Source organism: Neolamprologus brichardi, chromosome 14 (genome assembly GCF_056152115.1).
Source record: "Neolamprologus brichardi isolate AB-2024 chromosome 14, ASM5615211v1, whole genome shotgun sequence".
Taxonomy (NCBI): Eukaryota; Metazoa; Chordata; class Actinopteri; order Cichliformes; family Cichlidae; genus Neolamprologus; species Neolamprologus brichardi.
The window spans coordinates 21,830,346-21,973,497 of NC_142117.1; the positions used below are offsets into that span (position 1 = coordinate 21,830,346).

Consider the following 143,152-nt stretch of genomic DNA (forward strand, 5'->3'; position numbering starts at 1 on the left):
TTTTACACATTCTATATAATTTGTAATTTTTATTTTACCAGCCATTAAAAACGGAGTAACATGCCAATAATGTCTGCTTTTGTTGCTCAAGTCACAAGTTCGAAATCATTTTGGTAATGCAGCAACTGCAAATTAATAATAATAACAACTCTTTATTTTTTCAGTTTCTGAAGACAACACTTCATGGAAAAGTTACATTTAAGACTTGTTTTATCAGGATGTAGTGCAGGTGTCTCAGAGGCCTCTGGCTGAATGTGTGAGGTCGTAGCTTGTAAAAGAAGCTAACCTGTGAGGTTTTGGATCAAGTTATTCCTTTAACTCCCCCGGGCCATGAGCCTGCATGCCAGAAGATCTAATCAGAGCGCTGGATGGCTCGAGAGAAAATAGCTGAGGAGTTTTTCAATAATGAAAAAAAAAAAAAATCATTGTTTCTTTTATACTGGTGATGCCAGCTTCTCCACACAGGAGTGGGAATAAAGTTGTGTGAATCATAAAGTTGTAAAATGTTGTTGTATAGTTTTACATGCGTAGATTTCATGCCTTTAAAGAGCCACCATGATCTCTAAATTATAACACACATGTAAAAGCAGTCATTTTCATCGTGCATTACAAAAAAGGAAAACATTGGTAGATATTTATTTAGGTTTTTATGCAATAGATTACATCGTGCTGTATTTAAACACACCTAAGTCGTCAGACAAGAAAAAGAGAGAAAACTAAATTTTTAAAAAAAAAACAGATTTGCAGATTTCCCTCCAACCATGGCTGTTTTTGTTTTTTTTTGTTGCCCAGATTTACACTGACTGACACAGCTCTTTGTTTACTCTCCCACAGAGTGTTCAGTGTCTAACACAAAAATGCAGGACCAGAATTTAAGGCTGACTTTCACGCCTGACCTTTGACTGCATAGCATTATTGGAAGGGATGTAACTGTCTTCAGTAAATCTAGCTTGTCTCCTCTAGTCCAGTGCCCAAGCAAGGAGCTTGGCGTTCTTGTGAATGTGGGAGTCAGAAGAATGGGACAGCCATGATGTTTTAACTGTCTGGATGTGTGTGCTCAAAAAACAAGTCTGAGCTGCCTTGTTGTCCGGTCACACACTGACCTTCTTCAGATTCTTATGAAACTGCCCGACAACCTGGAACTACATGGTGAAGAATGGATAAATGGGGCAGTAAGGAAAGAAAAAAGCCAGGTAGCCTTTAAAAAAAAAAAATTCCATGCAATCCAGTTATGTATTAGTGTTTTCCATGAAACTGTGTGGTGGATCATTCACTTCCTGCTTCAAGGCTTCACTCCCAAACACACATCCACACACAAATGCCCTTACCTTAACCCCTGGATGAGTGCAAGCTGGGAGGAATTTTCCATGGTGTATTGACTTGGGAAAGTAGTGAGTAAGAAAAGGATGACACAAAACTGAGGATGACACACTGCATCTGTAAATCTGTCTCCTTCATGAGTATCTCGCAGAACAAACATGCAACTTAAAGAGCTCTTTTGGAGCCTCTTGAAGCCCTTATAGTAATGAACAAGGCAAAGTTTTCTAATCAATCTGCATCCATTTCTATTTCCATTATTAACAAGTCAAAACAGGCTAATCACACAGTAAAAACACCCCGAGGGCGCAATAACCCTGCTACCACAGACGTGATTTCACTTTGCTCTGTGCTGCCTCACAAAATAAATCTTTTATCAATTCTAATCAACATTCCTGTAAACTTTTTTCTCACATCGTCTTTGATCTGATATGTGGTGATAAAACTAGCTTCGAAACCTTGAGCTGGATCAAATTACCTTTTAGTTTCTCCTGAACTTTCCCTTTGCTAAAAGATCAGGAGCTGTGAGACCACCAGAGCAGCTGTGATCCATGATTTGGAGATTTGGAGATAAAGTTGCGGGAAGTGCTAACTTTTCAGCTCATAACCTTTTTTGACAGTGTCTCAGATACGGTTGCACTGATTTACAAAATCATAGATAATGAAAATAATGAAAATTAAAGCCACTGTGTGTAGTATTCCAAGATTTGGCACCATTTGCACCCCCAGGTGGTAGAATCAACATTGACTCAAATGGATTTAAACACAAACTGACTGGATAAGTCACTCCTTGATGTGAAGAAACAGGTAGAAAACAGAAATTATGCTAATTTCACTAAAAACTGGTACAAATTTTCTACCAAGGAAAGAAAGACAGTGAAAGTCAAAGGGAAGGTTTGCAAGATTGATAGTGAGACTTGCTATGACGTATATGGTTTGGAGACAGTTGAGCCGACAAAAAGATTGAAGGCTGTCCGGGAAGTGGTAGAACTGGGTGCTAAAACTTTTGTTCAGATTGACCAGAAAGGACAGGGTTAGAAACGAGTATATAGGAGCTTGGGTTGAGGAGTTTGAAACCAAATTTAGAGAAGGAAGGCTGAGATGGAAGAAGATGAACAATCTTCAAAACATCCAAAAAAGACTGAAGATAAAATCTGCTGAAGATGAAGAAGAAAGAAGAATCAAAAAAAGGAGATGCAGAGAAACAAGAAGTGCAAAGAAAAAGAATCTGGAAAGGAGAAATGAAGAAGCAGAATCAGAAGAAGCAGCTGAAAAAGAAGAATCAGGGGAAAAGATGAGAACCTGAAGAAAAATCTAAAGAAGAAGAAAAGAAGAATCAATATTGCAGGAAAGGCTGGAACAACTAAAGGAAACAATATTGTGCAAGTGCAGTCAAAGATTAGTTAAACATTTACTCATTTAATTGCGTTCGAGGTGTTTTAGAAAGACACAGTATTTACTTTCACATCAACAAAAAGGCCCATTCAAGTACTGTGAGACTTAAACACGATGTAACGCCCAGCCTCCAGGCACAGAAAACGTATAAAGGCTTTTAGATATCAGTTACTTTAATTAGCACTGAAGTCATGGAAACATCTAACAGTATACTGAATGATAAGTTTAGTAGATTTGGTTCAGGTTCAACTATGTCGTCAGTCATATATGGGGAAAATAAAGGATTTAAGCGAAACTTTTGCATTCAGTTGTTATAAGAAAGGAAGCGACTGAGAGAATAACAATAATAATAGAAAACGTATTGCACACTGTCTCAACGTGTCAGACAGTCACTCCTTTTATTTATTGCTTGCAGTGGTTCAATCAGAGGCAACGCAGGAGAGTGCAGTGCACAATCCTTTCATGATCTGAGCATTCCTGCTGGTTAATGTCAACACACTCTGTCACGCTACATGGAGAATGTAGAGGGGCAATTACATTCATTCAAATGAGACACATCCCCAAGTCATTTACCTGCTTTCTCTCATCCCAGCAGCAACACTTACATCTGTTCTGTTTGAGATCATCAGCTCCTTTGGAGTGCACATGAAAGATTAGATGAATCCAAAAAGCACTCGCCAATTACTTGTCAGTAAATTGCTGAATGGACATTGATTAAGTTAAGGTATACACTGGTAGCCTGACGTTTCTTATAAACAGCACAAACAAACCTAAAAAAACATATAAGTATAAATAATTTCTTTGGTGAGTGATGCTGTGAGTTGCTCTGTATTATTTATGTGATTTCATCAAAGCTATGTAGGTGGTATTCAGTATGTGTCAAATGAAGCTTGCAGGTGAGGCATAAAATCAAGTGACTGGCAACATAGTACCCTAAAAAAGAAAAAAAAAAAAAAGTAGGCTCGAAGGGAAACTGTGGAGTGAGAGGGCGTGAATTGGGCTGAGATAATTGGCACCTTTGGGTCGTACACAACTCCACAATTAGTCATATTTCAACACACATCGACTGTATTTTAGTCCTCGAGTCTAAAATGTGGCAATAAAATATCACTCAATCTGGATGATGGGCAGAGAGGACAACTTAAACATCTGCACAGACCTTCATTAAACAACAGGAATAATTCAGGGATAGGTGTCGCAGGAGCCTTTGATTTATAACTATGTATAACTTCTTTAATGTGTTTTAATGTGAGAATATTTAAAAACTAAGCGGGCTTAGAAGTTAGGAAAAATGTTATCATGTCATGTTATTTATTAGCTGACTTTGTGAGAAAGTTTGGATTTGCATTCTTGACCATAGTTATTGAAATATGAACGTAATTCAGTATGTTACTGTCCTTGTGCATGAAGTGTATTTAATGTGCAGTAATGTTGCAAATAAATAGATAAATAAAAACTGTATTATAGCGATCACTTTTACGGCCCTTACCAGGCTCATTTGGTTTATTTTCTTTAACTTTTCTTTAACAAATCTACATAAAGTTAGTAGACTGCTTGTTTTTGCCATCTAAAAGTAAAAGGGCAGAGCCTTCAGCTTTCAGGCCTGTCTTCTGTGGAACCAGCTTCCAGTTTGGATTTGAGAAGCAGACACCCGAAACACCACGTTAACTACTTTCAAGATCAGTCTGAAAATGTCTCTTTTGATAAAACATATAGTTAGAGCTGGATCAGGTGACCCTGAATCCTCTCTTAGTTACACCGCAGAAGTTTGGTTGCTGGAGGTTTCCCATGATGCACTGTTTCTTTTTCACTCATTTTGTGTTTATACATTTACTCTGTAATTAATCATTAGTTATTATTAATCTCTTGGTCTCTTCCACAGTGTGTCTTATCCTGTCTTCGTTCCCACACTTATTAAAGCAGATGGCCGCCCCTCCCTGATCCTGATTCTTCCTGGATCAGGTTTCTTACTGTTAAAAGGGAGTTTGAGTTTTTCCTTCCCACTATCATAAAATATTTGCTCCCAGGAGGTCATCTGATTGTTGGGATTTTCTCTGTATTATTGAAGGACTTTTAACTTACAATGCAAAAGCGCATTGCTGTTGTTGTTGTTGTGATTTGGTGCTATATATGAAAACAATTAAGAAAAACACTGGACACTTCATACCCCTATATGAATTTATTTGATTAAAATTGTTAGGAAAACACAGAAAATCTCACTTTGGTGTTTTTTTATTTTTCCTACTCCAGAATTTAGGGAAAAAAGAAAACATTTTTATTTTGGTGAAAAAAATTATTGGTAAACTACTTCAAAATGAATCTTAAAATAATGCTTTAAGCTTGCCTTTGGAGAAATTGTACGTTCAAAATGATCGACACCATGAAAATGACTAGGGCCAGCAACATAAAGTCTATAAATATACAAAAACATCAGCAGGTCCCGCTCTTTAACCTCCAGTGCAGAAGTCAAAGTTCAAGATATGCCACCTTGATGCCTAATTTTAGTCCAGAGTGTAACGAAGCAGTGTCCCTTTTTTCTTTGCCATCTGCCATTTTCGGAACGTAGTGCTGGATGTCTTCACTGGAGCCTCACTCACACTTTTTTAAGTCTGTCCTGAATGTGATCATAAAAGATGATCCCTGGAATGAAATAATGGCTGTAATTAGGTAGAGAGAGGCAGATGGACCTAAAGGGCCAAAACAGAAACTAAAAACTAGATTTGAACAAGAACTCGTTAGAAACTCATTCTGGATAGCAATCACCCACCACAGAAAAAGTCAGTCGGATAGAAGTTGTCTTAGAGCTTTGAGTGAGAAATTGACTTCCCTTTGTGGAAAGTCAAAACTTACTCAGAGTCTTTGTTCTTTTTCTGTGAAAAAGCTCAATGTGAGATGAAGAAAAAGAAGTTTAAAGATTCAGCTCATGAGCAGAAACTGTTCTTTGTTGTCACTGTGAAAGAAACAAATAGATGAGCAACAATTTCAACAGTTTAGTTTCATCATCTGAGCCGTGGAAAAAATATATTTATATGCAAGCCTTAAATTTAAATGGACTATTTTATTAATTTTACATTTTTTTCTTCCTGCTCAGTTTAAAAATAAATTGTAATCTGTTCTACTGTTCAGCCAAGAGCTTCACACTTTTTCACACATCAAGTGCTTGCTGAATCCAAAGTGATGAAAATGTTGCACATTTCTAAAGGTCACCTTTTACAGATAGAGTTCAGTTTAGAGACAAGTTGTGGAGAGAGGCAGAGACAGAGAGCACTCATGAAACTAACACTGAACTAAAGCACAATCAAGAACTCGGTTGTTTTACTCACACACACACCACTGTACTCACTCACTGCAGAGCTTAATTCTTCTTCCCGCCTAATGACATATTTTCAGTTTTTTTCTTCTGTGCCTCATTGAACAAAAGACACACCTTTATGTTAGCATTTAGTTCTTTAGTGTGTGTATGAATGTAGGTTTACTGCAGGCATTTGTGTGTGTGTGTGTGTGTAACTGAGGCAACAGCCGTGTGAAACACATTGCATAACTGATAACTGGCAGTGATCGGTAGTTCCCATGGAAAGTTTAAATGGCACTGTGGACGTCAACATGGATTTGTTTACCAGTTTTCATTTTTTTTTCCTGCGAGAGGAATATCTCATATTTTGATATTCCTACCAATTTCCCCAGCTCTAATTTGTTATGGCAACATTAGTTAATTTTAATTGCTTGACAAGTACATGCTCAACTGGTATTATTCCCAGTCTTGCAAGCTGCATCACGCTGCACTCACAATCGGAAGTTTTGCCTATAAAAAAAATGATATCATTACAATTCTAACATTATGATTGAAACCACAAGAATAAAGCATTATTTAGGAAGACTCAGCAGCTTTCAGGTAGGCAGGTGTAACCAGCTAACAGAGGCAAGCTAGCTGTTTCTGTATGCTAGCTGTAATAAATTTACTGAAAAGAAGGAAATTTAATTACCTATCTAACTTTAAACTAGAAAGAAAATTAGATTACTTTCCCAAACCACAACTTTCATTGTCCCCACTGTTATAAACTGTTGATTCCATTCACTATCGTGATAAACACACAAAATAGCCACATTAGCTAGCTGCTACATTAATGTCAGGTCAGAGAAAGAGCTAGATAGATAAGAATAGGGATAGAATAGGTTTTACCTCTGTCATAGCATCATCAATCTGCTTCAGTTCCTCATAGTGGTCACGAGAGTCTCTCAAAGGCTGAACCATTAGTTCTTCAATCTGAGGGAAAAGCTAGTGGAAAATACCACAGTATAAATTTAACATAATCTGTTTACAGTACTATGCAAAAGAGCCAGCTGTTATTTCTTTATAATTTGCTTCCTAGGTGCCAAATTTTCTTGTGATTTTTGTAAGTGATCTTGAGCAATAGAAACTGGACAAGTGGAGGACAAAAGAAGTGACAGGCCTAACAAACTTCAATAGATGAATAGTATCTGAATGCCAAGACCTAAGAGATATATCTGGTTCCTCAACTGATTGATCTACGGTTGAATGAAACCTCATCAAACCTTTGCACAGTACTGTACATCTGCACACAGCTGGAAAGACAGAGTTATACCTTCATGACAGTCTCAAACATTGGAATAAGGACAAACTTGATGAATCCAATTTGAGCTGTGGGTTTGGTAACTTTATCCCTGTCCATGAAGGGAGCGACGGGGAGACCCTCAGATTTCTCCCTGTCGCTCTGGAAAACAAATTTGTGAAAGTATTGTTATTAAGTTCAGTGTATTCAGTCTTTGCTTTAATTTGGCATTATTAGATCACAGATTTACTGATGAACATCAGTGCTTTGGTTGGCGTCACCTGCATAAAGTACTCCTCAAGTAGACAGTCCACCCACGGTTCAGCAACCTCAGTTGGCCTCACCTCATTGGAAATATCACAGCACTTGATCAAAAGCATCTTCAGCTGAAAAAACAAACATACACTTGTAGAAACACCTGCACAACACACACAAACGGAGAATAAAAGTAAAAAGCCAACTTTTGTCTTTCAGCATTCACTGTATTTCTGTAACCAATTTCCCAATTACACTAATACAACCCGTTTCACTTCTGCAAATTACAGCACAATCGATGAGTCTGTTTGTTCTGAGGTCACATCTGTTAAGCACAGTAAAAGAAACAGCCTATGTCAAGTAGAGTTGCAACATGACCTCCATGATGCACAGGCTACGTACACATGTCACATGCTCTTCATTGGTGAAGTCAAAGTTGTCCACTTTTTGCTTAAAAGCCTCTAGTATCTCTCCGTGTCTAGCCATATCGGTGGCCAGAATGAGGGCGATAATTGCCTGGAAGCATAAGAGCAAAGTCAAAGTAAACTTGACATCTGCTTATACATGAAACGTGAAAATATGTGGCAAGTTTGTAGGAATTGAAATGAAATGGCATGCTTGTCATAAATATATATTTGTACTAGTAATAAATAATAAATAATAATAATAATAATATTAATAAATAATAAATAGTAATGCACGTCTAACCTTTCGGATCTGTTTGAATGCTTCGGGATCTACATTCGCAAAGATATTGCACTCGGGAAGAGAGAGGATCTGGAAAGCCACGGCACAGTGATGGTTCTCCAGCGGAGAGATGTCGTTGTAGCGCACTGCCAGCTCTGTGCGTGCATTGATTTGGTACCTGATAGATGGAAGACATTGTTGAATGGATGGACTCAAGATGGATGGATAGGATATTCTCATGAAGTTTCTCTGATAAGAGATATTCTCGCCTGCCTGAAATCCACAGCCCAAAACAAATACGATAAAAATGAATTGCCATGTTTACATAACCGAGTTCTCTCCATGCAGAACTAGTTTCACAGTCCATCAACAAGTGTTGTGCAGATGATGTCAAAATATACCGGGGGTCAACAGGTATGTGCAGCTCTGTCAGTCAACACCCCCTACAGAGAGAATAGCGAATCTTACGTGTTGTTGTAGCCCGGGTGGTCCAGGTCGTGACACACTGCAGCTGTCATTAAAATGCCCATATCTGTGAGCGTCAGCTTCTCCTGGTCAGCAGTGTAAATGAAAGGGCTTGTTACAAAATGTAAATGATCATTATCATAAAAAGGATCTTTATTTTGCAAAAATGGCATAAATGCAGGAAAAGTCAGTCAAATTATACACTTGAAATGCATGAGCGCGTATACACATCCACACCCGCAAACTACACCATACCTGCAGATTGCAGAGATGAATCATGCCATACATCATCTGACTAACACAGAAGCAGTGACGAAAGTTGTGGAAAGGGTTGTTACGGTAGTTCTCCTGAACTGCCAGCTGAAAGGCAGAAAATTATTCATTCATTGTGCTCACTGCAGAGTCTTAAATTAAAAGCATTTTATAGGTTGTGCCCTTTAAAAATTCTTTTTCAATCTGTGTCTGAACTCTCCGCATTATTCAGTATAACCCAGTACACCCCTGCTGTTGTTATTACCAGCCAGCGTTTCAGGGTGATGGGGTTCATGTTGAATTCCTTCACCAGTCCCAAGTCATGGTACATGTACTCCAAACAGCTCAGCATCTACAGCAATAAGAAAAGAGAAAAGAAGTCAAACATCAGTCATTTGGATGACACAGTGAAAATGGTTGAAGGAAACTGACAAACCTCGTTGTGTTCCCAGTGCCATACATCAAACGTTGGCTTCTTCAGTGCCTCAATAGTCTCCTGAGAGAGCGTGTACTGCAACGGCCAAGCAAGTAAAGCCATCAGATCATCAAGGACCTATTATATCTTAAGAAGGGTGCTTTGTCCAACAGCAAAGAAACATTTATCATAGATTAGACACCTTTGGGTAACTGGGGACATCTCGTCTTGGAGTGACCTTCTTCCCATCATCAGAGAAGTTGTACTTACATGGACAATTTACCCTAAGATAAGAAGGAAAACAATTTGAGATGTATTCCCTTTTTTCTTTTACTAACTAACTTTTGAAATTGTAGAGGCTTTATATCAGACTTCACCTGCCACCACCTCTTGAAGTCATTTCGTCTCGAAGCTTCTTCAGTTCATTTTTACACTTCTCAATCTCCACTACTTTCAAGCCCTCCACTGAAACATGAAGAGTAATATTTTCTTAAGGAATGTGTTCCCTCTGGAATATTGCAGCTTATAGTCAATCCAAATGATGTTTCCTTTCAGATCCTCTCAGCTGTATCTTCCTTTAATACACACAATCTTTGCTTGATTGTCTACTTGTTCCTTTGACTGTCAAGTACCTACATGATCAGGAGTTGAGCAACCAAACTTGGCACACGAGTACATCTTAGGCTCCTTAAGGTTCTTATCTATGTCGGATATTATGATTTTATCAGGTTGCCTAGCAACCACCTAGGAACATGCTAAAATTATCTGTTAAAGCACAAACATCTATTGAAAGCATTATATGACATTTATTTCAGAACAATAATAATTACATCATAAAAACATGATATAATGTCTTCATGTTGACTAGCAATTTTACCTTTAAGTACTTACAACACCTTATAAAAGCATTTTATCGTTTTAATTTCATAGCCAAAAGCATACATACAGCGATACTATAACATTAACGTATTACTAGTTGGATTAAATAGACCACTCACACTCTACCCTCTTTTCCAACATGGCTATCCTGTTGGTGACCTCAGTCTTTAACTCATTGATGCGAAAGGCTCTGTGAGGGAAAGGCAAATGACAATATTAGAATTTTATGGAGAATTTCAAGTGGTGCAATCGAACGAAAAAATAAAGAAAACCAGCCAACATCAGCTGACGACACAGCCTATGTATGCATCCTGTTGACAAATCAGTATATAGAGCACATTGTTTAAGGTGCTTTAGTGTGCCTACAGTTTACATATCTACAATCTGCTTTGCAACCAGCCTCCACCCTATTTCTTCCTCCTAATGCAATTTCTGACTATCAGTGTGATATCTGCTGTCACTGATGCCTGCTTTGTTATGCACCATGGATCTTGCTGCTGATTTGTGTGCATAATTACTGGAACTGACAATATTGTTTTGACTATATTGGTCCTGACTAAACTGTATTTTTCTTTTTACTAACTGACATTACTTTGAGTTTGACTCCGTAAACTTCAAATCTGAGCAAGCACCGAGCACGCTGCTACGGGAATATGAAATTCACAGAGAAACCCCCGGATCCCCCACTGACATGACCGCTGTGGGACCGGGCAAACCTCCACCAGCCCCAATACAGCTAAACAGGTGAAAATAGATGTAAGAGTGACCGGACTTTGTGCTGCTGAATCATTGATTTTATTTATTTTTTGCTGTGTTTTACTTGCTTGTATTTGAAAGAGTGAGTGTAAACACAACAAAATAAAAATAAACACAATAAAATAAGCAATCCGTAAAGTAGCAGGATTACTTTCTTGGAGAAGTAATCAGTAATTATTAATTAGTAATTACTTTTTTTAAGTAACTTGACCAACACTGGTTAGGTACGTGTGAAAGAATAAAAGATGAAGACATTACCTGCTGAACTGCTCAGCGACTTGGGACAGCACGTTCTGAAACATGTCCTCCTTCTCTGCAAACATCAGTATAGTCTCAATAAGCAATTATGTTGTCAGATTTGGGTATTGATTACTTTCTGTTATAGTGATTACTTTGAAAAACATGTGATGTTTCAATGTACATTACACTGAGCTGTTGAAACACTTTACCTCCGAGCTGAGGAGTAGACAGTGGAACGACTTTGTACAAAGAGCTGCGAGGAAATCAGATGTACAATTATTATTATTTCTTTTCCTCAAAGTCTTTTTCAATTCTACAAACACTGCTTCATGCAAATTTGAGAAGCAACTGTTATCTGGTTATTATTGAAAGCTTCTTTCCAGCTAGTTAATAGATCTGATGATGATAATGATCGTGATTACTTTGCTACTTTCCTGAAAGTAATTATATCCCAATGTCTAACAATACTTTAACAATACTTTGGAGAGTTGGTAGGCATGGTTGGATCGATGGAGACCAAGGCACCCTCTGGATCCACCATCTTAATGGCAGTGTTCCTGTCGCAAGATGAGGAAAAGAAAGAGTTAAAACATCTGCCCTTAACTTTTTATAATTTACATACTTAATTGTTTATTATCCTCCTGTTATAAAACGAGGAAACACAATTTTAATGTTTAAATCTCAAAATGTAATCTATTAGGCAAGTAACAAGCCTATTCCATGTTTTTATACCCAAATTTGATCCAACACTCTGTTTTTTTCTGCTTTTTTGTAAACAATACATTTGAAAATTCATGGATAACAATAATCAAATTTTGCATTATGAATATAATTTAGATTAAAGAGTCTGGTATATATTGATGGCTTAAGCATTACAGAAATATAAAAATGAATTTGATAATGGTCACTTCTTACATTGGGTGAAACTCTTGTAAGTTTGTTAAGCACTGTATATGTATAAAATCTTTTAAAAATTAAGCTTTATTTATTTTTTTATTTTTTTATTTATTTTTGTGTGTCAGTTGTGGAAATAAGTTTAACCTTGAACCTTTTGTAAGACACATATACTAATTGTATTAATATTTCTGTTATTTGCTGTTAAAAAGCATAATTGTGACATAATTTGACAGGCATGTTCCTGGGTTTTCGACCCAGTTTTTACATTTATTTTGGTCTTGTGATTTATTCTTTTGGATTTAAGAGATTTTAATATTCTAGTTCTTCATTAGTCTTGAGTTTTGTTTTCTCTGGTGCATCTCAGTTTGTTATTTCTAGTTCGTTGTTCTTGTTTTGTTACATTAAGTTCCCTTTCAGGTCCAGTCTGTTGCTGGTCTCGTCTCCGTCTTGTCATCAGCGTCTCCTGCTGTAGTCTGTTTAGTCTCCGTGTTTTATTATCCTTTGTTTCCCTTTTTATGTTTCACTGTCTGTCTGGTCTCTCTGTCTCCTAACTGGTTTCCTTATCCTTTCATGGTAACTTTTCAGTGGGCCAGTCCCTGTGTCAAGTTCACGTATCTCAGTCTAGGTCTCAGTGTGTGTTATTTCCTGTTTTATTTTGATAGTCTCCTGCCTCCTTTGTATTGTGTTCAATTTTGCGTCCCTGGTCTCATTAGTCTATGATTAGTGTCAGTTGTGTTCGCGCCTCTGGCCTTTTCCTTCGTTATCCTCTGTGTGTGTATTTTGTCTGAGTATCCCTGTGTGTGTTTTCCCTGTGTTGAATTAAATGTGGATTATTTCCTCCTTAGCAGCTTTCAGTGTGTTCTGAGAGAGCTCAGCAATAAAGCTGTTTTTGAATTCAACCTCTGTAACTTTAGTAAGACTAAACAACAAACCTGGGAATGTTAGATGATGAACACAGAAGTTCCTTGATGTCACATGGGCTGCAATGCTGGCTGAACACCACCTGTGATGTAAACACAGCTCCTGCTTTGGTTTATTTTTCAGATACACGTGTTATTCTCATATTCAGATATTGATCAAATAAATTAGTTGTCAGTTATAGTAAAGTAAAAGGAGTCTTCTCAAAAACAAACATTAAAAAAAAAGTGCTGCCATTTTTGTATCAGGTACACATTCACACAAACAGTTGAAGCTTGAGGCTTTAGAGTGTCTGTGTCATCACCTGGGAACATAAGGTAAGAGTCAGTTATTTTTAATAGTTAAATAAGGCTAAGTCAAAAACACCAGGAAACAATAAAAAAAATAATTAGTTCATTAAAAAGGTGGATAAAGTTTATTTATGCAATTTTTATTGATCTCAAATTGCATAAATAAATTCGCTCAGTTCATGAAACTTAAGCGTAAAATACAAGCACCAAGTTTACAAAAAAGTGTGTGCATCTATCCATGTGATCTCAAGTGAGCAGATGTAGCAGACAAACAATCAGCCTCAGGCTGTGTGTTTGGGACTTTTGAATAGACATGTCATCGCCAGAAGAACTCTACATCACCAGATCAGAAAATCTCAGTGTGTTTAGTACTAAAAGCATTAGCCATGGCAGCTGCTGTTGTTATGATTAAAAAATCTGAAGAAAACCTGTGCTTTTTTTTCCTTTTCTACATCGCCCTCCATTATTAATTCAATTCCTGCTTATTGAAATGTTAATGTAATTGAATAGATAGATAGATGTAAATCTATATTGTGTTTTGTGTACAACATCAAACATTAATGAAGGTTTGTGAGAGCTTCACAAACAGGTGTTTGGGTCTGTCATTAACACCTGTGAGGCAAACTGATGAGCACCACTCTCTAATTTTAGCTCCTCCTCAGCTGAAGTGTATCCACTGGGAATTTGTTTGTAGGAAAGCCTAGGAGGTGAATTATAAATGGAATCATTTAACTGCAATAGTTATCGATTGCTGTTTTAACAATTAAACCTATTATGAAATTCTAATTATTATCCTAAAATCGATAGAATAATAAAAAACCGAGTCAGTGAAACGGGGTAAAGGTTTGAGTTAAACCAATGAAAAATGTATCCGTAATATTGATAATGCAAATATTTAAAATTAGACTCACCTTCTGCACCTTTCCATCCACATCCAGGTAAATAGTTTTGGGGGTATAGGAGGAAGAGCTGGAACCCATGTTGGCCTCCCTCTCCTCGCTTACACACCCACAGATATTTTGTGTTGGAGTCCTGACAAACCTGGGAACCACCAGGGTATTTTATAAAATCATGATAGTTATAACACAAGGTGACCAAAAAAACAAGTTTTACAGCAAAAAAACAAAACAAAAAAATGGTCACAACAGAACAGTACTGATGCAAAATATCACCATGAAAAACATAAAATTGTGTATAAAACATATAAATGAACACACAGTCGAATCGTTTCTTAAATTATCTTCCAAAAAAACGGTTAAAATAACTAAAAGCATCATCACATCTTTTGAACTCACAGCGTTAGTGAAGCTTCCCGTGCGGAGGCTGGAAGTAATGACCCAGGTGCTGAGGATGCAGCTGACTCACATGCACATGCACGCGCACATGCTCAGACACAATTGATGCACATGCAAAAGGGGAAAGCTACAAGGAGGAGAGAGAGGCTGGGAGCGACGAAGCTGGTGAGGAAGAGTACATGTCAGGGAGCTGGAGGGGTATGGAGTAATATGAAGATAACTGGTACTTGTATTGGTTGCCATGGAACTTAAGTGGCGTGGAGCTTTTAGGGGCTTTTACCTGAACCTCTTATCTACAACGTCCAATCCCCTGAAAATTATAGGAAAACACAAACACAAAAGCATCATCAGATACTGAAGATAATTTATTTATGCCACTCCTGTCTGAAAAATTACATTACAGTTGTGTTGCTGTTGGTGTGTTAGAAAACAGCGGTTGTTATTGGGCCAAGAGGCACACAGGGCTCAAACAAAACTCTGATTAGGGACTCAGGGTTACGTGGAAAATCCTAGAAAATGATATCTTATCAAGGGGACTAAATCTCCAACAAAGGAGGGGTGTATTTTCAAATGACCTTGTTCTTTAAAGTCAGCCAGTGAGCTTGTTTGTGCTGTATTAGTGAATATGTGTGAGCGTGTGTGTTCCTCCTCTCAGTCGGCTCATCTTCTTTATTTTTAATGGCAGGTCCTGCAGAGGGTTTGGTCAGATGAGTTCAGAAGGGCACTTGGGAAGATTTCAAGGCACATTTATTTTTCTTAGCAACACTAAAATACTACAAAACAAACACACGATTTCATACATTTTTGTTACACATTTAGGCCATGTAAAAGATTGACTGACCAGGCTTGATGCATTTCATGTAGTGCAATTCTGATTTAAGTTTTGATGTTGTTGTAGTTTGTTTATCTATGCTGCATAAGTAGATTTTCACTACAAATGCTCCAAGGTGAAAAACCTCAGAAAGATAAGCAGATATAGCACTGAAGTAGTTAAAATCAAAACGGCTCTGTTGTAAAGAAGAACAGATGCATTAATTATCAAACATGTTAAACATGTATTTTAGTCCAGCGGTATCAAAAGTATTAGTGAGGCCCAAAGAGCTACAGAATATATTCTTGGTCTTATGAGTGGACACATAAATAAATAAATAAAGCTCTGTCACATCTTTTAAATTCTTGTCTTATCTTTTCTGATCTCTTTTTGTATACTTTTAGATAACAGGGACTCTTTGGGTCACAGAAACTCTGCAATGTTAAAGGGGAAAGTGGTTCACAGAATCCAGAACAGATTGTATGGATTTATTTTCTAAATTTGCTGGGAAACGCTCTCTTAATCTTTAGCGAAATATTTCATGAGCCTCTCCAAACTAAATCTAGTTAAGAATGTGCACCACTGTTGTGTGGACTTGGACTGAAGTAAGTCCAGCAATAAGTGTTTTGAAACACTTTAACATTTATAGTATGGACAGCAATGCAGCTGGGGCTGGGACAGCTTCAACAGGAACACCCTGAGACTCATCTGTTGCATGACTGATGTGACAGCTGGTGTTAAATCTGAATTAACTTCAGCCATTATGTTTGCTTCATTTGTCATAAAATAATCTTCATCTTCGCATAAAACTTCTTGTTAGTCAATTGTCCGATTACTTTTGAGCATCTGAAAATGGGGGACTGTGTATAATGGCTTTAAATCCATCCATCCAGGGTCATGGGGGGGCTGAAGCCCAGCAACCATAGTATGAGAGGCAATGTACACCCTGGACAGGTCGCCAGGCTGTCACATGTCTGACTGTAAATCCTAAACAGTGAATGCAAGAAAATGAAATAAAATCAAATGCCCCCTTAAATTCAAACTGAAAGTGAGCACTTCAGTCCCATCGTGCTTATTATTTAAAATCCACCGTGGTCCCGTGCAGAAACAAAACTATTAAAACTGTCTTTATCCAAGAAATTATGGATCAAACTGTGTAAATGAAAATTTTATAAAATGCTATAAGACCTGTAACTGCTGATTTTCAGTCCAGTTCTTCTGTAATTTGGCAAACTCAACCTTTTCTCCGTTTCCCTGACTTAAGAATGTCAATGTAAAATCGATTCTTTGCTTCTTTTTTTTGTCCCTTGAGTTAGATGTCTTTTTTAGATTTAAAGGTGTCTTGAGTCATTCATAGGTCAGTGTTAACTGACTTAAAAAAACAATGTCCAACCTTTGGAAGACCTTCTGAATTTTGCACAGTTGTGTATATTGAAGCCAAAGTCAGTACTTCACTAGATCTTTGCCTATTCAGAAAAAAAGCTGGATAAGAACTTTCCAATAGTAAAATGTCACCTTCCTCCACAGGGAATTTCACACTGACTGCTTGGTGTGAAGAAAGGTGCTAAAAAAAAGAGGCTCCATCAGGCAGCAGGAGGTGGTTGTTCAATAAACTGGGAAAACTTCACACATCCTCTCTATTCACTTACTGCAGATACAAACACACACATGCTTTCTGCACACAGATGGGTCGCTGTTCCCCAGAGGTTAATTACTGCTCTGACTTCTAAGCTCTTCTGCAACCACTGGAGAACAGGTGGAAGATGATGGGACAGACTGTGCTGCTAATAATCAATATGTGATATCAAAGTGCGCAGCTGAATAAAAACGGCCTGTTCTCACTACCAAAGGATATTTCATTTTCCACTTACTGTAACACACATGTGATTATGCACATGTATTCTTCTCGCTGCGTGATCCCCTGATGCATGTGTATTCATGAGCCTGCCTGCTAAGCGATAAATGGTGTTTCAAACAGAACAAAGACCACGAAGCCCAGATCAAAACAGGCGGCCCCTGATTCGCTTATGCAACCGTAATACTCACACCTTCAGTGAGGGAAGGTACAGTTCAGGATAAAAGCAATCAGTAAAATCATGCAGATTTTCATGACAAAAGATGTCCAGCTGGACCTCTGAAGGGAACACATTATCTTGATAATAGTGATAAACCGGGCTACTTTGTTTGCATGTGTTTGTAGACACTTTCACAAGCTCACATCCGCTTATTCTGTGTGTGCGAGTCTCATCACCAGGATCAAAAATTCATTTTCTCCTTTCAGACCTTTTTACCTTTATAAGTAAATCTTGCAAAGTGCATCTAACTAAAAGCATCATCACAGCGTTAGTGAAGCTTCCCGTGGCTATTCTGTACATGTATGTTGCATGCCTGTCTGTAATGCAGCCTTCACCTATTCAAAGTGAGAGTCAAATATGATAAATATAGGTAAATATGATACGAATGGTTTATGGAAAATATGATTTATGTTACATAAATTAAAAGGTCCTTTTTGAAATAGCTCATTTTAAAGTCAGTTAGCTCATATTATTCATAACTGAAGCAGATATAGTTATGGGTTAAACAAAGGTCGGTGTCACTGTACCACCTGCACTTGCCAATATTGGGCAAAACAAAGGGGCAAAATAGTCTTCATAAGTTTGTCAAACAAACAAACAAACAAAAAACCCACAAAGATGAAAAAAAAGCAAACTATCATGAAAAACAGATCATATAAAATACAGTTAGATCTAAATCTGTACTATTTAAATTGTTTCCTGCCAGAGTGCATAAAACTCAAGTATTCAAGGAAATGTTTGAGTGACACCTAATGGAGCAGACAAGTATTGCACTTAATATTCAGAACGGTACAGAGTTCAGCTACCTTACAAAGACAAAGAGGAAGATGTCTTTATTTCTTCTGTGCCGTGTGTAGCCACCATAACAATAAAGTGTTTATGTAGATATCAAGCAAGACATGAAAAAAGAGTGAACATTTGTAAGGATACAGAGTGTGGTTTTAACTGACTTAAGAAAAATAACAACAAACAAAAACTGTACAGTCACATCTTAAACTTCCCAATAATAACTCAACAAGGAGCAAAATATATATCAGACCCAGAAACTCTTTAATGTCTCAGCATCATATACATTATATACTACATGCTGGTGGACAGGATATAACTTTTCCTGTGAGAGGATATATTTTCAAAGGACCAGAGAAACACTGTGCATAGCCACAGAGAAATAGATGATAAATAATGGAAGACAGAAAGTTAGCTGAAAGTGAACTCATCTATTATCCTAGTGCATCAGCTCCATTATTCTCATGGCCGAACACAACCAACAAACTATACATGTACATCACATAACATGAGTAGCTGTCAGTGCTGTGGTGGGGTGTGAGTCTGATCGCTGGTGTCTGCACATTCCACCTCCACAGGCAGGTGGCCGGTTGGGATGCCTACAGGAGGACGGATCTTTCTCACAGGACTGAAACTGCGTGGAGATGAGCCCGGGGAGTGAGCAGGGGAGCGGACAGGGCGTAGGGAGGAACCTGGAAGGGGTTGTGGAAGTGGTTGTGCGAGTGGAGAGGAGCTGCGAGGGTATCTGCGTGGGGTGGACCAGATTGGTCGATCAGTTCTGTGGGAGGAAGGAGGCGGGACTGAAGCGTAGGTAGCGGGGAGACTCGTTTCTGATTGGCTCATAGCATTGCCAGAGCATTCTTCCAGTCGCTCCAGGCTCTCCTGAAATAAGATGATGACACATGTGTGACAGCTGTGGGCTTTCATCTGTGATTCTCATGTAATCAAGACATAGTTTGTAGCAGAACATCAGCTGGACTATGTTTATAGTCGTGACTGTACGAGGTTTCTAGCCAATTCCTTCTAGAACTAGTGACAGTCTAACCAACAGTCTACTGACAGTTTAGTAGCAGAGCTGCTGGAAAGGTTTTTCCCCCAAATGAAAGAATGACTTACATCTTCATTGAGAACGTAAAGAGGCATAGGACTCCTTCGACCAAGTGTAGATGGTTTGGGTACAACATCAACTGTAAAAGATGTATGAGTATTATCATGCAGTCCCAGTTTTTTTAGCTTTAACTTCGTAATATGCAATGTCAATCCTGACTGTTAAATATTAGCCTACAGTGTGATGCAAACATCATAAAAGTGCTGTACACAATTAATAGACTGCAAACTATAACTGCTGCTCACCATCATGGCCATTTTCACTTTGCTCCACATACACAGGAGCTCTTTGGGGGACGGGTCTGTGCTTCTTCCTAAAGCAAAATAAATCAACAAAACAAAACAAGAAAACAATCAACTGATTTAAAAGACGCCTTTATATATACTGCAGATCACAGTTTTGTACTATTTTCCCACCAAATGTCTAGAGACTGGAGCTACTTGAGATTCTAGCCACATGATCAAGTGCACTGTCAAAGCCAATGAGAGAAGGAGGGGGGGGGGGAGAAAGAAGGAGAGGAAGGAACAGAGCAGCAGGGGAAAGAAAAAAGACGGGGAGGGGGGGAACAAAAAGAAAAGGTCTCACTTGGAAGGTTTCCAGCAGGCACACACTGTCACCAGGGTGATCAGGAGGAATATGCCCCCAGTGGACAGGATGATGTATAGCGAGCTCCGTCCTAAACCAAGGTTATACAGAGGCGGAGAAGAAAGCCAGAAAGAAAATAAGAGGAAAGAAGGAAAGAGCTTAAAACACACATGCACACACTTAAATCCTTGTGCACTTGTAAAACTATACAAAGAGTAGTAATATAATCTAAAAATGCTACATTAGTTCCTGATCTTCCCCCAGTGAACATAAAACATTTCTAACACGTCACAAATCTGTAAACATCTGCTCCACTTTGACTCGTCATGCAGCTCTGAGCCTGTTTGTAGCTATCGATCCATCCTCCATCGAAGGTCACCAACGTGTTTTTCTACAGGTGGCTTATACAGGACCCTCCATCTGCCTTTAGGGGTAAGGTCTGAACCAAAAACCTGCATTTTCCTCGACTCTCTAACACCAGCCAGAGAGCACATATTCAGCACCTTTACACAACTTTTATACAGATACTTCTTCCCACATGGAGTGAGAACACCCGATGCAGGTGTTGTCAAAGAAAGAAGCGGTTCACACTCCTCACACCAACTATCAAAAGCTGGGGTGACTGAAAGTCTTGGAAATGTGTACTCATAATTCCACTGGTCAGCTAGAGCACGGTTTTCAGCAAACACTCTCAGCGGCACAGGAAAGGGACTGCCTGGCTTCTTCCAGAATCCTTTTAAAGATTCTAACGGACTTGATGTTGGTAACGTTGCACATCCTTTCCAATACATCCATAAAGCAGCTTCTGAGCAGTTTGCAATCTGAAAGCAGCAGTCTTGGCCAGTCTTGTGTCAGAGGGGGTCCTTGTCCTTTTTTTGACACAGAAAGAGTAAAGAGGTGCCTTTAGCCAGTGCCGCCTAGAACAGAAGAAATTCACAATAAGATGCTGGACATCTTCAGTGAGTCCAGCAGGTGGGGCCATCACGACAAGCCTGTGCCACAAGGATGAGGCAACCAGATTGTTGGCAATCAGAGCTCTTTCTGTGTAGGACAGCCGGAGTAGCAGCCATTTCCATTTAGACAACCTTTCTCCTGCACCCCGTTCTAGTTCTGTTTCTGAAAATGTTCATTTTGCATTCAACTCTGCATTAAACCCATTCACTCAGTGAAGCAGTGGGCAGCCACCAATCCAGCGCCCGGGGAGCAGTGTACAGGGACGGTGCCCTGCTCAGGGGTACCTCAGGTAGCCATTTAGTGGATTCGAACCCCCGACCTTCCAATCATGGGGGGACCACTCTACCTACGGAGTTATCCCTGCCCCACCATTCCGATTACCATTCCTTCCCAAGCATAAATTTCCTGGCAGGGCTGGAATGTCAACTGTACACCATTTACCCACCAATAAAGTAAAACCATTTACTCTAGCTTTCTCAATCCGCACATTTAGGTCATATGTCTTGCATACATTAAATATATCTCTCATAATAAATACATTCTCTAACATAGATCTGGCTGGGACACAATATGACTTATCTTCCAGAACTTAAAAGTCTGTTAGATAACACCTTTGAAAATTCTTTATATTTGATGCATAAAAGAGTCACTGTTCTCCACAAAACAGCAACGGTAGTCTCTACTGAATCTGCTGGATTCATTGTGACTTACTGACCTCTCCAAGTGAAAAAGAATGTTGTTGGTGCATCCATGTCCTTAAGCTTGGTAAAGCGAGCTCGAATTAGAGCCCCTTTAGTGCTCTCCTGAAGAAAATAACTTAATCTTTTTATGATACAATAAATCCTGCTGACTATTCTGACAATTGGAAACACTGTTCTTCCTGTTGCTGTTTCTGAATTACCCTCCTAATGTTATCAGTATATCTATAAGTGTATCGCTGACAGATATCTTTGATTTGATCTCTCCCTTCCTCCCACCGTGCAATTAGAGATTGAAACCCATTTTTAATTGATCTCCAGAGATCATGATCACCTTGAATTTCTACTTTTACTTGTAAAATTCTACCATTAATATGTTCTGTACTTGCCAAAAAGCTGTATGTCCAAAGTGGGCCAAAAATAAAATACCGACCCCTTCGCAGAAATTTGTTCCATAGTTAAAAATACATTGCTGTGCCCAGCAGAAACTCCACTCCACTCTATTTCCATAAAATTATCACTGAAGGTTTCTTGTAGCTTCTTTTGTCTTCAAGTTCTGTAATCAAAGCTCTATTCTGTGCATCCCTCCCCCAAATTTATATTTAAAAAGGTCACCTTTAAATAGGGATGGGTACCGGTATCGGTTCTGACATAAACGGTAGTAACCAGACCGAAAAGCAGCGCACATTTCCGTGCTTTATTTCAGTGCTTTGTTCCTGAGATGTGATACACTTTAGATTCTAGCCAATCATTTTACGTTTCCGAGGATAGTAGGCGGGTCCAGGTACATAGTTCTTTTAGAGCAGAGCTACAGATTAAAAATGCCCAAGGTAAAGCGTCAAAGTCTGGCTGTAATTCACAGAAAAAGATGCAAACTCAGCAGCCTGCAACAAGTGCTTTAAGCTGATACTGTCAAAGGAGACACCTCAAATCCGATTAAAACACCTGGCGACGCATAGCGTTTTTTTTAAAAGCCGAAAAATGCGCTGTATTTGATAGCTTGCTGCGAGACCTCACACCAAGCGCATCTACTGCGGGTGTGGTGCCTGTTATCGGACCAGGAGTTAGCAACATCCCCCAAAAAACCGAAGAGTAGAGTCCTGGTCCCTAGCCCTGCCAGTGTAGCAGAAATGATGACGGATGATGATGGCAGCAGCAGCCGTTCTTCTCTGCGTGAGTAGCTTAATGTTGTGTGTGTAATTTACGTTGAGTAGGCTAACCATGTTATTACATTAATGCATGTAAGGTGAACTAGCAAACATCATCATAGTTACATGCGGCTATCTTCTTGTTTGATGGCAGATACTCCCTTCACCCTGGCCAAAAAGGCTAAAATGACCAAAGAAAAAGTGGAAAACAGTTAAACATGAGAGGTTTTTGGACAAAGTTTGTGTTTTTTCCATTGATTAAGCACTGCTTCCAGCCAAGAGTGATACCATATGTGCCCTATAGCTGCAGAAAAGGCTAACATTATTATCTTTTTACAAAAAAACAGCTGAACATGAGAGGTTTTTGGATCACCGGTTTGAGCACCGTTTAAGCACCGGGACCGTTTCAAAAGTACCGGTTTGGCACCAGTATCGGATAAAACCTAAACGATACCCATCCCTACCTTTAAATTTAGCAATTGAGAAAAGGAAGAAAAGCTGACACGAAAAACTGAAAATAAGAAACATTAGTGAAGTCTAACCATCTTGAAATTATTCTAAAGGCGTTTAAGTTTGGAGTCCCTACACCCTAAACTCACAGTTTTGAATCTGAAGCACTTAAGCTCCTGTGCCAGTGTTTCATTAGATAGAAAGGGTGGAACTTCTGACGATGTAATCCAGGTGGATGGTATAGCAATCATGACCTCATGATTTATTGAAATGAGTGAGTTGATTAACCAACTCAGGTTGCTTAACAAAAACAACAACTCCCTTATTCATACAGGAGGCGTATGCAATATTTCCATGCCCCACTTCGTCTCAAACTGCCAACAGCATCTGCTCCACTGTGATGCTGGGCTGTGGCACCGCTCTCACTCTTTGTCTCAAAAAAAGCGACAGCGTCCAAAGAGAAGGCACAACTAAAAAAGCCATAAAATGAAAACAATTGTTTACAAATATAACCAGAGAGCCACAAAAAAGAATATGAATATGGCAAAAAGTGTAGATTGAGTGTGCTGGCATGAATAGTTGCACTGAAGTAGCTCATTAAGGTTATCCCTTTCAAACTCTGTACTATGAAACTATGCAAGCAGAGGAAACAGAGTAGTTTGAAAGCCTAAAGCCTGTCTCCTCGTGCAGAACATCACAGTACAGCAATAATGAAGTCAGGATTACTGAGGTCCACTGAAGCACAGCGTCCTCCCACCTGCCTGTTTTTTTTCTTTCCTCCTCCCTCCTCATAAATAACCGTCCATTCATTGGATTAGACTGCCTCTCCCTCTCTTGCTCCCTCTCAGCCTGACATGTGGCTCTTCACTGGCGCCCAGTAACAGGCACTCTGAGCCAACTCTGTTACAATCACAGCCTGGATTTGCACTTGTTGTAAACAACATTGTTTGAGAGGCCAGCATGTTTGTGTATGGGTCAGCATGAGATGATAATTGCTCCTGCTAGCTCCTACAGATGGAGGGTTTGAGAATAATGAGATGAAATTTACTGTGCATAGTTACCTTAACATATAAAGCTATCATTCAAATTAATTTAAAGGAATTTTAAAGATTATGCTGCCCTGCAGTAGGTAGAATTTACACTGATTCCAGTTTAACCAGCTACAACATAAATGCAGTTTACAGGCTATTTGTTTTACAGGCTACGTTTACGTTTACAGGCTTTTTCACTTTTAGTCCAATTCTCTGACCTGGCCTGAATGTTATTTTCTTCTTCTTTTTCTTTTAAGCCACTTAACACTGATCTCTGAATCAATCGATCAATCAATCAACCACAGTTGTATATACACATAACAGACGACATAGCAAGGAACCAATTTTAAAGTGCATCTTTAGGTATTTAGGTACTAACTTTAGGTTACTTGCCATTCACAAAAACACATCATTTGTTCCCATATTTTTTGCCAAATTTATGAAAATACCAAAGATTACGCAGTCCGACTGCCATTAAATAATATTTTTGCACCAATAAGGTAATTCCTAGAGCTATGAGCTGAACAAACAAACAAACAAGAAACAAACAAACAATCTACAGCAGATGAACAGTATCTGAAAGTCACATCTTTAAGAAATTAAAAAACATCCAGAAAAGACCTGACACAGGACCTAACAGATTCATCTAACCCTTCAGCTGATCCATCTACAGGGAAAGGGTGGCTGTCATGAAGCCAAATTTCACATTTTTGGCTCAGTATCTACAGAAGGAGTCAGCAGAGAGGTACAACTGTGAGTTTCTAGAGTAATCTTATTGAGGTTATTATTGTTATTGTGGGATCATCTTGACAGGGAACTCAACAGAAGGTTGCCAACATTCAAGAGCTTTGAATGTCCACGAAGAAGCCTGGAGAACTATTCCTGAAGACTAATTAAAAAAATGACAAGATACCAAATTTTGACTGCCAAGCTTTTTCAAGATTAAAAACATTCAAGATTCAAAGATTTTTATTAATAATTTTTCACATGTACACAACATACAGGAGAATCAAAATACTGTCTCTCTCAGTTTACTGTAGAGAAGTTTTAAGAAAGATGAAGGACGCTCTAGGGAACAGAGAAATTTAAACCTATGTGCAGTGCAGTAGTGCGTGATATAAATAAAATAAATATATCCGCTTGTGACTAGGACAGCACTGCAAATGATCAACAACAGCCTGTATGACAGTGGTGCAGATGGTTGCAGTAGAATTAGAAATGTACTGTTTTTGCCTTATATTCTGCACTTTTATGTTTGGACATATTTTAAGAAATCATTGATTTCTCCTTCTATTAGCAAAATATAGAGAAATGGTACTTTTGCACATTACTGCATGTACCGGTATATACTTGTGTCTTAATGCAAAATCTTTACACTGCCATACTGCTGCATAGATAATACTTCTTAATGCTTCTTCCAACTCTGTTCAACTATTATTAAATGTTATCACCCATACCCCCCACCCCCCTCTCTTTTATGTAAACACGTGTCTTTTGAGTTCCTACCAGCGTAACTTGCCACCTACTGTAGACAGTGAGCCTGACAGGACTGCTCTTCGTGTTGCTGATGGGGTTCTCCACTGTGCAGGCGTAAATGTCATCGTCTGACATCAGAACCCGTGAGATGGTCAGCACCTTTTGGTCATGCGAAAGCAGCAGACGCGAGTCATTCGTCAGCACTTTGCCTCCCTTCAGCCAACTGTAGACGGGCTTTGTGCCATTATCGTGGGAACAGTGGAGGTTGAAGTGCTCGCTGTACTCCAGGACAGAAGACGCCATCATCTGGATGTAAGGCTTGGATATAGGAACTGAGAAGAAGGACAGGGCAGAAGATACAGAGGTGAATGAGACTGAAATGACACTCTCTGGACAGGAAATTTCATTTTCAACCTGTATTAAATTTTTATAGGTCCTAACTCATCTTCCAGTGCTCTGCTCTTGTTGCTCAGATGCTTTGAAACACGAGTAAACTTGAGAGTAATTCTGCTTACCGTCCACTGTGAGCTGAATGTAGCGCTCTCCAGTGAAGGTGTCATCTGTGATGGAGATTTCCACTTCGTACACCCCTTCATCCGACAGCTGCAGGTTGTGAAGCAGCAGCGAGCCATTCTCAAACACCAGGATGCGGTTGCGATACTCGGGCCTCAGGTTTCCAATGATGTCCGTCCCTATGGACTGCACGACAGTGATCGGTTTCACTTTGTCCTTCTTTAGCTGCCACTTAACAACAGGCTTGTCTGTGCTGCTGCTCGAGTAGCTGACTGACAAAAGGGCTTCTTTGCCCACCGTTCCTCTCACCACCTGGGTTTGGCTTGTGACATTCACTCCTGACACCTCACCTGTTATAAAAAAAGGGGGGGAAAGACACAATGGTGAGGTCTTAAACTGATGAGCAAATACAGAGGTGTGTAAAGACAATGTGAGGCAATGATGCTCTGTCAGTGATTGGAAATACATGTGGAAATTATGCAAAACGAGCTAACAAATGAAAAAAAAAAATGCACTAAATGATGCTACTGGGCAAACGCAAATAGTCACATGCAATACACAGTTACAGTGCAACACAGGTATTTTACTCAAATGTTTTCCTTTGATTCATTTTGAGTCTTTATCTTTATCCCTGTTCGGTTCATTTATATTGCTAGAAATAAATGATGAGAAAAAAAAAGACAAACCAAAAAGGTGTAGGCTGAAGCTACAGCTTTTATAACACCTACAATAAATAAATAAATTATGATGCAAGGAATTATTTCCGACAAAAGAAGAAAAAGAAAATTTAGACCATTCATGTCAAATGTAGCTACAGATGAATGCTTCCTCTCTAGAGCAGGGATGTGAAACTTATTCTCCACTGTGGGCCACATGCACCATCACTTTATTCTCAAGTCGGCTGGATCAGCAAAACTCCTCATTCTGTCAGTGTAAAGAAGATTTAACTACACATTTAATCCATAAAATATTTTAATATAATAAAAACAAGTGCAGTTTAACCAGCACAGCTCTTTTTCCACATTATGTAGAAATGCTTTTGTAGTAAAAGAAAGATATCTGTCACATTTGAGGCTTGAAGTAAGTCATAAATGTTCAAAATGACAGAAACAGTAATGGCAGCTCATTGCCCAGACTACCCTGGAATATTAAAACAGAAAGATTTTGTTAATTTATATAAAAGAATTCTGCTTCTTCCTTTTTTTCGTATTGTAAAAAATCCTGTGTAAAATGTTTTTACACACTATGTTACGTATTTACCTTGGAAAAGGTCTTTATCAGTACCTAAAGCTGTAAAACCTATTAAATTACAGCTAAAAGTCCCAAATTTATGCCCTCCTTCACATTTTCCAAAGCTGTTCAAGCCTTTACTGGGCTGAGTCTGGCCCCCAGGCTTTATGTTTAACACCTCCTCTCTAGAGCATCTTCATACTAAACATTTATCACAATCTTCAGTAAATATGTTAATTCACTACATGTTTTTAAACAGTTTCAGTATGTTGCATATTTTAATTGGATCAGGATTAGAGTTCCAAAGATTAACCCAACAGATACACAACAACACCTCACATTGATCCTAACCCTGGGTTTCTCAAAAATAGAATTTCCTCTTAATCTGGATTTATTATCCCCTTTTTGAAATAGCTTCTGGACAACAAGTGGCAGTTGAAAATCTCTGCACATAATTTGAATCATGCTATTATCTACCAAATATGTGAATTTCAGTATATTTTGCATAGTATATTTGCTGTCATGATTTTGATGCTGTGAAGACAGGGAGTGCCATGTAGCAATGCCCACTTTGCCAGAAATCAAACCAAGAACTCACAGCTGTTGGCATTTGCGCCTATACGGTATACTCCAAAGCTGCTCTCCTACTAGATCACCCTGATATTTTATGCATATGTATCTGAGTTAAAATTTTACCTGCAAATGCAAATCTGCCAAATATTGTAAAGCCCACAGTTCTTAAAGAGAAGTAGTTTAAAGTGTCTAATAGCATCTATGTGTACTGGGAACTTTTGTGATCACTGCAGTCGTGTTACGCCGCTAGAATACAAGAGGAGATTGTAAGTATTTAAATGCATTTGACCTAAATGTGCAGAGGCCGCGTTGAAATAGAGATAGTAAGTGCTTTTCTCTCGAGTGTCGAAACCTTTTTTGCTCTTTTATGTGAAAAAGAATCGCTTTTACATGACCGATGATTAAATGTGGGCAATAAATCCTTTAATAACATATCTGACATGTTTTTCTTTTAAACTTTCACATTTCTTTTTCTTCTCTCTCTTAACGATCAAAAGGTTGGCACGTTTTAGTTTTACTGAAAACACACATGCTGGTTTTACTTTGTCTTCAGTGTTCATGTCTTGATTACTACCCTGTTTCTGTGAGCCCCACCCTCCTTCTCAAGAATTCCTCATAATCTCCTGGAGTGAACAAGTAATACACTAATTTTGATTTGTGCACCCCAGCTATCCTCCACCTCCCACAGGGACATTGGAATAAGGAAATATAGCGTGAGCCACATTTCAGCTTTTTTAAGAAACCCTGTCTTGGAAACCAAACACAGCAAAGCCATTATGTCCACAGTGGAGTTCCTGTAAATCAGCTGTAGCTGGACACATGCAGGTCTGAACAGTGGCTTCGGGCCCATGAGGGGCATCCTACTGTTCTGGCTCAGTGATGGAGAGATCAACCTATGAGAGAGACAGAGAAGAGAGAGGGGAAAAGAGGGAGAGAGAGAGAGCGACCATTCTTGCAGAAAGGCAGTTAGCAAGGCATCGCCTCATTGCCGTGGTAACCATTTGGTCTGCCTGACAGGGGTTGCCAAGGCAATAAGACAAAGGGCATGATTGTTGAGACTAGTTTCCTCCCTTGAAAAGAGTGAGGGAGGGTTAGAGAGAGAAATTCTTTGTCAGTGGTGAAGTTGGAGATGGACACAGGATTCAGTGATTCCACCAAACTTGCCTGCTTTGGGTAAACTGGTACAGCTGAGAAATCAATCCAAACCTTTTAAAACCAAACTCACCGTACTGTAAACTTTTGACACTTGGTCATCATTTCCTCATCTGAAACTACCCACACACTCAGGAGAAGGCCCTGCCCAGTTCAACAGCTCTCCACAAAACTCTTTATCATCACACTTAACCTAGACATCCCCTCCTCGCACGCCTTCAATGGCCTCTCCATGCTCCTTTGAGCTTTAAATGGGAGCCCAATAACGAGCACCACCCTAGAACAAATCCATTGTGCAGCCAACCTCACAAAGTGCAAGGACAAAAATAAAAGCATCAGCGTCTAAATTAACTGGGATTAACTTTGCTTCAAAAAGAGTCGGGGTGAAAGACTTGGATCTGGGTTTTAAAGGCTATCAAATAATAGAAATCTGAAATAAAGATGTGAACTAAATGATAATTATTGTGAATTGGCACACTCAGGCTGTTATTTGCATTCATTTTACTATTTACATTCCTTCAGCAAAGCAGCCTGCAGATCCTTACTCTCTTTTTTTCTGTTAATAGTCAAACAAAGACTTGGACTTACCTGAAAGGACAAAGACGAGGAGGCCAAGGAGCTTCAGCAGAGGAGGAATGTCAGCGAAACTGCCGTCTCTAGAGGAGGGTTTCCTCTCCACCTTCATCTTGTGTCCTGGGCAGAGTCTTTCTCCCACTTAGTGAGCATGGTTTATCCACCCTGGGCACGTCTCTGCCGCTCAACACTCTATCCACCGCCTGCCTGCTTGCAACACTGGCCTCTGCCTGGTCACACTGAGCCCCACTCTCCACACAGCACCCCACTCACTGCCAACAACAGCCAACTGTGTGTATGTGTGTGTTTGTGTGTGTGTGTTCATGACACATAGTTTAGACAAGCTCCCCTCTTCCCTTTCAAAAAGTAGTTAACAGAAACTCTCTGCTTTTAGTAGATCGTCTGCTATTTTCTAAAAGTTTTTATATTCTTTTAACTACACAAAAAGCAATTCAAGTCGAGTTCAGCTACTTTCCAAAAAAATTCACGCTGGAAAGGACTACTTAATTCAGCCAGAAGCATTTCCGAGCTTTAAGTAGGTTCCTTAGAGCTTCTAGAACCTACTTAAAGCTCGGAAATGTCTGAGTTTGAAAAACAACTCATTTCCCCCCCCTCTTTGGCCTATTTTTGTGGCATTGTTCAAACTCCTCTCTGGACTGGAGCCTCACAGTAAACACACAATTTGCTGCTTGGCCACCAAACCAATCACACGGAGCCTTTTAGGTATTTTTCTTCTGGTTTTTACGCACTACTGTGTCAGGTGCACGATGCTATATACAAGACATTCATAGTAATAGCAGCAACAAACGAAGAGCAAGTATAGAGAGGGTTTTGTACCTGCTTTGTCCTCTAGGTGGAGTCGAAACTGCACCACAGTAGCAAAGTGACATATGAGAAGAAGTCAGGAGCTGGAGGCAAACTAAATTATTGGAAGTGATGCTAAACTTTTCATAAATCCAAATGCATGTGAAAATCAAAATAGGAATCTTACACGTGAGGTAAAAAGTACATGTGACAATGCAACAAAAGTCAAAATCCAATAGTTCTGTTGCTTTAGATCCTTCCTCTGACTGCCGGTTTGCATGGAGCTCTAATATCTTGTAAGTTTGGCAGTCACTTTTTATTACAGCAGACACGCTGCCATGTGTGAAATCCCCGTATGTTTGATCAGTCTGTTTTCTGTTTTTTTTTTTCTTTATTTGTTTGTGTGCACTGATGAGTCAGTTGCATTATAAATCATCTCTCCCACTTTCTAAAAGTCTTTTGTCAGGAGTTTTTTTTGGAGCATTTTGTTTGACAACAAAGGGATGTTTTATGAAGAGGAGGAAGCCTGCGTTGACAGGAAAAAAAACCAAAACCTTCCAGGACTGTGGGAACAGCTGCTGTTGACTACCACTCTCACAGGGCTGGTACTCCTGTGTAGTGAGCCATCAAAGTCGAACCTCTCCCCTCCACCTCTGCCCTCTCTAAAAGAAACACCTCCCATTTCCTCTCATCTTCTTACAGGCTCTAAATCAAGGGGGACAATTTCCAGTCAGCTGAGCGAAGAGGGGACTAGAAACAGACCGAGCCTGTGTGTCTCAGTTAGTTTGGCTGAATGTGTCATAACAGAAGCTATTGTCACTTTTAGACCCCATTAAGACTGATGTCATCCCCACACATGCAGATGCAACACAGTGCATACATGATACAAATGATTCTCATATCTTTTGAAATCTGGGATTCTTGCATTTAACAACATCTCCTATTAGCTGATATTTGTGCAGATGTAGAAATAAAGCTCATATTTTCTGCACACTGCCCACTTGTGTATTCTACTCAGAAAATATGGTCTCTCCTAAGATGGCGAGGGCAGTCATAACCACTGGAAAGAGGATAATTACGCCCCCTGCTGTTTGTCCTGGCTTATTCTTCTCTAATTATCACCCAGGAGACCAGAAATCTTTGCACACTGACAGACTGTCTGAGGAAGAAAATGAACTAACCAAGAAAATCTGTCTTGTGATTTACTCTTAAAATGGTCCGGGTCAGCTTTAGTTAAGTGCAAGCTGCGAAGGGAAGAAAATATTATTCTGTAGTGTGTTTAAATCTGGCTCTCATGTGATGATGTATTAATATCCTAACACGATTTTCCAGCTCATGTCTCTCTCTTTTCTTTTTTTTTGTAAAACTGTCTTTTCCATCACCTTCAGAATTCAATCTACAGCACGAAGTGGGTGTTGTGCTATGTTTGGAGGTGTGCAGGATATTGATTGTTCACCCACAGTCATTAAAGAGACAGGAGAACGTGGCCATGGCACCTCTGGGACTGAGTAGGAGAAAAGAAAGAACAGGTCCATATAAAACCCGTAGAGGATGTTCATGAGATTTGCGGCTGAGAGGAGGAAAGTCAGCCTGAGAAGGAAGTGTTTGCGCTCTGCCTTTTCGAAAAACCGCCGAAAGCAAAGGCGCTGGCTGTTCCACCTCTGCAGCTGGCGACGTGCGAGCGACAATAAGTGACTTTAACGGGATCTGCGTGATGAAGTACGGCTCGTGATTTTCCTGTTTGAGAATGCGTGTGTGCCGTTTGAGTTTGTGCAGTTCGCTGTGTGGCTCAGATGTGTGTGGGTGTTCTGAGTGGGTGCACCGGGAGACTGAAGATGCTCTATCCTGTTTCTCATAAAGTGAACAAGACTGCCTCGGCAGATGAAGCAAAATTGTGTTATTCTTTTGTAATTTTGGCATGTAATGTAAAACGGATATACACAGAGGGTGTTTATGACAAGGCAACTGCTGGGGGATTTACATGATATGAACATCTCAAAAAACATCTTTAGTACAAAAAGAGTTTTGTGTTAATCATTCATTAGATTCGTTGTTAGAACACTATTTCAACTGCTTTTAACTGCCAGCCTCGCTTATGTTCCACAGAAAAATAAGCTGCTTTGGCTCCTGTAATGTTTACAAAAAACACCAAAAATATCAAGGATTTAATTCACGGACAAAGACTGAGGTGACAGACACTTTAAAACAGACATCTCACTGAATATTTAAGGTGGATTTATTAGTGTAATGCCACGTCTCTACACCGAAGTTCAGCAAGGTACTATTCAGTTTTTTTGTTTGTTTTTTTTTAAGCATGAAGCCTCTGCACACAGTGACAAAGGATTTCTACACACCCGATTTAACAGAAGTCAAACAAGTAAATCCCACCAACACAACAACAGAGCATACTGAACCAGTGTGTTATTATTTAAAGCTGTACCAAATGCATCTGGAGAAACAAATAAAGAGGAGTGTAAATTACTGCATGCGTACTGTTCTGGAAGATCAGATTTATAGAAAATGCTCGGAAATGTGGAAAGAGCAATTTCACTAACCATGTGACCAAAAGGATAAACAAATAGAACATACATAGCTACTTTTCTTTTGATGTTTTAATCAGTCTTGTAAGCAAGTCAAATAGGTCAATAACTGTCAAGATACAAGCACATCAGGAAACAATGCAAAATAAGAAGTCTTTTTAAGCCACTAATCACCCAACGTGATGCGTACGGGGTTTACACACAGAGCATATGAAGTGATCCATCCAAAAAAAGAAAGAAAGAAAAGGAAAAAAAGCTCTGTTTAGCATTTAGAGGACATTCATTTTCACTTTCACAGATCATCGTCTAAAAACTAGCACACTACCAGAAGTTTCACAAGTACATGCAGTGAGTTGCAAATTCTGGGTCAAAGACATCCGTACTGATGAGGCTGCTGAAGAAGCAGAGAAGGAGTGTTAAAGTTCACAAAAAAAAAAAGAGAAGGAAAAAAAGATTCACATAACACACCCTCAAAACTGTTCATTTTCTACTGCTAATTTGTGTTGAAAAAAGACTCCTGGGGTAAAAAGGTCTGCCTGAAAGCCAGCTTAGCCAGCGTATGCCGGCTGTCTCTCACTACCTTGCTTTGCCTCTTTCTCTTCATCCAGGTCGGGACAGGGGTGTCACTGCTCTGGCACAGATGTGTCGTCTCTCTCTACTGCCCCCGATCTTCCTGTCTCTAAAAACAGAAATAGGCATGGCAGTTATGCACCGTATAGGACTTGAAGGAAACTTTAAACTGAGTTTCTATTTAAGGGCGGTTCATTTCCAAGAAATATGACTCTTACGATGAATATATATTACAAATATGATTAAAATATATGTTTAATTTTAAAGATGCAACGCTTAGAACTTGATTCCTTATCATGACCGATAAAACTGACGAGCACTTCAGCTGTAAAAAAGGGGGTCTGCCCCTGTGGGAGGTGCTTGTGATGCTTGGTTCCAGTACGACAGGCCCATTAATTCTGCTTGGCCCCTTAAAGCATATAGTGTACCTAATGCACCTGAAGCTATAAATACTTCTCCTACATAAGGATACAAGGCAGCCAGCAACTGGGTTAGGAAGAATCACTGACGTAGAACGTAGACGCCTTGTGTCAACCTCATCCCCAAAGAAAAGGCTCTTTTGTCTCACAGGGGGAAAAAAGTGGCATTTTGAGAGCTAGGATTCAAAAGTTTAATATCTTCAAAAAGTTTCCAGTGGTCCAGATTTAAAAAGACAAACTATAATTTGAAGGAAAGCAGATGTGCAGATTCGGGAGTTTAACTTTTACTGTTTTTATCTTTGATCTTGGTTTGCAGAAGCAGAAAATCCATCTAAATGCAGCGTGTGCTCGAGCTGAAACAGAAGTCTTCACACTTCTCCACAGTTGCTTACAAAAAAAAAAAAAAAGCATCTGTTGTGACAATGTAGCTTGACATTTTTGAAACTAAACTGAACTCGGATTAAAGTCTTTTATCACTGGCGCTTTCACAGTAAATCTGGAAAGAGATTCATGTAGCAGAAAAAATAATTCAAACAGTCAATCATCTGTTGCTAAATGAGCCAGATATGTATTTCATTAATCACACTTGGTTTGAGCCTCAAAGGGCTCTAATAGTTATATTTAATTATGTATACAATTTAAATGGATTCTTTTCCTGCTGTGTAAATGGGGAAAAATGGCTTGTGTTCCTGCATTATGCAGCATTTGGAACATCCCTAAAACATCAAACTGTGCTAAATTATTTAACAGCAAGCCTAAAATTTGCTTGCTTATCATTTGGAGAATATTAAATTGCTTTAACTGCAAGACGCAAGAGACCGTTTACTAAAATGGCACTTTATTGTCATTGTTATGTTACAAGGTTTTATTCCCCTTGGATAATATTGAATATTTCCAAGATTATACCTTCTAAAAAAAAGAGGACGACAAAGTTTTGAATTAAAGAAAAAAAAAATCCATTAAAAAACTGGATTAGATCCGGCTTCATCCCTTCATCATGCCGTTTTGCCGTTGAACAAGCTGTGCAATTCACAGCAAAAATGTAAAATTTCGTTATTTCGATTACAAATTAGGCTATAACATAATCAGGTCATTTACAGCAGCGTGTGGTGTGACAAGCTTGACACGAATCTGCGAAGTGACAAAGAAAAAGTCTTGTTTTTCCGAGTACAGTAATTTTTATCCTCATAAATTTACCTATTCTCTTACCTTATTTCACTCCTTTTGGGGCTGGCTATCTTTAAAGTCTTATCCCTAGATTCTACACCACTGACCTGTTGAACACATCCCCAGTGATGCTCACCTCCTCCCCTTCTGTTTTGTCCTCTGGCTTCAGCTTCTTGCGAGTCATGTGGCCACGAAAGCCAGCCTGAATCTTAGCAGCAGCCCTGTTGGCTTCAGGATCATCCAGGGGGATGTCCATTATGTCCTCCTCCTCCTGGGGCCGGCTGCACTCCTCCTGTGTAGAGGACCACAAAGTATGAGTTTATGACGGTAGAAGAACAGATTTCATGTTTTTCTTCATGAAACACTGGTGGGATAATCTCATGTTCATAACAGATTGCAGGACCATATTTTGTAAAGTTAACCATATAGGTTGCACTGTCTTTTTTGACAGCAAGCAACTTGTTACACAACTTCACTGGGGCTCTTAGGAGGTCAATGGCCCGCTTTTTCCTCACTCTTTCCCCTCTTCTCACATGCAGCATATAATACTGCTGATTTCATCATTTAGCCTGGAAAAGCCATTATCTCTCATATCACAAAACATAAAGCAATGCACAAAATTGATGAAAAAGACTGCGTTGTAGTTTAATGTTTGTGGATAACTGTAGTTCCATCAAGCAAAGCTTAAGTGAAGTTAGAAGTCACCTTTCAAAGAAAAGATAAACTTGTAATTCTGCCGCATTCAGCGTAAAAAAAAAAAAAAGGATGACCCAGCGAAAGCGTCGCAGTCACAGCAGCCTCTTGTTCAGACACTAAAAGTACAGAATCCACTGTCCCAAAGGAAACATAGGGTGGGTGGAAATTCTGGCTTGTCACAAACTGTCAGTGGAAGAGTGCCAAAGCTGTCGACGAGTTATGTAAACACCAATTCAAATCGTGTGGCAAACGCATATCAGCTACACCCCGTGCTTTGCTTATGGTAACAGACTGACATTTCACACAAAGGCAGCCCACAGAATGATCCCACTGTCATCCCACTACCTCAGTGAAGCAGTGCATCATGTCTCCAGTGAAACCCCTCCAGTGTAGGAGTGTGACCACCCACCTGTTCAGCCAGCATTCATTAGCCTCTCTGTCTGACTGCTCAGTGAGCAGCCCGAATCCAGATCTTTCACAGCAGCAGAGGTGCAGGGTTGCTGCTGCACTGGATTTTTCTGGCAACACACCTTCTCAGTCTTACTGTTATTGAGTTCCTCGAGGGCTCTTTGATTTATTCTGACTCAGATTGATTTGAAATATTCTGGTGAAAATTCTCTTTTAATGTGATGAAAATAGCTTGAAATGTTTTATAACAAGCCTTTATGTGGAAAAAAAAATCATTATTTGAGGACCATGAAACCACAGTGGCTACCATATACTGCACTCAAGGCAAAAAGAAAAACACACACAGCGGTGTGCATCCGAGGACAACCACACACAGCATTTGGCAACTAACAAACTATAACTGTACATGCATCCACCTGTAAAACTGATCAGTGCCTAAAAATAGATCGAAAAATATTTTTGGAAAAAGTTCATCTGAAGCTCGTACTTACGTTATGACAGTCCATTTCTTACTCTCAGAGATGATTTCAGTCTTCAGGTGAGATGACCTGCTATGACTTCTGTGCCCGAATTTCTATGTGGACCAAGCAAAAGCTCTCTTTAAACGAGTCTCCGGTATAATACAGATGTCTCACTGGCTCTTACTAACAATCCCTGTATGTTCAGTAACACCCGCTCACGCACAGAGTGAGAGAGAGAGACATACAGTGAGAGGGAGAGAGAGGGAGAGCGGCAGCAAGGGAGCGATTGAGAGAGGAAGAGGAAGGAGGGAGGGAAAGAGAGACCTCCTACAAACATAACAGCATGTGTTCATCTTTTCAGTCTCATTAGGGTTTCTGACCTACTGTGTTCATTTTACAGTTACAAATATGTAACAGAGCTTAACATTCACTAAGAACAACCTGATGACTGAAGTAAATGACACAGGCTGAACTGTGCTGTATTTCTCTCTCAACAATTTATAGCTTGACAGTTTTTCCCACAACTTAATTCATCCTGGATGTAAACTAGGAAAGACTACCAGATGCACCGAGCACCATTAAAATTCACACAAGTTGCAGTGTTACAATAACAAACTCCCCAAATAAAAACAAGTGACAAACTTGGAATTACTATGTAAACCAGATGGCCATAAAACAATAATTGCTGACTTTGAAAATTCTACAAATAGTGTGAAAATAAAACTGTGTAAGCATCTTGGGCTATTTTACACTAGGAGGTGTTATAAATTTATTAGAGGCAGAGTGAGCTAACAGCCCTCTCCATCCCTCTGATCCCAGCTGGTATGGCCGCCCACACTCCTCTGCCAGCCTCAGAGACAAGACGGAGAGAGAGGGAGAAACTGAAAACATCCATTTATCTGAGTTATATCTCTGACATTAACTCACTCCTGCTGGTTTGCTTGCCATTCACATTCAGACAATATGCTAAGTTATGCAAACGCCTAATTTCACTGGGCTGACCTGCTTTATCGATCAGCTAACTTTCTCAAACTGGGTATTTATATTTATATTCACTGGAATGAATTAAGAAATCGATCCTGCTTTCATGAGTGCATCTAACACAGTATTGAGATGATTAATGTATAGGAATTTCGTTGTGGGCAGTTGTAAATAGACAGTTAAAAGCATAACAGTCCAACATTACAGGGGAGAGCTGCTAGGTTACTGCTTGAGCAGCTGGGATTTACATTTATACACTCCACAGTTTTGCTGTGTTTCAGCTAAAGTCAAATCCATCGCTAGGTAGAAAAATACAGAAACTGATGTTTAATCACTTGGTTAAAACTGTTATTAAAGGTAGATTACTGATACAGAGGGTGCCTAGCAACTATCAGCATCACCATCTCCTATTAATTCCATGACGACATGAAGAGAGCAGGATGGTGAGGGGTTACCATAGTAACATCGTCAGTACCCCTTCCTACACTCCTACTTTGTGTGTGTGTGTGTGCGCGCGCGTGTTTGGAGTCCTGTTGGTCCAGACAAATCAGACGGGGCTAACTGTGACAGCAATAAAAAACATTACAGGCTTAATTCACAAGACAAATTGTTTAGTTGGTCTTTTATGATGACAGATTAGAGAATCAAGCTTCAATCTGTGGAGGCAGTGGAGGCTCCCAGGAGGAGAGTTGATCTGGCACTGACTGAGCCGGGGTGCCACAATTTTTATGAGCATGCGGCAGGAGTGAAGGCCTCCGATGGCCTCTTCCGCGTGCCCAAATGTGAAAAAAAGACTGATTGCGCTTAACTTTGAATGTGAAATTCCTGTAGATTTCAGCTGAGATAATGACATTCAAAGTATAAGTGCAAACTACCATAAGTCATCCAGAAAAGGAACTATTTCGAAGGTATTTTCAATCACCCACCCCCAGATCCACCGAGGGAGAAGAAAATGAAGGCCTCTGTTGATCAGGCTTGTCCTTACAGAGGTTATTTATATAGGCTACCTGAGACAGAAATGGAAACAGAACAAACTGTAGCCTAGCTAAAGCCATCTCTGTGTCAAACATTCATCCTCAGCTGGCTAACAGAAAGTGGAGGGCATGACGTTAGCTGCCAGGGCGTGTGTTAAACTCAGTTTATTGCTAATTTTTTTAATAGGGTCATGTCTTTACTGTGTACAATTATTAATTAATACCTTTAAGATGCAAAGTAGCTTTCACATTTTAACGATAAAGGGAGGAGTGAACACCCAGTGTTAAAAAGAATCAAGATTACCTTGTCAGTACTCTCTTGCACTGTGGTGTCCTCAGGTAGCTTTTCTTCTCCTTGGTGGACATCAGCAGCCCAATCTGCACTGTGAGGGAGCGTGATGTTCTCCTCCTCATGCATTATGGCACTTTTCTCTTGTATTTCAGAGTCAGTCATCCCCTCTCCAAGTTCCTCTCCTTCCTTTGATGTGACCTCTTTTTCCTCCACTGTGTCCTCTGGCTGCGACCATACAAGTGTTACCCGACTCTCCTCGTTCTCCTCCGGTGGATGTTGCGCGCTCTCCTCAAAGACTTCTCTCTCTGCCCCCATTCTAGCCATTGATGTATTTGACTGGGTTGCTTGTGATGAATTATTTTCCGCCCCACCATCATTAATTTCCTGATCCCTTGTCTTGCTGTAAACGTTCTTGTGAGTTTCTTCAATATCTCCTCCAACCACATCTGTCATGTGGCCTTCTTTGAAATCAGGGTCATCTGAGCCTGTCTCTTTTTCTGAATCTTCACTCTTGAGAAATATGGCCTCACTTAGCTGCTCATTATTTTCAATTGCAGGATTGGTTTCATACTCTTGGTTCTCTTTTTCTGCCTCTGTGCTATCCTGATTTAATGAGCTGGTGTCTTCACCTTTTCCCTTTTCATCATCATCATCACTTAAATTGAGGTCATCTGTCCATTTGGCCCTGTTAACTCCCTTTTCAGCTTCATGTTTATGGCTGTCTTGTGTATCAGCAACACAGTGGCCAGTTGGAATTGCAGTAAGATCCTCTGACTCTTCCTTCTCTCGCATTTCTAATACGTCCATCTGTAAGGCATCTATTGAACTCTGTTCCTCTGGCTGTTTCCCCGCAGCCTCACTAATCTGCTGAGCTTCTGGAACATCTTCAAAGCTGATTTCAACCAAAGAATCCTCCTTTGGAATAACATTACCATCTATGCTACCCCTGCTATGAGCTACACTTTCATGAGTCTCCGCAGAATAAGCTTCAGTCTCTGTTCTTTCCTCTTTTCCTTTGTCTGGCTGATCCTCTGCTTGTTCTCGGTTGTTCTCAGTGATTTCAGCTTGAGCCACTGACGATTTTACAAGAATGTCCTCCGGCTGGTGTTTCAGATTTTCTTCACTAACATGTGTAACAGTCTCAGCAGTTGCTCCTTTCATTGTTCCCTCTGTTCCTTCAAGCTCTGCAGCGCACACATCCACATCAGCTAGGCCAGAATACTGAATGACTTCCACTTGCTCTACAACTTCAGTATTTTCCTCTTCTCCTGAATCGACAAGCTCCTCGTGTGCAACTGCTGGTCCTCGTTTGTTAACTTCCTCATCTTCTGATGCTCTTAACTCCAGAGCACACACATCCACATTTGACAGCCCTCTGAATGATGACAAGTCAGTGGGCTCTAACTCACAGTGAGGTATATTTTGGTCTGGAACAGTTTCATTAGCCGCCCTGTCAACTTGATCAAATACAGTTACTGCTGGGTCGCTTTGCTTGTCTGTGCCACTCGGTTCCTCTGACTGTGCAGCTGCAGTTCGGAACCTGTAGACTGACTCTTCATTGTCTGTGTTTTCAGTCTTTTCTGAGACATAAGGGTGCGAGATTTCATCTGAACAACTTGATTTTTCTTCAATTTGGGACTCAAATGATTTTTCTCTAAAAATTAAAAATAGAACTTATGTAATTAAATGAGATAATAGAGCAAAACGAAGCTTTTCAAAAGAGAACATGTAATGATGCCTCTGTAAAACTCATCTGGAAATTATGCTTATCTTCCTGCAGCTGGTGGTCTTTTTTTGATGAGTTCTTCCCTTTCTCCTCAACCTTGGCACTGCAAATCTAACAGTGATTCCATTACTAAGCTGATAAGTTTCTGGTATTCTAGGCTTTTGTTCCACAATGTATTTTCCCTTTTCTTGATAACATCCCCTGAAAATGCCAAATTTCTATAGGATGTGTGGCTATTAAATAAAGAGAATGAACTAAATGTAAGCTTAATACTGCATTAGCAACATCAATTAATTGCAAACCTTCTTACACTACAGCATTCATTTTAAAATACTGATTATTTCTGGTTTTAAAAACGTTCAGCTTCCATGAGACTATTATAGTGTATGTCAAAAAAATATCAGTTTGATTGCGAGGATAACTGCAGTCACGTGACTTTTCTTTTCTAGTTTTCCACAGCGACACAAAACCACAACTGTGCCTACAAAAAAAAACAAAACCTTAAACCAAATGACTCCAGAAGCATTTCAGCAGCAAAAAAATGATGCTGTATTTCATCATCACTCTTCTCTGTCCTTTCCCTCTCGTTCCTCCTCTCCCTTTCCCCTCGCGCCTGCTGACTGCACATCACACGAGACTCACTTGGAAACGGTCACCTCTGTTGCTGTTTCTTTTGAAGTGTTAGTCTGAAAAATAAACAAACAGACACAAAGAAAAGTCTGCAACAGTGAACTGAAAGTAGCTGCTGAACAGAAACAATCTGCTTTGATTTGCAAATGATTTAAACTCTATAATTAGTTGGAAGAAAGACATCACGTCGATTGCTGAAATTGAGAATTGTTAATATCTTCTGAAAAATGCCGTGCTGATTTGTATATTGATTGGCAGCCATGTTTTTTTTTTAATTTAAGAAAGGGACAATAAATCACCTAAAATGTAACCCTTAAACATCACCCCAAAGCCTTTCAGTTCAAATCTATTACTCTCAGAACGTTTTTTTCCAAAAAGAATAAAACTGGTTTATGCTTAAATAGCCATTTTCTCCATGACTTACCTTAGATCCCTAAGTATAGTTGCACCTGATGGGATTAGCCCTCTTTAACTGTCTTATATCTCTTATCCTAAAGTTCTACAACACTGACCTGAGTCCCCTCGGCTGCTGTTAAACACATTTCCTGTGTTGCTCACCTTTTCCTCTTCTATTTTGCCCTCTGGTTTCAGCTTCTTACGATCCATGTGGCCACGAAAGCCAGCCTGAATTTTGGCAGCTGCCCTGTTGGCCTCAGGGTCATCCAGGGGGATGTCCATGATGCCCACAATGTCCTCCTCTTTCTGAGACTGGATGCCCTCCTCCTGTGTAGAGCCACCAAGTATGAATTTATGATGGTAGAGGAGCAGATTTCATGCTCATATGGGAACGAGTTTCTTCATCAAACACTGGAGGAAGAATCTCATGCTTAACAGATTGCAGCACCATATTTTGTGAAGTTAACCATATAGCTGCACATTCGTTTTGCTTTTTTTGACAGCAAACAAATTGTGGTTATTCTTGTTATTAAGTAACTGCAATGGGGCTCGTTGTCACTTCAAAAGCCAACACCATTTCCAAAGGTGTAGAAAATAAAACAGCAGCCATTCAGTCTGCCTTTACAAACATCTGTGAAAAAGCTCTGATGAAAATTTTTATCACTAGCAGTTTTAAAGTATATTTGGAAGCAGATATACCAGAAAAAAAGAACTGAAAGATTAAATCACCTGTGGTTAAATCAGTCAGTTACGTCTTTCATTAATCTCACTTAGCCTCAAAAAGGCTCTAAAAGGTGTATTTAATTATGTATACCATTTAGAGGAATTATTTTCCTGGAGTGTAAATGGGAAAAAAATGGCCTGTGCTCCTGCATTATGGAGTAAATGGAACCACCTTGAAACATCAAACTATGCTAATAATTATTGAAGAGCATGCCAAAAGTTGTTTTCTTATCTTATATAGAATATTGAATTGCTTTAGCTGCAAGATCCAAGAGACTGTTTCCTAAGATGGCACATCATGGCTATTTTTATGTTACAAACTTTCAGCCTCCTTAGATAGTCTTGAATATTTATATGAGGTTTAAAGTCTTGAATTTATGAGAAAAAAAAGATTGTGTTTTCATCCATAAACCTCATTACTTCATAAAAGCTCAAATGCAAACTGGGAAAACTCAAAAGTGCTCTGTGTAAAATACAACAGTATGAATGTAAGTGGCAGTTTGCTTATAACTTACCTATTTCACTAAGTGTAGTTGTTGTACCTGATAGGATTAGCCCTCTTTAACCGCTTACATGTCTTATCCCAAAGTTGAACACCACTGACCTGAGGCCCCCTGGCTGCTATCTCCATTTTACTTACCTTTTCTTCTTCTATTTTGCCCTCTGGTTTCAGCTTCTTACGATTCATGTGGTCACGAAAGCCAGCCTGAATTTTGGCAGCAGCTCTGTTGGCCTCAGGATCATCCAAGGGGATGTCCGTGATGCCCACGATGTCCTCTTCCTCCTGGTGCCGGCTGCACTCCTCCTGTGAAGAGAACCACAAAGTATGATGGTAGAGGAGCAGATTTCATGCTCATATGAGAAGGTTTTGCTGTGTGAAACACTGGTGGGAGAATCTCATGCTTAACAGACCGCAGGACCATATTTTGTGAAGTTAACCATAGATGCTGTACAGTCTTTTTAAAGTCTTGAATTTATGAGAAAAAAAGATTGTGTTTTCATCCATAAACCTCATTACTTCATAAAAGCTCAAATGCAAACTGGGAAAACTCAAAAGTGCTCTGTGTAAAATACAACAGTATGAATGTAAGTGGCAGTTTGCTTATAACTTACCTATTTCACTAAGTGTAGTTGTTGTACCTGATAGGATTAGCCCTCTTTAACCGCCTTACATGTCTTATCCCAAAGTTGAACACCACTGACCTGAGGCCCCCTGGCTGCTATCTCCATTTTACTTACCTTTTCCTCTTCTATTTTGCCCTCTGGTTTCAGCTTCTTACGATCCACGTGGCCACGAAAGCCAGCCTGAATTTTAGCAGCAGCTCTGTTGGCCTCAGGATCATCCAAGGGGATGTCCATGATGCCCACGATGTCCTCTTCCTTCTGAGGCCGGCTGCACTCCTCCTGTGAAGAGAACCACAAAGTATGATGGTAGAGGAGCAGATTTCATGCTCATATGAGAAAGTTTTGCTGTGTGAAACACTGGTGGGAGAATCTCATGCTTAACAGACCGCAGGACCATATTTTCGAAAGTTAACCATAGATGCTGTACAGTCTTTTTTTGACTCAAGTGAACTGTGCTTACAGAGCTTCTCATCGGCTTTACATAACTGCAATTGGGCTCACTGTCACCTCAAACCAGTGTACTTCTAGTCACAAGCCCAGATTAATGGGGATGGTTGCTGAAAGGGCATCCAGTTTAAAATCTTTGCCAAATCGAACAAACATCAAGAATGAGATTTCCATACCGGATCAGTTGGGGCCCAGGTTAACAATGACCGCCTCTGGTGCTGTTTGCCAACAGGGTGCCGGTGGAAACTGTGCTACTGTTAGCCAAAGACAAATGAAGAGTAAAGGGGGAAGGCATGTTAGGAGGCAGTGAGAGAGAAGGAAAGCAAAACAGATTACATATGTGTGAGTCGAGGGAGACAGGTGTAAGTGAAGCTGCAAGGAGTAGAGGTAGTGAAGGTATATGAGTTTAAGAAGAAAAGAGTGCAGGCAGGGTGGAGTGGGAGGGGATGAGTGTCAGAGATGATTTGTGACAGAAGGAGAGCATAGAAATTAGTATATCAGAAGGTCAACTTAGGTAGAGCAGCTTGGAGACAAAGTTAGAGAGGCAAGGCTCGTTAGAATGGACAGAGGCGAGATGTACTGGACAAAAGAAGTTATATACGGGAGCTATCCAACAGGAGGAAAAGAGGAAGACCACAGAGAAGATTTATGGATGTAGTGAAGGAGGACATGCCGGGGGTCTGTGATAAAGGAGGATGCTGACCATAGGGTGAGATGGAAACAGATCCACTGTGGTGAGATCTAACGAGAATAGCCAGAAGAAGAAGAAGGAGAAGAAGAAGAAGAAGAAGAAGAAGAAGACAAATATACTATTTAAACTGATTTTTTTTTCTACTGTGTAAATGGAAAACTGTTTTGTGTTCCCACATTAGTCAGTATTTGGAGCATACCTAAAACATCAAACTATGTTAAATTGCCTAAGACCATGCATAAAATTTGTTTGCTTATCATGTAGTGATTATTCAGTTGCTTTAATGGTAGGACTCAAGAGATGTTTTATTAAGATGGCACATTAGTGCAATTAATCCTTGAATAGTCATGAATATTTCCAGAAATGAGAGAAAATTGTATTTTTGTCCTTAAACCTCATTATTTCATCAGACAGACCCAAGACTCAAAAAGTGCTCTTGATAAAACACGGCAGCAAGACTGTAAGAAGCAATGGTCATATTGGTCTCTCTATTGCAATGTAGGAGTAGTACTAAAGTTGGATCTTTGCCGTCTTGCTGTTGAACAGGCTGCCCAATTCATGGAAATGTCTCTTCAAATTTCCTTACTATGACTGTCTGTCTGTGGTGCAGTGAGCTTGATCCAAGTTTGAAGAATGGGGAAGAAAAAATAATTAGTTTCACTTATAATTTTTTTTTTGCTTTAATTCTCAGAACATTCCTCCTTTATCTTTTGTAAAACTGAGTTTTTCCCTTAAATTTTCCTCTTGCATCAAAGACAATATCAAACTTTTTATTTAGTAAATTAATTTTTTTAAACTCTGAAAATTTTCCCTAAAATGTTGAATTGGTTTATGCTTAAACAACTAACTAATGTTTTCAATTATCTTATTTCACTACATCTAATTGTTGCACCTGATGTGATTAGCCCTCATTAACTGCCTTATATCTCTCATACCCAAGCTCAGTCCAACTGGCTGCTGTTGAACACACCTCCAATGTTGCTCACCTTATCTCCTTCTTTGACCTCTGGCTTCAGCTCCTTACGATTCATGTGGCCACGAAAGCCAGCCTGAATTTTGGCAGCAGCCCTGTTGGCCTCGGGATCATCCAGGGGGATGTCCATGATGTCCACAATGTCCTCCTTCTTCTGGGACTGGCTGCACTCCTCCTGTTTAGAAGACCAACAAGTACTAGTTTTTGATGGTAGAGGAGCAGATTTAATGGTCACATGAGATTTCTTTTCTCTATCAAACACTGGTGGCAGGATCTCAAGCTTCACAGATTGCAGGACCACATTTTGTAAAAAGTTAACCATATATGCTGCAATGTCTTTGTTTTATTTCGCATTGGAGGACTAGGGTTTTTGCAGCATGAACAGCCTGTTTTAAGTCATAGCAAATGGAATCAATCTAATTTAAGTCCAGACTTTGACTAGGTAACACCAAAGCCTTGATTTTGTTTTTCTGAGCCATTTTGAGATGGACTTTTATTTGTCTTTTACTTGCAGACCTTATTTCTTATCTGTTCTTGTGTTTCTTTAGACCATGTCATGACACCAGGTAGGTTTTTCTCATAATAAATGAAATCTTTTTTTGGAAACATTTAAGTGTGACAAACTAAAAAAATAAATAAAAATGTGAAGGCACTGTATTTACAACAGCAGGCATCTGCAGTATAGGTCAGAGAGCTAAACTGGCCTGTTTGCAGTTAAAACCTGTCATCCAATAAAAACTTCTGGCCCATTGCGAACCACAATATATGACAAAAAAGAACAACAACTGTTGAAATAATATGCCGAGCAACTAAAGGCAATATATGCTTTCAAAACCAGTCTTTGGAACATTAGCCTGCAGTTTTCTTGGTGATTTTTTTCTTTTTTAATGTTTTGTCCAGTTAAACATGAGCAGATATTACATTTATATAAAATTCTAATTATGTTTTTAGCCTTTAATATCTGTTGGTACCATTTTCAGGTAAACACAGAATTGATTATTCTTTTTTCTTATTGAGTATCTTGTATATCACTGCATTTTGTTTCATGTTACAGTTTACACAGCAGTCCAACTCTTTGGGGAATGAGGTTGCACAAGTATGGTGCGACCATAACCTAAATTTATACAACTACCTCAGGGCTCTTGAACGCATGGTTGTTGTAGAATCTATCTTCCAGTTTAGCAGCCCACTCGGCAGGGTCCATGCCACTCTCTGCAATGACAGAAAAGCCGTACTTTTCAGGTCAATTCAATTTCATTTACATTATACAAAGTCACAAGGACATGCTAGTAATTTCGAGGTACTTATGGGAAATATGTTAGGCAAACTATTACAAGTATTTAGCGAAGAAAAGAAACATACACAAACCTTTGAACGGGACATACTGTTACTTCATCACGTTAAAAGTTAGAAAGTTATAGTTACCTTCTCTTTCTTTTAGAAGAGCTTCGAAGTAATGCGCGGCATATTTGGGGATGTCTTCAGGCTGGTCTCGTAGGACTTCACGGGTCAGTCCCTCTAGTATGTTACCAAATCCTCGCGGGACCCGCAGGTGAGTATTTGAGAAAGGCACTGCCATTTTTTAAGGGGGCACTAACGTCTGTGACAACTAGCTCTAACCGACTCTCATTAACTGACTTCAAAATACCAGAAACCTTAATAAAAAAAATTATGAATTAGTCACAGTGGATACCTAAAAACTGGCAGCAACCCCAAACCAACTGTTCACCCCGGAGTGTTTTGTTGATAGTTGTTTCTAAGCAACGATTAGCGCTACTACGGCCATCAGGAAGGGTCAAATGACATGCAAGTCAAGAAATGACAGCTTTATTGAATATAAAGGCTCAATACAGACACCACGCGAACAATAGAATAATAAAAAAAAGCATACCGGTAAATGGAAAACAAATACATCCTTCAAAACCATATATACATAAAAAACACATCTCTATTTCTTCTTCACATTCCTCTGCAGCAGGAGTCGAAGTCAGGCGTAGGTGATCACTGCATACTCAGAGTTGGTGCTCATCTTGCGGCTGACCTCTCTGACCTGGGGAACATGCAGTCTGTCAGCTGAACGAGAGGCCTGCAGGTGACACCTCGGTTTATCTCCCCACCGCTGGAGGGGAAGAAGGGAAAAAAAAGACCCCTAATGTGTTTGTGCTATAAACAGAGTTTTTATACTTTCGCACTTTTTACTAGCTTTTATTTATTTGTTTATTTATTTATTGGTTTTAGTTCAGTTTTAGACTTTTTTTTAAAATATACGTCTATGTGGGCAACATTAATGGAAATCAGCACAGGTATTATAATAAAAACACAGAACGTTTTGAAAAAACTTGACTCAGTCTTGAAGACATTCAAAGTCTTAGCAATCAAAACCTCATGAGATAAGCTGTGATAACATTTTTTTTTTTTTTTTTACCAAACTAACAAATACTAAAACTTCATCTATTTTTTATTTTATTTTAGCAATTTAGTTTTTCAAGTTTGTGTTTTTATTTGAGTTAATTAAAGTTTGTTTGTTTGTTTTCCCATCCACTTTTAGTTTTTAGTTAACATTTAGTTAGATAAAATAACTCTGGTAATAGAAATACTGGTTGTAGGCTTTTCTGTTTTTTTTCTCCTCTAAATTATCAAAGCACATCTATACAAGGTAACCACTTAAAAGAAGGTAACCACTGTTACATGTGTGCAAAGCAAAATTGTGTGTGTGCAAAGCAAAATTGCATGTGGCATGTGTGCAAAGCAATGCCTTACAATTACATGTAAATAAAAAAAGCCACAATTTGTTTAAAACCTTAAAAAAATACTTTTTGCTTATAGCTTTATTTATAGCATTCCTCACATATGAAATGAGTAAAAGAAACTTTTTGAACAAGTAAGATGAACACATGAACTTTTCTGATATAAAATGAATCTCATTGCTAATATATTCTGCAATTAGCAATTCAGAATCATGCACAGGTATGTGAGCTGCAGCACACTGCAAATAGCTGGTAATAGAGCATGGTAAATAACGTTTCGAATCTGAGCTCAGTGAAACACAAGTAACAAACATGTTTACTACTTTGTCTCTCACCTCATTTTGGTCTCCGGCTAGCAGGTAGCCGACCTGAGTGAGTTCTGGTGTGCTGACACCACGGACGGTGATCATAATGTCAGCATAAGGAACTTCAGTATCACTCTCATTATCTGGGTCAGAGAAAGCATTTGTTTCATTAGTTATTGTCTTTGTTTCTATAGGGTAGATGATGATAAGGTGTCATTCAAATGAAAAGTGTTGAGATTGTCTTACCTGGTGGAGGAATCCTCAAAGTCACCCTTTCACTTTGTGTTGACCCTGAGAAATAGGACAGGTATGAATAATAGAAGGAACAAAAACTGAAGCTCGTATTTGTCGCTTTTACATTTGATATTTAAAACTGTTTACCTTTTATCTGTAGCTGGGCTACATGTGGTGATTGTGGTGAGCTGAAAAGGAAAACATATAGCAAAAGGCCCAATAAAGAATATTGCAAGTCTAACATTTAAAGGTAATTGAACTCAGATTTAAATAAAGAGAAGTTCTGAAATTGTACTCACTCCAATTTGGACACAACAGGCTCCTCTGGAATATGAGATATTATCAATATAATGTTAAATAGTTATACAGACACAGTTGTGTATATTTTATCATTCAGAACTTTTTAAAGCTGGTGTATGTTCACAGTGTAGTATCTTGTGATCACCTTTACCGTTCCAGTTCTGTCTGTTCCGATTAAAACACAGGTATACAGCCAATGCTGCAAGAACCAGGGCTACAGCTACGGAAACTGTTGCCAAAACCTTAATCCCAGTAAATTCTCCTGTTAACATGGAAACAACAGTATTAACTTAGACTGAACTGGATCGAAAGGCAAACATTTACTTCTCCCTTCTCCATACAGATGTTAATAAGTATTAACAATGATTCTCTTTAAAAGTTTTCATAATATCCACTGTTTCCGAGTCCCATCTCACCTCCAGGTGAATTTGGCTTGGCAGGAAAAGATGCTGAAGAATGAAGAATGCAATATATTAAATGAAAGTCATGCTCAAAAATGTTCAGCTACAGCTATGAAAATTTTTGCATCTCTTCAAATCACAGCTTCTTACCATTTTTGTTATGATTTTTTGGAGCATCTGTGCTTGGAAGACTTCTCTGAGCTGAAAAAAGGAAAAATTAAAGTGAAATCCAATTTGCTTACCTCTTTACTGAGCAGCTGCACATATTTGCATAAACTAAAGTTTATCTACCTCGAAGCTGAAGCAAAAAGAGACGCTCTGTTTTTTGTTGAAGCTGAGGATCCTCTTTATCTACTGTGTAGCAAGTGTAGTTGTTTTTCAGATGTCCCGCGGACACATTGGTGAGACAAAGAAACACTGTGCAAAAGCTGCCTTCTCTAAACATCATGTGGCAGCCAAAGATGTCGAGCGCTTTACTCCAGTAGCCTTGAACGAATCCACTGGAGCAATTGTAAGTGCAATTTAATGTAACGGAGTCCCCCAACTCCACAGTCACTAAATCAATGGGTGTCTTCGTGTAAATACAGTTTACACAATCTGTGAAGAAAGGTAATAAAAAATGTTACCTCAAATAGCGTGCGTTTGTCTAAATAAATGTGTTTGAAATATCTAAAGCCCAGGGCAATAACAAACATCATAGAAACTTTACCTCGTGTCATCCAAAAAAAGAGTAAAGTGAGATAGATTGAGCTGTTCATTGCTGTTCTCTGTTTTTCTAATTTTCTCCTGCCTCAAAAGATGAAACTGGATCTGTTGTGCTCCTGTAGGCTGGTGATGCATGCACCTGCACAAACACACTTAAGTACCCACACACATGTTCCAACGCTTGAGTGAGGGTACAGGAAGTGGTAACCCAAAGATTACGCTGCTGTTTAAAAATATTCATAACTTTCCATTTATTGCACCTGACATCCTGCAAAGTGCAGGCGCAAAAATGTCTGCAGATCCACTAGTCCTCACTGCACCCACAGAGGCTGCATTTGAATTTCCTATTACACTGTAATTAAATAATTTATCCTAAAAATTTTACCTCGTGAAAATATAATTGGTCTTATGTGATTAAACATTTAACGTTTGGCAATGGAATTGATTTAATTTCATTTTTAATACCTTAAAAAAACCCAGTTTCTTCTTTATTACATCTTAATGACTTACAAGAGCAACATAAATAATTTAAATGATCCACCAGCAGAGACACCATCTAGGTGAACTTCAACGCGTCATGCATTATTGAAAGAAGCAGATATAGTTACCGAACATTACTGCACACTATTGTCAGCTAAAGCAACCACCTGGGAATCAGATTTCATGCACGTTTCGCTTTTAGTGGCTGGGGGCCTCTCACTTTCAAGTCTTTAAACGATCACTCTGGGAGACTAACTCCATTAAGTCTTTAACGTTAACTTAGTTGCTACCAATTTCTAAGTGATTCAGCAATAATGTGTTCATGGGAAATAATACACCTGCGCTTCTTTTTAGCTTTTGCTATCTTTTTGCTGCGGACAGAGTCTGGAGTTTCTTCAGGTAAGCAACTCCTTTTTAAATATTGACAAATTAAACTAAGTAACTACCAAAACCACACTGACTACACGAGAATGTTCTATCTATTGTTCTAACAATAATTTATGTAACGCCTGAAGGGAGTGCAGACTACCCCCTCAGTGAGGAAACAGATGTGGATCAGTGTCCAGGAGGAAAACACTTCTCCCACCAGCTTTGCTTAGAGTGTCCCTCTGGTCATTTGTGAGTCATCAACCATTTTTGAACTGTTAGATCTGTATTCTTTCACTAGTAAGAGAGTTTTCTATAAAAGGGATAATAAATTATACAAATTACAAATTATAAATTATTTTTGTTTTATAGCTGCTCTGGCAATTCGTCTGCACCGCAAAGATGCCCAGCAGGAACATTCAACATGTACACAGGGAAGAGCAGTATCACTGACTGCAAGGTAAGACATGTTAATGCAAAACAAAACACCAAAAACACTTCTGGCTTCATGCTTTATTTTCAAATTAAGAGAAAATGCATGTTTCAACTACAGTATGATGACTTGTCATAGCAGAGCCCATAGAAGAGCCAAAGTGAAGACAAGTGACTGCAGAGCGATGCAGGAATTAATAATTAGTTACAAAGCTGTTTTGTTGTGTGCTCTTATTGCTCATTTCTTTATGTCGCAGCCTTGTTTTCCAGATCTCATCAGTTCAGAGGAACGAGTGGATTGTAAGCTGTGTCCTGCAGGCTTCTCATGTGATCCAACCATTGGGATTCTTTATTTATGCCCCCCAGGACAGCATTCGCCAGAGGGGGTCCTGCAGTGTCTGAGCTGTCCTGTGGATTCTGTCTGCACCTCGGGTTTCCCTTATAGGGTCAGACCTAATAATAGTGGATAAGAAGTTAAATCCTCCAACATTCTGTGCATTTGAGGCAAAAGTTGAAACAATTTAATATACATTCTTTTTTTTTCTTCTTCTCTTTTGTCAACATGTCTTATAGTGTGGACCTGGTATGGAGCCCAACTCAGATCACACCGTGTGTAACGACTGTCCTCTGGGCTTTTATTCTACTATGTGTACGATCCAGTGTCTGCAGTGTCCAGCAGGTATAAAAGACAAACAAAACAAATCTTCTGCACCCAAACATATAAAGAAGTTTGATATAAATAGCTTTATTTACAACTAAAAAGTTCTCATAAAAATGAAAAAAAAAACAAAAACACTTTTTTTCTTTGTTTCTTAGGAAGTTACTGTCCAGATAGTGGAATGTCTGAGCCACTTCCCTGTCCTCCTGGTTGGTCTTCTACACCTGGACAGAGTTACTGCAGCAGCTGTAATAACACATCCATACTGTGTGGTGGAGCTATAACCCCCCGCTGGAGCCAGCCAGTCGACAGATCCAGTCAGTCCATCACCTGTCGACCAGGAACATACAAAGATGTGACAGAAGAGTTTGGTTGTATGGTCTGTCCATTAGGTTGGTGTTAAGTGCTGCATGTTATCATTTATCTTATAATTTCCTTTACTTACCAAAGAAATGTCAAATGTACCTGTGTTTTACCCCCGCAGGTCATTACTGTGTGGGAGAGGTAGCTATACCCTGTCCTGCAGGTACTTACGGCCCTAAAGAAGGCCTGCAGAGACTGAGAGACTGCACAATCTGTCCTGCAGGTAAGTGGTAAAATTGTTTGTCCATGTGCAAAAACTATATATGTGCAGAAGAGTATGTCTCATCATATCTATAACATACCTAACCCTTGGAAAACAATTGTAATAGTTTATCTGGACTGTATGACTGTATAATATCCTCTTAAAATGTTCTTCTATGAAGAGTGTTATATATAGCATTGTATATAAATACTTTTTCTCTAGGGTTTTACTGTCTGGAAGGTACCTCACAGAGACCCACCTCCCAGTTCCTGTGCCCACAAGGCTATTACTGTGAAGAGGGCACTGCCACCCCGCAGGGGTCACCTTGCCCCACTGGCACAGCGGGGGAACAACTGGGTCAGACAAGTAGGGCAGGATGCAAGAGATGTAGGGAAGGGCGCTTCTGTCCTGCAAGTAAGTCTCAGCATTAACAAACTGACTTCACTTGACAAAAATATTAAGATGTGTCCCAGAAAGTAACTATCTTCATAGTTGAAGAAATAAGATGAAATATAGATTTTAGAGTGTGTGTGCGTATCTGTAAACAGGGTCATCAAGTCCTGGTTTGCCCTGTGCTCGGGGTAGATACTGCCCTGCTGGTACTTTGGAAGAAGTTATATGTCCTCCAGGCACCTTCACCCCTCATCAAGGGGCGATAAGTGAGTTTAAATATGCTATTATTATTATTATTATTACTGATTTATATATACACTTTAGTAGACACAAAGCTCTGTTTTATATTTAGTAAGTCAAACTAAATATTTTCTTTTGAAATGAATTTATACTCCTTCACAAAAGCCTCAGCCTAATACGATATTATAGCGCTCTGTCACAGCAAATCCCAGTGATTATATAAAAATATAGGTGTTGTTTATTGCAACAGATGGACACTGAGAGGGCAAATAGAAAAACATCTAATTTAGCAACATAAAAACAACTGCCGATGGCAAGCTGTAGCAGTGAGCCCAGTATAGAAAAATGATGGGTGACTGTAAAGAGAAACCTAACTATGTGCACAAGCAGTGAGTGCAGCATAGGAATTTATGGAGCAGATTTACTGTTTGCCTTAATCCTGTAGTATCTTTGCCATGACAGTAGGATTTCCCCCCAGGTGTGAAAGACTGTCTCAAATGCCCTGCTGCCTTCTACTGTCCTGTGGGGACAAGTGACCCAGTGCCCTGTCCACCGGGATCCTTCAACCCTTTAGAGGGTCAGGATGAGGTGGCTGATTGCAGAGAGTGCTATGCAGGGAAGGCCTGCACACAGGTAGCCCTGAGAGCCCCTGATGTAGACTGCATGCAAGGGTAAGTTGCAATCTCAAGATGAAAAAAATGTTGTTGTTTTATTCTTTTTTTTAATCAAACATGCTTTAGTGCTATTGTATTCTTATGTTTCCAGTACTGTAAATCTGACATATGGGAGCCCTGTAACTTTTGCATTTAGCCACTGAGACATTGATTTTTATGTTGCTCCTTTTCAACCCACCTTGACATTGTTACTCTATGACTTTGATCAATTTGTCCGTATCTTGGAAGGTTTGTGTGTCCTCCTGGGTCTTCAAAACCAAACGCGCCATCCAATGCGTGCCCACCGGGGACACTGAGCAATCGCACTGACCTAACTGACCGCTCACAGTGTCAGCAGTGTCCAGCACGATATGCCTGTCTTCGAGGTGACATTTCATATAGATGTTCAGATAACCTTTAAAAGTACTCTTTGATATTTCATTGTATCTGAAGATATGAATTCAGGTCAGGTTTTCATACAAAGCTCAATTATGTATACAACTGTATTACTATACTGTGTGAACTGAGTGTATATATTTGTAATATGTGACATTATATTTGGTTTCTGTTTTTCTAGACTTCAAATGCATTATGATTATGACTACACAACTGTTATAGTTTGCTAATCAGCCGGAATAAATGGCATTCACATTACAGTAAATGTTTTAACTAAGAACTGATCGTCACTGCTTCTTTTTAAAAGATGTCGCATTTAAACAACTAAAATCCACAAGAGTGATTATTAAAAAAAAGAAAAAAGAAGACCAAGCAAAAGAAAATGCAAGTTTTGTCACATGTTGATATTTGTTTAATAACAATGTCATATATAAGTGTCACCTTAATCTACTTGTCTGTGTTAATTCTTATTTATCAGGAACTGGAGATATACAGAGACCCCCACTTCTCTGCTTTCCTGGACATTATTGTCCTGCGGGAACTATGTTCCCCACCCAGTACAAATGTCCTGTGGGTACATGGAGCGGTCACAGTGGATTGGAGGCTGAAAGTGAGTGCCAGCCATGTCCACAGGGCTGGTACTGTTTGGCTGGTTCAGGAGCTCCATCAGGTCGATGCAGCTCTGGACACTACTGTCCTGAAGGTAAACACGAATATGTGATATACATATGTAATATATACATATGTAATATATATATATATATATATATATATATATATATATATATATATATATATATATGTGTGTGTGTGTGTGTGTATATATATATATGCATACATTTTTTATCCTTTATGAGCATTGCATGCTCTTAGAGATAAATACAGGTTTCCATGTGAAATTAATTTTGTAGAATGAGATTTGTTTTCTCTACCCGAGCTGTATTCATGAGTCATTCGTGTTGATATAATCATGTCGATATTGCATCACCAGGGACTGCATATGGCACCCAGTTTCCTTGCCCTGAGGGCACCTACAGCATCCAAATGGGTAACAGACGCAGAGATGACTGCTTGATATGTCCCGAGGGCTCGTTCTGTCAGCAGGGCACCTCCAAACCTTCACCTTGCCCACCGTAAGCAGTGATTGTGTGTCAGTCATAAAGAAAAATGTGAGAACGATGACGATATGGATTTTTGTTAGCATTAAGCTGGTTTAATGAGTGTGATTTAGTGTATTGCCCTGCATCTCCAGCTCTACATTTCGCCGTCTGAAAGGAGGTCGGAGGCTCGAGGACTGCTCTTCTTGCCCTGCTGGCTATTTTTGTCCCCACTCAGCCACTGTCAGCCCCAGAGTGTGTGGAGCTGGCAGCTACTCTGTAAGATCTTAACTATAAAACATCCAATGTGACTGGACCCCCGACAGAACCTCTGGAAACTAAAGCCTTTGTATTCTCATCCTTCAGTAACTGTTTTGATTGTCCTATTTTTAGATTTCCCACCCACATGATATCGTCTTGCATTGCTCACTTAGTAACGTATATCAGTAAATGTCAGGTAGAGGAGTTTTTGAAGTCAATTTCTTTCATAAATCAATATTTTGCTCGCAATATTGAAGCAGTGTCAGTGTTTTTCCAGCATCTTCCAAATTAGATCCCCCTCTCCTTTGCGTTTTCAACGTCTATTTTGCTGTATCCCTCCCCCATACTGGTTGATATCTTTAACTTCAGCTTTCTTTCTTCACGTTCTCTTGTGTGTAGGATGAGGGATCTGCAGAGTGTTCTCCATGCCTGCAGGGCCACTTCTGCAGTAATGAGACCACTAGTGAGGAGGCCATGCTAAGTGTCATGGTGTGCCCTCCAGGTTTTCTCTGCTCTCAGGGTTTGGCCAGAGACCCCCAGCGATCAGCCACCCTCTGTCCTCGAGGTTTCTTCTGCCCCGGAGGAGGCATTGTGAGTCACAGACTGATAAATACAGGCGAGACTTAAAAAAAAATTAAAGTGATGTACTTATGTTTTCATATTTGGACACATTTGACCTCTTAAACTACATCTAGTCTTTACTCACAGGATCCCAATCCCATTCCTTGCCCCAATGGCACCTACAGTGAATTTCCTGGCCTGCGTGATGCCAGTGAGTGTATCCAGTGTCCTGAGGGGAAGTATTGTTACTCCCAACAACCTAAGGAGCAGCCTATTACCAGGCCTGTAAGACCCTAGATTTTTTTTATGATCAGAAAGACAACATTACGATGACCAATTATAGTCAGTTTGTTAATACTGTTCACAAGTTTCTACCTAATAGTGATTTTAGATGAAGACTGCATGTTCAAAGCAAGTACCATAACCATTATTATGTTGTCCTATATTAAGACAGAGGAGTGTCCTGATGGCCACTATTGCCCCGCTGGGACCGGTTACCCCTTCACCTACCCCTGCCAAGCTGGCAAATACAGAAACAACACACTTGGTCACAGTGGAGAGGCATGTATTTTGTGTCCATCCAGGCATTACTGTAGCAGCCCAGGAACTCACACTCCTTCAGTATGTCCACAAGTAAGAATAAGACTTTTGAAAAACTGTTTTGCTGTATGGGTGAGACAGTTTTTAAGTGTGCTTGCATCTGTTTATGTAAAATACACCAGAGGCACAAATGTCTCTTTTTTCCCCTCTGTGCCTCCGTTCAGGGGTTTTACTGTCCAGACGGCACTTCTGTTCCTGAACCTTGTCCTGAAGGAACCTACAGTTCTCGCTCTGCTCTCAGTGATAGGTCTGAATGCACCCCTTGTGGCGGAGGCCAGTATTGCACTGGAGTGGGACTTTCAGAGCCCTCTGGAAGCTGCAGAGATCGTTTTTACTGCAGAGAGGGAGCCAAGTCTGCTGTATGCTAATGTTATTACAGTCATTTATTCTGTATTTATTCAGGGTATACCAATAATTTTCTTTACTTGTTGGGATCAACAAATACAAATACAACACATAACAACTTTATGTTGTAGGATTTCATTATGCGGCAGTAAGCTTTTGGCCTCTCTTCACTCTTATTGCTAGACTCCTGTCGATGGACCAACTGGAGGTCTGTGTCCGGCAGGAAGTTACTGTCCTTTAGCCTCGCCCTCTCCTCTCCCCTGTCCTTCTGGCACTTTCAGCAACAGCACTGGCCTCAGCACACCTGAGGAGTGTACTAGCTGTCCGCCAGGGTAATCCTATCGATTTGTTTTGGAGGACTATGTACAGCTGAAACCTCTACTCCATGAGTCAGTGTGTTTCTCTCCTTGTCAGTTTTTATTGTGCAGGTTCTAACAACACGTCACCATCAGCCCCTTGTTTTCCTGGTTTCTACTGCACTGCTGGCTCAGCGTCACCTGTTCAGAATGAAGCAGAGGAAGGGCATTACACTTCGAAAGGGGCAGCCAGGGCAGAGCCATGTCCTCTTGGTTATTTTCAGCCGGTAGGATATACTACATGCCAAGTGCTGCTACACTGAGCCTGTATTTCTTTTATGATTGGATGATAGGCTAATGGTATATTAAGGGTTATTTCTTTTGTCTGTGCTCGGCAGCGTCGAGGTGCACAGTCATGTTTGGAGTGTCAGGAAGGCAGATTGTGTAACCACACAGGCTTGTCCCAGCCACCTCTGTGTCCCACAGGACACTACTGTCCTCTAAGATCCACTGTTGCTCACCCATGTCCTTCAGTGAGTACCTTCATGTTCTCATGTGGTGTGAAATTGTGGGTGTGTCATTGCAGAGTGTCAGTGTTCGCTGCACGTTTTACTTCTTCACTCTGTCTTCATGATTTTGAATTTCCTCCCATAAATCCCACCCTATTAAAAACGATTCTTATTATTCAGGGCTCTTACTCTGACCAGCCTGGTGGTGATGCTGTGCAGCATTGCCGGCCATGTGACGCAGGCTTGTTCTGTAGCAGAAGTGGTCTTTCTGAACCTCAGGGTCTCTGTGACCCAGGACACTACTGCACCTCTGGAGCTTCCACTGCCTCACCAGTAAGATTTAATGAATAATAACTTTATTTACTATGTGGTAATATTATCTTATTTGAAAAGGATCAGATGCTGTTTTTTGTTTGAGATTAACAGAAAACTGTAATTCTATAAAGGCATTTTAAATAGTAGCTCATCTCAGAATGAGTTATTTGTTTTTGGGACAGTAGCTGTATTTGCGGACACATTAAGAATCACAGTTTCCTTATTTTACAGGTACTGAAATATTATATCATATATTTATTGTCATGCTTTTATTGGTTTACGGTCTTTTCAGGTCTCAAATGTCTTTATATTTACCATATCGATTTCCGAATAGTTTCAAATGGCGAAATATTTGACTTTTTTTTTTCTACGGGCTTGTTGATGAGTTATGCTTATAATTCACTTTTGCTCAAGTAAAGCAATTTGTCAGCATGGTGCAGTATATGAGCGGGGGAAGGAGCACAGAAAAGGAAAAACAGAAGGCAATTAAAGAGGTGGAAATGTCCTGGTTTTTAAGTTGAACGTGTCTGCTTTAGTGTCGTGCAGTTGATTTGATGGCAGCTATTCATTTTCCACACACGTTGACTGCTAATTTCATTTGATATGAACATGAATATAAAGGCCTGTTTAGTTATTTATTTAACTAATTGCATTAGTTAAATAAATAACCCAAGTGCTTTTTGGATAGGCTGCTGATAGTGCGTAGGAAATTAATGACAGCTTCCAAATCGAACAGCCCACAGCTTTAACTTTTAAACTTCTGACTAGAACAGTCAGATGATCAAACTTCTTTGTATTCCAAAGCTAATTTCTTCAAACTGCTTCTTTGGTTCAACACTAAAACACCCAAAGATATTTACTATTATTAAGGACTATTTTAAAAATTGTTGCCGATTAATTGCTCTTAGTCACCTTATAATTACCCCATCACTCTCACAGGTGGCTGTGGCGTCTGGCGGTGTCTGTCCTGCAGGCTACATCTGTCCACAAGGAACCAAGTACCCACAGCAGCACCCATGTCCTGTGGGAACCTGGAGTAACACAGTGGGAGCCCAAACCTGGTCCTCTTGTTTATCCTGCCCCCCAGGACTCTACTGTAACAGTACTGGACTCAGCCGGCCTTCTGAAATTTGTGATATAGGTAATGGAGTGCCAGCAGTGCCTGATGTGATCTGTGTATATCTGTCATTGCCATAGTGTCTATCACTAAAATAAGCAGAAAAACAGAAACTGATTGGATGAAACGCTCTCCAGTGTTTAAGAAGTCACTAAACGTTTGCATCTTCTGATTTATAGGATATTATTGTTCTGGAGGGGCAGTGGTTTCAGCGCCCTCTGATGGTGTGACAGGTGACATTTGTCCACTTGGATATTATTGTCCAATGGGCTCAGCATCTCCTCTTCTCTGCCCTGATGGGACTTACTCAAACACAACAGGTATAAAAATATAATTAAACACAAATAAATCATATTTGTGGTTTTAAATGCAGATGTCACTTCACTATTAAATTATTCTCTTTTGTTTAAAGGGGCAGAAATGTGCGATGATTGCCCCATAGGAACATATTGCCTATCTGGAGAAGGTGTCCAGCCGTGTCCGGTGGGACACTATTGTCTTGGTGGTGGCGTTGAAGGTATACTACCCTGCCCACCTGGTACATACAGTCCTCAGTTTGGTCTCAGTCAAGTGGAGCAGTGCCTCCTTTGTCCAGCAGGTGAGAGTATTGTAACATGCTTTTTTTTTAAAGTGCCTGAATGATACTGGGAATCTGTGGATACAGTGGTTAGCTGAATTAGATTTTAATATATTAACTCGTCATTTATGAACTGGGGTTTTTAAAGCTAATTGCTATAATTAAGAGATAATGGCAGAATGACTTACCACATTTAATTAACTAAACAAGGAGTAATTTATGATGTGATTCAATAAATGCTTCTAATTATTACCACTGCAGTGAAGTTCTCTTTTCTCTGCTTCAATTACAGGCTTCTATTGTGAGGATTGGGGTCTGTTTGAACCCTCTGGGCCTTGTCAGGCCGGTTACTACTGCATAGCTGGTACACCAAATCTATTATACAGCGTGTTCAGTGCCTTTGTGCTGTTAAACCGACTTTCACAGCTAAAATGTCACCAAAATGTGCAACATTTCCAGGCGTGAACTTTCAGAGCCCCGATGGCAACTTCAGCACAGGAGTAGGAGGAGCATGCCCGAAGGGAAGTTACTGTCCTGAGGGCACCAGTCTGCCTATGCCTTGTCCGCCAGGGACCTTCTCTACTAGGTGTGTTGGTCAAAATATTACACACACTATTATACCATGGACCTGTAAATGTTTATGCGCATTTGTGTTTACATTTGTATGGTTGCAGTCTTCATCTGGTGGACACCTCTGGTTGTAGTCCATGTCCAGCGGGTCAGTTCTGTGGCACTGCAGGTCTTACTCGTCCATCTGGTCCATGTCAGATTGGATTCTACTGTCCAGGGGGAGACACAACAAGCACAGGTTTTCTTGATTCAGCTTATACAATTCCATGTCAGCACAGCTATAATTAATCAATGTATGTTAATTCATGCTTTACATGAATTAAAACTCATGTAAAGCAGAGCTAATGTATAATGTGTGAATATAAATGTTATGAATAGGCTTTAGAGAGAAGAGAAACAGATGCTGATAAATACAGGAAACTAGAATGTGTGAGGGTGTTTTGTTGAATGAGCGATTACTGAATTAATCATGCGTTATCATGAGATTTATCACGTTAAGGGCTTAGCAGCCATAATTTCAGTACATTTCCACATCTAATTGGTTTTTCCTCTCCAGGCGCAAAAGGAGGACTTTGCCCAACTGCTCATTACTGCCCTGAGGGTAGTGCTAGCCCTTTGCCCTGCCATGCTGGAACATACAACAACCTCACAGGCCAGTCAGTGTGTTCCCGCTGCCCTGCTGGATACTACTGTCCAGAAAGGACCACCAATTTTACCAAGTTTCCCTGTCCACCTGGATTCTACTGCCCTGACGGTACAATCACCCCAAAACTGTGGTCATGGTTATGATTCTTTATCAGAATGAATGATTAGTAAAAGTTCAGCTTAGTCTGAAAAGAAGCAGAGTGTGAGCTTCGTATTGAACTGAAAGCTGGTTTCAGCTTCAGTAAGCTATTGTCCCCAGCTTTAATAATAGAAAAGAAGTTGCACACATGGCACTTGTTTATATCTAATTGCATTACATGTGTAGGAACTAAGCATGCCACCCAGTTTCCCTGTCCACGTGGATACTACAACCCAGAGCCCATGACGCAGAGTCTGGACAGCTGCCTGCCTTGTCCTCCAGGACACTACTGTGAGAAGGAAAGGCTGACCAAAGTGTCTGGAAAATGCAAAGCTGGTCAGTAACATTGTCTTTGTTCATTTGTTCCAAAGATACAATCACAGCTTGCAGCCTAGTTTCTCAGTGTCAGGACTTTGTCCTCTGTGCCAGCGTACGTGTCTCCGGGGCCCAGCAAAACAGTCTGGAAGATTTTAGAGTAGGGAACAAAGAGTGCACATGAAACACGAAACATCACAGCTCAACACCAGTCACACTTCAGCAACAACAACGGCTTTTAAATAATTCTCTGTGTATTATTTATTTATGTGCAAAGATGCAAATGAACTTCAACACATCAGACACATAATGCACACAAGTGATAGACTGGTGTGGAAACCTGAGTAACTGGTTTATTAAGACATTTCTTAACATTGTCTCATCTCTGCCACCTTGCTCTGTATCGCCATCTGTTGAGTATACATATACATATATATATTTATATGTTGAGAAAATCATGTTTCACTAATGCTTAGACGTGTCAGCTGCAGGATCTTTACTATATCACACAGAGTTTGTGATATCTTGCTTTGTTTCTTGCTGTTTGTTCCTCTCAGGTTGGTTCTGTGTCTCTGCAGCGTGGAACTCCCAGCCCTTTGACCTTGACAATTATACAAATGCCAACTGTCTTTGTCCAGCTACATCCACAGGGGGGCGCTGCCAGGCAGGATTTTATTGCCCCTTAGGCAGCTCAGAGCCCCTACCTTGCCCACCCGGAACCTTCTGTAATGTCTCAGGTGCACAAACACGCTGTTTACTAGGCTACAATAGGCATATTGTTACATATAGGTTCTCAGCTAAATTTGTGACAAAGAAATAAAATAATATTTATACTATATAAAATAATATTATCAAAATAATATTTTGAGAATGAAGTTGAAAGTTGCTGCTATACCTTCTACAAAATGCCTTGTGTAGATGAATCAGTGAAATCATACTTAAGGATCAATTTTAGTAGCAAGGAAATCATTTTTCTTTCAGCACATAAACACAATGTGCAGAATGGGTTTGGCTCTCCTTTTGGCCTATGCAGCTATAGATTGTGTGTTGTGTGTTCTGCCTCTATGTATATCGATGTTACAGTTATGACAAATCTGTGCCATGTGATTTCATTGCTGTATAATGTATTTAAAAAAGTAAATAAGTAAATTGGACAGTTCAGTTCCAGGAGGTTTCTGAAATATTCTTGTTGTTCCACTTGAGGGGATGCCAATCTCTAGCCAACTTATAGATAATATTTTTTTGGCTGTGCACAATCAAAATAACCAATTTAGTCATTTTGCTCAAAAGGTTTAGCTCTGCCAATGGGCCCCTGCTCCCCTGGGTATTATTGTGTAGGAGGAGCCACTGAGGCCAGACCAACAGATGGAGAAACAGGCAACATCTGTCCACCTGGGACATACTGTGGTAAGCCCAGCATTACTTCCTTGGAAGGATTGTATCGACATCTTGCCAACTTTTTAAGCCGAAGTGCAAAGTAAAAGGCTTGGTGAAAAGGAAAGTACAATACACTGAGTCAACAGCAATTTTAACACTGTGGACACAAGTTTAATGGGGAAAACTATGTTTACGTACATTTGCCAACACCCAGTATACACTGGATATGTGTTAGAAACAGTTTTGAATTGTTTCTATGGCTGAAATGCCAAGTTTCTAAAGTGGCACTATGTCTGCATTCTTCCTTGGCATGCATATTAAGTAGACTGGAGATGCCAAAGTAGCTATAACTATGAGTCAGGTGGATTGGACACCCTGAATTACCCACAGGTTTAAGTATGACTCAGCATGTTTCTGTTTTTTTGTTGACCTGTGTAGAGTGTTCCCTTATACATTCTGCGTGGTGGATGGCTATAATTTCCAACACCCTTCAACCCTGTGTAGGCACTGGAACTCAGAAAGGATGAATGAATAGAAGGAATGAATGGTGGCCTAAACTACATTTATTTTTCTCTGCAGTTGAGGGGTCTGGGGAGCCAGAGTTTTGTCCTGCTGGTACTTTTTCCCCAGTGTCAGGCCTGACCAGTGTGAAGGGCTGTCAGGCTTGTACATCAGGCTTCTTCTGCAGAACAACAGGCCTCAGGGCTCCAACTGGACTCTGCAGCGATGGTCAGTTCATAAATTTGATCACATGTTCGATGAACACCTGTGTCCTGTCTTTTTACACTACTGTATTTCTGTAATTCTCCATAGGATACTGGTGTCCTCCTGGTCAGACTGTGGCTATGGCTCTGCCATGTCCTCCTGGTCACTTCTGCTTAGAGGGTAGTTCATCCCCAGAGCCGTGCCCATCAGGAACCTATCAGGATAGAGAAAAACAGGCATCCTGTGCCATCTGTGGGGCAGGTAGGACACCTAAATCCATTGACTTTTTCAACATTGTTATTTAGCCTTTTCATAAGTGGTTGAAGAAGTGTTTATTGAAGTTGATTGCTTTTTTTAAATGCTTGCAAGATTGTTGAATTTTTCCCTAATGCCACCAATATAAATGTGTAATTTTTTTTACCCTTTTCCCACATTGATATTGTTAATTTAAAATAATCTCTCCTTTAAGGTTACTACTGTGATTCAAGTTTGGGTGCAGCTAATGTGTCCTTGCTGAGGCCCTGCCCTAAGGGACATTACTGTCCTCCAGGTACAGCTCTGCCCAACCAATACCCTTGCCCCATAGGCTCCTTTAACCCAAGAGAGCATATAGACAGCTCAGCTGGCTGCATGCCTTGTGCATCTGGACGTTACTGTCCTTCTGTTGGACTGTCAGAGCCAGCAGGTGAGAATCTGAAAGTCTTCTCTCTTCTCCTCTCCTTGCACGCTGGGAGTGACTGAGTGTGAAGGTGGTTGGTGAGTGCATGGAGCTGCTAAATGGATTTTGGACGTTTAGACTGACATTTCAGATAAATTTTCTTCACACCCTTTGGTTGTTTAACAGGAAAGATATGTTTTTTTTTTCATTGTTTGATGTAGAGTGAACAAGGTTAAGTTAACTGGCTGTTCCTTAATAAGGGCTCACCTCTTCTGTCAGTTATAAAAGGGGCCAGTGTTGTGGCTCCCCAGCAGTATACTGTGGAGCAGGTTCTCCTAGCTGTTGGTGAACAGGTAGGTCATGAGAACATTACTTATGGCTCTTGGATGAACAAGGCTGTGGTTGTCTTTCTCCATGAGGAACAGTTAGTTCACCTGTTGGTTGAAAGGGGCATCAGTTCACCTTTATTTGTGCCATCAACGTGGATCTGATGTTCATAAACTCAGTATTGAAAATAATTAGGATGATAGGGTATAAGCAACTCAGTAAACAGAAAAGGTTTTGGTTGAAGAAAAGATATTGACACGGGTGATACGCAAAGGGTGTCTTTGTATTGGAAGTGGCTTCTAATTCTGTTTTTTCACTTAAAACAAGATATTTTTGCTTGAAATAAGTGAAAAATGCCAGTGGAACAATGTACTGTCTAAAAACGAGTTCCTAAATCTCACTGAAATGTTACTCTGTAGCTGAATGTGTCTTATTTTAAGTGTAATGAGCTATTTTGACTAGAAATAAGACAAATATACTTGGTTAGATTTTGAGTTTTTTCAGTGTAACAGGTTCTTCTCCTAGAGACAGCTGGAGGTCCATGTACAAACCTTCCAATGAAACGTAGTGTGGCTCTCCAGTGAAGGGTGGTGCATGGGGCAGTGGCCGTAGACAGACATTTAACACATACAGATCAAAGAGTAGAGGGTAACTGTGTTTTTTTTTTCAATCTAAGAAGAACCTGCAACATTTGTGGGTTGAATGTCCTAGTTTCCCTCTTTAAATTGCTGGAAGAGTGTTTGGCTGGATATGGACAGGTGCCGGACAATACAATGTTCATTTATGGTCCCAAATACAGATCAGCACAGAGGAAGCAGATTTGTCTTACCAACTTTCTCATAAGTCAGGCAAAAATGGGAATCTGGCTAACCAGGAGAAACAAAATGAAAGGAGCATGGTCTAAAGATGTTGACCTTATCTTCAAGGTGTGGTGTCTGCACGTATCATGATAGAATTTACTCATTATAAAATGATGGCAGATTTTGATATTTTCATTTCAGTGTCTTGTGTACAGTGAACAATGATTTGTTTGTTATTAGTTTTTGAAAATTGTACATTTTTCTGTTTTTGTGGGGTGTGTTTGTGAGTATGTGCAGTAATATGTTTCTGTTTTTCTTTATGTAACTGTTGATGAGGAACTGTTTCATCTTCTCTTCTCTTCTCTTCTCTTCTCTTCTCTTCTCTTCTCTTCTCTTCTCTTCTCTTCTCTTCTCTTCTCTTCTCTTCTCTTCTCTTCTCTTCTCTTCTTGGTACTATGTCTTACTGAAAATACTTCACAGTAAATCCCACAAAACTCATGTTGTTCATTATGTCTTGTTAGATAAGCTATTTGAAGTGCTTTTGCAAAGTTCAAAACAATGATCCCACGTGTCTCTTCACCCAAAATGCAAAAATAAACATTTTTTCTCAACTTTAGTGAAAATAGCTTTGGATTTACTGTATTTGGCCTGGGGTATGTAAGTCAAAATCACATATCAAAAGCTAATCTTGGTGACCTAGTTTGGTGATCCAGTTGTAAAACCCAGAAGGTGCAGCGTCTAGTGTGTACTGCAGGACTGCAGATATATTTATGTGACTGTACGATGAAATGTGTTGTGACATTATTTTACCCATAGGACCATGCCATGCTGGATATTGGTGCAGAGAGGGTGCCTCCTCTCCCAGGCCACTGGATGGACTCTCAGGTTTCCTGTGTCCACCTGGTCACTACTGCCCCTCAGGTACCTCATCTGTCTTCCCCAAACAAGCAGTTGCCCACAGTTGCTGCTGTAATGATGATGCAAGTTTCAGAGATACACATCACTTTTTTTGTAACACAGTGCTGATGCAGCTTGCTTTTTAAGCTAATGTAACCAAATTTATACTGTGTGAGGATTTTAACATTCTTCTCTTTTATAGTCTATGGCTGCCAAGTTTTAGTCACACTAATTAGCATTTAGAGTGCTAAAGGACGTTCAGAAACATGTTTTCTTGCAACTTTTGATGTAGTTCTCATTAAATTAATTTGTGTGCTTGTTCTCTTTAACTTGAGGCATTGACACATGTCTTAAAAATGCAGCTGTAAGGTAAACTTCTTGTTTAGCCTACAGCTACATCTTGCCCTAAATTCCTCAACCCTGGACCCAACAATGGGTGCATGACAGTTATTTAGTTGTAGCTGAATTTTGAGTACAGTGTCTTAAATTACATTTTTTTGCTACGTTTAATAACTGCTGTCTTTATTGTAGTGTGGCAGTCATTCTGTTTCTTGGAATCAAGATGTGTTTTTGCACTTGTGCCATCTTTGCAGGCACCACAGGTCCTGAAGCGTGCCCTGAAGGAAGCTGGTCAAACAGCTCAGGACTGCATAGCCAGGAGGACTGCAAACCCTGTCTTGGGGGTTTTTATTGCAACTCTGCTGGCCTTACTAAACCCAGTGGGTCCTGTCGTGCAGGGTACACCAGATTGTGATGATTAAAGAAATAACCATCACATCATCATCGTCTTTGTTATATATATACATATAGCAAATAATGTAAATATCATTTTTATCCCCAGAATTTTCATGCTGTCTTTTCCTTATGCAGATACTACTGCATAGAGGGAGCTGTCACATCTACTCCCACTGATGGAAATACAGGGGGACCCTGTCCTGAGGGTTACTACTGCCCTGAGGGAACTGTTCAACCTGTGCCCTGTGAACCAGGGACATATGTGGCTGTTACACATGCTACTCAGTGTGAACCTTGTCTGCCAGGCTGGTATTGTGTGTCTGGCTCGTTGTACCTTTGTCCTGCAGGTTTGTGATTTGCTGTTTTGGTTGTCCGTATAATACAGTGGCATTTGTAAGCTATTTTATTTAAATTATCAAGAGAAATTCTGCAAAATCCCCCCCCCCCCCCCAAAACAACAAAGGGATTTGATATTTTTTTTTATCCTTAATCCTTTATTTCCAAATTTCCCTTTGTTTGTTTTATGACCTGCAGGCTTTTACTGCCCCCAAGGAACTGGATTTGACTTGAGAAGCTGTCCAGAGGGAACTTATGGTCCTGACCCCGGCTATGAGTCTGTCTTGCAGTGCAGGCAGTGTGACGCCGGCCATTACTGCTCTTCCAGAAATGGCACAGCTGTCACTGGGCCGTGTCAGAAAGGATATTACTGCTCATATGGAAACATCTCTCCACAGCCTTTCTCAGTGGCTGCAGGTGAACATGCTTCTTTAGAACAGCAAGAACTGCAATAAAGCAAATTACATTCTGGTAATACTATGTGTTGTCTCACTTATATGTGGCAAAATTTGATTGCTGATGCTGTGTCTCTCACCAGGAAAAGGAGGGCCATGTCCTGCTGGTCATTACTGTCCCCAGGCCACGGTTAAGCCTCTGCCGTGTCCACGAGGAACATTTTCTAACCAGACCAAGTTAGTCTCAGAGGTAGCTTTAACTCAACATACTCAAATTATTACACTTAAGGGCTGTCCTGGCTTTCCTATCAAAACTAAGATGAAAAAGTGGAAATATTCTCATGATTCTTTACTTGCTGTTTAGAAAAGTTGCTAATTTATTTAGTTTAGAATTAAAATCTGACATCACCCCTCATTTCTGTATGTTTTGCTTTGAAGGAATGACACTAGTTTTCCTAAATTTCTGAAGGCCTTTCAAAGTTTTTGTTTAGACATTGTCTACTTTTTTCCCCACTCATTTTCCATCCAGACCGTTTTCAAAGGATTGCTTTTCTTTTTGTTAATTCACAGACTTTGGAATCATTCAAGCATAAAAAGGCACCTAACTGTGCTGTATTTATACATAATAGTCACCTTAGCAAGGAGCCCATTTTAAATTCTATCTTTAGGCACTTTGTTACTAGCAGCCAGTCGAATGACGAAACACATCATTTGTTCCCATTGCTTTAGGAAATCTATGAAAAATGCCAAAGATAACACAGTATGGCAGGCATAAAATAGTGTTTTTGAACTAACAAGGTGATTTCCAAAGTGCTATTAGCTGAAAACCTGGCATATCTTGGCATGGTGTGCTGTGTGTCCATGAAAAACAGGTGCAGGACAAAGGAATAAGTGTCAGACCTAAAAAAGTAAAGCAGATGAAAATCATGTCCTAAAAATAAGGGAAAAATCCAGCAAAGCCCCGAGACAGGACCTGAGAGATACATCGGTTCACTCAATCCTCCACACTGACTCCTATTCTCTGAAGTAAATTCTCAATATCCAAAACAGTTTATTGAATCAATCAAACTTTGAACAGTTTTCACTTTTTTAGACACACTTTGATCTCATTTTGTAAAACCTAAAAACATTACCAAACTAGATGGTCCACAGTGATTCACACTGAAGTTGAAAAGACAGCTACAGCACAGATGTGATGGAACTGATGTAAGCCTGTTCAGAATATACAGCAAGCAAAGGTAAGTTGAAGGTTGATGCGAGCAATGTATGGCATTAAAAGTAGAAGACAAATAGCACAATATGTAACACTTCGTATTGTGTGATTACTGGATGTAGAACAAAGTGAACAACCTAATCTTAGCACATCCTCTCTGCCACCATAATCTGCCGTCTTGATTCTTTACCGTGTTATCTTAAAGGAAGCTCAACATTTTGTTCATTATGGCTTTTATTTAATATTTGAATCATTTTTATGCATTTATAAATTAGCCGCATAAAGTTTGCAAGACTTAAAAACAACATGAGACATGAGAGCTCCGTGTCCTGAACAATGTGTTTTGCTCTGGTGCGTAATGAATACTGAGCAGTGTTTTTGTTTTGTTTAATTGTGTGGATGATTTGAAAACTACTATGTGGGTTCGAGCACAAGTGAAACTGTTTCATTGTGGTTTTTTGTTTACAATTTTGAGATACGTCTTTAAGGGTTTAAGGAATGGATCTTAGCAATTGTGAAAAACTGTTTACACAGTAACTTACATGATTATTTCTGTCATTCACTGTAATAGCCAGTCGATGTGTAGTTCAATATTAATATTGCAAACAAAGCACATTTTTCTTTTTCTTATTGCCTGTCTTTCTCTTTCCCTAATCCCTCTCCCTCTTTGTTTTTATCATTATTTCTCTCAGGAGGACTGTCAGCCATGTCTCCCAGGTTACTATTGTGATGCTGCGGGGCTCTCGGCACCTTCAGGAAAATGCTGGCAAGGTTTCTTCTGCTCTGGTGGTGCAGAGCGTCCTGAACCTCCTTTAAGAGACAGTCACGGAGGGCCGTGCCCAAAAGGTGATCAGATCCCCTTGAATCTGTAGCTTACTATTCAAAAACCCAGCAGAACCTGGTCAAAATAAAATATACCAGGACAGATTAAAAACAAATATAAAAAACAAAACAAAAGAAATGTCTGGATGATTTAATCAGGCAGCGTTAACACTGTTGGAAGTGCGAAAGGATTGGGAGGTTTAAAGTTCACATAAGCAAGTTTCATGAAAAGGTAAGCAAAACTCTTTCATGATAATAGGGCTACACATAAGCAGCTACTCGACTCACACTGGAAATCGAAGCCTCTCTCCGTGGTTTTTGCATGTCTTAGTTTGTGCTTCAGTGTGCATCTATTTCATGACTCTTGTCTTCACACAACCAGGTTATTACTGCTCTGAGGGCTCTGTGGCTCCTCAGCGCTGCCCCTTGGGAACCATCAGCACAGAAGATGGCCAAGCCAGCTGCAGTGCCTGTCCTCAGGGGTAAACTCACTTATCAGCCTTGCACAGTCACTTGAGACTGTAAACTGATACAGAAAAATGACCAAGACCCGTAACTGTACATAGAGTAGTGCATGAGTGATTTTTATACTGTATATACGTGTATACACAATTACATTCAGTTTTGTTGCTACAAGATAAATTATTCTATCCTGTTTTTGTCTGCATAGCTTTTATTGTCCTGGCACAATTAATAGCTCTCTGACAGAGAGTTATGAGTGTCCAGTGGGTCATTACTGTCCATCTGGGACCTGGGCCGAACACCAGTACCCCTGTCCAGTTGGAACTATCAATCCCCACACTCAGATGGCAAAACCCCAGGACTGTCTTCCGTGCCCTCCAGGTCACACATCATTTATGGCAATTAAATGTCACTGTATTAAAGGTTAAGTAGTTGGCCCAGTGTTTAATTTAACATTGTATATTAAAATTAGTCAAAAAACAGTTATTATTAAACATGTCATTAAGGAGTAAATGAATAGACACAGTGATGGAAATAATTATTTGATCCCCTGCTGAGTTAGATTTTGCTCACTTAAAATAACATGAACAGTGTATAATTGTTATGGTAGTTTCATTTAAATGGAGAGAGACACAATACATTATACAAAAGTATAATATACAAAAGTATAATGTATTTGTATAAAACTGTATAAAACACATATGAATTGCATGTGATTGAGGGAAATAGATATTAGATCCCATACAACACAGCCAGAATTCTGGCTGTCACAGATCAATCAATCAATCAATCAATCAATCAAGCAATCAAGCAAGCAAGCAAGCAAGCAATCAATCAATCATCATAAAGAAGCTTCGTGAGGAGATGATAACTGTTTCAGAAATGAAAAATATATATAAAATGCCCGTCAGATGGAGTCCACGCAAGATCCTGCCTCATGGGGTGAGGATGATCATGAGAAAGATGGTGGATCAAACCAAAACTGCGTGAGAGGAGCGTATTAAGGATCAGAAGATAGTTGGGACCACAATCACCAAGAACAACACTGGTAATATATTACGGTGTCTCCTGCTCAAGAAGGCACATTTACAGACCCATCTTAAGTTTGCCAGTGAACATCTAAATGTTTCAGAGAAGGCTTAGGGAGAAAGTGCTGAGGTCAGAATACACTGAAATTGAGCTCTTTGCCTCAACTCAAACTGCTGTGTTTGGAGGAAGAGAAATACTGACTATGACACAAAGACCATCATCCCCATAGTGAAGCATGGAAGTAGAAACATTATGCTTTGGGTTCATGTTCTTCTAAGGGTACAGGGCAACTTAGCAGGGACATGTACCACAACATTTTGCACAGGAACCTCCTTTTCTCAGCCATAACATTTAAGATGATTTGTGGATGGGTCATCCAGCAGTGACACAAAATATACCATCAAGGTAACAGCAGCCAAGAAACCTAAAGAGGAAACCTCTTACCAAAAATAGCCATGTTTTGCTTGAGGATGAATTTTTGGTTGATATTCTGTCTCTCTCCATTAAAACTGAAACTATATACAGTGCTTTTTATTCATTTTCATTTCCTGGTGTTATTGGTGGTAATATTCCCTTCGAGTTGATATCAACATTATTTCTTCTCAAACCAGGCTTTTTCTGTGCACATCCTGGGAAAGGTGCTCCATCAGGTCAGTGTGGCGCAGGGTATTACTGTGTCTCTGGGGCCTGGTCACGCACACCGGAGGATGGTGGGGTCACAGGTGACAGATGTCCTAAAGGTCATTACTGTGCCCAGGGCTCATCAGCACCAGTTCCCTGTCCAACAGGTCATTACAGCAACCAAACCAGAAACAGTCATCTTAGTGACTGCCTGCATTGTCCTCCAGGTTGGAAATCGTTGCATTTTCAAGAAGATAAAGCTTCACTTACATTCTTTGAATTATAGGGTAATAATCCCTTCATATCACATCTGTATCTGCTTAACAGTGTTGCTTATGTTTTTAGGTTTCATGTGTGACACCAGAGGGCTCTCTTTCCCTTCTCAAATGTGCCCAGTTGGCTCTTATTGTCCAGGCGGAAAAAACAATTCAAAAACCTGCTCACCTGGAAGCAGATGCCCACCTGGTTCTGATAGACAGGTACCCTGCTTGCCAGGGACCTACCAACATTTACCAGGACAGGTGAGAAACATGAGGATGAATGGTTGCTTATTTTTAATAGGCAAGGTGCACATACTATACAACTGTCATGACTGTGATCGTGTACAAGCCATATATAGGCTTGATATGGTGTTTTGAAAACTATTTAAAAAAGTAAATCTGGAATAAGGTTAATAACTAACTATATATGATCAACAGAAGGTGGGTTTTTATTTATTGTGAGGCTGGCATCCAATTCTAACATCTGCTGATATTAGTGTAGTTATCATTTTGTATGTAATGTGTAGAAAACTCTGCATCATTTGTTTCTTTACAGCCAGACTGTGTTAAGTGTCCTGCGGGATTTTACTGTGCTGGCTTAGTGGATGTTGACACTGGGCATGTGTCAGGGACTCACACTCCCATGCTGTGTCCTAAAGGACATTACTGCCCATCAGGTAGGTGAAGATTAGTATCACTGCTGTAATACATTCATGAGAAATGTACAAGGTTATCATTTGCATAATAAAATAAAGATATGTGTGACATGAGTGCCAAATACTAAATATAGTGTTGCTCTTGTTTTGTGCGCACACTAATAAAAGACTCTAACACAAAATGGCTTTCTAATTATGTAAATGACCATTATAGAGCATAATCAAGATAAGAGGGGTCTTTACAAACTGTTCAGTGATGTGTATTCAGGGACAATCTGTAGTTATTATACATATTTATCCACAGGAACGCAGGATGGTGTAGCATTCCCGTGCCCAGCTGGCACCTTCAGCAGGCAGATGGGGTTGTCCAATAAGTCAGACTGTGAGCTCTGCCCTCCAGGGAGATACTGCAGTTCCTCTGGATTGGCTGCTCCTACTGGGGTCTGCTCTGCTGGGTAAACACAGGCTAACTAAACACACACTTCATTAAGCGGTCAGCCAGATTAAGAAAGACATTTTCGTTCCCTATATTTTTATACCATCCCCTTCTGTAATTAAATCTCCTTATATGTTCCATCTCTTCCTGTCTGTCCTTCTGTTATCTATTACTTCCTTAATCCCACATACCCCTTGCAATCACCTCTATCCTCATCATCTCTCTGCACTTAGTTACCTTTGTATCCAGGGTTCTTTTTCTCCCCAACCAGAGGATCACCCAACAGGAGGCCGCTGCTCTGCAGGGTCCTATTGTCCACAGGGTACCAGCTACATGATTCCCTGCCCTGCAGGCACTTTCAGCTCCATAGAAGGTGACATGTAATACTGACTAATTACTCCGTGTTTTTGACACTGGAACATTATACCCAGACTTACAGTAGCTTAAGTTACAAACTGTTAAGTGTCTCCTAAGATAACTACCATGTGGAGTTGAAATGTCTAACTTTTATTTTTATTTTTCCATTTTATAATAAATGTATAAACTTGGTTTGCCAGGAGCGGTTTCTTTGGAAGCATGTCAGCCTTGTTTGCCTGGCCACTTCTGTGCCAAGGACGGTCTCTCCTTCCCATCTGGCCTTTGCAACTCCGGCTTCTACTGCAAAGAAGGATCCAGATCTGCCACGCCTTGGGGTAATACCACAGGTGACAGTTTTCTTCCTCTTGCCCTTTACATAGTGTTAATAAATGCATAAAACATGCAAAACTAGTTTTTTTAGTAATGGTATTTGAAATACAACAACAACAACAAAAAGTTAAGGTCATCTGACACAGCTTGAAAAATATCTTTCTGTGCAGAATTTTCTTTCGGTGCAGTCCAGGTTTTATTTAACATTTTCATGCCCTTTGACTCAGCACAGCTGAGAAGGTCTTCACAAAACATTTACCAGTCCCCACTACATCTCTTATTATTTTTCTTTCTGTGATTGCAGAAAATGGCTCTGGCCTTTTAGGTCATTCACTTACCTAATGAGTAATGACATCCAATAAAGGTCTATTGTCTCAGTTACAGGAGATACCCTATCTCCATCCCCACTTCCTGGTGAATCAACCCTGGGTCAGTTCCATGGAGATGTGTGTCTTGAAGGCTACTATTGTCCTAGAGGGAGTGCAAAGCCCAGCCCATGTCCTCCAGGTAAAAAAAAAAACAAGAGACAGTCAAGAAAGACCTTGGAAAAAATAAGGACAAAATTATTTCTATTACTCTGAAAGTTTTGTGATAAAGCTGTATGATGAATATGTTCATCAACAGCATCAGCTATAGCGTTTTACAAGTACGCTTGGTTTTTATTACACTGTCTCCAAAGGTAGTATACAATGACATAAAGCTCTCAGAGGTAAAGTATAATGGCTTATTTATCCAGAACTTTAGAGAAGGTCATAAAACTCAACAGCAGTCCAATAAAGCTGTCATGATGAGCAGCTAGCTACTTAACCAGATGAATTAATGGAGCCTACTACTGTCATTTTTTCTACTTCAGTGTGAAAAATGACAGTTATTCCAAGCTGTGTCTTTTGTATTTTTGTCTTTCTTTGTCTGTGTCTATGTACTTCCATGATCATTTGTTTCCTCCATTCAGGCACCTTCTCTGCGAGGTCTGCGGCTGAGTCCGAGGCGGACTGTGAAGCTTGTTACCCAGGCTCTTACTGCCCTTCATGGGCTCAGACTTCTGCTGACCTCCTCTGTCCCCCTGGGTGGTTCTGTCCAGCAGGATCAGCGTCTGGACATCAGCCAGGTGGAGTACACATCACTGCGGGTCAACTCAGGTTTAACAGTGGTCTTTGCACTTTCATGTAGCATGTGATCACATACAGTATAGGCCAACTTTATCTCTTTTGCTCACTTTCAACTTATCCCTTCATTTTTTGAGACGACATATGTTGTCTTAACTAGAATAACCAGATTGTTTTCATTTTACACGTTTAAATTTGGCATTTAACTAGAATCAGCTCTTTTGTCTGTCATTTTAACTGTAACGCTCTACTTTGAGGCTTGCTTCTGTAATAATCTACATAGTAAAAGATGCTCGAAATATACTAGAGAGGTTTTTATCCCACCCATAAACTATCCTTCTCCTGTTATATTACACGTACACCTAGAGGTTCTTTGTTGCCTTTTTACCTTTTATTATAAAGATGTTTTGCTAATTTGAGCATGAAATGGGGCAGAACCTATAAATAGCCACAAGCTCATGTCTGTCAAGACAAAGCACCTGCTGCTGAGCCCGCTTTCTGCTCTCCTTTCCTCCCACAGGATTGTTGTACAGCGGTAATACTGATAAGAGCCACTGTCCTTTTCATTGCTTTGTTTCCATGGACACTGAGCCTGGGAAAATACACCAGATGTGCTTATTTCATGCATAATTGGTACATAAAAGAAATTAAGAGGACGTGTCATGGCAGCACTATCATTTTCTGTTTTGTTTTGTTTTGTTCAAATTTTGTTTTCATTGTAAACAATGACAGTTTGGATTTTTCATTATGTGCTTGGCAGGTCACCAGTGCCCACCTGGCTATGCATGCCCGCGTGGTAGCGCGGAGCTGACTGGCTGTACTCCTGGCACATTTCAGTCCTTGTCTGGACATCCGGCTTGTAACAGCTGCCCAGCGGGTAATGCAAAAACACATTATGACACATATGTTAAAAAAAATGTTATAAAGAGAGAAATAGATGATGTTTACACTGATGTTAATTATTAATCGAGACATGCTACCTTGTCTAGGTTTTTACTGTCTGAAAGGTTCCTCCATGCCATCTCCATGTCCAATCGGCCACGTCAGTCCATCAGCTGGCAGGATGTCCCTAAGTGACTGCTCCCTCTGCCCCTCTGGCTTTTTTTGTAACAGCAGCGCTCTGACAGAGCCGTCTGGACCCTGCAGCCCAGGTCTGACAGCCCATAATCACCTCGGGAATTCATGTCAGACAACTGAAAGATTGGATTTTCTATATCTTTTCTGTATGCCTGTGCTATGTTAAGCTGTGGCGTCCACTGAATAACTCCGTTTTCCTACAATGTTTTAAACTGTAAATGTTTCAGCGTCCTCTGTGAGTTATCTAACCACATTGTTTACTACAGGACATTTTTGTTCCCCGGGATCCACTGAGCCTTCTCCTGTCTCCCAGACTTATGGAGATGTTTGTCCCATGGGACATTTCTGCCCTCAGGGAAGTGGGTCTCCCACACCCTGTCCTGTTGGCAGCTTCTTTCCCGAGCTTGGCGCACTCTCTCTCCCCCAATGCCGTCCTTGTCCCCCAGGGAAATACTGCCTGAATCCTGGAGCCTCACAGCCCACAGGTGGAGAATTAGACCAGTCATGAGACTGTTATAAATTGTTTTTGAATAGTTTGCAGTTATGGAAAAAAATTAATAAAACTCACAATATTTCATTATTCAGCTTTACCTCAAGTACCCTAAGTGCAGATTCAGGAGTTGCACAGCTCCCATTAGTCATGTCTGCTGAATTTCTGCCCATAACAACCTTTTGGGGTCTCATAAGCAGCTGCTTTAGAGTCTTTTCTAATTCCTCTCTGTGTTAGGTCTGTGTTTTGCGGGGTTCTTCTGTTCTGGAGGTGCAGATAGTCCTACACCTCGAGCTAACTCATCTTTGTCCAGCTGTCTTCTTAAAATACTAGAGGGTTACACCATAAGGACAAACGCCACCTGGATGCAAAACCTGCCCTGCTTTAATAACTCAGGTAATTCTGATAAAATATAGTTTTCTCCTGTTTGTAAAGACACCATATGCTTTGTTTATAAGGGCAGTACATCACTTTGCTCAAACTGGTCTACCACAGTGCAGAGCTTTAGAAGTAGTGATAAATATCCCACAAGACAGTGGCTTTTCATGGTTGACCTTAAGTATTCTGCAATTAATCATTGCCATACAATGTTACATTGTCCCCCCCTGACAAAATGGTTTAATAGGCATTGTAGAGGGAAAAAAGGAGACTCCTCTTTGGCATCATGTCTGGTAGACAAAGATTATAACTCAACTATTTTTCATGCTTTATCTACAATGTTGTGTTACAGGGAGAGACGCTAGTGGGATCAAAGCGGCAGCAGTGTCACGGGAAGATTTAGATCAGACTGTGACTGATTCACAGCCGAGTCTCAAGACGCCACAGTCTGCGTGTTCCACCTACAGAGGAGATATATGCCCTCGGGGTGGGTAAATCCTGGCAGTGAACTTGTGCACTTAATGTGATACTTTAGTTATCTTCATTGCTCATGACATGATAGCCTAATTTTTTTAAAATGGTAAGACACGCAACTTACTTCATCTGATCGGTGCAGCTTGTGTGATGTACTTTGGTTTGATTCCCGCTTAGTCTCGGTTTATTTAGCGACTCGGTCAGAAATTTTAAGGCTGAAATGTTAAATCACATTAAAGTGGTTTGAATGATGAATGCTTAGTTTTAGTGTTTAATGGCTTGCTCTATAAATAAGGAGAGAAATATAGTTTGTCAAATAAGCGCACTAAAAAAACATTAGTGGCAGCACAAAACCCCCCAAATAAATCTCACTCTGAAAGGTTCAAATTCCCCGCCTTAAACCAATGGCAAGGGCATTCGATTTTATTTAAATAGACTTCATTTCCATCTCCCGTCACTTTACATAACAAGGTGACTTTACAATACAGTAGAGAGAATGGGCGATAAAGAGCTGCAGATGGCTGGGTGGTGAGGCACATAAAAGTAACACTGTTGATATACGAGCTTAAAAGAACAGATTTGCAAGTAATAACATTCCTTTAAACGTAAAGGAAAATCTGTGAGGGTAGTTGTGTGAAACAGAAGAAGCAGAGAATAAAAGTTTGAGTGTGAGAAAATCCTCTGTCCCTGGAGGGATCACTTAGTTAATTGGAAACTTTCTCTTGTTGAAGTGTTATCATTTCAGGGACAATGTCTGGCTGATTTTTTTCAGGTTTCTATTGTCCTATGGGCTCTGCTTACCCTCACTCCTGTGAGGCTGGTTCTTACTGCAACCAGACTGGCCTAGAGGCTCCAGCAGGACCCTGTGCAGCTGGATATCACTGCCCTAGAGGCTCTTCTGAACCCCACGCCAACCCTTGTCCCACAGGACACTATTGCCCCCTTGGAACCCGGCTTCCTCTGCCCTGCCCTCTGGGAACTGTAAAAAGTGAGCTGTTGCAGTTTTGTTATGTAGCTGTAATCTGTGAGTAATATAACAAATACATTGTTCTTTGTGTACATTTATTGATTTCATTAACAAAAGAGAAGCTTGTGCATTGTGATTTCTCTTCCATCAAAAAGGAGAAGCAACTGAGGACAAATCAGTAATCCCTGGCTTGTACTCAGGCCATGAACTGATGATGAATGAGTACGCAATCAAAATAGTAAAACGGAGAAAAACAAAACCTAATCCCCTTTGCTCTGAACATCATCAGTTTTCCCACTGACGTCCTTGTTCGAACTGGTGTATACCTTTGCAGCTCAATCATGTGGAAAAATATGAAAACTTCCACTGAAGCATTTCCCCCCCCTTAGGCGCCTATGAATAATTGCAGTCACAAAGTGGCTTAATCGTGTAATTGTATTCTTGTCTTGTGGCAGACAACTAGAATCCTATTATTATATGCTGTAGCTCCTTTGTACAGTTATGAATTAGAAACTGATGAGGGAGTTGGGATGCACTTTGCATTGAAATAACATTGTAATCTATTTAAGGCTTTAATTACAAAGTGATATGGTGATTTTTTCAAAAAGTCTTTTTCTTTTGAGTGAGCTAATGCCCTGTGCACGTGGGTGTGCAAAACAACAGTTTTGTCTTCTTAATCAATTTATGTTGTTCATTTCATTAAAATTCAGATTTCTTAATTTATCACACCCTTACGCACACGAATGCTTCACCATCACTCCTAGATAAACAGTTTAACTACAATGTGCACATTATCCGCCAGGTTCCCTTGGTGGATCCACTGTTGAGGCTTGCCAGCTGTGTCCTCCAGGTCAATACTGTCACCAGCAAGGAATGGCTGAGCCAAGTGGCCCCTGTGCAGAAGGCTACTACTGTCCTGAGGGACAGATCTCTGAAAGACCACAGCAACATGCCTGCTCAGTTGGTCATTACTGTGAGAAGGTCAGCCGTGTAGTGTCAGGCTTCAAGCTACTGTCAGTCATCAATGAATATTGCATGTGATGTCTTTACATAACCCTCCCTCCTCAGCTCTATTATTTTTTCATGACTAGTGCATTACTATAGCAGGTTGGTGTTTCATCCGAGTCCCTGTGCTGTGACTCTGTCCACTGATATTGTTGCACTATGATTACAACTGATGATACATGTTGTTCTCCGCATATAACATCTAATAAAATGATTCTAATGGTTTCCTCAGGGTAGCGCCAGACAGACAGCCTGCCTTCCTGGCACCTACCAGTTCAGACGAGGTCAAGCCGGCTGCGAGACGTGTCCTGCTGGTTTCTATTGTAAAGAGCAAGGTAAAGCTGATGGAACGACAAAGCATTTAGCTGCTGGAGCCCAGATGTAACCTTTTAACTGGGGCGAGTTTTCTAAGAAATCATTGCAAATGTTCCTATTTGAAATGTGCTTGTCAGGAACGACTCTTCCACTTCCATGTGAGAGAGGGTTTTATTGCCCCAGTGGATCAGCATATCAGCATCCCTGTCCATCCGGAACCTATGGAAACATATCAGGACTGGTTGAGGAATGGCAGTGTTTACTGTGTGACCCCGGGATGTACTGCAGAGGAACAGGTACATTTCTCTGGCCATGTTTGTTTTGTTCAACAGATCTTTCTTGCAGACAACTGCTGTTTAAATGTATTGATGTATTGTTGGAAAAATCTATGTACTTTTCTACTCTGTTAATTATATTTGCTTGAAGGGAGGACTACCCCCACTGGGCACTGTGCTGCAGGGTTTGTTTGTGCCGAGGGAGCCAGTGAACCTTCACCGTTAGACAATGTGACAGGATTCCCTTGCCCGCCTGGGTTCTTTTGCCCTGCAGGCACATCTGTACCACAACCATGCCCAAAAGGAACATTCAGGTGGACATCTTTCAGTACCTCCATAAACATCGAATGATCTGAAGATGTAAAACAACACAAATAGTCCAATATTAGTTGCTAAATAGTGCCCATTGTGTGTCTGTTATCATTATTTGAATTATTTCAAATCCATTTACAGTCAAGATGACCCATGTTCAATTCAAATTCCACCTCTGGTTTCAGTGAGCAGATCGGCATTGTTGATCATTCTTCGTGTCGAGGCTGCACACCTGGCTTTTACTGTTCACAGCCTGGCCTTTCTGAAGTGTCTGGACCCTGCTCGCCAGGTAAAAAGTGATGCTCATTATTATGTTATGTCAAATGATTCATTATCCTGCTTGACTTGAACACATTTAAATGTTTCTACTGCTAGGTTTTTACTGCTTAGAGGGATCCCAGTCTGCTACTCCAATGTCAAGTGTATCGGGAGGTGTTTGTCCAGCAGGCCACTACTGTGCAGAGGGCAGCAGTGCCCCCTCACCTTGCCCGCCTGGTTTTTACCAAAATAAGACTGGAGGAAAAAGCAAACATGACTGCAAACCATGCCCTCTTGGTAATCAAATTGTTAATACACAAAACTGACATTTCTGACGATATCCTCACTGTCTGAATGTCTTTGCCAGGCTGGTTCCAGGATTTGCCAGGGCAGAACGAGTGTAATCCCTGTCCCCCTGGGTTCCACTGCCAGCCTCTGAATCCCAGCCCCACCAGAGGGAGCTCTGCCGGAGTCTCCAGCCCTCTGCCCTGCCCAGCTGGTTATTTCTGTCCAAAGGATCAGAGTCCACACAATCAGCCACTCCCGTGCCCCAAAGGCAGCTACAGCCCCTTGCAGGGTCTCACTAGTGCAGGTAAAATACCAGAACCTTTATAGGAAATAGAGACAAGTGCAGTTATGTTGCATTCATGGCTAGTTGTTGTATTTATTTAATATAGGTTGAAGTCCAAGTATGGCAATGAATGCTTGATTCAGACACATGATTTATGGTAATTTAATCAACTATTATTCAGACCTGAGGTTCTTTTGATACTTTGCATATCTGGAAATGCATTTGTTAAAGAAATGAATATGAAAGGAATTATTATATATTAGATACAAAAATATACAGAAACAAATAGGATATTCTAGTTTTAGCTTATTTATCATATGAAAAATACAAAAACAGGTCTGAGTTGTGTTGATGCACAATAGTATTGCTGTTCTTCCTTTCATAGTTTAAAAACAAAAATCAAAGACTACATTGAGTCATTGAGTGAATGTTTACATGCATTTTGTTACCTCTATCTTTCTGCTATGTTATTCTAGTGCCCTCTAATATAGTTCACTTCACACATTGATAGCTTTAGCCACATGCAGCGCCTTCAGAGCTGTGCTGATTGATCTTGAGCTTGTTTTGCCGTTAGAAGTGAAGTGAAATCTGTCATTGTCTGTGTTTGCAGGTCAGTGCTTAGTATGCCCAGCAGGGCAGTTCTGTGGCTCTGAAGGTCTGGTTGAGCCTTCAGGATCGTGTGCTGCTGGGTTTCTTTGTCTGACGGGTGCCAAAGTGCCAAACCCCACTGACAACAGAACTGGATCTCTCTGTCCACCTGGGATTTTCTGCCAGCAAGGTCTCAGAGCAGGTAGATTTATTGGATAATAGAATTAGATACAGTGAGAGTGTTTTGACTAAATTAGTTGGTAACTATTGTCCTTGATGTAAATATGTAAGAAAATTGTGTATGTTTCTGTTCTGTGTCCTGTATCCTGTTTGTTTGTATATGTGTTTTTCTTGCTGCTGTTACAACCAAATTTCCCCTTGTGGGACAATTAGAGATGATTCTATTCTATTCTTCTATTCTCGTCACAAGCAATGAAGTGATCTTACTAAGAGTCCCTGTCTGTACAGCTAAATCTTCTAAATGGCCAGATGGCTACTTTGATGTGCAAAGGATCTGTTTAATATCCAGTAATGACACTTTACATGTTCCTATAGTGGAACCACACCCCCAGTGACACTGTACTTAAACTGAGACAACAGCACATATTCACATGTTACTGGGACTATTCACTTCAACTGTGGATCACAGCCTTTTTCCTTTGCAGTACCTCTAGTGGTCTGTTAGAGTCAGAGAGAAAGCTCAGCAATATCTCTGCTACTTCGATCTATTCATTTGAACTCTATTTAATCTTTATTAAAATGTTAATATTCTATGGTAGCACATATCATGCTGTAGGAAAATCCCAGAATGGCACTGTCAGGGCGCCGGTTTAGCTAATTGGGATGAGCAGGTGACCATATGCTGCATGTCCTCCCCTTTCTCTCTCCCTCTGCTTTTCTGTCACTCTTCATTGTACCCTTTCAAATAAAGCTTACACACTGTAAGTTGTAATTTCTGTATAGAAGTTTGTTTTTCTTTTAATCTCTTGTCTTCTAGGTGATTGCTGGGTGGGCTTTTATTGTGACTGGGGCTCCAGCAAAGCAGATCAGGCTGTGTGTCCAGCTGGTTTCTTCTGCCCCAGTGGAACACCAGCACCGGTGCCTTGTCCTGCAGGAACATTTAGCTCTCAAACAGGCAACACGCATCAATACAACTGCACCATCTGTACCCCTGGATACTACTGTCAAGGTGGGAAACATGGATTTACCTGCAGAGATCAGCAGTAATCCAGAGAGGAATCCATTACCATACTTTGCTAGCAAAATATTTACAAGACTTTATTTTAAATGGATCAAATTCACTTGTGTTCACTGGTTATTCTTTAAAGTCCTTCTTGGATGATTATAATAATCAGAGCAAGCTTTATAATTATGAGGAGCTTATCCAAAGTCTCTTTGTCTCAGCCAAACTAACTGAGACATTTTTAAAGACATTTAAAACTACACAACACTAGGGATGGGTATCGTTTAGGTTTTATCCGATACCAGTACCAAACCGGTACTTTTGAAACGGTGCTTAAAGAATGGAGAACACAAAATTGGTCCAAAAACCTCTCATGTTCAGTTGTTGTTTTTGTAAAAGGATAACAATGTTAGCCTTTTCTGCAGATATAGGGGATTTATGACATCACTCTTGGCTGGAAGCAGTGCTTAATCAATGGAAAAAACACAAACTTCGTCCAAAAACCTCTCATGTTTAGCTGTTTTCCACTTTTTCTTTGGTCATTTTAGCCTTTTTGGCCAGGGTGAAGGGAGTATCTGCCATCAAACAAGAAGACAGCCGCATGTAACTACGACGCGGTGTTTGCTAGTTCACCTTACATGCATTAATGTAATAACGTGGTTAGCATACTCAACGTAAATTACACACGAACAACATTAAGCTACTCACGCAGAGAAGAACGGCTGCTGCTGCCATCGTCATCCGTCATCATTTCTGCTACACTGGCAGGGCTAGGGGCCAGGACTCTCCTCTTCGGGTTTTTGGGGGATGTTGCTAACTCCGGGTCCAATAACAGGCAACCCACCGCAGTAGATGTGCTCGGTGTGAGGTCTCGCAGCAAGCTATCAAATACGGCACATTTCTCGGCTTTTAACAAAATGCTATACGTCGCCAGGTGTTTCATCAGATTCGAGGAGTTACCTCCTTTGACAGTATCACAGTATCAGCTTAAAGCACTTGTTGCAGGCTGCTGAGTTTGCATCTTTTGCTGTGAAATACAGTCAGACTTTGACCGCTTCGCCTTGGGCATTTTTAATCTGTAGCTCTGCTCTAAAAGAACGTACGCACCTGGGCCTGCCTACTACGCTTGCAAAGGTAAAATGATTGGCTAGAATCCAAAGTGTATGACATCTCAGGAAAAAAAAGCACCGAAATAAAGCACCGAAATGTGCGCTGCTTTTCGGTCTGGTTACTACCGTTTATGTCAGAACCGGTGCCATGATGGCACCGGATACCGGTACCCATCCCTACACAACACGGACTTTCCAAAGTTGCTAAATTTCTTTGTTAATTGCATCTCATTAGATGGACTGTGCCCGAGAGAAGTGAAGAAGAGAAGAGACAGGGTTGAGTGGGTGGAAATGCATGTCAGGGGGATTTGTGACAGAGGCAAGAGTAAAAGGGAAGATTTACAAGATGGTAGTGAAACCTGCCATGATGTATGATTTGGAGATGGTGGCACTGACAAAACGTCAGCAGGCAGAGCTAGAGATGCTAAGATTTTACTGGCAGGAAGGACAGAATTACAAATGAGTACATCAGAGAGTCAGCTCAGGTGCAGTAGTTTGGAGACAAGGTTAGAGAGGAAAGGCTGAGATTTGGTTTGGGTTTGGGCATGTGCAGAGGAGGAATAGAGGAAATATGTTAGCAGCAAAATGAAGAAGAATAAAAAGAAAATATAATGTGTGTACTTATTCTTTTTCTTAATGTGGCTCAGGTGAAGCTACTGTCCAGCCTGTGCTGTGTCCTATTGGTCACTACTGCCCTGCAGGTCTGACTCTAGGACTAGAGTTCCCTTGCCCACCTGGCACTGTGCAGAACCACCTCGGAGCGTCCAGTCCTGAAACCTGTCTCTCCTGCCCTGCTGGTACATAAAAACATTTTGCTTCACCCTGACCACTTTATGACCGCTTATTTTATTTCTAATTATTGTTATGATGACTTTATTTTATTTATGTTGCCTGCAGGAATGTTTTGCTCTCAGTCTGGGCAATCCCAGCCCACAGGTCTCTGTGAAGCAGGATACTACTGTCCTGCTGGATCAACCAGTCCAAACTCTACTGAGTATCAGGTGATGTTTGTCCTCTGTGATGCTGGCCAGTAAAATATACCTAATGATTTTAGGGGACCTTCAACCTTTAACTTAGTATTACAGTCTTATTTGTGAAGAAAAAACTCTCTTTTGGCACGTCATAAATGGTCTTCCAGTGGTACCATCAGGTGTGATAGACACTATAAGAAAAAGGGCCACATTTCCAGGATACCTTCTGCAGTGAAATACATTCTTCTATTCTAACCCTGTAAAGCCTAAACCACAATAAATTGTCATAAAATTCATTTTTTTGGAAACTGAAGTGTTTTTTAATCTAGTGGCACATTAAATAATGCAACAATGTGCAATTTATTGCTCACAGTAGGACGGCATGTATCTGATTGTATACATCAGGCATTTCCATGGAAAAACAAAAATCACACAGATGATGTACAGGTGTAAAAAAAAGTCATGTATCACATATGATACACTATATTTTTTTATTTCTTTTATTTAGATAATTAAAACTTTTTCTTACTTTTTTCAGGGAAATTCGTCTGGAAGTCATCTTTGTCCGCCTGGCCTGTACTGCCCTGCAGGCACTGGCTATCCACTCCCCTGCCCTGTTGGTTCTTTCTCCATCGCTCAAGGACTAAAGGGAGTTGATGAATGCACACCCTGCCCCCCTGGACTGTTTTGTGACAGTCCTGCAATAGCAGAGCTTTCACAAGCGCTCCCGTGTCAGGCTGGGTAAACACTACTATTACTCTTCTACTTTTCAATTTCAAATCCACTCTTTCTCAGAGTGGATAGTGACTTTTTTAAAGGCCTTTTAATGTCTTCCAATCACTTCAGTGTCTGCCAGTAGTTCGGTTTCTTTCTCTTCTGGTATTAGACTGTAAATAAGAAAACTGGAACATTTAGGCATATTGTGGAGGAAAATTAAAACACAGAACAATTCAGATACGTTTTTCTTGGCTGCTGCTAGCTATTAAGGACTCCTGTTTTTTCATGCAGTTTAACCTGAGTGAATTAATAAAGCCAGACTTTGTGCCATGAGCTGCACTCTGCCGTACTGCAAAACAAGAAACACACACACACACACAAAACATAATTTGAAATTGTGGCTGAATGATTTCCCCTCACTTACAGTTTTGCTAGTGGCAGCTTGTGCCAAAATCTATACGCAGTTTGTTTTCCTCTGTTTGTGCCTACAGGTATGTGTGCTTGGGCGGCAGCTCCAGTCCCACTCCATCCAATGGTTCCCATGGCTACCTCTGTCCTGCTGGCCACAGCTGTCCTATTGGCTCAGCACATGAGGAGCCCTGTGAGCCTGGCACTTACAGTCCTGCCCCGGGAGCAGCCCGTTGCTTATTATGCCCCAAAGGAACCGTGTGTCCATCGTCAGCCACTAAAGAGCCCTCCGCCTGCCCCTCTGGTGAGGATGGTAAAAATAAACGTTAAGTCAGTCACAAATTAAATATTTTTAAACTTTTAGGTATAGCAACAGTATTGTCCAAATTTGTATTTTTGCAGTAACATAAAGTAACTGCTTTCTCTTTAGGTCATTTCTGTCCTGCTGGGACAGCCCTGCCTCAGCCCTGCCCTTCAGGTACTTTCAACAATCAGACAGGAGCCCACACGCTCTCTGCCTGCACACCCTGCCCCTCTGGACTGTACTGTGGCTTATATGGAGCCTCCATACCACAAGGTGAACAGAGATTAAAATTTTGATTTAACATAACTTTGGCTTTTTAGCCAAATACTCACATCTGTATCCTCACATGGCATCAAACTGGTAGTGTCACCATTTTCTTTTTTTCTGTCCAGGTTTATGTTTGCAGGGTTATTTCTGCCATGGTGGAGCTACGGAACCAGCCCCTCACAGCTCTGAAAACTTCTCCAGGAATGGCCCTTGCCCTGTGGGCCACTACTGTACAGCAGGGTGCCTCTCTCCAATTCCATGCCCTCTTGGCAGCATTCGCAACTCCACTGGTACTTCACTAATGTTTGCACATGTCATGAAAAGGCATTTCCATGCAGCTGGATTTGAATTTCAAAGAGATCCACTTCCGATCTCATGCTGTCTGCTTCCCATTATCTCCTTCACGATATTCTCTGACTGTTATCTATTGTGCACCCATCATAGGAGGTGTGTCCATGGAGAGTTGTTCTACCTGTCCTGCTGGCCACTACTGCTCTACAGACGGTCTGGCTAGCCCCAGTGGTCCTTGTGCTGCTGGTTTCTACTGCCCTTTTGACTTCTCTTCAACTACCCCATATGCATTCCTCTGTCCCAAGGTAAGGTTGAACATATAGACTCCTCTCCAACTGAATTACTTCCCCATGTCTTCTCTATTATTTTCCAGACACATCTGTAATAAATGGTTGTGCAACATTTTTAATATCAATTTTCTGCTAAATTGGGTGCCACTTCTCTGATGTTCCTTCACCTTTTTCATTCCAACTAAGGGCCACTACTGTCTGCAAGGTTCTGCCATGGCCTTGCCTTGTCCCACAGGAGAGTACCAGCCTAACCAGGGATCAGACAGCTGCATTCCCTGCAGACCTGGTTTCTACTGTGAGGAGGCCATAGTGGGAGATCCACTACCCTGCCCACCACATTCATTCTGCCCTGCAGGTATGCTGAAAAGAAGCTCTTGACAATAAAAGATTTAAACTTTTATTTATAGCTCACTGACATATTCATTGACATGAGACCAATATTAGTCTCATGTCTTTCTTTTGACAAGAATGTTAACCCACTTGGTTTATTTCAAAATCAAGATGAGATGACCAATAAAGGCTTTTGTTTTATCCCACCTCTTGTTTTTCTTCTAGGAACAATGGTACCTCAGCCCTGTCCTAATGGGACATACACCCTTTCAGATCTGGGAGGTTTACAGGAAGAGAGAGAGTGTTCACCCTGCCCTCCAGGAAAGTTCTGCAGGTACACAGTCCCATGCACGTCTTGCACCCTCAAATATTCAGAAACAGTGCACTGACTTAGATAAACATACAGCTAGGCCCATGCACACCTTGTGTATACAGACATATTTATTAATTTTATTTATTTAAGCTTTATTTACCAGTAAGTCCCTTGAGAATAAAATCTCTTTTTAAGGGAGACCACGCCAAGAAGGCACCCCAATACAAAATTATAAATTTACAAATGAAAAATATATATTGATAAATAAATAAAGGAAGTCAGAGTCAACAACAAACATAACAGCATACATACACTATTGAACCAGATACCCTAAACCCCAGTTCCAAAAACAAAAAGCAAAATCTGGATGGTACCATATGTTGCTCTAAAAGTTGTATATGCCATTTTGTCCCAGTTCAGCTTCTAAATAAGATTTGGCCCAGAGAACTGAGTCTGACTAAGAGAATATAATGCCTTGGATAGATCAACAAACAAGGCAGAAAAATGCATTAACAACATAATTTGTAACCCACACATATTATGGTACTACGAACTGATCTAAAGCCATCAAAGAGCTTATTTCAAATACCAGAGTTTTAACAAGAGTGGAAAGTTTAGCTATAATTATTTAAAATGAAACTTTTTAAAAGGGGAGAACACAGGCTGCTTTACAGGTTTTAGGGCGATATTAGTCTGGACACTAAATCACCCTAAAATCTGGAGTAATAATAATATGAAGAACAGGCTCAGCAATTGCGTCAGCTGTTAGCTTTAGATGACGGGGAATCAGATTGGCAGGTCCAGATGACTTTTTTGGATGAATGGATTTCAAACCTTTTGAAGAAATTGATCTAAAGACAAATGGGTTCTTTTGATATGGAGGTAATAGATGAAAAAGACATGGAATTCAAATTAGAACTCTGAGACCACATTTTCATTAAAAACAGAACTAGCTGATAGAAAATGTTCATTAAGATACCCAGCAATATCAGCTTTACTGATAATTTTAACCGAGTTAATTAAAACATGGAGCATGACAGCAACTTTATCTCTTTCAATAATTCAGAAAGGTTATTGCGGTTTTAAATGGATCTTATGTAGTGCTGTGATTTGGATTTTCAGATCGGAGTTGGACATTTCTTTCTTAAAACTCTGTAGGTTAGCTTTGTTCATCGATCTTCTCTCCTAGAAATCCTATATTGCTTTATAATAGCGTCCATTATTTTAATTGTCATTATGTCAAAAATGTTGGCATGCAGGCTAAACATCATGCATTATATTAACTCTATATGACAAATGCATAGCTCATATAAAATTGCTGGTTCTTAAGATTTTCAAAGAATGAGACCTAGTAACATAAATTTACAGATTTAATTTTAATAATTTATAAATTATTCATAAATTGTTCTCTTAGCCATTTTTAATTACTTTCAAGTAATTAAGATTTTGTAAAGCATCAAAAATTACAGCTGATCATGCTTTTAACATACATTGTATCTCCACTGCCCTTCCTGTCACGATCAACTCTTTGAACACTGTAATCATCAGTTACAATGCTCAAAGACAAACACTCACTGTTATCACATCAGAATGCACAAGTATGTCATGATCAGTAGCCACGGTTCACTGCCAAAACTAAATGACTGCCTTCATATGCATGATCGTAATCAACTCAGAGTAAACATTAAACCAGAAGAGATGATGTTATTATCTTTGTATTTGTTAAATGGAGCATACGTTTCAGATTCTTCTAAATTAATTATGTGTGCATAGGCGTATGTTTCTGTCTGCATGGAGTGAATCTTGTGGTTTTATGTACTGACTAACTAACCGTATGTTTCCTTAGGGGTGGTAAGATCCAAGGTGTTTGTGCTGCAGGGTATATCTGCGTTTCTGGAAGCACAGATTTCACCCCTCAGGGACCAGTGTTTAACTTAACCCAGTGCCAGTGGGGTGTGCAGTGTGCTGGACCGTGTCCACCAGGTGCAATATGTATATATAGAGAGAAAGATATATAATTTTAAAAACTAACAATGTAGAAGAAACTACCAACAAATCAATGTTAATGCTTTTATTCTCAGATTATTTGGCTCAGATCTCTCCAGATGTAGTTTAGCTAAATAAATTGTTAAATACCAAATGTTTCCTTTATTCTAGGTTTCTATTGCCCCGAAGGCACAAAACAGGCTCAGTTGTGTCCTGCAAATACCATCAGAAGCTCCCCAGGAGGTGCCAGCCTACAGGATTGCTTACCTTGCCCACCCCAATATTGGTGCAAATCTGGTATGAACTGAGTGAAGTTTTGTAGCCATTTTAATCAACTATTAAGGGTAAAAATACTAAATTTTAATCAAGATACTTGAATTTTCTGATCTGATGAAAGGGAATAGGAGAGGCTGATCTCTTCTTGTAGCATAAAAATTGTTCGTGTATATACCAAGTATCTGAAACCTGTTTTCCTCCTAAACAACTTTTTGTGATGTTTGCTTGCAGGAGACCCAGTTGCTCATCTGTGTCCTGCTGGTCATTACTGTGATGGTCTGCCTGGTGGCGACTTTGTTGGAGGGACTGGTGCCAGGCCATGCCCTCTCTACACTTATCGAGCTTCTCCTGGAGCACACAGCAAGGGGGACTGCCTGCCATGCCCACCTGGTTCACACTGTAACAGCACAGGTCTGATACGCCATATCCTCATGTTTTAAAAGATAAACTCAAATTTAATCTATAAATGTAACAGATTCCTTTTCCTTCCCTGTAAAAGCTACACATTATTCCATTCTGTTACAGTGTGGTGCACTGTAATACATTTTACAATACATCTGTTATCTTTTTTTCTCTGTTGGGTTTTAATGCACATCTGCAAGGGCAATTCAAAGCCAGCTCCTTTCAAGACTGCATTAATGTCAGTATACAGTATATGGTGCACATTATCATAGTTGTGCCTAAACTATGAATGAAGGAAATATGATGTGAGGGAAGGCATTGAATTTTAACTGTTCACCTAAGGCCACATTTTCAAATAAAAAAACAACAACCTTGTTTCTGGTCTTCTCACAAAAGTTCATGGTTGGCACTAAATCATATTGTTGCTTTAGCTAGTGGATAATGTGTAGCAGGTTGTTACGGTCCTTTCTTTTGCTGCCTATGTGGGAATTAATGAAGGCTTATTAAAAAACTTCTGTTGTAATAATTTTAGCAAGCTTTGTGGTTCATATGTCTGTCACACTATATAGTGATTTGTTGTTTTTAGAAAATGGTTGTTGTTGTAGGGCAGACAGACTACTCCAAATATCCCTGCCCACCTGGCTTCTGGTGTAGTGGGACTGGGCCTCCCATCCTCTGCCCCGCAGGCACCATGAGGCAGCTTCCGGGAGCTGCTGCACCCAGCCAGTGTGAACTCTGTGCAGGGGGAACCTTCTGCCCACACCCCCAGGATACAGGAAAACCTAACGTGGAAGGGATACCCTGTCGGGCTTCCTATCAGTGTCCTGTTGGTGGGTTTGTCAGAATAGCTTTATGTGAAAGCTCCTTTTAGCCTCTGGATGCGATGTCTGAACCATTTGAAATTCCTTCCTTTCCAAACATAGCAGTGAGTATTGTAACAAGTGTTTGATAATAATCTAGGTGCGGTTTCAGAGAGGCCATGCAGAGCTGGATCGTACTGTGGACCCCAAACTGCTGAGCCTGAAGCCTGTCCAGAAGGTTATTTTTGCCCTGAAGGATCTCATTCCTACAACAGCCCCAAACAACTGTGAGTACACGACAGCTCTAACAAGCTAAATCTGGCACAAAGGCAAGTGTCCACTCTGTGTGATATAAAAAAACAGAGAGGCTTTAAATGATGAAAGCTTCATAGGTTTTGACTGATTCTACTTCATGTGGTTTAAAGCTTTATAAATAATCCTGTTACCATGCTCCACAGCTGTCCATTTCCATACTACTGCCCAGCCAACAGCTCTTCCATGAAGTCTTGCGAAGGCGGCTCTATGCCTGCCAACACTAGTGGGCTCAGAGGGTCCAAAAACAGCTGCTGTATTGTGTGTGAGGGGGGCACCTATCGTCCATCTCTAGCCTCCATTCTGCAATGCCTTCCTTGTCCACCAGGATACTTCTGCCCTCCGGGTACTTTATATACGTTTTGGCAGGAATTTTTCATCATCCTAAATGATCTCAATTGTACAGTATTTCTCATTTCATACACATTTAATGCAACAGGTGCAGACAACTACAAGAAAAACCCTTGCCCTCTTGGCTATGTCTGCCCTTTGGGATCCACTCAGCCGATATCCTGCCCACCTGGCTCATTCGGCAACCTCACTCGTGCTGAGAAAATGGATGACTGTCGCCTGTGTCCAGAAAACACCTTCAACCACCTGCCTGCCCAGAAGGCATGCTTCCCCTGTGGTAGCTCCTCCACCTCACAAGCTGGTTAGAGCAGACTGATTAACAGACTGATTTAAAAAGTTTTTATAGTAAACTTTGTTGCGAGGAGTTGGAAATCAGGACCACAAACTGCCATGCCGTGTGTCGCTTGCTTTCTCAGGTTCTTTTTCCTGTACCTGCATTGGCAAGAACCGTGCTTTCCAGTATTCAGATGGTTCATGTTTGTGCAGAACTGGCTTTATCTTCTATAACGAGCTGGATTTTAAAATATCTACTGCCGACAGTGAATTGGACTGTCAGCCTGAGGTCAGTTAAAACCATTAAGGTATTTGGTTTAATCTATGCATTTTTTCCTCAATAATGCGTCTATTGACTCAAAAAACGTACACTTCAACTTGACAGTGTGAAGTCTAAGGATCTTGGAAAGAAAAGCGTCTGGACTTCTTTGAGTTGCTTGAAGACGTTTCACCTCTCACCCGAGAAGCTTCTTCAGTTCTGAATGTTCTTGGATGAGAGGTGAAACGTCTTCAAGCAACTCAAAGAAGTCCAGACGCTTTTCTTTCCAAGCTCCTTAAACTACGATGACCTGGGTGACTGAGACCCTTCACAGACATATTGACAGTGTGAAATTTTCTAATTTTCTTTTTGTTCCCGCGCAACTCTGTAGACTCACCGCAAAACACCATTCATGTGTCTAACGTTGAAAAGAGCTTTTCATGAATCACATGAAAAGCTTTCCTCTTTTTAACCAAAAAAAAAAAAAAATCCAGTCAAGATTTGAAGTTTGACTGACTCCCTTTGCAATACGTTTTGCCTTCTTTTTGTCATATTGAAGTATGGAGAAGACTATACTATGATGTAAATGAAGGTTCAATCACACATGATGCAACATATTGCAAAAACCTTGTATGCCCTTTCGGAAGTCTGAGTTTTTGTTTGTTTCAGGTGAACAGACGATGTGCCACAGGAGAGGTGCGCTTGGCAGCATCCAGAGAGTGTGTGTCACCGTCCCTCCACTCCTGCAATATCACCTGTGGACCACATGGAGGAACTCTGGATGCGGAGATGGGCATGTGAGTCACCTTATCACCTTTTTCCTTTACCAAATCATGTAAGTCGAGTCCGATTTACTGTTGCTCTGTAAAAACTACTAAAGTACATCTAATAAAGAAGTGAATTAGGATTCTAGCTGGTATACAGCCTGATATGTTGCCTTTCTGTCTCTTGCCTTATCTGCACCCCAGCTGCCAGTGTGAGCGATACGTGTCTGCTGAGGAGCTTTGCAATACATCCTGCCTTTCCAGACTGCCTCAGCTCTCTGCTCAGCTTTCACCAGATGGACACCTGCTGCTCAACATCAAAGAAAGCCATAGCATGGTCTGGGCAAAGGTGATGGAAGGTTAACAATGGGCCACTGACAACCGTTGATCAGCTAAACCTTGCAAGGATATCCAGCTATCCAATTCAATTATTTCTCTTATAATTAGTGATCAGTTACTCTAAATGTGTGTGAGGAGGAGTGAGAGGAGGGATATTTGAAAAACAAGTACAAATACAACATTAGAACTGTACTGACGCAGCCAAGAGACTCCTCACACTGTAGGGTTTAGCTACATCAATTAGTAGGCAGAAAGCTTGGCACAGCATTTAACAAGGTTTCGGCCAGCCTCAGCAGGATGGGAAAAAATGTTGCAGCTGCAGATTTTGTGATATCATTGCATATGATGAAGTGACAGTGATAAATAATGAAGTCTGCTCACCATCAAAGAAAAAATATTTTGTTATTCCAAGTTATTCCAGCAAGAGGTTTTTTCATTTTCTGTGAGTTTCATCATATATACAGTGTTGTGCAAAAGTCTTGAGCCACCCCTCGTTTCTTTATATTTTGCCAGATTTGTGATTTTTAAAAGTTGGCTTGAGTTCTCCAGGTTTTCTGTTTTTCCAGGGTTTTATTTTAACATTGCCTTTTTATTTGTATCTTTAGGCACTTTGTTATTCGCAGCCTGTCACAAAAACACATATGTTGTTTTCCTATTTCTTTGGTTGAAACTATGAAAGATCCCAACGATAACAATTTAACAGACATAAAACAGTAATTTTTGCACCCACATGCCAATTCCCAAGGAGTTATTGGCTGAAAACATGACATATGACAGCAGGGTATGCAGTGTGTTCTTAAAAAATGAGGAAACTGAACCAAGTGGAGGACCAGCAAAGACGGGCTAAGCCTAACAACTTTCTGTAGCATATATGAAGTATCTTCAAGTCATTTCCTTTAGAAATAGGAAAAAAATCCAACAAAGTCCTGACACAGGACCAGAGAAATGCATGTGGCACTTCTCATCAGACATGGTCTCAGCAGAAGGGTGTCTGTCAAGAAACCATAGTCAAAGAAGGGAACAGGAAGAAAAAGCACATGCCAAATTGTACTGAAGCTGTCATCAAATTTTTGTCAAACTGTATAAAGCAGGTCCCAATGGAGCGTCTATAGACATCTGTATATTTATGTTGGAGGCTGTGTCATGGTTTGGGACTGCATTACAGCCTGTGGTCTTGGAATCTTGTCAAAATTGATGGAACCATGCAGAAAAGTACTGTCACATTTTGATCCACCATGCAGTACCACCTGGAAAGTGTCTGATTGGCAGCGGCTTCACTTTCCCCAAACACACTGCCAATGCAGTAAAAGCATAACCGGTAAAGTAGATGGAAAACCACACAATGGCACAGTGTCGTTCCTTCCCAGAGCTTGGACCTCAACATTACTGAGGCAGTGTGGGACAATTTTGACAGAGAAAAGAACAAAAGACATTCAAAGACACGCTTTGAATGTCCTTCAAGAAGTCTGGAGAACAACTCTTAATAAGAGGAAATCTTGCCAAAGAGAGTTCAGGTTCTAAAATAATAAAGGTGGCCATGCCAAATATTAACTTAAGTTCATTAGAATTCTACAAACTGTGTTTTTGCCTTAAATAATGTATATATAAGTTCCATCTACTGTAATGTAGTGTAGTGTAGTGGCAAGTGAAAGGTAGCTGGCTTTGTGGTTGCGTCAGGAAAAGTATAAAACTGTGCCAAATCAAGCAATTTGCAGAGCTACCCCACCTGTAACAAGGGTGCAGCCAAAAGCAGCTTTATACTGTATTTCCATTAATGTTTGTACATGTTTCACCCCCAACCAATCGCAGCAGATGGATGCTCCTCCCTGAACTGGAGGTTTCCTCCTGTTAAAAGGGAGTTTTTCCTTCCTAAGTGGTAGCTCATAGGGTGTTGTTTGATTGTTGAGGTTTTTCACACTGTTATTGTAGGGTCTTTAACTTTCTTACCACTGAGGTGACTGATGTTATGATTTGGTGCCATGCATATAAAATTGAGTTGAATTGAAAATTTAATTGAATCTCTGCACCTATTTTCCTAATAAAACATAAAGAAATAAAGGTGTCTCAAGACGTTTGCACAGTACTGTAAATGTGCATGTTATTTGTCTAACAACAAAAATATCAATTTTCTCAAGTTAAGGATATTTTTATTATTGTGACCAAGGTGTAGCGTGGCATTACTGTGAATGTGTATTGGAACACATACTGAACACTACATATAAATAAAAACTGACAAATATCAGCAACTGGAAAAACTATAGTTTTACAGTATGGCACAATTGTTTCTTACATTATGTTTTCTCTCCAACATAATAGATACAAAATAACATGCTCCTTTCTAATGTTCTAGGTTGTGTTATTTCCTTTTATTTTCAGAGAATAACAAATATTTTAGGACCAGATATCCATTTAAAGAATATTGGGAAAACACACTTGGTCCAGTTTGACTCCGAAGGAGTGTTTGGTTGGATTCCCAAACAAAAAGATGTCATCAATCAGTTTCTGTCAGGTCCATTTGTTTTCTGTATCTACCACCAATTAACTGTAAACATTTTGGCTTTAATTGGTTGACAAAACTGTGCAATATGTGACACAGTGCTATCTCTTCACAGAGCCAATAGAAGTCCTAAAAACAAGACCCAGAAATAGAAGAGACACAGAAGATCTGGCTGTCTTACCTCGAATCCCCAACCCTATTGCCTGTCTTTTCTCTGGTGACATGCTCATTTTTCATCTCACCATCAACCACACAGGTACAGCTTTTTTTACTTTTACCATGGTTTTATCAAAGTGTGTGATTTTTTTCTTTTTCTTTTTTTAAACCACCGTCCTCTTACTTCTAACTTTGAATTCTCTTAGACCGCCATCTCAGCCACTTTCCAGTTTATCAAAAAGACCACCTGTTTAACAGCAACCCCAGCTGGGACTTTGGTGCCTTTAGGCATCTACAGATACTCATGAAGCAAACAAACTTTAACTCCTCAAGGTAATATATCCTCATATAACTGTGGTCCCACAGTGTCGTCATCTTATGTTCTAATTTGTATTCCTCTTCATCATCTTTCCATTGCCAGGTTTGCCCATGTTTTTTCTGAAACGGGGAAGTACGTGTTTGTTGACAGTGTTATCCCAGAGTGGAGTCTGGTAGTGGTAGTCAGTGAGGAGGGGACAGAGTGTGGCCCCAGGGCTGCTGTGTTTCAACCCATGACCCCAGCACAATTGGTCAAGCACGGGATTGTCAAGAAACACAGACTAAACCTTCTGCCCGACTGGGGAGTGATTGCTGGTGGGTATTTGTATTGCTGACTAAGTGTTTACAGGGGTATTATTGTAATGAATTAGCTTTCACCATGACACAATGCTGACTGTGTGCAGGGATCCTTAGTCTGCTCTTGGTTGTGGTCGTAATTCTGACCACTACAGTATTAGTTTTGCGACCTAGCAAAGCAAAGCTTGTCTCCCAGTGGAGGATAAAGCCAAAGTGGCGCAGCCTCGGGGAGCCTTTCTGTCCGGTGGAGTGTGCATGCAGCAGAGAAAGGTATACTGGTTTGACAGCAGTGCTGACGTTGTGTTTTAAAAAATACATAAAACACTTTTAAACAAGTGAAAATAAACAAAATTCGAGTCTTTGTTTTTCAGCTTAGTGGTCCCAAGCCAAGGTGATTTCCTTGGTAGTAGAGGTGTTGGAGAAGGAGCAGAAGCTGAGGAGCCTGCTATTTCAAAAGGAGGTAAGCTCCTTGTTTAATACTGTCCCATTGCTTTTTTTTTTTTTTTTTTATCAAACACTCTATGGGTTTTCAAGCAATTGCAATAACTGTGTCAGAGCGGTGATGGAGAGTAATTTTTTGGCCTGCTGGAGCCTAAACATGCTCTAATTTGTATTCAATTAAATATGGTATCACAGTATATGAAACTTCAGTCTGAAATGCATTTAAAGTCTACTTTTATGACTTACTGCAAATATGTTTTATCAAATTCACTAAATAAATTTTCTGTACCTCTTGGATGACTTGGCCAATAACCAAAAACTAAAAGTTTTCCAGAAAACTTTCACTAAAAACAAACTTCGGCAGCTCCCTTTTGTCGACCTTTCACTACATTTGCCTTGTTTCTTTCTAACCTCTGATAGTGGAGTTGACGGTAATGTTTCTCAGTTGACGCCTATTGCATTATTCATGCAGCTTGATTGGGCGTTTAAATGCCAATTGGCCTAGCCATTATGAAACCATCACGCATGACCAGCTAGCAGTTAACAGCCTATTCCACATTTGATTGACGATAAAGAAAATAATGGCTTATATCATACTGTAATGGCTTGTGCTGTTACCACTAAAGAAAGCTAGACCGACTCCACTAAATTACTATGGAGCCAAACTGAGCTTATAATTTCAATGTGTGTTCATGCTTCACAAGATCATCTCCTCAGATCTTAAAGATGTCTTGATGAGGCCCTTCTGTTATTTTTTCAGGCCATTTCAATCTTTTTTTTTTTTTTTTTTTGCCTGTCCTATTTGGTTCTTTAGCCGTCAGAATTGTTGTCTGGCCATTTCAATCTTTCCCATTGTTGACATTTACTGGCCCTGTTTAGGAGGAGTGCCGGGGTGCTGTGATTTGGAGGAGTTTAATGTGAAGACTCTTTACGACAAGCTGGAGGATCAGAACCTCCATATAGCCTCACAGCTGGCCCGGCACCGCAAAGACATACAGGAGTTTTATAGAAACATCTGTCAACACACTGAATCATTCAAGGTGAGTTTTAATATTGTAATAAATAATGCATGGAATAATCCAGTAAAGCTGTTGGATAAATTATCTTGCCACCACAGTTCATGTTTAGCACAAAACCTAAAAAACATCCATCAGGTGGGGATGCCTGTCGCCCTGAGGGTAGGGCAGGTCATCTATTGATCGGTTGATTCACATTAATCCCATTGATTTACATTAATTCACAATCCAGCCTTTACTGGTGGATTGGTCTCTGGTTGCTTCAGTCTGCATGCCAAAGCATCTTTGGACAAATAACTGACCCCAAGTCATTGCCAATTCATTCATCAAACAGTGAATGTTCGATAGGAAGCGCTTAGAAACAGAACAAAGGGGCGATGTAGTGGTTAGCACTGTTGGCTCACAGGGAGAAAGTACTGGGTTAAAATCCACCATCCGGAGTTTCCATATTTTCCATGTTCTCTCCTTATCTGTGTGGTTGTCTCCTCACACAGTTCAGAGAGTAGTTAATTAGTCTTTTTGTTCTACCATTAATAAAAAGAAACCAAAAAACTTTGTAGCTGGGACACTACAGCCTGCATATGGCAAATACGGTTTTGTGATTAATAAAATGATTAATAGCAAACTCCTTTTAAGAGGTGAAATCAAATTAACGTCTGCAGTACATTTGAGAAATGTTTACAATGACTACTCTTATAGGATCCTTTACACCTGGAATGTCAAACTAATTTTATATTCTGGTCCTTACACTTCATACCCATGCTCTAGGCAACCATGTTTGCTGGGAGTCTGGCTGAAGATGGCTGTGTCCCATTTTATCCTCTAGCATATGAGACCTCCTTACACTGATTAATGGTGCCTCATTGCATTGCTGCTCTCACTGATACCCCAACTCCTTTTTATTATTTGTTTACCATCAAACCAGCACCTGAAAGAGAAGTGGTTTGAATCCAAGAAGTGCTCCTTCTCATAAACAGTTGAAGTCATTTATTTAAAGTTTCAGTTAATGTTTTTTTTTTGTTTGTTTTGTTTTGTTTATTAATGATGAGTAAATCACTTACCACACTTTATAGGTGAGTTATGAACCATTAATAAGAACAACTTATGGACTTGCTTGTCCATACATAACACATACATAATAATACAATCTTGTTCCCCGCAAGGAAACAGAATAAAAATTCTTTATCCTTCTTTCAGAATGCCTTGGAGAATATGGATCATAAAAAAATGAGCCTCCTTAAAGAGATATTAGTTCATAAAACAATGAAGGATGAACCACCTGGCAGCAGTGTGGGGGAGAGACATACACAAGGTAAAAATAAATGATGATGATCATGAGGATGAGAGTAATGTCTTCTACTGAAGATGAATGACCGTCTCTAATAATAAGATAGATCATTAAAGGGATATTTAGTCAGTCTGGGAAATGTGAATTCTTCATTTCTTGTTGAGAACCACATGCATGTATCATAGCTGTAAAGTTACAGACAATTACTTTAGCTTAGCATAAAACACCAAAGATGATAATATGTGGTTTGTGTTGTGTGTTTTGACCATCACACAGAAGCATGCTGGCTGTTTATTGTTGTGCATTAAGAGAAATGGAAATTTATGTCACAATTTAATTTTCTTCTGTATGTAACTGAACATCTCCATCATTCAAGTTGAGGCCTGCATGTCATTGCTGGGAGCTGTGGTCAGGTCAGTGGAAACTCTCTTATGCAGGCTGACAGGAGACGCTTGGCAGAACCAGGATTTGTCTGGTCCCCTGTACTGTCACACAGGTCATCACGATACCAGAGAGTGTGAGGCGCAAGCTGGATACATGCAACCCAATGACACTAACATGTGTTTGATGCAGGTACTGCAGTGGCATTCTCTCTGTATTGTGTATTTATGATATAAAGTAGAGAGTAAATTCCTCACTCAATGATCCACAGTTTTCATCAGTGAATGTGACCAAAGCAGGAGCTCTTCCACATGAGGCCGGTAAGGAATAAATCACTACTGTATATGCTGCCATCGTTTGCGTGTACAATAATATCAGAATATTACACTGATCAGGCATAATATTATGAACACCAACAGGTGAAGTGATTATTTCTCTTTATCATGTCACCTGTTAGTGGGAGGGATATGGGAGCAAATGAAAATTTTGTTGATGTGTTTGAAGCAGGAAAATGGGCAGGCAAAAGGATTTGAGCAAGTCTGTCAAGTGTCAGATTGTGATGGCTAGACGAATGTGTTCTCTGGAGCTTCTCCAAAACTGCAGATCTTGTGGGGGAAGGAAGGAACTGTGGTGAACCAGTGACAAGGTCATGGGCAGCCAAGGCTCGCTGATGCACAAGGGGAGTGAAGGCTGGCCCATGTTATCACAAGAGAGATTAGCTACTGTAGCTCAGATTGTTAAGATAGTTTATGCTGACAGAAAGGTGTCAGACTACACAGGCATCGCAGTTTGTTTTGTGTGGGGCTGCACAGTTGCAGACCAGTCAGGGTACACATGCCTCTGTCACTACTGAAAGCTCCAACGATGGGCACGCGAGTATCAGAACTGGACCACGGTCAATGGAAGAAGGTGGCCCGGTCTGATGAATCATATTTTCTTTAACATGATGGCCGCGTATATGTGCATCACTTACCAGGGGAACACCTGGCAGCAGGATGCACTATGGGAGGCAAGTCAACAGCGGCATCAAGCATCTTTGGGTTGTGTTGGACAAACAACTTACAGGACATAACAGATGTGTTACTAACATCTGATCCAGATACCAGGTGTCCATAATCTGATGCCTGGTCAGTTTATAGTGTGTTCTGCTAATGTTATTTCTCTGTGTCCTAGACCATATACAGAGCACAGCTCCTTCTTTAAGTGATCATGACCTGTCCAAGCTTATCATGATATCACCTCTATTCAAGACCCTGCAGGAGATCCAACAATCTTTACAAAATCTCACCATGGATGAGTCAAAACAATATTTTAGCAATGGTACAGAAACATTATAGAGAGATCTCTAAAACATACATGATCAACGCAACATATACCAAGTTCTAAAATCATCTCTTTTTTTTCCTTTTTAGGAGTTGCAGATAATTCTGCAAAGGGGAATTATGATGGGCAGCTCATCCCGACTCCACTGGACAACCTCTCCCCACAGCACTCTGCCATTTTTCTGTTTGGTTGTCAGGTGATGCAGTTGCTTGAAAACTGCCCCATGTTCCCCAGTGCTCTTCTCCTGCTGGCCAAGTCGATTCCATTCGCTCCATCTTCCTCTAATGGGGGTCTACTGTCACACTGCTCCAGGGACTTTTATTTTGATGCGACCAATCAAATCCTTTATCTGTCAGAGGCAAAGCTTCAGCACGTGGGACATTTCATCTCTGTCATCCTGCAGTCAATGGCCCACATAGCATCTGGTAATCAGAGAAAAACCAATAGAAGACAGTTCTGAAGGACAGTCTCGTGTCCTGGTTTGGCAACTGTCGTATAGTACAGAGTAATATCCCTGGCAATTAACTTTGAAAGCACAAAGTATGTAATCTTCTTTAAAAACATATACAAATAGATTTGTATATGTATTTTTTAATCCAGGATCCAAACCCCAGAGCTTTATGCAAGCACTCCATGAGGCCATTTCAGCTCTAAGCCTTCAGTTGTTCAATGTTTCTTTCAAATGGAGCACAGCAGAGGTGTGTAAGTGCTCTTTAAACCTCACTTATCATTCTCATAGTATAAAAATGGAGGCAGATAACATTTTATGCCTTCTTTTAACAGTCCAATTTCGATGCTTTGAAGGGGCGGAATAACACATTAGTTGAGGAATTTCTCAACATTAGAGTTCCCACTGAAGCCCGCTTCACTGAGCACCTATTAGCTAGCAGGTTGGTGAGACAGATAACGATTACAGCAGAATAAATGAGGTTTGTCATTTCAGCAAAATATTTATATTACGATATGTAATATTTCTCTCTTTTTGCCAATTCAGACTCAAGAAATACAAATATTTCCAACTGGAGCAGCTCATTTCTGAACTCAAACATACTCCAGCTCAGACCACAGACAAAGGTATGACAACTGTTGAGGTTCAAAAAGAATTACTATTACCTAAAATACTCACAGGATTTTCACTGTGTATTTATTGCTGTAAAACAATAAATATCACATTAAGGGGTCTTTGCAAAGCTACTATCTAAAAGTAAAGTGAAAATAGACCTTCACCAGCTTCATAAATAAAATAGTTCATATGCTTGTTGTGGCATTTGTTGTCAGTATAGGAAAATGTATAAGCAGCTGTGAACAAAACATCATCATGTGTTGATCAGCTGAAATTCTGTGGAAATTTGTTGCAGTCTTGTACTATTTTCTTACGCATGGACTGATTTGATGCTTTAAACTTCTGCTTTTGACCATGAAGCCTCAGTGACATCAGCAAGCGGTCTTGCGAAACAATGACCATAATAATAATCCAGCCCTAAAAGTTGATGAACAAACCCATCTGTGATTTCATGCAGATGTTGTTCATTTCATTTTTGCCACTTAAAACATAAAAGCATCATTAAAGTATTATATGAGGTTTCGGAGAGATTTTTTGTTTTGGTTTTTGTTTTGTTTTTACGCTGTTAAGCACCTAAAAGACCTTTGTTTCAGTGTCCTGGTGCACAGAGTTCATGGTTTCCATAAAACCATATTATTGATATTGAGGGCTGAAGTGCATTGGGTGGTTTTTGTGCTTCATATATTCACATATTTTTTGGTGTTTCTTTTGTTGTATTTTCCATTCTACAGATTCTAGACACACATTTTTATTATTTTTTTTCTTCAGGTTTACCACCAAAGGGGACACCAGTGCAGGTAAAAATATAAAAAATGAAACAGAATTTTAATTTAAGTGAACCGTCAACCATTATTTCTCTTCCAGATGTCATGTATAGAGGAAGAAATTGATCGCATGAATGAGTCGTTCTTGCTGCTGAGCACGCAACTACAGAAGAGAGCTGAAGTGAGCACATGGCTAAAGGAAAGAGAGAACAGCGCTGGAAACCATTCTGCAGTAATTAGCTGGAATATTATACACTGCACATATAATTACATAATCCAAAACATCAATCTCTGTGTTAATTTAATTGTGTTGTGAAGGGCTTTTAAAGGATGTCTTTGTGTTTTGATTTCATCCAAGTTTCACTTCAGCGTTGTGAAATGATCTCGTTTGATTTTGTCAGTATCTGCTATTACTGCATTTCATACATATAAATGGCATATTGCAGTGATTGAATGGTGATAACTCATTTTAATCTAGCTATTCATGCTGATGTTCAGCCTTGACTTAAAAGAGAGATGCGTAAATCAGTATGCATGAATGTGATCTGTGTCTCAATTTGCATTATTGCTCGAGACTATGCGCACGAACTCAGTCATATCTTTACGGCACATCATTTACAATACATGCTCTGTGATCTATTCTTCTGCAGAGGGCAACTCCAACAGACATGCCAAGCCTGAGTCGTAATGGAACAATCCTGCTGGAACTGAAGAGACGCTATGTATTACAGCGCCTCAATGAGCTCCAAATCACATTAGGCCAGATCACACGATGCCAGCAGCATGACAGCAAGTCAAAAGATGGGACAAGAGGCTGCACACAAACAGACAGCAGCACTACACAGCAGGGGGAAAGTGAGAATTATGGTAGTACAGATGGTTTGAGCCCCAACAATGGCCAGCGGCGGGACAGTATTTCAGCTAGCCACAGTCACAGCCAACAAGCCGAAGCGAGCAGAGGTCTTGATAGCTATAAACTGGAGAGTCATATTTCTGACCAGAAGAGTAGCACTGTCCAAAGCAACAACGCTGACACATTATTGGGCTGCCAGACGCCAGGCACTCAAGATCTTAATGTTCCAGGAGAGCAAGAGCTAAAAAGGCAGCCTGCAATAGAAAATACAACAAGCTAAACAGATACTGATGACATTTGAGTGCACACCAATCTGAATGTGGACAAATGATCAAGGTTTTTTCCTTTTTTGTGCTCCTTCATGTTAGGCCTCGAGTGGCTATTTCTGTACAATATTGTTGTTTTATTCAAGTAACGATACAAGTGACCTCTGTCTTCATTTTGGAGCATTTTGTAAAAACAATTCATCGTAGTTCCTTTCAATTATGTGTGGATCCAGACAAAAGTAATTTGCAGCAGCAAGGAGCGGCGTGACACAGTCTGTCAGCTTGTCCAAAGAATTTGTTAGTCAGGAGTTAATACTGGTCTCTAAGACAGATTGTGCTCATTATCATATTCTAGTTAAGACAATAAAGCTCAGCTGATTGAACACAAGGTGACACCGGTGCTTCTGTTCTACTTCCTGATCACAGCAGCTTCTCCGCCATGTCGAGGTGACAACCAGCGTGTTTTTCATGAATATGTAATATTAAACTACAATAACTCTTCTCTCTCTTGCACACTTACAGGTTCTGAACTTTATTCCCCGAGCTGTCTTGTTCTAGTGAGATTTCTCTGTAACCAGCAGATTAACTGAGTGGAACTAAACGTAGCTGCACAATTCGAAAGGCACCGATTTGATTTTGCTCCCAAAAGAGAAGTCTATGTTGCACAACTGCTGTCTTCTTCTGGTTCAATGATTTATTTGACGCATAGTGTTCTGGGTCTTATAATAGAAAGTCAGTATTCCTACAGGGGGCTGTGAGCCAAATCAGAAGGTCAGATGGAACAAGTCTTCACTTGCTATCAGTGTTAGCTTAGAGGTCTGTGCCAAGTCCCCCTGGTTGAATCTGGCATTGCCCTGTGGCTCCGTGTATGTGTGTGTACACATGTGAGGTGTAGTTCAGTGACTCAATGACATTTCATGCCTTATCAATTAGATTGGCTCTAGTGCCACTGATTTTGCATTTGTGTCCACAGTACCTCGCAGTGGGACATGGCAACATAAAACAACTTACTGGGCAGCTCTGAGTGTGTAAATCTTTGTGGCCATTTACTACATTAGGCTTGCTCTAGTTGGTTAGATGAAAACATGGGTTATTTTTAGGAAGAATGGCTTTGTGTGATGATTGTGTAAGTATCTGTGTGCCCATATGCATAGAGTAATGTGTCTGATCTCAAAATTGTTATTTTATCCCATCTTCCCACAACGATTTGGTAAAAAACTACCCAAATGCACATAAATTTATGCAACTTGGATTTTTTTCCTTTTAGTTTAGTATTTTTCTAGAAAATCAAAAACATTCTGCAAAAAAGAACAACAAGGATCATACATGCGCCCACTTCAAAAGAACCATAAAATTCAAATTGAAATAGGTTGACTTCAAACGTCCACAAATAATGTATAAAGCAGCAAACAAACAACATTCAAAACTTGCTCCAAATAAGACCAAATCATCATGACCTGAGAGGAAGCCTAATGTTTAGCAAGCCAGCAGTGAGGAATGGTGTAAAATATCACAGGCTTACAGTGTCAGGAGTAAATGTGTGGAATACATTGTGTAGATGAACAGAAGTACATAACTTTGCATGTCTGTTTAAAAACCAAATGCTAAGTGTTTAGATTACGTCATATTGAGTGTACTGTGAGGATTGTTACACCTTTCTTCGTTTCACTGGCCAGAATAATTGTCAGAATAAACTAAACTAAAGGTAATTTTCAACACAGTGATAGCATGTGAAATATACAGATATAGTCACACACTGAGAATGAATAGAAATGACACATGAGTGATTTCAAACTGCAGTATTAAGAGGCTTTTCGAGCAAGGAGCACATTAGATATACATCAGAATTTCTGGCATGTGTGATCCATGGCTGTCTGCTGTAATCACGTTATAATCTTGAAATCCTTCCAAATCCCTAGAAATCTGCTCTGTACAGTTCATCGTCGAGGATGCCTGCACGCACACACATGCACAAAGAGGCATAATTATTGTACAAACATGAGCATGCACATGTACTCTCAAACCCACTCATTTGCACGTTCAATCCCTTGTGCAGGCTGTTGGTTAATGATGTCAGTGGACGTACGTAACTGTCTTTTTGAGTTATTGATTTGGAGCTGGTACTGCCTCGTCTTTGGTCTGAACATAGAGAAAAAAAGACTCATTACGTATTCTTTCATTATGAAAACATATTTCCTCTCTATGGCTGCCTTTTTTCTGCAAAACCTTTCTGATTGCAAAATCCATAGTTATAATCAAGATTTCTCCTCCCTGTCAGTCTGTCATACCTCATGTGGCTGCACACGGTTACCTGGGCTACTGCTGGACATTTTTCTTCTGCTTTTGCTCAGTCTCTGGACAGACCTCCTCCGCACTTGACTCCCGACCACTTACTCACTCTGCACAACTCCACCTGCTTTTTTCAATTCTGTAACTACTCTTATAAGCTTAGCACCTCACACCTGAAGCTCAGCCTTTAAATGGTGAAAGCTCTCAGAAGGCCCCCAGCAAAAAGAGGAAAAAACAATCAGGCGTGCTTTGAATTGTTAAAGAAGTCGTGGGCAAATTATCAGAAGGTTATCAGAGCAGCGAAAACAAAGTGACTTTTACAGACCTGGCGTTTCAATTAGGGCTATTAACGCTGCAATTATTTCCTCCTACCTCTGCGCCATTGTAGGGAGCAATGTGGGAGAATTTCCTTAAATCTTTTTGTTGATTCCACATCAAGCACCCGCCTAAACATACTCACTTGCCTTATTTGCCCCCATCTTTCAAATGCTTTTTGTAAGAAAATAAATAAATAAAAGAGAGCTCCCTTTTAGGCTTTCTATTGTCATCCTGACTCTGAGGCTGTCTAAGCGAACCTCCTGTAGTCGCCATGGCAGTGCATTACTGTTGCTATGGTTTCCCTGACTGCAGGATATGGTTTAACCGGGCCTGCCATATTAAGTCTGCTCCTCAATGAGCCAGCCTACTGCTAATGCTGACAGCAACACAGGAGTACACTCAGCTGCTTCTCTGCTTTCTACATTAAAATCTTTACCAGTGAGAATCACAGCCCCACAGCGGCTGATTCACTCCCTGACTGTTTCAGAGTTCGACTAAAGGTGTAGTTATTTAATGGCGTGGCTGTTAACATAAATCTAAAAAAGAATAAAGTACAACATTATAATGTATAATGACGTTAACATTCTCAAGCCCTTGATTTCTATTTTCCTTTGGCGGTAATCTTCTTATTGTTCCAGATGCAGTGGCTGCAAAATTAAATACTGTGATGTCACAGTGAGATTATTATGGCTCTTTCAGACTGTGCTGTATCATAGATTTATCTCAGTGCTTTTCTTTTAACGTCATAGCAACCCCGTTGTCTCGGTCAGTGCTTCAGAGGATTTGGTTTCTTTCGTGTGTACCAAAGCACAGAGGAAGCATGTCTGGTGATTTCAGTGACTGCTAATTTTGATACTTGTTTACCATTTGTTATGGTGTGTGTGTGTGTGTGTGTGTCCATATATGTGAGTAACTGAGTGTCTGCATGTGTTTGTGTGTATCTTTGCTGATTGATTTTTAATTGTATCTTACAGGTTTTTTTTTTAACTGCCCAGGGACTGCAGATGGAAATTAGCTACTAATCTAAATCTGGTACAAAAATGTTTTCCCTTTATGCAAATATGTTAATGTATTTTTTTTACATAGTACCTGAAAGAAATAAAGAATAAACAAATAAACAAGATGTATAAATCTTTTTCTAATTCTAATTACAATGGCTGGATTAGTAATGCAATTTGTAAGAGGTTTTTTGGTAAGTATTAACCAGCTGTTGGCACTTTTATGCTTAAGATAATACATGTGTAGTATATTAAAGTTTGCAATAGATTGCCCAATAGAAAGCACTTTATACATCCATCAGGCAAGTCTGTTGGTATTAATATTAGATGTTATTCAGCTCTGCAGAGCAGGAAAACATGTTTATCCTTGTCTCCTTGTCACCTCTTTTAGTTTTTACAGTTGAGTCAAAGCCCTGCTGGTTTTTATTTATAGAAAAAAGTGCAATTTTTAAGCAGGTACTCGCGTACTCTCTCTGGTGCAGGTGGTGTGATGGACTGTTTTTCCCTGCCTGAATCGAGTGAATCACTGCGTCCTAGTGACTCGGTTTTAAACTTCATTTTTTAGCATTGTCAGTCTTGAAAATCACTACATTTTCTTTAGAATAAAAAGCCATGAAAATAAAGTTTGATGTGGTGACAGACCTACATAGACTTATATTTATATAATAGGTACACATTTATCACCTTGACGTTGGTTAAGCTGTTTGGTAGGTGCTTCTGTACACTTTGGAACAAAATCTTACACTCTGGAACACTGACCAAGAAATCAGCATTGTTTTGATCCAAGATCTTTCACTTTAAAAGACAAAAAAACAAACAAAACAATGACACAGCATCAGGAGATATAAAAATCTTTGTGAGACTTCTTCACTGGTTGGGGGGCAGCTTGGGAAACAGGAAATGTTACTGATGTGTAACAAATGAAATGTCTTAAGAAGAAACTCTACTTCCAGCTTCTAAACAAGCTTATGTAACACATGACAAAGACAGCCTTGTGTCATCTTATTCCTTCATATAATGCGCATTCTTAGGACTGATTTGCATTTTTGGTTTCTACGTGTGCACGCGGTGTTTCTGCACGCTGAGCTTTGTTTAGTCAATATTTAATCAAACGCAAACAAGCTTACCGGCTGAGTTGGTTAGGCCTACCCAAGTGACAATAATGTGGTCCTGCACACTGTAGCGTAGGAGGGAGTGACTCACGCATGCGTATCAAACCCTCTGCCCCTGCCAGCGCTAAGTGACTGCTGAAAAACAAAGACATTGAGCCGCGGCTGGGAAATGTCATCAGTCATCTCTAATGGAGGAAACAGATTTCTGACAGTCAGTGGGCTTATTCTTTGAGGGGTGAAATGAGAGAACTGTCCTCGATGCTTTTTTCTGCATGTGTGTAATCAGGACTTCAGATCTCGCAACAATAAGTGAGTACGTCGGCTTTTGAGAATCCACAGGTTCCAGATCCTACCGCCTGTTTCTAGAAAGATTTCCGCGGTGTTTCTGGATGGGTCCGCACTCAGTGACAGCAGTTATGCGCGAAGAAACTGTGGGATCACTCATGTAGTCGTCTCACATCACGGACTTGTTTATTTCCCCGAGTCGAGGAAATTATGAACTTAGTTCTTACTGTGTAAATGAGAATTGCGCATTAAGGGCTATATGAACGCTTCGGTTATTAGATGAGCGCATCAAAATAACGATTAAAATCCAAGAAGAACCCTTTTTGAATGTGTAAATCAGAAACGCGTCTTTTCTAAGAGTTCTTGGCGTGGATTTTCAGACACGAAGAGGAAAGTTACCTGCGCTCTTATCGGCCGAGAAGAGGCGCTGTCCGTGGTCCTGAAGTCTTTTCAACAACTCCTCTGTCTCACACCAGACTTCGTGTGAAGACTACTTGAGAAAAAGACCAAGTTAAAGCGATACTGTCCTCCAGCAGCTCCACAAAGAGCTGAATATGGTAACGCAATATAAGCTTCATCGGCAAACTTTGGTACTTTTGATTTCTCTTGGTGAGTATAATTCTGCAAGATGTCAAAATATCCTGTTTTGACTGTGGACTTATCATTTTCTATCGTACGTTTTTATACAACCATGAGTCATCAGAGGCCTTGACAGTGGCTTGCGAACCACACAGGAAGCTGTGAACTCAAAACCCAGTTTCAGAGCAGTCCCATTGGTCTGCAGAGCCCTTCACTGCTTAATGTTGTCAGCATTTAAGGGAAATGAATAGAATCATTGAAGAGAGGCCACTGGGGTTAAGTTTCTTCACTTTCCCCATTTCCTCTGTCCCCTTCATGCCTTCCTCTCTATTTCTCCGCTGTGTTTCCATGTTTGTGAGCCCTCAGCTTAAAAAAGAGAGAGAGCAATAGAATCAATGTTTGTCACTGTCAGCCCAGCGGACTTTGGGTTATATAAGAGCACTGGGCCCAACACTGCAACAGTCACATAAACACAAGAAATGTGTCTTTGTGATTATAATCCACTGATTTTTTTTCTTGCATATGTTTATTCATTTCCTACGCCTCTTCCAACATTCTTCCTCCACTAATGCATTTATATTTCAATTAGTTCCCTCTTCCTACTCTACCCACAGTTTCTGCACTCCCTCTATCCATTTATTCCTCCCACTGCTAGTAAATACTAATGGGCAGAGGCCATTATTAGGGCTTGAATTTGCTATCAATATTGTGATTTAAGTGTCTCCAATGGCCTACAGAGCTGTATAAACTCACTGACTTTTGCATCTGGTTCAACATTGGGTTCAGTGTGAGACCCGATGACCAAAGGGTCACACATCAGCGGGTCATTAAGTTATTACAAAGCATTAAAACTGTTCTTGCCACACTAGCATGTGTTTATGAATAACTAAAAAATGATGCTACAGATTCTACAGAATGCTTGGAATTTGATCAGTAATAAGTGCATCTTTAAAGGGACATTTGACACCTAAAAACAAATACATTATATTTTTTGTTTCCTCTTTCCATTGTGTTGGTCAGTTTTAAGAAAGTACATTTTTACAAAATCTAATACATAAGTATTGGTTTTATTTTAAACCTTGAAGTTTTCTGTTTTCCTTTCTGTGCTACATTGGAAAGCACATTCTTAATGTTTAGTGGGTTCGGCTTGTCACATCATTCATATATAAAAAATATGGTCATGGTAAAAAGAAGGTGAACCCTCTGAAAATGAACCCAATTCTAAGGTTTTAGATAACAGAATATAACAAAAGTGTATCTAGTCTTTACCAGGTCTTAAAATTAGGTAAATAGAACCTAACATGTACAGCAGTTAGACTGTTATTGATTTGCCAAAAACTAAGCTAAAAGAAGCAGTAGGTAGCTTATAGAACCACTTAATTCACTTTCCTTTCAGTTCACTTTTATTTATATAGTAGCGAATCACAACTTCAGCTACCTCTTGGTGCTTTATATTGTAAGGTAAAGACCTTACAATAATACAGAGAAATCCCCAACAATCAGACAACCCCCCCTTTGAGCATGCACCTGACAGTGGGAAAGAAACTCTGCGCCATTGCAGGGAGCAATGTGTGAGAATTTCCTTAAATCTTTTCGTTGATTCCACATCAAGCCCCCACCTAAACATACTGACTTGCCTTATTTGCCCCCATCTTTCAAATGCTTTTTGTAAGAAAACAATTAAATAAAATAAAACTTTTAACAGGAAGAAGCCTTTGGCAAAACCAGACTCAAGGAAGGGGTGATGGGAACTGGGGCAAAAATGACTTAAATGACTTAATTTTCTGTGTGACTATCAGCCTCCTTTTCTTTACAAAGTTGCTTCAGTACATTGAGATTTGTGTTAATGCGCAGCTCTCTGGGGGGCTGCAACACCTCGATTATTTTCCTTTTTGGTCATTCTGTTCTAGATTTGGGATCATGTTGCGTGACATAATTTCAGCCAAGCCTTAACTGTTGGACAGATGGCCTCACATTTGATTATAGAATACTTTGGCATACAGATGAGTTACTGGTTGACTCAAGGACTGCAAGGTGCCCAGGTCCTGTAGCTACAAAACAAGTCCAAATCATCACCCCTCCTCCTGCTGACATATAGGATGAAGTGTTTTGGTGATAAGCTGCATTTGGTTTTCTCCAAGTGCATTAAGGCCAGATATCTACACTTTGACCCCAAATGTCCAAAGAACATTGTTTCAGAAGTCTTGGAATTTGTTCCAATGCTTTGCAAACCTAAGCCATGCTAGTATTTTAGGAGAGAAAAGACTTTCTCCTGTAAAACCCTTCCAAACAAGCTACACTTGTGTAGTCTTAAAATAATCTTAACATTTAAGGATTGACTTCAGACTGTTAAGAAAAGACCTAATAACCCTGCCCAGATTGATGGACAGTAACAGTTGCTTCTCCATTGCCGATGTCTTTCTTCCTTGGCTTTGTGTTAACTCACGCCTAAATGCTCCAGATGATCAATTAATCGAGTATGTTTAATTTGCAGCACCTGGCCTTTTAATTCATATGGAGGCAGTAAGAGTGTATGTTGTTTTTCACACGTAGATTCTGCATTTTGCAAAATAATGACACAGTGTAGGATGTCATGTTTTCTAGTTTATCTTGGTTGTATTTGTTGAATTTAAAGACCTGCTAAGGATGAGATTATTTTTAATTATATTCTTATGTGTGAAACCATAGAGGGTGTGCTTTCTTTTTTTCTACTCTTTCTCTCTCTCTCTCTCTCTCTTTTTTACAATTGCATTGCGGTAAACTAAATATATGTAACCTTTCCATGCTTCTCAAGTCCACCTGTGCATGCCGGTATGTGTCGATGTCCAGTCAGACACAGAAGCAATTGTGGGAAAAGCCAAGAAGTTGACCTGCATCTCCTGTTTGAAGAGGGAGGAGGTCACCGTAACGACATTTGTAAAATGGCTTTACACCCCAAGTCCAACAAAAGGCAAAAATATTTCATATCTTGTAAGTTGTTTCTACGTTATTGTAAATGATCTAGCACATTGTGATTTTGCTCACACTGTATGTGTACTTAATTAATGCCTGCACACTTTTCCTTTCTTCTAGATATACGAATATAACACTAACAATTCCAATGTGGACGATAATCCATTTAAGGACCGTCTAAACTGGAACGGAAGCAAGGACTTACAAGAGGTCTCCATTGAAATCCGTAATGTCACCCATAATGACAGTGGTTTGTATACCTGTGAAATTCGTCGTGTGTTTGACTTTGAGCTATACACTCCAGTCTTCAAAGTAAACAAGACCATCAACCTGACTGTGAAGGAGAAAGGTATGCCTAAATGTAAAAGTCTTGCATGCTATCCACCTGTGTCCTGTGCTCAGGTTTAGCTCTTTTTTCCACATCAGTAACATGAAATAAGTCAAATATAAATGGAAACTAAAAAGCTAGTAATGATTGATATGATGATAATCTCTCTCTCAAATATCTTCCCAGCATTAGTTTGTGTATGTTCCATTTTTCCCCACATGCTCTAATATTAACAGTGCAGATTTGTTAACGAGTACTCTCCAAACTCACTTAATGAAAAGAGTTTGCAGATGCAGGACACCTTAAGTGATGATTCCACTGTAGACCTGCACATTTAACACTGAGATGAGAGAAAGACTAGTCTGTGTTTTATGTTTATTTATGTTCCACAAATCACCAACAGTAGATAAAAAAAATAGTACATCTAATATATTTCCAACAGGGTTTTTTTGTGATGCATGAGTGTGAACGCAGTCTGCCACTAACAGCACCACTTTCCTTCTTTCCCCCTTTCTTGTGACTGTACTGGTTTAAAAGGAATAACTGTGTGTTGTTTTGTCTGCCTTTATTGTCCATCAAAGCTTTCTTCTGTTGTCAGTGAAGGTGTTAATTCAAACCAGCTACTTTGCTATCTATAATAAGGGGTAATGTATTCTGCTTCCTGAATGCTTGGCTTGCTGAATGTGTCATGTTCCGCCTTAATCGAATATACCCTACGTATATTTGAAATTACTCAACTCTCCCCATTTCTCTAACCTTACATTTTCTATATATGCTTGCACATAACATATTGTGAGCTATCAGGCGATAGGCTAGTTTGATTGAAAGAGTTTGCACCCATAAAAAGAAGACTGAAGAATAGAGTACAGTTAGATTGTTTTTATTATATTCACAGCCTGTCCTCCATATTTCACAGAACAGTTGTTTCAGATTTCACAAAGCCTGCAGCTAGTGCACTGTACACTAAAGCATGGTTACATTAATGTTGCAGTAATGGCATCCATAGTGGTAGAATGGATTACTTCGTGGCCGACATATCCATGCTTTCCCATCAAAGGGATTATATTTCACTAATATTCTCCTTTTGCTGGGGGTGCTGAATCAAATCAGAAAAAGCTGTCAGCTGTCTGGTCAGCAGGCTTTCTGGAATTTGTTATACACTAAGTGACACAGTGGTTCACAGTCACTCATAGTGAAAACAAGTGAAGGACAATAAAAGGAAAACTTTCTTTAACAGCCGAAGGTGCCCATGTGCACTTTGAAACAGCTTCCGCTTGCTTGTAATCCCTCTTCTTGTTCTTAATGGGTTGTTAATGGGATACTGTTCTAATGGCTTTCCATTGTAAATAATGGAGAGAAAGCAATAAATGAGAAAGCATTTTCAATAGGATGTTGACAAGATATCAAACAAGATATTTGTTTGATTTCACTGACTGGATATTGAATTATCAGCAAAATAAATTATCTGTTGAACCGCAGTGACATTAAAACCACCTGTCAAGGACTTTGTATGCCTGCTCTGGGGGTGCCTTTGGCTGTCTCACGATAATAAATAAGCAGCAGATTCCTTAGTACCTACAGGATGGTGCCTCCATAGGTGGGGCTTGTTCTCGTTCATCACCTGCATGGTTAATTTGGAGGGAGTTTGAAGGCAGTGCCTTGGGCTCGTTCTTAATTAGTTTTACTGTGTAACCATGAGTTTATGTTCTATAATGTCTATGCTGGTGAAGAGCGTCATAGGTGTATACAAGACTCGCAGAATTTAATCCCAGCAGGCATTGTGAATGGTTTTGCAGCTAATCTCAGTGTATATTAAGTATGTCATATTTAGAATAGGACTGGGTGATTTATGTGCTATTACTTATTCCAGAAGCATCTCAGAATGGCTAATGAGCAGAAGAGGATTGTTTACAAGCAGCAAAAGCTGTTCTGGTGTCAAAAACAGCACGCAATTATTTTTATGACAGATTCTAAAGTTAGAGTATGTTTCACGCTCTGAGAACCTCTGTGACATTGCATATTCATCCTATTTTCATACTTAAAGATACCCTGTGGAGATTTACTGTTTTTATATGTAGATTTACGTAGAATTTTCGATAAAGATGTGCGTACACATATGTAAGAACAAGATAAGCTCTGCAACAAAACAGTGCACACTGTTAGGAAACGTTTGGCATAAAAGCAGCCTTGCAAAATCTCCACTGGGCACCTTTAACTCTGTAGGGTCTTTTTCATTATATTACAGGTATGGCAATAATATTATGAATGCAACATGAAGTAGTTTCTGCATCACTTTTTAAGAGTATCTACAGTCAGGATGCTCCTGAATAAAACACCTTTGTTTGCTTTTTGTTGTAGCTGCATAACCATATTTATTATTTGTTTAATTGGATTTGTTCTTCAGTGAAAGACATAAAATTCATTAAAAAATTATGTATGACAGTGGATCAGCAGTGTTGTACAAGCTCAGGTCTCTTCTGCTTTGTTCTGCTCGCAGTATTCCAAGGAAGCATGCATAATGAATAATACATGTGCCCTGCCACTGTTTTAACTCTGCAGCCAGTGATGACACCACAGCAATCTACTCTGAGATCATGATGTATGTGTTGCTGGTGTTCTTGACCTTCTGGCTGTTGGTAGAAATGGTCTACTGCTACAGGAAGATCTCCAAGTCTGATGAGCAGGCCCAGGACACAGCGTGAGTCTCATGTACAGATGCACAGACAGATAAATGTTAGCAGGGATGCGACTGAACAGCGAATTTAAACAGTGTGTGTCCTGAACACAAACCTGATGTCACATATTCAGATATTTATGCGTTATGAGTCAAAACTCAGCAGTGGGTTTACATTAATTTGAAAGTCTGAAGTCACCAAGAAAGTGCACAAATAGTTGTAAGTGTTTATTTGCTTAGGACTTCTGGTTACATAATTGTAATTTAAAATTTAAAAAATATGGTGGATAGGGAAATGAGATTTAGGAGTCAATGGGGGAAGAAAGGGACTGAGAGTGAAGGAATGAGGCAGGGGGGCAAACACACAGACAGAGAAGTAATTCAGTCCATCAGTTTCTAACCCTCCTGCAACACTAATCTGTCTTTTACCTAAACTGCTGACTGCTCTTTTTTTCTAGACAACCTTTTAACATCCGTGATGGATTTTCAGCTCCATCAGTGACGGGCATTTTGCATCGCCTTGTCAGTAATGTCAAAGACCCAAATGCACCTTTATAGTCAGCTCCCACTGGATTTTAGTGGTGCCAGCTAACCTTTACGACCCACAGTTACAACTTTTGTACAGGGACTTTATGTCCTGAAGAGAGCAATCATGCACGTTCTGATCCGGTTATTTTTATTTTGCAAACACTTACTGAATCTGCAACACTACAAATCTGCTTCCTTCAGTGACAGATTAAGTCCACGTACTGCACAATATGTACAACATTGCTAAATATTCACAAGACCCAATATCCAGGGTTTAGACATATTACAACATAATAAATAGTGAAGTGTTTCTGTGAGCTAATATATTTCAAAGAACTATATTTTCAACTAAATTTGAAACTAAACTTCTCTAAAAATATTCGGTTATTCATCGGCTTTCTATTTTACTATTAGCACTTGCAGGTAATTAAGAGTTATTGGAAGTGGCAGAATTAAAACGCAGAACTTTTCTCACAGTTTTCAAACTTTAGAAAACAGTCCTGTACTCTCTCATATTTGTGTAGTGACAAATGTAATCAAGCACAAAATTAAAAATTACAGCATTATTGGCCAGTGAGGCCAATGTTTCAGTGTTGTCAGATAGACAGACACACAGACAGATAGACGGACTTTGGGGCTATTTTGTAATCAGTATTGTTTTTTAATATGGTTTAATTTAAATAGCAGTAAATCACTCTGACACTTCTTGGTCACTGAGTTTTACAAAGTAGGTATTACAATCTGTGTTTTCCTAAAGCATTTAGGTTCAATTTTATGAACAGTAGAGAAATTGAAAGATAAATTAAAGGTCCAATTATCAAAAAATAAAATGCTCCAAAAATTCAAAATATCAAGGCAACCTGATTCAAAGGCTTTCTGAGTTTTCTTATCTGTTGATTTTCTAAGATTTATGCATTTAGATGGCCTCACCAGCTTGAATTTTCTTCTTCTTTTGTGGCGTGCATTGTGTTTTCTCCTAGTTTGTGTCTTAGGCAATCACGCTTTTAATTTCTGATTTAAGAAATTTTAATTCTTAAATTTTGTTTAGAAAATTAATTGCCCACCCCTGCCCTACAATATAGAAAGATATTAAATTTCAACTTTAAATATCTAGGTTATCTATGTTGCTATAATTATATTAAAATAATTAAATAAACATGAATTAAATACAAGTGGCTCCACTGATTCTGGTTAACCATCGGAAATATAGGAGAAACCAAAAGTTCCATCCATCTATTTCCTTCCGGCTCAGGTGTTGTAGGGCGAGAGGAAAGAGGACACGCTGAACCAAAGAAAGACATACAACCATTCGCACACTGGGCAATTTAAAATAACCAGTTAACCTAATGCCATGAACTACAAGTTGCTGGACTGTGGGAGGAAACACATAGACACAGAAAGGACCTTCTCATTATCAAGTAACAGTGCCACACCCCCAAAAACGAAAAGTTGTAAAGCAAAAGAAAGAAGCTTTTTAATTTAAAGTCAACAGCAACAGTCAAAAAGCTCAGAAATCTCAAAAAACTATTAGATCCAAGTTTTCTCAGGTTATGGGCTTTGGCCATTAGCTACTAGTGACCCTTGTGAAAACACAGAAGGTCTACCCACTCAAAGAATGAAATATGTAGCACAAGTAGGACATTTTGAGATTACCTTTTGTGATGCATTAGTGCTTGAGAACGTGTTAGTCCTGTCCCTAAAGGAGAAGATAGGAGGCAAACTGATAGGATGTGATCTGTCAAAGAGTTAAATTGGGCTATTTCTGAAATTTGCTTACAGTCACAAAACTCGTTTCACTTGTATAAAGTGTTCTTCATCTACACACTTTCAGTGCAGCTCTTTTGAATTGGGAGCACATTCAGTGCAAGTGCTGTGTTTTGTTTTTTTAAACATGCTGATGGTTGGCTGTAAAATGCTGAATTAGGATGTTGCTGATGTGCTTTCCACACAGCCCCTAGGCACTGCTCGGATTAGATATTTTTTATCTGGTAAAACTCATTCCTTAATTTCTGCGAATTAGAGTCACATTTTCACGCTTCAATAAACAAAACGGAAATTCAGAATTGTTGCACTGTCATGAGCACTGTGCAAACTAAGTAGCTGTGGTGTGTGGTGCTAGAGAGGCCCATAGCACCAGGTCTTAGACACTCCTCTGTTTTTCTGCCAATCTGCCCACAGGACAAACTACCTAGCCATTCCCTCTGAGCAGAAAGACAATCCAGCCGCTCCGGTTACAGAATAAAAGTGGTTTTCAATGACACGGTATTTTATATGTGATTCTCTCATCCCGATTCTTATCACTGAATTCATCCCTTGTCTTTCAATTCATGTGTTTGCACCTTTATCACTCATAATTGTGCAGCTCTGTGGAGGAGTCTGCTGCTTCAACACCCCTTGTGCCCTTCTTTCTCATCCCCTTCAAAGGGGCTTTCATTTCTGACATTAAAACAAAAAACGGCCTCACTTAATCATAAATCCTCCATTTTTATTCAGTCACCATTCAGTGTCCAATCTGTCCCACTTTCAATGATTTTCCATTAGGAACGATTGCACATAATTAATGCAAGCAGTGTTGAATGAAGTATCTGAAAGTGTGGGGAATGTAAGCATGTTCATTTTAGATATATTGATTTCTAACACATTGAATGTTATGCACATTTGCATGTTTAGGATGTAGGACTTTTGGCTTATTAAAAAAGTGCCACAGTGCTGTGCAAAAGTCTTGAACCATTTATTTGCATTTTGCAAGAAAATTGGAAAATAGATGCAGGTATTTACTTTACCTTTACTTGACCTACTTGATCTTTACTCTTTAACAGCCTAAACTCTTAAACAAGCTTTCTTGTCATTTATTTAAGCAACTTTTTGCATTTGTAATACCATCAAGCTTGACAAGATCTTGCTAAAATGCCTCCCCAAACAATGACAGAGCCTCCACTGTGCTTTACAGATAGCTGCAATCACTCATTGTTTCTCTTGACCTCCTCCATGCATACTGACATTGCCTTGTTGCCAGTTCAGTACAGTTCTTTTGTAATTTGGCAAACCTCAGTGTCTTTTCTCCCCATCCTTGACAGCAACCTTTCCACTGAGACCTCTTCTGATGAGGATGGATCTGATGGATCAACTGAATTTTGATCTCAGTTACTGTGTCAGGTCTTTGCTGGATTTCTTTGTGTCATGTTATATGTAGACAAAACACAGACTGGTCCATCCCTTGAGCTAGGGGTCTTTTTTTTTAGGAATGATTCAATTGTCATTGTTAAGTGGCTTAAGAAAACATTCCTCTGAAAATGTTGATGTTCAAGGACTGAATTAAAAATAGAATAGAATAGAGTAGAATAGAATACCCCTTTATTGTCATTGTACATGTACAACAAAATTATGGGTGCTCCACGCCAACTGAGAAGGAATAATATTATAAGTAAGACAGCAGGAATAAATTACAAACAGGAGAAATTTATACAATCAAGAGGAATGTACAATATACAAAATGATTGAAGAGAACAAAGTGCTTGGAAGTAGTCCAAAACACCTGACCTCCAGAGTTGTGGCAGAGGGCAGCCAATTATTTTTGAGTGGTGTTAATTACCCTCTGTGCAGCCTTCCTGTTCTTAGTAGCCCCTGCGTTCCAAACACCAGCAGGAAGAGGGCACGCTGTCCACTGAGGAGCGGTAGAAGGACAGCAGCAGCTTCTGGTTCAGGACATGGAAGAAGTGCAGGCGCTGCCGAGCCTTCTTTACCAGGGCGTTTGAGTTGTGTTTCCAGGTGAGGTCGACGGAGATGTGGGTTCCCAGAAACCTCAAGTTGGAGACATATTCCACCCACTCTCCATTTATAATGAGAGGGGCGTGGACCTGTCTCTGGGTTATCAGCTCACACCTTGTACAGAGAACTGTCCCTCAGTCTGAAGGTTCAGTTACATGTTAGAATCAGAGCCTGTAGTTTATCAAGGTTTTCAGTTCGAAAAACTCAGATGGTTTTGGACACTGTAACATTCTCTATATAGCAGTTAATACAGAAAAGGACAGACTGAAGAGAAGATGGACCAGTCTGTCAGATCAGAACAGTCCTGTAGCTGGAGGAGAGCATCACCCGGCCATCTTTTACTGACCTGGGTACTTGGAGGAGTTTGAGAGGGGGGTGTAGGCAGAGATGAGGAGCAGAGAGACGTGGTCAGATTGTCCCTAGTGGGGGAGAGGTGTTGCTTTGTAGGAATGAGAGACAAAGCACCTAAAGTTGGAAGAAAAAACTTGAAAAACCTTCTGAAAGCCTGAAGAACTATTATTAAGTACCACTTTAAAAAGTTACAAGAAAGTCTGGCACCTTGGAGCCAAAAAAAATATAAAGAAATGAGGGGAAGCTCAAAGCTTTTGCACAGTACTGTGTGGTGTTGTAAAACTGGATAAGGATAAACATGTTTTCTGTTCTCCTTAGGTATTGACCAATAACAGTGGGACATCGGTTTCATCAACCCTACCTGTGTCACTATGAAGATATGATTACTCCCAGGCAGCGATGGGAATCCTGCCAACTGACTGCCCCTGTGTATCGACTGTGTCTTGTGAGGAGCCAGTCAAAAATGTCCAAGTGCTCAATTTTTCTCCTGCCTTTCCTCTCCAATGTTTTTTTTTAACCTTTGTGCAAGGCGTCTCTAAAAATCAAGTGCTTTCACAGTTACATCAGGTTAAAGAACACAAATGTCAGTGTACTGCACTTTTTATCAGAGAATTACCAGCCATTCTTCATTTGGACAGAGCAGTGAGCGGACTAACTAAAGAATTCCTTGGTAGTTAGTAGTGCGTCTGTGATTTATATGACCTATAAACAGATATGATCCCAGAAAATGTCCTAGTCTGTTATGCACATCTTGTATACTGAATATATACTAATTTTTCAGTTCTTTTTTTTTTTTAGTTTTCTTACAATTTTATACCATGCTGAGATTTTTGGGTCACAGTTTTATTTGTATTGGCCAAAAGTCTTTTTAAGGAAACTAAAATGTGCAGCTTTTATATTGTATGGGGCCTGCATTTGTCTTTTTTTTTTTTTTCTTTTTTTTTTGCTGTAACAAAATGAAGTGTAATACAAAAATGGAGTATAAATATGCAGTAAATACTGTTTAAACACACTTTTAGCTGGTCTGAACTGATAAATTTCTTATACTCTCCTATGTAAAAATCTCATAGCCACAATCAGCTCTGGTCTTGAAGTATATTCTATAGGTCAAGTCTTGCTTCATACAGTTAATCTGAAATTTATACTCAATGCTTTGACTGTTGCTGTTCTACAGTAGCATTGCTATTGAGACTAAATGTGTGCCTCTTTCTATAATACAGCACTGTAGAACTTTATATACTTTGTGATTCATTCCACCATGTTAGTCTGTTACACATATAAAATATGCCATGTTTCAGTGAGCTGCTTTTAAATATCAAATACAGTGGATTCCACAATCTGTGTTAAAGCTTTTCTGTTGTTGCTGACTGAAAACCTTTACTAATACTGTGACATTTAAAGTTATTCATATTCAGGGGCCAGACTACTTTGACTGGTACCCAATTTCCAGAATAAGGGGGATGTGCAGGGCTGTAGTAAGTACAGAAAACAGGTCTGGCCCGGATCCGGCATCAAGCTGACACTTCTAACTGCCAGGTCTGGCAATGAGGCACTATTTATGTTCCTATTTTCCTATTTTAGTTAGAAGACCCAAATACCATGTTGCAATACTATACTGCTATGGTAGCCAACGTTTCAAATTAACAGGTTTGTGAGTGTCCACTTTATCCAAAACCTAGTGAGGGTTTACTCTTGTTTACCACTGAGTGGCTGTAGCTCAGGCGTTAAAGCAGATCACCTACTGATTGGAAGGTTAGTGGTTTGATCCTTGGCTCCCCCAGTTTCCATGTCAAAACTGTGAATGTATATGAATGTAATTAGGAAGCCCTCGCTGAAGGTGCGTAGTGCAGCCGCAGTGAAGGTAGATGAGTTTAAATACCCGGGGTCAACCATTCAAAGAACAAACGGAGCACAAGAAAAATGAAGAGTGGTAGAGTGGGTGGAGAAACATGTCAATCAATCAGCCAAAGCTTTTTTTGTCACATGCAGGTTGCCCTGCAGTGAAATGGGACCCCCCCCTCCGACCTTACACACATAACACAGACATTACATGGGGTTACAAGTCGGAGATCGGTAGCGTTACAGAAAAACACTGAAATGTACACAACAATGGGAAGGTACAAGAGGAAAAAAAAGAGACCTCTACTCATGCTGTGCTTCCATGGTAGGACAGCACGAGAACAGGAAACAAAAAAACTCCTCTGCACAAAAAAGCACATGAATGCCCACAGCACAACATTATGAAAGACATGACAAGCCACAGGGTTGGGTAGGGGATGAGGAGTAATCCCAGGCAACACAGCAGCCATCCTGCCACTGTGCCGTCTCTCCTGCGCGGGCCCAGACCCGCCTCGTGTTCCCAGGAGGCAACAAGCATCGAAGGCGTTGGAAAGGGAGGGGGGATGAGTGAGTGCTTATCAGTGTAAGTGTATGTGTGTGCGTGTCCATAGTTCAGCTGAGACAGTGTCCTTCGCCCTGCCAGGCTAAGTAAACAGTCTTCCAGCCAACCCAGGTGACCTTGCATGTTAGGGGTTATTTGTGACAGAAAGATAGCAGCTAGAGATAAGTCAAAAGTTTATTTCTAAAGCACATAATAAAACAAAAAACACTAAACAAACAACAAATATACACTAAAAACCCCTAAATAATACTGTGTTTGTTCAACTAGAATGGAAAGCACCTGAGAATAAGTATTATTTAAATCTGTTTTAAAATGATTGAGAGACTCTTGTGTGAAAATGATGCTTGGAATGGTGAAATTAATGCATTTGGCGATTAGACTCCGATGAACCATTGTGGCTGAACAAAATACCAACGGAGATAGGATATAGGACAGGAACTAGACAATGGTGGTGGTGAAGATGAAGAGTGAGTCTTGGCTGGAGCTCTGACTGAGGTGTCAGATTTGAGGCCTACAAAATGGCAGTTGATTGGCCCAAGGAAAGGGAACTCATGCATAAGCTTCATTTGGTTCTTAACCCCAGTGGTCTGGTAGGAGTGTAAGGTTACAAAAGTTCAGTTAACTATGGTGGCAGCAAACTACTGAGACTCTTAAAAACAAGTAATACAATTTTAACCTGGATCCAGAAATGCACTGGAAGCCAGGGTAAGGAGCCTAAAAAAGTACTGTGATCACACCATTTCTTTCTCACCAAAAAGCAAGCAGGCGACAAAGTAACGACTAATCAGAGCCAAAATAGAAATGACTGCAACAGCCTAAGTGAGAGGTAATAAAAGAGTGAACTGATCTCTCAAAGTTATGTTACAGGAAGCAGGCCTTGACTTTACTGAGGAGCCTCAGTCTAGAAAAAAAACTCATCTTAACAGAGTTAATCTGTTTATCTAATTTTAAAGCACAGTCAAAAAAAACCTCACACCAAGGTTCCTTGCCATTAGGTAACAATAAGAAGCTAAACCACCAATGTGACTCTCATACTTATCTAAAAGAGTTAAAGGAAAGGTTTATAAGATGGTAGTAATTCCTGCTACCTCTGCCTCCTCCTGTCAACCTGAACGTGACAGAGTGAAAACTTTTCGCTGGGAGGGACCAGAATGGACAGGATTAGAAATTTGTATACTGGAGGGACAGCTCGAGTTGAGTGGTTTGGAGACAAACTTATAGAGGCAAGCCTGAAATGGTTTGGACATGTTGAGAAGAGGGATAGTGGATATATTGGACAAAGGATATAGAAGATTGAGCTACCAGGCAGGTAAAAAAGAGGAAGACCTCAGAGAGCATGGTTAGTGTGACAGAAGAAGGGATAGAGTGAAATTGGGGGAAGATGATCCGCTATGGTGACCTCTAAAGGAAGCAGCTGAAAGAAGTATGTTACTCAGCACTAATTCACAGGTATCTTTATATAGAATGGCCTGCTTACCAAGCTAGCTCGTATTAGCTGATAACATAGGACTCCCACTGCTCACCTAAATTTGTTAACTTCTGACTCCTAAAAAAGTAGTGTTGGGGTGGCAATGTAAAAAGGAGGCTGTAAAGCAGGAGTTCATGTGGCTACGTCCGTCTTTCGGTGCCATGCAAACTGTATAATGAGTCCTCTGTTACTTTAACTCTACCAGGATACTGAGAAGAAAATGCAATATTGACCCTCAGCAGCTCTTAACTCATGTTCTCCTTATTATCTGTGACTGCAATGGTGATGAAAAGAAAGAAGTTGGCTTTAAATCAACCACAATAAGCCCCACTGGCATTCACAGCTCTTATTAACTCAGCAGAAAAGCAGCTAACAAAACGCCTTTCGATTAGTTTCGACTTGAAGTAAACTCAGTGTATTTTAATTGCCTGTCTTCACAGAGCTTAAACACATACGTACAGAGGGGTTTTATTCCGTGGGAAGAGAGCTCCTTCAGATATGCAAAGTCAGAGGGGCTGATGAAGACAAAAAGACAGCAAAAGGCGAAGGTACTGGCAGGGAGAAATAGATGAAAACCAGCACTTAAGAGGGATGTGACGTATGTTGCTCTTTTAGCTAGCCGTGACCCACAGCAGTGACAGATATAGCAGCAGCTGTTGTTATAGCAACCCAGGCATGCCTGAAGCAAGACAGATTGCCTGGAAAAGATATTACCAAGTGATAGTTGAGACACATTAAGTTTTGCACTAGAGAAAATCTGGAGTGCTTGTTATAGGCAAAGTATAAAGATGCCACTGGTCACATAACATCTGCTCCAGGTGGAAGTAAAAAGCCTTGGCACAGTATCCCAGAACATAAGTGAACACAAACCAAGGTCAGCTATACTGTCCGAATGGGAAACAGGTAATGTAACCAGTGTGGCCTTTATCCATCCATCAAGTTCACATAAATTGGTTATTGATTGTGGGGCACATCCCATAAACTCTGTAGCAATGTGCCATTATGGATTTGAGATACATTGTGAAAGTGCAATTCTGCCTCGTCCTCGCACCACCCCTCCTCACTCTGTCTCCCTCTCTCCTCGCCTCACCGTGTCTCTACCTTCGCCTGCTCTTTTGTTACAATGTGCCTCCCTGAGGATACAACCCAGTAATACGGCCCACATTCTACTAAAATATGTTTCAATTAAACTGCCATGCCCCGACTGCCTCAGTGCTCCAGTAAGCATTTCAAGTTGCATAGGTTTAAGAAGGCAGGACAAGCAGTGGCAACAAACACTCTTAATTTGGAGGTAATTTCCTTTAAAATCACATAAAGCATCGCTAATAGTGGAGAGGGATCTTGAAACTTAAAAGTCCATGGATGAAACAGGCTGTACACATGGCATTTTAAACATATAAAGTGGATGTCAGTGGATTCAAAGACTTTTTTTTTTTCATCTACACAACCATCATACAATGTGACCTTAAATCATTAATCATGCAAGTAGCTGAGTGCTTGTCATCTGTGAAGGGTCTTTGTCTCCCTCTAGTGTGAAGCATATTCTGTAGTAAAAAAAAATCAACGTAATGAATTTAGAGCTTTCTGTTCCTCTGTCAAGAAAGATTACAACACCTAAAGCAACATTTGTTGGACACCTCAAGATTATTGTAATATTTCACAATGAATTCAGACATTTAATTAATTTATTCCCTCTTTCTAATTTGGAAGGCTGATCAGAAAGGCTTGGCTGTGGACTCTCTATTGATACAGCAGCAGGCTGTAGGCTACCAGACATTACAGTCACCCAGAAACAAAGCCTATTGATTGCCGATCAATAGTCACTTTGGTGGATGTGAGCTCCTATCTGCTTTAGCATTACATTGTCATGATAGATGGGAACATGCTGAGTGAGTAAAGTGAGCAATTATTATGCTTTGATATTCTGGTTTTTAAACAGGATACAATTTCCCCCCAATTTCTCATTTCTTCTCTGAACAGCATGCTGCTTGTCTCTGGGAGAGATTTAACCTTTACCCCTTTAACTGCTGTTTATAAACTCATTATAAAGCTTCTTTTGGGTCCTCAGTTACCCTCTCTTTAAGACATGGTTTTGATTCTTTTGGCTATCGAAGAAAAGATAAAAATATTACTTTGGGAACAGATAAAAGAAAAGGTAAAAATATTATTCGGGGCTCTCGGATAAACAAGCCCAAAGTAGCTTTTGTGAGAGAAGATAAGGCCTGTTTGTCCTCCTTGTGTTTGTATCACTGACATTTATTCTAAATGACTTCACTGAAAACAATCCTGTTTCAGAAATTGGTTTTCTTGGCGATTAAGTCCTGATTGTAGCACACTCAGTCTCTGCTATAAACTGTATCTAGGATGGATTTGGAAACCCATTTACTTTGTCCATTTCGAAGCCCCCACATTAGTACTGGGCAGGGTTGTTGCCATCATGGTCTTTCAGAAATGACCGAATTTGGATGAGAAGGTGGAGTCCTAAGCTATCAGATGACTCTTGCAAACTCAATCCATGGATTTTATGGGTTCAAGCAAAGTCGGTTGAATGCTTCAAATAAAATTCAAAATTCTGCTCCAAAGCTCAAGGACCTCTTGATGGCCTAACCCACCTGTACAGTTTATTAGTTATTTGTCAGACATTTACAAATTACTACAAAAACATCAGCGGCACATACACAGTTGAGTTCAGTGATTCAAATAAACTCAGTGAAGGCATTTTAACATAGGAACCAGCCCCAGATGGTCATTGGATGAACATCAGATACCTGCATCCCAATATGACCTCAACAGAGCACAAGCTGAAGGTATAAAAAAACAATGTGCTAATGTACCTAAAGAGGAAAAAAAATCACATTCTTTTTGTAAAGAAGTACAAACGCATTGGGAAAAAAACATTCACATTTTACAAGCCACTGGAAATCAGAAGATGAAAAGCCTGAGATGCCTCGAGAAACATTAGGGCTATTTCAGCAATATGTCTCGCTTTTTCCACATTCACTCAGTCTACTGTCATTACAGAGAAACTCTGCTGTTGTAAATCACAGAAACATGCTGACATGAGTCCTTGACGTCACCATTTTCAAAGTGGTATGACAAGCCATTGGTAAAGTATTACTAAGAAGGCTGTAAAAATGATGATGATTGTCTCAGATAAGCTTCCTCGTGATGTTGTAGACTCTTGAAAAAAATGTCCAAACATTATATCCTCATTCTCTTTTATTTTCACATTTTTATATTCATATAGTATTTTATGCCTTATATGCAAGCTCTGGCAGCAATGACGTCACTTGAGGGCTGTGACATTGGGCTTGGATCATGTCCACAGGAGGAATAGGTAGCAGGGAGTAGCTCAGGTAAGCAACAGGTGACAGGTAACATGCAAAGCAGCAGACAGTGGAGGAGACCGTAGCCAGTGACCCGCAACCTGAAACCAGGAGCAATGCATCAAATGATGTAAAAGTAATAGAAAAATATAATGAGTGACAGGCCCCGGAGGAAAACAGAAGCAACCTGAGGGAGCTGGTGTCACAGTGGCAGGTGAGGCTGTACGAGCTGCAGCAGCACAAAGACAAATAAATAGGTGATGACATGCTGCCTTGTTTTCTGACGTGTAGCACAAGATGATCAACAGTGCTATTCATTAAAAGACATTAATGATTTTCTGGATGACAGATACGGCTGACTAAATCTGGAATTACTTTTTCTTTTCTCTGACTTTCAGAAGTGGAGTGAGAGTTAGTCGGACAGCAGGATCTAAGGAAAGCAAGCACATAAAGGAGACGAAGATGCCTCTAAATAAATATCACTGCTCTTTATAAAAACTCCCTGATGGGAATTTTAACTGGAGGAATGTGTACGTGTGTGACTTGGCCTCTGCTTGGAGGCTTCCAGTACATTACAAATGAATGTCAGCGACAGAGAGAAACTGTTTTATGGAGCAAAAATGACAGATTATCTGCTAAAGAACAGGATCATCAAGAGCTAATGTAGTGGAAATAATTATGCTGCCTGAGCAGTTCTAAAAAAAACCCTGCTAACTATACAGTAGATGCGATACTGAAGGGTCTGTCTAAGTTGAGTGTGGCATCTCTCTTACGGGGTTCTCTCGCCCCCCTGTCTTCTTTCCGCAGCTCATCTGTGACTGTGTTTCAAAAACCTAAGGACTTCCTGCAGATCTCTAAAGAAGATTGAGCTGACCTGTACAGAGTTTTCAAAGACTTTTTAGACTCTGGGACGATGACATTGTGCTATAAAGAAAGCTGCTCTTTTCATGCTGTTTCAAAAAAAAAAGAAAGAATGGAAAAGAACTATTTAAAATTTGAGTACATTTCAGCTCATTTTCACATCGAATTCCTGTACACACAAGTATGGAAAAATATGTATTGCATATTGTGATTTTGTGACATCAGTGGCTTTGTCAAAAGAGCTGTCTGGATGTGACACTTGTCAGTAGCTCAAATGAAAGCTTTAAGTCGGGTTGATCGTGTGTATTTGTTTAGGAGACTTGAAGCATTTGACTATGTAAAATAAGGTCAGTTCATGGGCTAATTTGTTATGCTCAAAACACTGGAATCGCTTTGACGACAGGAGGAAGGTGTAGTTAACTCCACTTTGTGCATTTGTAAGTAAGCGAGGGAGACAGTCTAAGTCGATTAAATGTCCTCATCAGGAGGAGCAAGAAAGGCTGTCTGCAAAAGTCTGAGCACGCACCTACTACAAGAGCACCAATTTTCGAGCTTTCACCCAGCAGGCTATAAGAGAAAGATACTTCTAATTATAAACTAAAGATACCTAGATAGGATCTCATGAGGTGAACTTTGCAGCAGATACCAGCTCGTCTGCTTATGCTGCTAATGTTACAGCGTTTGTTACCAGCCAAAACTGATATTAACAGACCTGAGCAATAAATGGAAAAGTATGAAAGCAAGCAAACTATAAAAAAGAAACATTTTGAAGCACATCTTTACTAAATTAAGCATAAATAAATGAATAAATTAATGGTGTTTGTGTTTGGATTAATCTTGTCCCAGGTTTTAAATACATTTGTGAGGTTTTCACTGGTATTTTGCACCATGGCATTTGGTGCAAAATACATGGATGCAGCTGGTCCCTATGGATGCATCCATGTATATACATTTATCTAAAACCCAGAAAAAAATCATTGCGTGGACACAAATTAATCAGAATGTGCACACAAATTAAGCAGGCCATGCACAGGAGTTGTATTTTGTGAGCCATTTTATTATCATTGACTGTCTTTTTATAGGGACGATTAACTGGGAAAAACTGGGAATGCGACAGTTGGTAAACTCAGTGCTCATATATCAGCTGAGAGTGAGGTGTGGACGACCGAGGGAAAATGTGGAGTGAAATTAAAATGAATGAATATGATTTTTTGTTGAGGAAACAAAGGAAAGCACAAGCTAATTCACTTGTGCACAAACCTTAACTGGAATGGTGTCTTTGATTCATTAGAAAACACAGGATGTTGGCCATGAGCTTTTGAAATGGTGCACTGGGCCAGATGGACCTTTTTCCTATTGGAGGGGGTGTTTGTGAATAATAGCTGGCTCAATGCCCTGCCAAAATCAGCATCTGAAGTTGGAGAGCAAAAACCCCTGAACCTATATTTTCTGATGAGCATTTGTTTTGTTAATAAATACAGATCTAGACTGAAACAGCTTCTGTGTTCATGCATAAAGTCACAATCTTGGCTGTGAAAAACATCTGTTTATGCTGGAGCTGACTGGTTTGGACACATTCACGACCACACCTCTCTGCCCGTCTGTTGAAGGACCACAGTTTTAAATGCTAAGAGAGATTGTTCTGAATTATATGGTAATGTGTGCTGCTCCATAACAGTTAAAGGTCAAGTTCTCCTCCTCTCCTGAAAAGTCCACACTGCAGAATCATCTAAAAGGATTTTCAAACCATTGTGTCACAGGCTAAAGTAAGAAAGGTGTTACCACTAATTCCACAGCCTACTGATTTCTTGAAGAGGAACGCAAACATTTCAAATGGAAGGAAAGAAATTGAATTTTTCCCAAAGAAGCTTTCCAAAGATAATCACCAGCAATCCACTTATAATTAAATCTTCACACATTTCATGCTGTATAGTCAGACAAGGCACTAGTGTTGACTTTTTCACACATAAAAAGTGCACAGTTATTAAGCCATTTCTAGAGTGTGCAGCTTGATTGACTTCTAGCCAAAGAACATAATTTGTTGGTCTATTTTAGCAGATATAAAGTAAAAAACAAACAAACTGGAATGTACAGCTAAACCAAATACGGAGTAAAAGCCAGACATTTTCAAAAAATGCCCATATTTATTGTGAGATTATTGTGAGAACATGGAGAGGCCACAGCCATTTTGATGAGCCTAATATAAAAAGAAGAAGAAACTTAGCTCTTTGTAAAAGTAATATTCAACCAACCAATCAAAAATCAAGCTCTAACATGTTCATTTGTGATTTAGTGGTTGTAATGGCTTACCAGTATGTCACTTGGTCATTTTGACTAACGTATGATGTATGTTGTAAGGCTTAGTCACAAGAGTGAAAATAGGAGGCAACTACTCTGCAACTTTGAAAAATAAGGGGTTACCCAGTGATTGTTTTAAAGTTTTTTGTTGCCTGGAACTGAGTGCAAGTAGCTGAGCATGCAACACCTTCAACTTTTGGATGACGACTTTCAGTGACAAGGTAATTGCACAAGTTGCCTGGTGCAGGGGTGCAACCCATCTCCCAACAATTGCAGTCCAGCTTGGACTGAGTGCAGCCACTTGCAGACATATTGTAGTCCACCCTGGTTTCATGGCAAAGCATGCAATAGACACACTGGTCCACCGTGTGATTCTCACGCTTTGATTTGCTTAAGTTGCATGTAGTAGTATCTATTTAAACCTTTGTTTTCCTCTTGGCTTAAAATAAAATATTGGCAGCTGCTGGTACCATAGCTATCTGTGATTATATAAGGAGAGATCACTTTTAAGAGTTGAACATGTCTAGATGGTGGTGATGATGGTGGTGGTGAAGATGAAGACTAAGGCTTGAATAGAGCTCTGGCTGAGGTGTCTAAGGTGGAAATGGGGAGTCGTCTTTGACGTCTGTCTTTGCAATAGGGGAATCAAATTTCTGGTTGTATTCCTATATAAAAGCAAGGCTGCCATGTGCCATGCTATTTCTTAAACTACTGTGCTGCAGCAAAAAACAAACAAACTATTTTTTGAGGAATTTCTCTTTTTTCAAATCTACTGTGTTCTGGTTGGACTCTGAACGCAATTTGTTAAGTGGAATTTCTGCAAATGTAGATTACAACAGATTTGCAAAAGACAGAAATAGATTTGCGATGTTCACTGATTTATTACAGTTATTCACAGTGGCTTGCATGTTATTGCCATTCAGTGACAAACTGATAGCAGAACTAACTCCATCTTTTTGAGGCACCAAAGTCACTTCAAAATTGCAACAGACTGCGAGTTGCCCCAGGCCTGGTCTCTGTCTTCAAAGCGAGCATTTCAAAGGTGATCAGATGGGCAACTCTGCACGTGGTCACAATGTTTTAGTCCTTGTTGCGTGTCGCTGTTTTCATTCCTTTCCCTACCATTAGACATCACTTTGCTGGTTCTTATAAATTAATTCATTACACAGACTTTACCACTGTTGCTATCATAACTGTCAATAAAATTATTTATCTCATGTATTAACCCTTGCTTTGTGCACACATTCACACTACCTGTGACTGCACCCTAGTGTACAAAATGTGCATTACAGCTAAACAAATGCAAAGCGACACAAAAGGGAACATATAGCTCTCTGTGATCCTGAGAGAGATTATTGCTCTCAGCTTGCAAACTTCTAATCGAACTCATGCTCAGAATAATAAAAATAAGCAAACCCCCAATTATTAATGACTGAAATTAAAAATCAATCTGAAAATATTAAAAATTTAAATAAAATGAAAAAAAAAAATCAATTACTCTTATAAGAGTAATTGATTTTAGAGTAATTGATTATAGACTTCTGTTCTTGAGAGGAAAAGCTCAACAGCTGCTCACTTAGTTATTTTCACTGATTTTGCTGATACACATTTTGTAGTAAGCCAGAGGAATAATTACAAAAAATAAACAAACAAAACTCAATTTTTGCTTCTGAATGCGATGCTTTGTCATCAGTCACACTACCTGGCTGTGTTAATGGGCTATATAGGCACACTATTATTTGGTCAACATGTGATTAGAGGTTTAACTTTGTCCCCTGACTCATATATTCTTCAAAGTTAATGCCCATTATGGAAACAGAAAGCTGCTGGCACAACACATCATTCAACAGTTTATAGCCTCTTTGACAGCAATTATATTACCTGAAGAACTTTGAAGCACCTTTGGGGAATCTTTTCACTTAAGTTTAGCATAATCTAACTTTGGACAATGTACACAGTGCCCATGAATGAAACCTGAGTGCCCATATAATTATATCTTTCTTGCACTTACAGGGTTCTTATCATCACCTTGTGGTGTCATTGGCATAAAGGGGAGCATGGAGGTGGAGGTTTTTAACAAACAGAGGGCTGCTCTGGACTACTCAATGAGCAGCCGGTCTTCTCAGGAATATTCATTTACTGTCATGCAATTCATCAAAGCTGCTTTTTAGCAGAAGTCCATGTTATTTTCCTGAAATCTGGCTTTAGTAGCAGATTTCTGTCATGCATATATCAATTTGATCAATTTCACACAGATGCATGATATTTCTATGGCAATATTCCTCAGCCCTGCATGCCTTTTTTGATATAGGAGTTTGGTATAAATAAAGTATATTATATAACCACAAAGAGCTTGTGGATTATTTGTTTCCTTAAATACAACACACAGGGAAAAAAGCAGATGCAAAATCAGCAATAAACCACATGGAAAATTATTCTTGAGAGGCACATTGTCACCCTCTCCATCTCATCTGTTGTGTGTATTAGAGGAAGCAGGTGTCGTGTTTACTTTCTCAGTGGCATTAATCTTATGGAGTAGCCGATATTGGTTGTTTCCTTTGTCTTTAGTGCGTGTTCCCAAATAAATCACTGAGCTCAAGCCTTTCCATTGTCTTTGTTAGTCATTACACGATTGTCACAGCCGGCTGATACTGGGTAGGGGGGGAAAAAGAGATAACATATCAAAAACCCCAGCTGTTTAAAACTTCTAAACAGACCTGAATCCATGAATTAAACAGGAGGCCTTTCACCGTGTACCTTAACCTTTCCTCTCTCCCATCCATCGCTCCTATCCATCATCCCATTCTTCATTTCATTCACCCGCTTTTTAAACAAGTGGCATCTTTGATTAGCAAAACAAAGGGGATGCCTTAAATAAAAAGACCATTTACAAGTCAGACTGGGAAGCGAGGCAGTGACTGGGCCCTGCTCTTTCATTCGTGATGAGAGGATGGAGCTGGCCCATAGTACAATGACGTTGCAGCACCATTGTTAGTGAAATGAACACCTGGCTGCCAGAGAAGTGCTAAATCACTGCTGTGTTTAGCCACACCTGAGGTTCGCTGCACAGAGGGGCACAAAGCAGAACATTACATTGCAGGATGGTTGAATTCAAAGGTAATGAGCACGAGATGCAGAGTGTACTTTATTATTTAATCAATCATCTGCTGGTCTGTCAATTAGATTTACTTTTTTTTTTTTTTTCACATATTGCTATACTAACTGCAACATTATTTCCCGAGAGAAGAAGCACTGAACCAAACTTGATTATAAACACACAGTGGGCAGCAGGGTAGTTAATCCACTGGATTTGTAATGATTTGGAAATATGCTACGAGGTCTAAAGTTATGTGGGGAGAGAAAAAAAGAAGGTTTTAAAACACAACCGAGCATCTGACAAACCCGCTGATTTACTACTTATGTGTTGCAGCCAAAGAAGCAGCTGACTGATATTGTTCCCAACACTACTAGTTAGAGAGAGCCCCAATATGTCTGATAAATGGTATTTTGGCCCCATGACTACGAGTGCAAACACACGCGAGAAACCTCACACTCAGTCAGGGCAATCACTAAAATATTTATATATATATATATATATATATATATATATATATATATGTATCTCACAACCCAAGACTTGACTCACTATTCCACAGATAAAATCCAGATAATTAAACTCGCTTGCTTCTCACCAATAGAGGTTTAATCTGTGGGGGATAACGTTATACACCAGCAGCGAGAAATAACAGTTGCTCCTTTTTTACTGCTATTTCATGCGATGTGGGAGACCGTCTTCTGGGATTACTTAACACAGAGTGCACGTAAACAGGAAATTTCCTCCACATCTTTAATCATATTTATCATCTTTATCATTTTTTTGTTTTTACATAATTTGCAATATGCCCTCTGTACTTTAATTGAGCCTTCAAGCTTCCCTGGCAGAGATGAATGTGTGCATCCTCTGTGACTCAACTAATAATTTTGGGGCAGCAACTAATGAACACTTTGGATCAATAGGAAACCACATAGCATAGCCGGTTACTGAGGTATCCATGCTCTTAAATCCCTGCAGCGGTTTACTGCCAGTGAAAACAGTTGACGTTATCTGCCTCGACTTAGGTCAAAGGCCCAAAATCAGGAAAAATTGTGAGATGCAGGAAGGAGAGGGAAAAAAGCAGATGCTGAAGCAGTTTTGTAGGCAAAACCTCAAAAACAAAACAAGCCACTTCGAATAAAATAGGATTAATGATTAAAGTATTTTGGTGTTAGAGAGGGAAGGGAGCTGTTTACAAAAGTCACATTTTATTTTGTGTGTTTATTTATTTATTTTCAGCTTCAGTCTTTTTTTTGTGGGCTGTAATTTCCTACAGAACCCTGAACCTATTTAATAATGTAGTCCGAGTAATAATACGAGGAAATTGTAGTGCTGCTGTTGTGTGCTTGTAACCAATCTGACCCCAGTGATCTTTTTTAGAAGCTCTGCCCTTCAAAGGGAGAGTGAAGTAAATACAGAAGCAGTGAAGTTTTAAAGAGCACCTTGTAGATAATCTTTTATAGTATTTACAGAGGAAATTGGCCCTCTCAGCTTTCTCATTTTAACTACCCTGTGGAAGAAGATTAACTTTCATTTGATTACTCAAACCTTGTCCGAAAAAGCTGCGAAAACATGTAAAATGTCAATAAAAGCACAAAAAATTATTTTATAAATAATTGCATTGTACTGTCCCTGTGATAGACGTGTAACTGGACCGCGGTGCACCCTGCATCTCCCCCAAAGTAAGCTATGATTGGCTCCAGCCCTGCTGTGGACCTGAATTGGATAATTAGTTGAGAAAATGCATGGATTGATTGATGCATTCTTATATAAATATAAATATCAATACTTTTCGTTAATTTACAATCTGCTCTTAGTAGGTCAGCAATATAAAAGTATGAATATGTTTTGACTTGAAACCCAGTAACTCTCGGAGCCTTTCTTTTAAACATTGTTTTGTAGTTATAGCAAGATAGAAGTCCAGTTACTACAGGAAATATAAATTAGCCCTCCATTAATATCATCCACCAAAGCATAGTTTAATTATTCATCTTTCTGTTGTACAAGTGCCCAGATTTCTGGAACCATGGCTGAGGACGGTGATGGCAGGCACAGCGAGAACACTTATGAGAAGGATAGAAGAACACTGGAGCAAAAGCAGACGCTGACAATTGGCTGGCAGTACGCAGTGTTCACACTTACCAAATTTGCTGGACTTTTGGCTTAAACATATTCGAACACCATCCAGATCTCCAAGTGTGAAAACAATCTTTATTTACATCACATAATCATGAGTGCTGGCTAGCTATGCTGCCATAAACCATTAGAAGAGAGCCTTTTCACATTGTTCTGCTCATTATTGCTAAAAAAAAATCCAGCAATTTAGAATCAATTGGAGGAAAAACACTGACTCAGCAGATGCAATGTATGTATGCAAGTAGGCTAAATAAGTAAAAACTCAAACTTGAATCATGAGTGGAATTGTAAAATGGTTTAATGCCTCCTGAACTTGACTAGGTACAAAAGCATTACAGAAACAGAGTGTGTAAGATATGCTTTTATTTTAAAATGGTAAGTCATGTCCTAAAAGATCTTTTATGTCACAATATCCAGACAGAAAACTGACGGTTCCACACAGAGTGTATGCAATCTCAACAGGGGACTTAAGACAATTGAGTTTCCTAGATAACATAAGTGCATTTCTGGTGTCTTATTCATTTTTCTTTACACACACACACACACACACACACACACACACACACACACACACACAAACAGACATTTCACGGCACATATTTGTCCTGCAGTAAATTTGTTTCCTGGGGGAAAAAATGAGTTATGCAAGCGCTTTTCTTGTTTCAATCTTGTTGTAAAAGCTAGACTGAATATATTAGTCTCTGCAGTCACACAATGAATATTATACTGTGTACCTTTCCTGTTCACCGCAAAAGCCAGAGGATAAACTAAATATTTCAAAGTAAAAATGACTAGGCTTTGATGCAGCATGTGTCACTGAACCGAATACCTTTAAAAGAATGGGTGGGGGGGAAACAACAATAAAACGACGTGCTGCCACTTTTTCGCTGTTTGGGATTAGACAAAACATCAAGTTTATCTCTTGGCTTTTTACTCCTCTTCATATTTATGCAGTGATGTCAACGTTCATCGGCGCTCTATGAAGGTTTCGTCCTTACAAAAGCTCTCGCTGTAACTCCTGACATGTGTTATCGATGACACAGGTAAACATACTTTTTACATTCCTTAAACACTTTTTTTAATATTTGGTTTTCCAATATGGAAAATAGCCAATGTCCATGGTCATTTGTCTTCTAATAGTTTGTGCAAATACAAATCGTGGACATTCTGCGTAGCTTGAAATAAACTAACGCCAGAGTGCATATATAGATTTATGCACAAAGTATTCCAATCTACAGCCTTGAGGTATTGAGGTTTTCCAACAGGAACTGCTGGAAATAAAGCAGGTAAAGCTTGGTGAGAAAGGCAAAGCTTTTTGACCGTGCTCCTAATAGATCTACTTGATTGGTAATGTCTCTGCAGAACCAACAGTGGGGGTTGGTGGAGGCTTTCATTGCTTGAAAACAAGACTGAGCAGCAGGGGAGCTGTGCATGGGTTCAAAATCACTGATGCACAAGAGAAATTAATGTGAAGGGGTGATTCTTATCATTCTCCTGTCGCCAAGCAACAAATATCCATGTGCCTATGAGCAAAGCATCTATCTCCAGCTGCTAATGGAGCCACTCATGCTGAATTTGTGCTAAAAAGAGCATAAACAAAAACATGCCTATCACTTATTTTTCTATCTGTGTCTCTTTCGTTTGATTTATAGACAGATCTTACCTGCACAGCACTGCGATGCCCGAGTGCCACACACATAACAGTGTTTGTACAGTATCTATTTCCACTTGCCACATGCCTGTCTGTGTACACATAACAACTCATGAGCAGCTCGTTCAGAAGGTGATGTTTGCACTGCTGGCTGTGAGATGTAAACCTGAAGTAGTTGCAGTAAATCAATATTAATATAGCCTCTGTACGAACATCCATAAAAGAGGAAATAACATACACAACTCATAACACTCACAATTATAATTGTGTGTTGAAATTGAGAAATCTACTAGAAAACAAAACAAAAGAGTGAAATTTAACAGAAACCTCAACATGTCAACTTATTCATATTATGTGTTAACCAAGCAGCTGAGAGGCAACATCAAATGCTGACTTTACTATATGTCTTAGTATATGTCACTTCCACAGTGTTTTTTGAACTTAATTTCATGTGTCCTGATAGACCAGCCAGTTCTATTTGTGCTCCCTGGGCATGTCAAAAGTATAGACAAGGTGGCCTTTGGCATCTGTTCTATGACTCACTTTGGCTAAAGTTATCAACAGTCTCTCACCAACTTGTCACAGATGGGCCCAGTTTTCAAAGTGCAGGATTAATGTTGTTAAAGGGTCTGTTTTATACTTCATACTCCCACTAAAACAAGAAAAATGATGTATGAGTGAAAGTTTTAAAAAAAGAGACAGTGAAGGAGCAAGTGGAGGATTGAAATGAAAGTGTAACAAATAACAAACGACAAAACTCCTAAACTGGATACAAACTGTAGTCTCATGACTGGCAAACTAATGACCTCAGACCATCATTTTACCACATTTTTAATCAAGCTTGCACTTTTAATCTGTTCGTCTTTGAAATTGTCTCCCCTTCTGTGTCAATATAAAATGTTTTTCTAAATTAAATCCATGCAAACTAAACTTAATGCAGGTGTTAAAATAAATACAATTACATATGCTCATCATTTTTAACAGTGACTGATAATAAATGACTCCTTCAGTTTTTAGGGTTATCCATTAGGTACCATGTAATTTTTTCATACTCAGGCTGGCATTCCAAGTGATCTGAGGCGATCTAAAAATGTAAGAGTTATGAGAGCGACTTCTTCACGAAAATCAAAAGTGCCATATTTGAAACCTGGCATCTTTGGAAACGGCTGTACTAAAAACAACACCGTGGAGCCTGAGTCTGACAAAAGCCACACACCGAGCTGCAGGTATGTCATCCCCTTGACTTCTTCCACTGTTGTGCTTGTGTTGCATACAAATGATGTCACAGGACTTTCAGCCACGTTGCGTTAATGGCCCTGCACACTTAGGAGGGTCCTCAACTGTAATGGAAAGTGAGTTGAGTCAAACCAAGTAAGTACTTGTGGAAAAGGACTATAGCACACCTTACTGGACTGGCCCTTTGTAATTTTTGTTTGTTTTAATCTTTTGAAGAAAAAACCCCCATTAACTATACATAGGTTTTGAAAAAATATTGTGCATTACAGATCCGGAGCTTGGTTCTAACACCAGCACTGGTGTGGTAGTTAGCATCATTGCCTCACATCAAGAAGGTTCTGAGTTTGAATCCAGGCTTCCTCCCACAGTCCATAGGCATGGTGTTACTAACAAAGCAGCAAAAGCAAAACAACAGGCTGACAAAGTTTATCTAACTGAGCGGTTTCAAAAGAAAACTACCGCTCCAAAATGCACCTACACATCTCAGCTGCTCTTTTCTTTTTGTTTTAGCCATACAACCTTTTCTTTGTACTACCTGGTGATTAAGGATGAGGAAGGAAAGACAGATTACTTATGAGCATTGACTGCTGAAAGTGGACACATACAGCATAAGCAGCACATTGAATATCGTTAAATAATTATTTTTCTTCTGTACGTGAAATTGATCCCCGTTACTCCCTTGTTTTTCTCCAAGACTTATTTTGTTTTAAATGGACTTTCTGTCTTTGGCCGGCCTCCTTGACAAACTGTGCGAGTGGATTACTCAGCTCATCTGTTGCCCTTGAAATCAACCCACCATAGAGACATTTCTACCCACTTCTTGGCTATATGATAAGACGTTAATTGATTGTGATGGTCATGAAGGTCCCGGTGAGTGACAGTCAATAACACATTGCATAGCGATGACTTCTGTCAGCAGTCATTCCACCAGATAAAGGCCACTCTCAAACACACAAACATATACAAACACAGTCACTCACTCACACGCACCCATGCCAATCAAGTGGCACTATCACAGAGGGACAGCGTGAACAGGCAATGCCACAAACGCTCCAAATCATGTCGTTCCCTGTAGACCTTTGGGGCTGCAGTACCCTGTACAGTAAGTCTCCCTTTTAAGACTGCATCACTAAATATTTCAAAGGTTCTCATTGCCCAGAGCCATTCATTCAAACCTGCTGCTAAAAAAAAGGAAAAGAAAGTTTGTTAATGCCCATAACCAGTAGAGTTTGTGCTGCAATGCTTACAGGATGAAATACCTGTGGACTATCGTGGTACTTGAATACAAATGAATAAATGCCTGAATCAAAATGATGTTTAAATGTTTATGGGAAGTTTTTGAAACCACGTGCCTCGTAGCTTTCGAGACAGCAGGGTACTTCTGATCTTTCCTTTGTGGTGTCATTTCATATTATTCATGGACTCCCCCCAGCCTCTATTGGTTCCCATCTTCTTATATTTCTCTTTTGCTTCTCCTCCTATCTCTCTTGTCCTATCCTCTCCTGCCTCACTGCATGGCAGCAGCAGCAAAGCAATGGCTTCTGTGCCCCAATCAATCAGAACACTAAAGGATAATTAATAGACGACCTGCTGCCATACGCATACAGGTTTATGGCAAAGAGGAATTTTCTGAGACAAGCAATCAATGAGCAGAATAGCTCCTCTGTAAGTTCCCCCAACAGATGCTGTGAATTCAGTCCAACACAAAATGCAAGGAGGAGGAAGAGAGAGAACAGAAAGGGCAGACACAAAACATCGACTTCCAGCTCCGAGATGACAGCGACAGTGTAAAGTGCACTCAGTGAAGTGAGAGAAGACGGAAAGAGAGATTAAAACAAAAGAGTGAGGAAGAGAGAGACAGCATGACAGTTTTGAAGTTGACACACTCCATGGATCAACACAGGAAGTACATAGGTTGCCTGAGGATGCATGTCTAGAGTCAGAGGAGACGGCACTCGGGCACACCAACACACCCAGGGCAAGGAGACCTCTTGCCTGGTCCAGACTCCTTATGTAAATACAGATCACAGCTTCTCAGTGTTTGGGGCTCATGAATAATTGTAAAGATGCAGATGAGGACAGTGTTTGCAGTGTAATCCCCCCCCCCCCTCCCCCCATCGTCGCTGCTGTAAGGCGATGAATAGCACTGTCCCTTCCTAGACAATAAAAGAGAGAGTCTGAAAAGAGCAATGCTCCAATGTAAACAGGTGAGGCTAAACCAGTGTGTGCAGATATTACATGAAAATCATGAAAATTCATGTGTGGCCTTTGACTCAGACTGCATGCCTCACTTGCAAACCCCACGTCTCCAAGGCACCGTTCTTTAGACATGGTTCATTTGTACATCTTTAATGCATTTGTTGTTTGCTGACACATCTACAGAGGTCTGTGCTCCTGGACCATTCTCTTCATTATTTTTCTTAGAGTAATGCAAAATGATTCCTGTTTTGGTCACGCTGCCTGGCTTTGATAATTGCATAAATAAAAGCGTTTTCTTAAATCACATCCTATACGGGGCTTCAACGCGACCTTCACTGCAAGATAAAATATTTAGCTCGAGCGGTGGTTCTACTTGAAACTAATTAGAGGAGGAAGCTTGAGTCAGTTGGCAAGAGCAGGACAATCTATAGCTCGGTGCAGCGTTAAAGGATGGGAGATGCACTTTATGTGAGTGACAGATAGCAATGAATCAAGCTAAATAGAAAGGGCATTTCTTATACAGTAATTCTGTGGTCAGCTGTATTTAGTCACAATATATTAATGATTACAAAGATCAAAACAAATCAAGATGTTTCATTCAATAAAATATAATAGCAGCTAAAGCATCCTTTCTCAGGCCCATAACTGCAAGGTTAGTACCTAAGGTTTTACATGTCCATTTAAAACAGGTGATAATGACTCATTTACCACAATCATTGGTGTAGTGGCCTTAACGCTAATACCAGTGTTGTCACACTGCAAAAGCGAATGCCTTAATCCGCACGCTCTCCGTTACCTTTACCAAACCAATGCCAGGTATTACAAAGGAGCACCAACGTTCCCATTTTTCTTGTTGCCACACAGTCTAAGCACAAGAAGCTGCTCCCTGCTGCCTTTTTCTGACACAGATGTATCTTTTTACTCTGTGTTTAGTCCTCGCAGGTTGGTGGATGACGTGTCAGCAGATGTCCTGAATGAGTGTGATTATTCTTGGGTATTTTCAACCTCTGTCAGGTCCTTCCTCCTCCATCTCTCCATCAAGACACTTGGGGTTTTGCACTTTGGTGCATGTTTTCTGTTCTAAAAAACAACAACAAAACCCAAAAGAAACTTTCCCCCCTTTGGCTTTACTAGCCTCTCTATCTCTGTTCATCATCCTTCCTCTCCCCTCACTCACTACACAGGAGCCCTCCACACTTAGCCTAATGATCACATCCTAGATTCACTTCTCAGCACTCACTAGCTTCCAATTATAGTCAAGAGTTGGGTTCTTTAAAATAAAGATCCTTATCCTCCTGCTACTGAGGGCATTTGAACTCTTTATGCCTTTATTACCTGAGGCTTTGTGTTTCTCTACTTGTCCGGCAATCTTTGCAGCCCTGCCATCTCTCATCCATCTGCCCTTCTGTTTGTGATCTTT

At 39.9% G+C, this 143,152-nt stretch overlaps 6 protein-coding genes across 11 annotated transcripts; 2 read left to right on the forward strand and 4 right to left on the reverse strand.

Moving 5' to 3' along the window:
* Positions 1-5,109: 5,109 nt before the first annotated feature.
* pde9ac (phosphodiesterase 9ac) lies at positions 5,110-13,110 on the reverse strand. The gene is made up of 17 exons (XM_035909798.2): positions 13,062-13,110; positions 11,712-11,789; positions 11,442-11,485; positions 11,251-11,305; positions 10,356-10,426; positions 9,735-9,822; positions 9,560-9,641; positions 9,379-9,453; positions 9,208-9,294; positions 8,946-9,050; positions 8,694-8,776; positions 8,247-8,403; positions 7,941-8,054; positions 7,565-7,669; positions 7,317-7,445; positions 6,893-6,988; positions 5,110-5,352 (listed from the first exon to the last, which is right to left on the reverse strand). The coding sequence occupies exons 2-17, from the start codon at positions 11,771-11,773 to the stop codon at positions 5,302-5,304; spliced, it is 1,404 nt and encodes a 467-aa protein (XP_035765691.1). The 5' UTR covers positions 11,774-11,789; positions 13,062-13,110; the 3' UTR covers positions 5,110-5,301.
* A 5,234-nt stretch (positions 13,111-18,344) lies between these two features.
* hepacama (hepatic and glial cell adhesion molecule a) lies at positions 18,345-30,218 on the reverse strand. The gene is made up of 7 exons (XM_006795454.3): positions 29,811-30,218; positions 26,270-26,617; positions 25,805-26,086; positions 19,998-20,088; positions 19,658-19,725; positions 19,421-19,491; positions 18,345-19,186 (listed from the first exon to the last, which is right to left on the reverse strand). Exons 1-7 carry the CDS (start codon positions 29,905-29,907, stop codon positions 18,824-18,826), a joined length of 1,320 nt encoding a protein of 439 aa, XP_006795517.2. The 5' UTR covers positions 29,908-30,218; the 3' UTR covers positions 18,345-18,823.
* Positions 30,219-32,817: 2,599 nt separating this feature from the next.
* nrgnb (neurogranin (protein kinase C substrate, RC3) b) lies at positions 32,818-47,578 on the reverse strand. Of its 4 annotated transcripts, none has more exons than XM_087850967.1 (10): positions 47,244-47,578; positions 46,951-47,030; positions 45,832-45,993; positions 43,822-43,986; positions 43,223-43,387; positions 42,022-42,186; positions 41,476-41,519; positions 39,120-40,761; positions 35,432-35,587; positions 32,818-33,818 (listed from the first exon to the last, which is right to left on the reverse strand). In XM_087850967.1, the coding sequence occupies exons 1-10, from the start codon at positions 47,395-47,397 to the stop codon at positions 33,795-33,797; spliced, it is 2,757 nt and encodes a 918-aa protein (XP_087707093.1). In that variant the 5' UTR covers positions 47,398-47,578; the 3' UTR covers positions 32,818-33,794. The 4 variants fall into 4 exon arrangements, with proteins under 4 accessions (XP_087707093.1, XP_087707094.1, XP_087707095.1 ...); XM_087850968.1 differs by having other exon boundaries at positions 43,822-43,983; positions 46,948-47,030; XM_087850969.1 differs by having other exon boundaries at positions 43,223-43,384; positions 46,948-47,030.
* A 227-nt stretch (positions 47,579-47,805) lies between these two features.
* LOC118454551 (uncharacterized) lies at positions 47,806-50,563 on the reverse strand. Its single transcript, XM_087851515.1, has 10 exons — positions 50,515-50,563; positions 50,097-50,402; positions 49,956-50,006; positions 49,821-49,853; positions 49,550-49,666; positions 49,404-49,428; positions 49,252-49,292; positions 49,117-49,161; positions 48,901-49,013; positions 47,806-47,937 (listed from the first exon to the last, which is right to left on the reverse strand). Exons 1-10 carry the CDS (start codon positions 50,561-50,563, stop codon positions 47,806-47,808), a joined length of 912 nt encoding a protein of 303 aa, XP_087707641.1.
* Positions 50,564-51,780: 1,217 nt separating this feature from the next.
* LOC118454550 (uncharacterized) lies at positions 51,781-104,894 on the forward strand. The gene is made up of 100 exons (XM_087851632.1): positions 51,781-51,816; positions 52,362-52,467; positions 52,605-52,838; positions 52,931-53,032; positions 53,234-53,425; positions 53,560-53,670; positions 54,123-54,315; positions 54,547-54,683; positions 55,172-55,396; positions 55,685-55,826; positions 55,946-56,069; positions 56,451-56,642; positions 56,760-56,897; positions 57,063-57,245; positions 57,377-57,571; positions 57,741-57,889; positions 57,972-58,140; positions 58,252-58,386; positions 58,543-58,695; positions 59,617-59,818; positions 59,974-60,114; positions 60,207-60,392; positions 60,664-60,735; positions 60,831-60,957; positions 61,046-61,179; positions 61,507-61,695; positions 61,912-62,061; positions 62,598-62,777; positions 63,331-63,447; positions 63,997-64,146; positions 64,231-64,383; positions 64,592-64,807; positions 66,724-66,828; positions 67,398-67,542; positions 67,675-67,886; positions 68,074-68,292; positions 68,414-68,520; positions 70,176-70,329; positions 70,688-70,787; positions 70,976-71,148; positions 72,408-72,644; positions 72,763-72,938; positions 73,234-73,354; positions 73,638-73,788; positions 74,003-74,142; positions 74,327-74,473; positions 74,841-74,963; positions 75,409-75,564; positions 76,323-76,439; positions 76,552-76,713; positions 76,906-77,124; positions 77,367-77,525; positions 77,860-77,994; positions 78,754-78,969; positions 79,751-79,929; positions 80,186-80,288; positions 80,406-80,564; positions 80,695-80,857; positions 81,041-81,144; positions 81,231-81,410; positions 81,481-81,705; positions 82,295-82,474; positions 83,270-83,461; positions 85,212-85,361; positions 85,462-85,565; positions 86,074-86,276; positions 86,744-86,964; positions 87,091-87,237; positions 87,357-87,521; positions 87,676-87,827; positions 87,999-88,167; positions 88,368-88,476; positions 90,302-90,438; positions 90,613-90,738; positions 90,949-91,128; positions 91,725-91,949; positions 92,080-92,206; positions 92,378-92,577; positions 92,671-92,883; positions 92,999-93,144; positions 93,784-93,911; positions 94,083-94,227; positions 96,594-96,726; positions 96,830-96,970; positions 97,077-97,203; positions 97,292-97,503; positions 97,593-97,755; positions 97,857-97,945; positions 98,806-98,966; positions 100,140-100,254; positions 100,607-100,803; positions 100,883-100,931; positions 101,785-101,931; positions 102,024-102,359; positions 102,535-102,632; positions 102,718-102,824; positions 102,929-103,008; positions 103,766-103,794; positions 103,862-103,990; positions 104,412-104,894. The coding sequence occupies exons 1-100, from the start codon at positions 51,781-51,783 to the stop codon at positions 104,892-104,894; spliced, it is 15,735 nt and encodes a 5,244-aa protein (XP_087707758.1).
* A 4,831-nt stretch (positions 104,895-109,725) lies between these two features.
* scn3b (sodium channel, voltage-gated, type III, beta) lies at positions 109,726-122,393 on the forward strand. 3 transcript variants are annotated; one of them, XM_006795444.2, is made up of 7 exons: positions 109,726-109,910; positions 110,263-110,491; positions 113,256-113,431; positions 113,534-113,762; positions 116,301-116,439; positions 119,122-119,205; positions 121,381-122,393. In XM_006795444.2, the coding sequence occupies exons 2-6, from the start codon at positions 110,437-110,439 to the stop codon at positions 119,183-119,185; spliced, it is 663 nt and encodes a 220-aa protein (XP_006795507.2). In that variant the 5' UTR covers positions 109,726-109,910; positions 110,263-110,436; the 3' UTR covers positions 119,186-119,205; positions 121,381-122,393. The 3 variants fall into 3 exon arrangements, with proteins under 3 accessions (XP_006795507.2, XP_006795506.2, XP_006795508.2); XM_006795443.2 differs by having other exon boundaries at positions 109,726-109,906; XM_006795445.2 differs by lacking the exon at positions 119,122-119,205 and having other exon boundaries at positions 109,726-110,491.
* Positions 122,394-143,152: the final 20,759 nt, after the last annotated feature.

Excerpts from the sequence above, each read along its gene's own strand:
- pde9ac (XM_035909798.2), bottom strand. The coding sequence starts at position 11,773 with ATGGTGGATCCAGAGGGTGCCTTGGTCTCCATCGATCCAACCATGCCT. Across the intron at positions 11,306-11,441 it reads GTCTACTCCTCAGCTCGGAG|AGAAGGAGGACATGTTTCAG; the intron begins GTAAAGTGTTTC and ends TGATGTTTGCAG. Across the intron at positions 10,427-11,250 it reads GTCGCTGAGCAGTTCAGCAG|AGCCTTTCGCATCAATGAGT; the intron begins GTAATGTCTTCA and ends TTTCCCTCACAG.
- nrgnb (XM_087850966.1), bottom strand. The coding sequence starts at position 47,397 with ATGGCAGTGCCTTTCTCAAATACTCACCTGCGGGTCCCGCGAGGATTT. Across the intron at positions 35,588-39,119 it reads TGCAAGAGAGTACTGACAAG|GAGGAGTGCAGCCGGCCCCA; the intron begins GTAATCTTGATT and ends TCCTCTACACAG. Across the intron at positions 33,819-35,431 it reads ACAAAACAGAAGGGGAGGAG|AGACAGGAAGATCGGGGGCA; the intron begins GTGAGCATCACT and ends TTCTGTTTTTAG.
- hepacama (XM_006795454.3), bottom strand. The coding sequence starts at position 29,907 with ATGAAGGTGGAGAGGAAACCCTCCTCTAGAGACGGCAGTTTCGCTGAC. Across the intron at positions 26,618-29,810 it reads CCTCGTCTTTGTCCTTTCAG|GTGAGGTGTCAGGAGTGAAT; the intron begins GTAAGTCCAAGT and ends TTTTTATAACAG. Across the intron at positions 26,087-26,269 it reads CATTCAGCTCACAGTGGACG|TTCCTATATCCAAGCCTTAC; the intron begins GTAAGCAGAATT and ends CCTTCTTCTCAG.
- scn3b (XM_006795444.2), top strand. The coding sequence starts at position 110,437 with ATGGTAACGCAATATAAGCTTCATCGGCAAACTTTGGTACTTTTGATT. Across the intron at positions 113,432-113,533 it reads GCAAAAATATTTCATATCTT|ATATACGAATATAACACTAA; the intron begins GTAAGTTGTTTC and ends CCTTTCTTCTAG. Across the intron at positions 116,440-119,121 it reads GAGCAGGCCCAGGACACAGC|GACAAACTACCTAGCCATTC; the intron begins GTGAGTCTCATG and ends ATCTGCCCACAG.
- LOC118454551 (XM_087851515.1), bottom strand. The coding sequence starts at position 50,563 with ATGAACAGCTCAATCTATCTCACTTTACTCTTTTTTTGGATGACACGA. Across the intron at positions 49,293-49,403 it reads CCTGTTGTGTCCAAATTGGA|CTCACCACAATCACCACATG; the intron begins GTGAGTACAATT and ends TTTCCTTTTCAG. Across the intron at positions 49,162-49,251 it reads AGCCCAGCTACAGATAAAAG|GGTCAACACAAAGTGAAAGG; the intron begins GTAAACAGTTTT and ends CCTATTTCTCAG.
- LOC118454550 (XM_087851632.1), top strand. The coding sequence starts at position 51,781 with ATGTACACAGGGAAGAGCAGTATCACTGACTGCAAG. Across the intron at positions 75,565-76,322 it reads AGCGTCTGGACATCAGCCAG|GTCACCAGTGCCCACCTGGC; the intron begins GTGGAGTACACA and ends TGTGCTTGGCAG. Across the intron at positions 102,825-102,928 it reads GAGCACCTATTAGCTAGCAG|ACTCAAGAAATACAAATATT; the intron begins GTTGGTGAGACA and ends TTGCCAATTCAG.